A 123,278-nucleotide genomic window follows, 5' to 3' on the forward strand; every position below is an offset into this window, starting at 1 on the left:
CGAAGGAAACCAATGAAAAAAAAAATCAGCACATAGTGGCCAGTAATTGTCAGGTTAGATATAAGGTAAAACTAGAAGCAATGATACAACTTTTTGGAACAGGTACAGAAACTGAAATGCCGTTCGTTTTAGCTGCTGCATGGTTGCACATTTGTGGCACACTGTGGTCTTGCAGATTGCACACAGACCTAACAGCCCATATTTTTGGTACGTAACTGTAGGTGATACTCTTAATGCTCTGCCTTCCTCTCCAGAGCTGCTAAATGGACCCAACAGCATTCCTTTGCCACAGGCTGGATTCATTAGTAAATAGGCAAGATACACTTATGGCAAGGACTGGAATTCTTACTACAGTTTTTTGTGTCAGTCCCTCCAAGAGCATTGAATGCACAAACTTGCTTGCCTGGGAGTCTTGCTGATGAGCAGGTTTTCTGCTCTGGCTGTAGAGGCCACCTGACAGGTAGCACCTATACCCCTGCCGCTCCTGCGGGAGGCCAGAGGATGGCCCAATTGTCCTTATCTAGATTTATTTCAACAGATTGGTCAGCCATCCCTTTTTCTGAATTTGCCCCCACCTGCATCAGCTACACAGGACACTTAGCCCGTCGCCTGGGGGGTGCCACCAGCCACCGTGGCATGCCCGGCTCCTGCCACCCTAATGCACCACAAGGCACAGGACAACCTTTGGCTGTCTTTCACAAACATTACACACATTTGCAGGCAACGAATACCTGCTGGGACAAAAAATACAAAACGAGGGAAATAAAATTGCATAGGCTGTTGTTTCAGCTTGGGATAATGACTCCACCAGCATCTGCGAGCTGACACGCTGCTTAGATTAATGTTGCTTTCAAGAACGTGGCTTGATTTTTCCTTTAAACATTTGTCTTTACCAACAAGCTCCTCACCTTAGCACCGAATAATTGACTCTGCCTCGGAGATACTAGAGCTTGTCACAACGCTTTAAATATTGGACTGGCTGCAGCTTTCACGTAGCCAAGGGAAGCAGCTGAGGAGTCGGCAGCGCTTCACCTCCTGTGCTGTGGTGGGGCTGGGTGTGCTGAACCACCAGATGCCCCGCTGGCATGGCAAGCGGCGCCTCACCACTGCTGCCAGACCTGGTTGCGCAGGCTTCCCAAAACACGTCAAAGCTCAAGGGTTTCCCCTAGACCTGCCTGAAGAAAGCAGAGACGGGAAGCACTGCTTGCCGTCCACCCCTCCTGCAATGCCAAGGCAGACAGCTCTACATTGCTTTCTTCCTCTCTAAAACTTTTTAGTATTTTAATCAATAGTTTAAATACACTTTAAGTTCACTGGTACAAGTGGCCAAGTGCAATCACTGTGTAACAGAGCCATATAGTCACAGGTACAAGTGGCCAAGTGCAATCACTGTGTAACAGAGCCATATAGTCACTTTCAACCACACACCAACCATCTTCCCGCGCAGGAGAAAACCCACACCAACAAAATCAGGTTGGCTACAAACCACCTTATCACTTTCTCAAAAGATATATTTTCCAGCATTATTTAGAGCACAGAAAGGAAAACAAAGAGAGGAAACTGTTTAAAGTCAGCAACACAAAAGTAAGATCTGTTCAGATAAACATAAATGTGGCGGCACAATTTTCTTTGGTCTTCTTTCTATCAAATCTAAAAAATTATTTTTAATTGATTCTTGAAGCACTTTTTGAAGTTCAATAAATGCTTCAGAAATCAGTTGGGAGTCTGCAAATGTTAATAGTATTTAGCTCATTTCAATAAAAATGTCCTCATTAACATGCCAGCTGCTGAAATGTGTGATACCAACTGTGTCCTTCTGCCAGCCTGCAGGGAAGCATTCCTACTTACTACTCAGTTTTGCTTTAAAAGAGACATTTAGAAAACATACCCATTTTACTGTATGCTTGCATTCAGATAATAATTACTTTACTACTGCCCTACCCTCCAAAACAGCTTTAAAAGTCGCTGGCAGCCCCTCCGAGGTGAGCTCAGGCTGGCTTTCTTTGTGGATTCTTTTTCCACAGGCAAGTAAGACCTCATTTGCTTTCCTGTCCATCAGCACAGAAGGAGCCAGGTGAGGACTGTGCCTGTCTGAGGCAAGAAGTTTTTCATTATGGCTCTGCTACATGGAAATAAATAATCTTTGCTCAGCTCTGCCACTGTCAAGCCACAACTGGTGGCTGCATGTAAGTACCCAGCCTCCAGCTCCAAAATTTTAGAACTGTATGAGAATGAGTGCCTGCTGCCTTCATCCATCTACATAAACTAAGGATGCCCTACATTTTGGCTTTATAAACAGCTTTTTAACTCATGTTTGTGCATTGTGATTACCTTTCTGAGACCTATGAATGAAGGCCATTAGAAGTATTCAGGGCTGGGGTGATACCTGTCTTTGAATGGGTACAACATCCAACCCAGGGTCAGGGCAGGAATAATATTTGGAAGGTCATTTTGAAACTTAATTTGCTACTTTAAGCTCCTTAAGCTAGCTGCTGCTGCCACCCTCCTGGACAGCTCTTGCACAGGGAGGACTCCAGGCAATGCTGCAGTGCTTTAGAGGCACAGTAACAGTAGCAATAATAATGAAGTGCCAAATTAAACAATGTCATTAGGTCACATGTAGGTAGTGCTACATAAGTATTTCCAGAGAAAACATGTCTCTGGACATGTTCGATAAAGTACTGATCAAGTCAATGAGATTGGCAAGCTCCAACTCGTAAAGGGTACCGACAGGTGGTAACACCGAACATTTCCACGCCTAACACATATCTCCGGCATAAGGCTGTGATAATAATCCGAGAACCCAACGTATATCTCAGCTTAAGAAAAACAACTAACTGGCCTTTAAGAGTCACGTTTTGTTTCTCAGATTATGCGAATGCCTCTTCCTTGTGCTTACATTTGTAACCATGCGTCCAGCTGGCGCTGTACCTGCTGAGCAAGCTGTTCACACAGTTAAACGGAGCTGGATGTGCCAAGCAACAGTCATTTTACCCAAAGCAGCCTGTATAGCAATACACATGCCAGCCTGCCTGCAAAGCCTGGTCCCCTCTCCACCACAGGCTGAAGTAGCATGGGACTGGCTGTACCACAAGTGTCCCCCAGTACATGCAAGCCCAGAGGAGATGCCAGCAGCCACCCCAAGGAACCCATTTCCTCACTGGTTTAGAGCATCCCAATACCTATCCTGTAAGAGCCAGCATAGAGGTTGTGAAGCCCTCATTGTGTGCAGGCACGCTTTTGGTGGGGAATCACAGAGGGAACTCAGCCCCACGTGGCTGAAGAACAGCCATGCAGGATGCAACCCTAAAAAGCCGACCAGAACCTGTGAAAAGCAGAGCAACGATAAGCAAAATTAACCAACTATCAGCAGCCAGTGCAGCAGCAGGCCCTGCACAGGGGTGCCCAGAAGCCGGACCCACAACCCCATGTTGTCCTGCAGCTCCCCGCGGGATGCCAGCGCAGCAGGGTGCAGCTCCAGCACTTCAATGAAGGAGCCCGCCTTACTGATGAGGTGGATTTCAACTAAGCTGTGAGTCACCACATGGGCTGATTTGGCTCTACCGCTCACGCTGCAGTGGGAGAGAGGCAAAACGGAGATCAGGACTTCGTGAATGTTTGAACCAGTGCAGCCTGTTTGACTGTTTCCTGAGCTCCTTGTGCAAGTGGAAATGGTGTTTTATGCCTGCCTTCATCCCCTTTTCCACCTACTCCTTTCTAGGTCCCCGCTAGGACCATTAAGAGGGTGATAGTCTGGCATGGCTTTTCCACTGCTTGCATTAGCACCCTGCTGGGTTAGAGGTGCAAGAAGAACCTCCCACCCATGCACCCTCAGACCCACCACAGTTCAAGGTGCTGGCAAGCACCAGAGAGACATCATACCTCTTACCACAGATGTGCCCCAGCCTCTGTGAAACCTTGCCAGGGAACAGACAAAAGTCAGTGCTTTGGCTTGGTGCATTGCCAAAATTTCAGGCAAAGATACAGCACGGGGGGGGGCTGGAAAGGGTAACGTACGGGTCCTGCAACTGCAGTGAACACAAGGCCAGCAAATCCCATCTGCAGCTCCGTGATTTTGGCCAGAGGTCCCCAGCTGCTTTTTCCTCCCGTGCTGAAGCAAACCTCGCAGTCCTGTGGCAGGCAGGGACACACCAGGTGACTCGTGCCACCCTGCCGGCTGTCACCACCCTGGGCAGCCTGTGCAGGGAAGATGGAGGCATCAGCCCCTTCCACAGTGCTCAGTGCTTCCGAAATGACCCCACCGCCTTTTGGTAATCAGAAAGCCTCAGGGCACCTCACGTTCATATATAAAACATAATTAAATAAAAAGTGGCCCAGACCACAAGCGGAAAAGGCTACAGCATGGCTGAACAGGTTAGAAATAATCCGGTTGCTCTGAATTCACTGTGAGACACCGAGCCCAAAGCCTGGCCCAGGACCCTCCAATGCCACCCATGAAGTCACAGTAAAACTGTGGGGACTAATTGCACAGGGTTACTGCAAAGGTTAGAGTGAAAACAATGTCAGGGAGCACTCAGACAAGTTCTTGGAAGGCCATCCTGCCTGATACCACGAGGCATAATTACCTCTATGATGTCCTTGAAGACATCTTTGATGGCCAGACCGCAGCTACACATCCACGTGCTGGCTGGCAAAGACTGGCACCTCTACCGAAACTCTTGACAGCAGCTGTGCATCAGACCAGGGGAGGGGACACCAGAGAGGTCCCCCTGCCCCAGCTGCCCCGAGCAGAGGAGAGAGGTGCTGGCTGGGCGGCCGTGGCAGTGCGTGCAGTGCATTGGTGCTGGCTGCTATGCGGTTCAACCCAGGATTTTAGCCCCCAAGGACAACTTTGCAGAGCCACAAACATTTTGCTCAACAACTAAATACGTTTTTGTTAGGTCTTTGCTAACCAGGCTCTGGGCAAAGGCATCTCAGTAGCTGGAGTATTTTCAGATTTCTCCACTGAAGTTTTTTTTAAAGTGCAATTACGTTTCTTTGCCATTAAAGACTGGCCAGAAGGTGCACGCAGCAGGTTAGTGTTCTCCAGATCGACACATCGGCAGCCTTTGCCCCGTAAAGCATCGCTCCCACCTCTGCCCCTGGGGCTGCCCAGTCACCTCCGAGCTCCAGCGGGCCAAGGCACCCCAGCCCCCTCCTTCCCCCCTCTCCTCCCGGTTTTATTTCGGGTCACCCGTATTTCGCTGGAGAGGTCAGAGTGTGGCAGCACAGCCGCGGCTGAGGCCCTTCCCGCAGGGAGGAAGGCAGCACGCCGGGCTTTTGAAGCAACGAGAAGAGAGAACGCCGCAATTAGGGGTTTGCAGATTCTCTAGTGCATTTGCATTTTAAATTACTTTTTGGTATAATTGTGTTTCATCTTTCTTTTCACTCTGACTTTTGTAACTTTTGTTACTTCCTAAGGATGGTTTGAAATGCTGCGTAAGACTACAATTAAAAAAGAAAAAACCCTAGGTTTTGGTATCAATATGATTCTTCACTTGAAATATTCCTTTGAGATTAACCATTAGGGAAAACAAAAAGAAGTCATCTGAGATGAGGGGGAGCGAAAGAAGGTGATCCAAAAGGAATTTCATCCCAAAGAGGGAGATGCAGGCTCTGGCTGCTTACCCCAAGCTCTGTGGTAGCGAGGACCCCTCCCCAGCCACCTCCTGGCCAGGCAGACACCCCCACCCCTCCACGGAGGCAAATCCCAAGATCCAGCCCTTTCACCCCAGGAGTTCACAGCTTGGCCCCAGCCACTAAATCCAATTATCTCCAGGTTCCATTAAGCAAAGATACCTTGACAGCTCCACTGTCAGGATAGATTAACCCGTGGCCAAATCGACCCCTGGATCCTCTCCTCCCTCCCCTCCACACTGCTGCTGGCTGCATGAAATGTCAAATAGCACCGCCGTGGCGGATCTGTTGCACCTTCATTTCCCATCCCCTTTAAACAGCCTCTTGCCACTCACCAAGTGCTCAACGCTGCCCTCAAAACGGGAGCAGGGGTCTCGGCCCCTGATGGGGCTACAGAGACACAGAGCTCCCACAGCTGGCTGCAGGGCACAGCCTGCACCGTGGGAAAGTCAAAAGAGAGAAGAAAATACCCCTAGCTGTCTCGATACACCAAAAAAAGCATGTCTAGATCTCTCCAGTGTGCTCTGAAGGGAAAAGAAAAGCCAGTCAAAGGAAAAGGCACTTCAATCTATAATAAAACAACACTGCTGTTGTCAGGCACCTGTACAGAGACATGAAGGTTAGATGAGCCTATGTTATATTTAATGCTGTCAAACACTGTTTGAACACAAAGCGTGGCTTGCATTATTGCCATGCTCACTCCCTGCAAGGCTGCCCTGCAGTTTGAAAGGACCCCCAGCACATAATGGGCTTATTTTTTTGTAATTGCAGAGTTGGAGTCAGGGAAGTGATGGGTGCTTTGTATTTGAACATCACCTCTGATAAGTCATGCTAATTTTCCTCTTTCAATACCCTCATCTGGATGCTAATGCATGATTATGTTGGTATATGAAATGAATGCAAGCAGGTCTAAGTGAAAGGGCAGCAATTCAGACCCCATCAGGACAGTGGTCCATGAGTTTATTGACATACCGGTCCTGATTTTGATCAGTGAAGCCAATATAAATTAAAAGTAGCTCCCTAAAAATAAATAGATAAATACAAAAAATTGGTGGCTGGGGTTGGGGAAGGTTCATGGCTGGTATTAACCTGTAGATATCTTCCAAAAGCAGTGCTTCTGTAGGGACTGACCCTGATGGGACGTGTCCATCCCACCCAGGCCCACCCAGGTTCCATAGGACATCCGGGAGGCTGCTGTCGAGGTAGTGCTGCATGCTGCTTTCAGCCTAGTTTGCGGGCTTTTTTTGTAAACTAGCTTAGCTCTTTTATAGACATCTGCTCCTGGCAGAGGGGCAAGCAAGATGGGATTTTCCAGCACTCTTCCCCCACTGTCCAGCACATGCAGCAGTTTCACTATGCCTAGATTTTGCCACTACAACAAACCTTCTGGTATTTGTTGGTTTTTTCGTTGGTGGTTTTTTGTTTGGTTTTTTTTTGGAGTGGGTGGGTGTGAGGGTGGTGTGTTTTTTGGGTGGTTTGGTTGGGTTTTTGTGTATGGGGTTTTTTTTAGCACAAGTTTTTTTAAAGTCTTTTAAGGCAGGAAAAAGAAACTTGATAAATCAGTGCTTTGTTTCACTGCACTGGCTTAAGACAATATCCTTAGGATATTATTAATTAACAATCCACAGCTTCTCCACAGTAGGATAAAAGCTAGCAGAACAGAGAAGCTCCAGATGGATGGAGGAAATCTTCTGCAACAGATAAGGCTTTATGAGTGACAAGTCGCTGCCACTCACATTTAAGGCCATAGACATAAGCTGCTTGTTATGTTACAAATAAGCTAAAAATACCCTAAATGCAAACCTTTCTTCTTAAAACCACCTGTTGCATCAGAGGCACTTCGAGTCTAACACTCTGATTTGGGTGTAGAAAGCACTTTTTTTTTTTTTTTAATTGAAAGAAAACACAGTGGTGAAGAATAAGAGAGGAAAGGATGAACTGCAGCCACAGCCCAGCTTCAAACACATCTTGTTAAAAGTTCATGGAATAAAAAGTTACAGTGCTAGCTAGCAGAGCATCTCCAAGCTAGGACTAGGCAAAGTTTTAAACGGATTAACTTGTGCTTTTTTTCCCCTGCAAAAACTGTAATTTGTTCTCTATTCTAAGCCATTTTGAGAAAGCAGCTCATGCAGGTTTGATGCCAAGTGCACAGTAATAATACTAATCCAGAAGTTACAGGCAAAACTGCAGAGCTCTTTACAAGGGCCCCAGCTCAGGGACAGGAGACCTCTAACCCAGCACCTGAAAGGCCTCTTGATCCAGGAAAATTAGTTGCAAAACCTTTACAAAAAGAACTATTTTTTGCAAATTAAAATGAAGGTAATATGAGAGAAATGCAGAGGATGTGCGGCAGCCCGTCACCACGTGAGCCATAACTGGCCAAGCAGCCTCCTTGCACCGCTTTGGCATCACAGGGATGTGCGCAGTTTGTCCTGTTCTTTTCAGGTTATTGAAGCACTTTGGGCTGTCCCCATGTAAGAGGGCCCCATGTGGGCCAGGATCTCAACTTACATATTCAGGTCTAGATTTCACCTGCACTGACCCCCTAACATTAAGATAAACCCAAACCCTCTGCTCACATCTCCTGTTCCCATTGCCCACCATCCCAGTTTAGTCAGGTTGCAGTAACCACTTAAACCCTGTCCTCAAAGTTACATAATCTTCTGTGTTATTGGAATGGCCTTTTTTTAACTGATGAAGATTAAGTATTTCATTTTGCCTTTTAAAGCCTGTGCTCTGTGTCATCTCACAGTTTTAAAACGCCTGGTAGGATTAAACTTAAGACTTTTCTCCACTGGGTCCACTAAAGCTTCCGCAGTTTGAATATGGGTTTTTTTTTGATAAGACAAGAGGATACCACATAAATCACTGGAGTTTGTTATATTTAAACAGTTCCCCCCATCTTCACAAAGGAAAGGATAATTTGAATTTTAGATTTTAAACACTGATCTCACTTGAGTCTCCTTCTATTCTAGATAGTGATGTTACACTTGCTGTCTAATTAAGGAAGAGATGGATTAAGCGATAGATTTATCACCTACCTTGGAAATTACCATAACCATTATTATAATAGTAATGTCTATATCCTGCAGGATCCAAAAGTGCTCAACCAGATAAAGAAATCCTGTTTCCATTGCACACGTGTAACAGCAGTGGCATCTGGAACATCTCCAGGCTAAAAAAAAAATAAATATATCAAGGCAGGTTTCAACTTATCATGTATTTGTGCTAGACGTAAAGTACCTGAGAGGAGTCCTCACTGTTGCGAGCTTTTGCAATGTAATTCACAGGTTTAAAGATATATGTGTACAGAAGGAACACTAGCAGCCCACAACCCCAAGGAAGAAAAAGAAATAAAATAAAAAAAATAAAACATCACTTTGCTAGAGGGGAGTTTAGATAATTTAGGTGCCTAAATCCACAGCCAGATCCTGAAGTTCCTCCTTTAGATGTTGTGGAACCTCTGTGTGTATCTCTGAAAAAACCCACATAGCTGCCCAGGAGCCTTCATCTCTGCTTCCAGAAAGGCAGGAGCATTCCAGCTGTGGCGGAGAAGTCACATGTGCTACATGCACCAAAGCGCACATGAGGTAACAAAAGCAATAACAGATCAATGCTGACATGCTCTAAGGTGCTGTATGAGGATAGCCTGTGAGGCAAGGAGAAGCCAGTGGTGACACGTACTGTGCCAAGGAGGGGGGCTCAGGGAGGGTTTCCCACTAATCTCATTGTTCCTCATCCTTCAGGCCATGACACAACTGCAGAAACATGCCACGTCTGCCTGCTACTTCACAAACTCTGCATTTCCATCCCATTTCCAAAAATAATTTCAGAGACTCCTTCAAGACAGCAACTGGAAAACCCCACAGCACCAGGCAATGAGACAGTGCAAGGAGGGTGAGATGTCCAGGCTGCCTTCAGCAGGGCTGAGAGGGCTCTTCAGTAGAAGAGCAATGCCTAAAAACTTCTGGCTGCCACCTGGAAGGTGGGTGCTCAACAGGTGTCTATTATAAGGAAAAGGGAGAACCCAAATGTTCCGATTAATCCTCTTAACTCAGAGGAATGTGGCAAAGAAGGTTTTTACCAGAGCATGTCAATCACAGCAGTTTGCAATTGTAGCTAGCTTTATCGAATCGTGTGCTAAAATCAGTAATTCTTCCAGGCGAGGAGGAAGATTATAATCTGTTGTAAATTGTCATACTTCAAAATAGCACATTAATTGCTGTGATAATTTACACCAGCTGAGAATCTCCCCCGGGGACTGTGTTTATTACTCAGCTTTGTGTCTCAGACAATAGAGGTCTCTATCAGGGATGGGGTCCTGTGGTACTTTCATCATACCCATAATAATGGATAGCAATATAAGCCTTCTGTCTTTCCATTTTGGATAACCAATGTATCAACTGAATTGGACTTAATTGCACAACAGTGGAAGTAGAGCCTGGAAACACTGATGGAAATCACCTTTGGGGGTTTTCTTCCCCTCTCCCTCCCCCAGTTACCTTTTACCAAATGATCTTCTGTCTATTTAATAACTCTGTGGAAAGCATGGGGTTTTACTCACGTTTCAGTGCACAAATAGCCAGGCTACATTTTGTCCTTTACAAAACCAATTTTAAAAGGCACGCAGGGAGCACATGAGGATGGTGCTCTGGGGGTTAAACCGCTCAGTGCTTGAACTTACCCAACTAAATAGTGAAAACATTTTTGGCTCACTTCCTCGAAATATGACCTGTCAGTTGTGTTCAACTTGATAAGGTCTTTTAAAGCTAAAAGTAGTTTAGTGGGTAGGGCTGGCAACACCCTGTAAAGTTGCTTTTGTTTTCTCTTAAAAGCTGAACGCTGCAAAATGTTCTTTATTAATGCCGTAAACATTTAAAACAGAAATTGCAACCAAATAACCAACCAACAGTGATATCCCAAGAAAAATGTGTTGAGGGGGTAGTGCCTCCCCAATGCATCCTTTCTCCTGGGGTCACACGCTTGGGCTCGCTGCAGCCCACGGCAGGGTCAGTGCAAGGAGAGATGCTCACTGGGCTGGCAGCTCCCACCGGCCCCTTTCGTCTCCCAGGCACATGAGCAGGGGCCACCCCCTGCTTTTAGTCACCCATGGTCCAACACATGTGGCTGCGGTCAGTCCCTGTCCTGGCCCCATGAGCAAGGGAATAAGGTGTCATTTCTAGAGGCACGTGCCTGTTGCTGGTGAGCCGTGCTGTGTTTTGTCCCAGTTGGCTGGTATAGGCACACTGTACAGGAACAAGCCAAAGCAGCAAAATGCTAGAACAAATTGGTTAATGCTCACCCAAGCAACCCATTACCCTTCCCAAATGCACAACTACAGTCCCAGCAATTCAGCCTTCCCTCCCTCCAGCTGCCTTTGCCCCTAAGGAGCCTGGAGAGGGAGCAGGAACAGCGGCCACAGCATAGGGACCGGCCCCGGGAGCAGCATCCTCACAGCATCCAGCGGTGGGGTGGGACTGCACAACTGCAGGCAGGTGGAATGGGCATTTTGGCTTTCACTGGCACCGAGTGCGATGCAAGAGGGTGTGAAGGGCCTGTTCAGGGCAGGTCACCCCACTGCTCAGAGTTCCTACACATAACATATAGGAAGAGCGGGTGGGATAGCTGCTTTGCAGTAGAGCTAGCTGGGAGTGTGCTCGGGCCTCTCTGATGAGCTGCTCTTTGCTTCATGGGCTGCAAGAAGAAACAGCTCATCAGTTCTGACTCCTGAAGGCACCTGAGAAACGATGAGAGGCAATTTCTGTAACTGGCCCACCTGCAGCTGAGCTGGAGAGGACTGGAAGCTTTGCAGGAGCTCTTTTGTTCCCTGCATGGCCCCTTTCCCCCTGTCCTAATGCAAACAGGCTCTTAATGATCTAAACAGCGGCTTGGAAATGTTTTGACCCAGCGTATTCCCAGCAGCTGTCAGAGCTGTCACCGCCTGCCAGGCAGCTGCGGGGAGTGGGGAGGGAAGCCAGGTGGGGCCTCCGGAGGACGGTCAGCACCTCCAGCTTTTAAAGATCTCCAGCTTTTCAGAAGTGATGGAGATGCTTTTCCTATAATGTGTGCAGGCTGGACCTGGGCATCTGCGTGCTGGCAACCAGCCTTCTCCAGAGACAGCTGTTTCATCTGTGCTGTGTGTTTCTCATTTGTGCAATGCTCCTGGATATCAGGAGCAAAACTGCTGCCTAGCCACGGGTATTACTCAGCTTGAGCACAATATTTGGACAGAACCCTAATCCAGCACTGTCACTAATCTAAACTCTGATGTCTGTATTTGGAAAAAAAAAACTTTATTGCATGAAATTTGAGAAAAATCAGAGGCACGCTGTAAACCACCTGATACCAAGAGTATTTCCTTCCACATTCAGAAAGATAGTAGCAGCCATAATTTGGCTCACCCTCAGTTCCATTTGCTAACACAATAAAAAGCCTTTCCCTGCAGCTTTTGGGAGGTTCACTCTTGCGCTGTGCCAGGCTGAGGGAGGGGACCCCGTGGGGCAGTGTGGGGCACAAGGCATTTGGATACAGATGCACCAGTGCCACCAGGACATCGTCATCCCCTTCCCACTGGCCCCATCACAAGCTGTAGAGGTGCAGAGTCAACTAGGTTACCACGGAGGTGTCTTTTGGTTGAAGGTGGCCACAGTGGGTTGATATCTGGCAGTGAGATGCTTCTGGCAAAGCCATTTTTTGGTGGGCTTCATACACCTTGCTCACAGCCACTGGCCCCTTGGCCCTGTGTGAAAGTCCCCCCCCCCAGACCCAGTCAATGAAATGGTACCTCCAAACCTGCCTGCACTCTGCCAGAGCTTATGCTCCTATGTGGGGGGGGTGTGTAGGTACGTGGGCAGGGGGAGGCTGCAGGGGGAAGGTGTGTGATCACACCAGCAACCTCAGCGTTTACCCCAGCTGTGCTTCTGAGGACCACAGTCAGGACCAATGTTGCCAAAGTAGTCAAGGGCTATTGCATCCTATAGGATCCTGCCCTGGTTCTTACTCTGTGGACTGCCCAGGTGCTGCTCACTGTTCCTCTCTGTCAAAACCCCCAGCTTGCTTAGAAAACTCACTTCAAGGGAATTTTGCTTTTAGAAATTCCAGGCCAATGAATTAGCCAGGATCCATAAGTGGGTAACCTTCTGCAGAGACACCAGCTACCCCAGGATGGCTGATGTAAAGTCACTTTTAAAATAGGAATGAATATCCATGGGAAGCATCATGCCATACTCACCCGCTTGCTACAGAACAAGTCTTTGCATAAACCCTGATCTCATTCATCTGATGGCGATTTGTCACTTGCACTGCAGGTGACAAGGACTAAGCCACCCCACACTTTTATTTTCAGTGAATCACATAATTTTTAAGAGTTTCACTTATTGTTTCCAATGCAGCCCAGCCTGACAAGAAAACTGGAAATACTGGTGACATTTCAAAGTTTAAAACATTTAATATTCCACAGCATCTGCATGAGCCCTTATGATCAAGAAGCTGCTCAGCAGCTGACCCCCTCTGGTAAATGGGCTGAGTTATTTAGAAATAACTCTATGGAGCGTGGGAGCAGGGAAAATGGTAAGGCGTGAGATAGGCTCCCGGGAGCCACGCCGTGCGGTAATCACAGCACTTCATCAAGCCATGTGCCTGTTAGAGATCCCCTTCCTCCCACGCACCAGCACAGACACTCCTAGTTAATCCATGTGACAAGAACGTGTGGTTTCATCTCTGTTTTGTCCAGTGCACTGCCATCAGCCCCTGTGGCACTTGCTTTTAGAAATGGCAGATCCCGGATCCCACCAGAGCAGGTACCACCGGTTTGCACCACCGAAGCAGGGAGGGTTGAGGCTGATAAGTGATGCAAAGGGTAGCAAAATCCTTGTCACCTCCCCTGCCTGCTTCCAGCTGAGCATGAGGCTATGGGAGCAGCCATTTCCTCAGGTTTGTACATGCCTAATAACTAGTAAGCTGTTGTGCTCAGCAAATTGTTGGTCTCAAGCTTTTTTCTCCTGGTTGTTGAAGCGCAAACATAATTCCCCGTGAAAACATGTGATTTTGCTCTCACCCAGTTGGTTCAGGTTTATGCTTCCAGTACCGCCTTAGCAAAAAGCTAAGTGGGAAGTAGCTATTAAACCTCCGAGGTCTTTGATCTGGTCTATTATGTTTTACAAGGCTTTGGAGCCAGACAGAAAAGTTAGGTGCCTGTGCCTCTCATCCACCACTGCCTTGGGAGGGAGCAAAGCAGCAAACAGCTGGATGAGCCCCCCTGTTCATCCTAAGGGCATCCTTTGGCCTCCTTGGTTTTTTGGGATGCGTTGCATTCAGCTTGGGGACCTGTGGTGGGAATTAGCTCTGGGAGGGCAGGGCAGATGACAACCTTGCTCCCTCCTGGGCACACAGCATTGACAGCAGGACACCCTCACTCCCTCCGTAGAGAAGGTTTTTGGGGGCTGCAAGGGAAGGAAGAGTAGGGCCAGACAGCAAGCCTCCCTCTGGCTAGCATGTCTTTTCTTTTAAGGGTTTGCGTAGGTGGACTTTGCCTGTCCTGTCTTGGACATGGCTTGTCTTGAAGCTTGGTTAAAAGGCAGCATGTCTGACCTTGCCCAAATGCAGTCTTGGTATTGCTTTCATGGTATTGGTGACACACTGATGCAAACTGAAGTTGTTCGGTTGGATATTTTTAATGCCTGGCAAGGTTTCCCACTGCTCATATTCCTACAATACAGATCTCTTTAAGAAAATTTATTTTCTATCTAGCAAAACTTAAAATATTTTTATGACACTGCATGCCAGAAAGGCAAAAAAAAAAAAAAAAAAAGACAAGCGTCTTCAAAATAGCCTCAGCTACTGGGAGAGTTATTTGTGGGCTTTACAAAATGCAACCTCCTTTGGGCTGGGAGAAACAATATTGTGAGCACACTGCAGCAAAGAGGTCAGAGAATGTGGCTCTTCCCTTTTGTTTAAAACAGCTACAAAGCAGCTGCTATTTTTTTCATGCATCAGTTGTGGCGTGCTCAGCCCGCAGGCTTGTTTCAGAGCCGCCGAGGATCCCGCCAGGGCAGCCATAGCTCCGCACCTCTGCAAGCCAGCAGCAGAGCAACCGTCCCCGATGCACACAGCACCGTGTGTTAGAGGCTGCTCCTGAAAGCGTGGGGCTAAAGGGATGAGGTTCTCTGCCACAGAGAACCCTAAAGTCAGTTGCAATGAGCTTGGGATGTATTATAGTGGCCTCACCCTAAAAACCCTCTTGTACTCTTCTGTACATCAAAGACAAGACAAGCGCTCTCTGCTCCAGAGAAACATTTAGAAAGAGAAACATTTAGAAGAGAAAACTCAGTCTCTAGCATAACACATTTGCAAAGCTTCAGAGTTTCATAGCATGCATAAATACTGTGACTGTGGTTATGTTATAAACACCTGGAAAAGCAGATTAGATCAGTCTGATAACATGCTTAAACAATACCCCAGGTTAATTTTAGTGCAGTGAAAATTCCTGCAGCAGTCCATTAATGGAGATGCTGGTGACATTGTACTGTATAGCATGTTTTGCAGTAACTCCCAGTGACCCTTGCTGCCCCGTCTCATACCAGTTGTTGTATTGACAGCAGGTTTGCATCGAAGCATCCATTCCACTGCATCGAATCCCATAAAATAACAAGAAGAGTATCTGAAAAAGTCTGGAGCTCTTTTTTATTTGACAGTCTCACAGTAATGTTAATGAAGATGACTCTCCCTCAGACTGTAAAGCAAACCAATAAGCTGTGAAGTTTAGCTGTTGGCGGGGACAACACAGGCCCTACAAACAATAAAAATAATGGTTGGCTGTCAATTAAACTTAATAATAATAATAATAAAAAATAATGAAATGCCCTTTTGACCATTAAGGATATTAGTCGATATTAGTCCTTCCTGACCAGAAAGTCTTACTGACCTTTGCAAAGGGAAAAAATTCTGTGCTATACCTGCTCTGGCCAATTTCTCTGACGGGGAAGTCCTGGGCACACCCCTGAGCTGCCCATCCCCGAAAAGGCAGCATGGGCACCCGCCTGTGGTAAGCCACACTGCCTGTGCACCGCTGTGGCTTGATGAGAGCATCCCCACCCCATCTGCACCTGCAGCCTGAGGACACAGAAGGGATTTTTGGTGCCACCTGAAGACATAGGCAGAGGCAAGGAATAAAGCTGCAAAGCAAGAAATGCAGAAGACCAGGTTACATCCATCCCCTCAGAGTGACACATGGGAATATAGATGCAGGACAGAGGCAGGGAGGGTGCAGAATATGGCCACCCCTTTCTTTCCCATCCCAGATAAAAGCAGAGCAGTGCCCAGTTCCCATCGGCACTGGCTCGATGTCCCTTCCTATGCCCAGCCCCCAGCTCAACCCTCCCACTGGCCTGGTGGAAAACTCACTTCTACTCCAGTGTTGGCCCTGAGGTAGCCTATTTGTCTCCACCTTACTTAATAATATGGTGAAGGGCATATTCTCCGGTTGAAGGGTACCAATGTTGAAAGTCTTGCCATACATCCCAGGGGGGAAAGCTGAACTCTGCCCATTTTCCATCTGAATTGCGTTCATCAGAGTCAACTCTGCTGCACCAGAGGCGGGGATGAGAGTTACAGCTTCTTTGCTTCTGCTTGGTGTCAGTGAAAAGAAAAGTCTCATATAAAAAAAAAGAACATTTCCCCATGTACAAATAAGACTTGGCTGAAGTCTCTGGGTAAGATACATCTGTGGTAAGTCTCTCCAGTGGATACAGAAATTTGTTAAACATTTCCATCTGCTGAGGAGTCTGGCCATCAATTTGTCCTTGTAAATTCCTAAGTGGCATTGGATTTCCAACACTGAAAAAAGGGAAACTGTATTTGTGGGAATATCCAAGCCCATAAATATTGCACAGACATGCACACACGCACACAGAGTAAGTGTGGCATATAATGCAGAGGCTTGCTCTTGACAATTAGCACAAGGAGTTTAGGAGTGCTTGCAGACTCTTCTGTACAAATGGCCTTTTAGGCAGGCTGACATCACCCAGATGTTGTTAATTACAATGACTCTGGGACTAATTTCTCTGCTTATCTGTTACTGCCCTCCAGCACTGGTTCCTGTTGATTAAATCTGCCTCAGTAACAGAGTACAACTTTGCCTCTGGATACAAAATGTCTGGAGATCTTCAGTTTCCTGGTGATAGGGTGTTAAGTCTTCTTTGCATTTTCACATAAGCTAACACAAATAAGGGATATCAGCTCCACAGCATGCTACCTCCTTTGGTGGGTTCAGAGCACCTTCCTGCCCCTCTCCTCAAAAGCACCCCTGTGTAAGTGTCAGCATGTCCCTGCACACCAGAAGCCAGTGGCCATGGTTTCCAGAGGTGACCAGGACCAGCAGATTTACACTGAAGACTGAGAAGATCATCTTCTTTGAACACAAGATCATGTGTCCTTAGTGCTGGAACTAGTTCAGCCCACAAGTGCAAGCCCTTCTCCCTTCCACAGGTGGAAACCTCACAGGCATACATGAGATTTCATAATTTGAGACCAAGTGCGTTGTGCCACCCAAATCAAGGAAGGCTTCACCGTTGAACTTAGCAGGGGTCCTTCCCTTCTGTTTTAGGCTGTGGCAAGAAGGGCTGGGGAACATGCCCTGCTGTGTGTGACATGCAATGCACCAAGTAACTGTGACTGCACTTTCAAAAGGGAGTTTTGCAGGTACCAGCTTGCCAATGTACACACTCGTTTCGTGTGGGAAATGACGCAGCCTGCATGGAGAACCCTAGACACCAGCTGAGGCCACGTACCTCAGCTCCTGGGGTTTGTCTTCCAGCTGTAACCAAGAGCTTCGCACACATTGCAGCACTCTCCCACACCGTGCCTGCTAGGAGCGGCTCCGCTCGTGATGGGCAGCAAAACATTTCCACGATGCGGAAAATGATCGTTTCTCCAGGTAGAGTCGCTGTGCTCAGAGGGAGGGAGAGGTGAGGCTTATGGAGCGGGGCCCTGGATCCAGGCTGGAGCAAGGTGGCCATACCCATGCAGTCTGATAAGAAAGCAAAAGCGAAGTGAGTGACTAGCAGCCCAGGGTCCCAGCAGCAGCCCTCGAGTGGTAGTTTTTCTTCTAAACCATTAGTGATCCTCCAAGTTTCACAGCACTTTAAAAAAATCCTTGTAAGAGTAGAACAGGATTTGGGGTTATTAAATTAGGTGCCATTTATTTTTTTTAAATCTCTGGGAGGACATCACATCAAAGCCTGACCTTAAGAGGTATTTAGAGTCACTAATTTTCATTGACTTCAGTGGAGAGGTGCATACTGCATACAGCTTGGAAGCAGTTTCTCCGAGCCACCTTAAGAAAGTCACAGAGAAGAAATGTCTCTCCTATCCACAGGTGCACCCCCACTCGATGCCCCCATTCAATACCTAACATGGGGTCTGGGGTAGTCTGTATCTCTGATTCGTCCCAAGAAATCCTTTCCACAGTAACTTTACTAGTTTTTATGGACTTCTCTTTACATATTTAAAGTGACTGTAGTTCCACTAATGACTATAATTGTTCCAGACACCCATTAATTTTGATTTATTAACTTATTCAATTTTCCATATTGTAGTCTTGCCCACTCTATAAATAATTTACTGGTTTAATATTATAGGTCAATACTAATCATATAATCCGTAAGTTGTTTAATTAATAATAATTAGCACCTCCCATCAAGAGCTCATTTTCCTGCATGAACACTGTTAATCTGATTTTGTAGCATAAATCTACCTGTTCTCTCCCCCAACTGTCTAGTCAACTTGTTTCACTAGAGAAGATGGTTGAAGCAGACACAGTAACTTGTCATCTTCCATGATTTTATCAAGTTTCTTGTCATATTTACTTTTCTGAAAGCCTCAGCCCTTCAGCTGAGTAATATCATGGGAACCTAGTTTTCAATATAATAAAAAAGTGTTGATACAGCATATCAGTGTAGGAAAAGCCCTTGCAAGCATAAACCGCAGTCTCAAAAAACAGAAGATAAATAAGAACTGAAAAGATAGAGATATATATATTCCTTTCATTCTTATAATTTTAAGATGACTGCTGTTTTTTCAGGGCCTACCATTATTTTTTAATTTTGACCATTGGTGTTAGTGCAGTATTTAACAAGGAATGCACTTGTATAACAGCATTTAAGCCCCTTTCATAAAGACTTCTGCAACCCCTCTATGGTGTAGCCATTTAGCCTTCTAGGTCAACAGAGCAATAAAGAACAGAAATTAATATTCAAGTTAGTATACATTTGCAAACCAAATACTCGTCTTTTAGTGTTTTTTTCCCCAGAAATAACTTAAATCTAGCTTCTGAAGTTAAACTGAAATTAAACACCCAAAACTGCCTGCATTAATATGCAGTGACTTATCCAGTGACACAGCAAAGGCAACGAGCTGGTACACATCGACCGGTGAGGACTGTTCACGCTCATTGTAACATAGGAGCTAAGCAGGGATGGAAAGGAACTCCCTGGCACTGTGTTGAAAACAGGAAAGATACTCATCTGCACGGTGGCCTGGCAGCACATCTTGTGGGTGCTGAAAACTTACAGAGTTTGAAAAAGGATTGGATGAACTCCTGCAAGAGAAATTCCTCCAGCACCTTTACACAGCAGCTTTAGTTGGGGAAGCTCTTGCTGGGAAACCCCACTGCAGCTCTGCTTTCCCCGGGGTGCCCGCCAGTGCCTTGGCCAGAGCACGGCTGCTGCTACGCCCCCACCTACTGCTGGGTGTGATTTGCACCAGCAGGTCTTCTCCTGCATGGTTTTTAAACCCAGAAGTGAAGGCAAGGGACCAAAGGTCCTACTGGAGGGTGCATGCTGCCTGAGAGGCTCAAAAAAGCACTGCTAGCACAACCCCCCCAGCAACAATTAATTAAAGCAAATTAAAAAGACAAAATATACACATAGCAAATTTATGCCACATGATTGTAACCAAAACAATTGTTTTTCATCCCACTTCCTACTAGTATTTCACTATGAAGAAGGTATCTGCTAGATGTAACCAGCTCAAACCACTCACAAGCCACAGCTCGCTTTTGTTGCCACATTACCGTAAACCTGGACTTTCCATGTGGTCAACAGAAACGCATATGGGCAGCACACACAGCAGCTACTGCGCTCTCAGTACCTCCTGAATCAGCCCGGGAAATGTGGTTAACCCTACACGTAGTACGGCAGCACTAGCAGTGACATAGCGAGCAAAACGGCATGGAAAAAAAAGATCAATATTCCTATTTTTAGACAGACAAGAAAGTGATGCAGAGAGGTGAAGAGCTCGAGCATCACAGAGGAAGCCCGTGACAGACCTAAGCCAGCACCCCCACCTGCCCCTTCTCCTCGTGCTCCACTGTGAGGGACGGTCCCTGCTCTCCATGTTTTCACCACATCCTCCCTGAAACCGGCTCTGCTGCAGCAGGTGTCCATTCCCGGTTTGGTCTTTCCCAAACAAATGGGAAGCAAGGGAGCGATTAATACAAATACGTTGGAGAAGTTACTGGAGGACTGCTTGTCTGGAGGGACCCCACACTGGAGCAGGGGGAGAAGGTGAGGAACCCTCCCCTGAGGAGGAAGGAGCAGCAGAGAGAGTGGGTGATGACCTGACGGCACCTCCCCAGTGCCCCTGCGCTGCTGGAGGGAGCAGGTAGAGAAAGTCAGCAGTAAAGTTAAGCCCAGGAAAAAGGGAGGGGTGGGGGGAAGGTGTTTTTTTAGGATTTGGTTTTATTTCTCATTAACTTACTCTGATTTGACTGGTAAGAAATTAAAACTGATTTCCCTGAGATGAGTCTGTTTTGCCCTTGACAGCAATTGGTGAGTGATCTCTCCCTGTCCTTATCTCCACCCACGAGCCTCTTGTCATATTTTCTCTCCTGGGTCCAGCTGAGGCAGGGAGTGACATAGCGGCCTTGGGGGGCACCTGGCACCCAGCCAGGGCCAACCCACCACAGCTGTTTACCCCACCATAGCTGTGAAAGGTGTTACAATGCCATCCTTGGCAGTTGCTTTATCTTAATCTTCCATGTTAAAAATTAAAGACTGTATTAATACAATGTCAGACTTACTTAATAGTACTCTTTTATCAAGTTGATATGATGGTAGCTAATTATTAAATGAGTTAATGTATGTCTTGTTATTTAATCTACCATGACTGATAATGAACTGTGTCAAATACTCACTAGACACTTGTTCCCTCTACACCTAGCTGACACTAACGTGGCCCGCAATTAAACATCAGTGCTCCCTCTCTGCCAGGCACAACCACACTGTCAAACATCATCCCATGAGCTATTCCATGCTCCTAAGTGGGAGGCGTGTCATACTCCATTTGTTTGGTCACAGAAAATATCCAAGAAAGAAGAAAACCAGGGAAAATCTGATGGGAAGTGGTCAAACTCGTTTAGGTACAGCCAGAGGTAGCCAAAACCATCAGTGAAAGGTTGGTGGCACAAGTGGCAAAGAGTGACATTGGAATGGGGTGGAAAACTGAATGAGTGGGTCAGAGGTTTTGCTATACCCTATTCTCAAGGAGATGTTGAGGCCATGTCTGGGCAGTACAGGGAAGGGCTGATGGCAAAGGGCACAGGCTTGTGGGTACACCAGCTGAGCCCTTCTCCCCACCAGGCAGCATGGCTGCCTCCCCCCAGTGCCATCTTGGGGAGCATGGGTGGGCACAGACCAGGGTGGCACATGGGAAACCCACCACAGTTCGGTGCTGTCTGAGAGGGGTGCAGCTTGGCTGAATGGTGCACATATCCCTGCCACACTGCGGTGACGCCCCTTCACAGACCCCTGCTCTCAGCCAGCATGGGGTGCACCCAGGAGCGACTGTCTCTGCTCCTGTCCCCACGTCCCAGCAGCTGAGAAACCTCCCCTTGGCTAGTCCTTCACTGCCCGGCCAGGAGAACGGCAACAAATGTGGCAGTTGTGTCTCACACCAACCTTCCTTCATCCAGTTCAACATCGGCTTTTCCATTAAGGTGTAAGTAAGCATAAGCAGTAACCCAAGCACAGCCGAGGTACTTGGGAAACTCTAGGGCTTATAACAGGCCCTAGAAACCTCACTGGAACATCCCTGAAGCTTCACTGCAAGAAGCAGAGTTGCAACCAATTCAGGGCTGGCCTTTAGTCACAGCACTACTGAGACTGAGGCTTCCTTTGACCACAAGAGGTCTTGCATTGCCAAAGGGTGACCACCCCTCATCAAGGGGCAGCTACCACAAGGCCACCAAGGATTGTTCAGAACAAGCAAATTTCTTAGGGGACACTGTCACCGTCTCTCTGCACCACCATTCAGTCCACCCTTACCACCAGCACCAAAAAAAAAACAAGCTAAAGCACCCACCTACCCTCATCTTCACATCTTCAGCCGGACCGACTGGCCAACCCTTTTGGGGCTGCTGTCAGGGCCAGACTGAGCCTGGAGGTACCTGGCGGTAGGAGCGGTGAGTGCTGTTGCTCTGAAGCCAGGTTACTGCTCTCAGGACCAGAAAGAGTGGAGAAGTGGAGGAAGAGCAAGATGCAAAGCTCAACGTATCTGGTTTTGCTTTAGACCTTCGCAAATAGCTCTTCTCTCACCACTAAAAGAACAACTCCCAGCCAACCTGACATGCTGCCTACTACTGTGCTCACCTTGCACATCAAAAAATACATCCTTCCCTAGCAAAAACCTCTGAAATGTATCGCAATCACCCAGAAACACCGATACGGCAGGGAGGTTTCAGCCGGAGGAGCATTTTCTGAGCAACTGCGTGGGCCACACAGCCAGCTTACTGACCTGCCCATGATTTTGATTTTGTTTCAGGGAGCTGAAGCTGGGATATCAAACACTTCATTGCTTGGTTATGGGACTGGCTTCGGCTCGTGTCTGCTTTTGAACATCCTGGCCAGTGGAATGTTCCTGCGAGCAGCCTTAAAGTCCTGGTTGCATGTTAGCTTGTTAAGTGCGTGGGGTACGTGGGGTTTAGCAAGGCATCTGCGTCTCTGTTTATACCTCTGGAAAATGTCCCAGTGGGCTTTCATAGGAATCTGAAAACAAAGGGTTTGAGTTATTCGCACACTATTCTCACTTCTCCGGAGAAGTTTGTAGAGCATCTAGCAGAGTTAGAACAAATCTTGGCCAGGGCTTTTGGCCCCTAAGTTGTAATAAGGCTTGCAAAATGCTGGGGATTTTTGAAGTCCTTTTTACTGGGGAAAATCAAGAATGAAGCAATGGGGAGTTTTATTTTATTTGCTGACTTACTTGGGGGAAAGGGCAGAAGTCAGAAAGAATAATATTAAAACCCAATCATAACTTCATCTCATACAAACTCTCAGGAAAAGGTTTAGTCCTAAAAATGGAAGAAAGTTGTTTGTTTGCTTGTCAAGAAGTCAATTGAAAATAGATTAAAATACAACCTGTATAAGAACAGCTTCCCACCTGCTTGTGAACACCTAAGGGAAATTACCTGAAAATGCAAAAATTGTTATACGGATCAAACAAAAACACTTATCTATAATTACTGGGCTTATCTGTTTGTCTCGGGACTAGCAGCAACAGCTCCTGTTGTTAGAAATAAATTTGGTACTGTGATTTGTATTCTTTCTTCTCTCTCTTCCACTAAGATCACTCAGGAAGGACCGGATTTATAAAAGAAAATAATTTCCTTCACTTTACTAAATAAAGGCAGATTGGAGAGATTTGGCCAGGTAAATGAGAGAGGGAAAGAGAGCAAGAAAAATAGCCAAAAGCTATTTAGAGAAGATTTTCTTTCCTTTTAATAACTTTACAGCTGGACCTGCTAGTATCTCAAAGACTTTGGAAGTTCTCCTGGGAAACTCTTCATGTTTCTACTGTACCCTGGCTCTCATCCTACCCATTCAGTAAATAATTATTGAAGGCTTAAACATTCACAGAAGAAACTTCCTGTTGCTAAGAGTGGACGGGCTCCTGCCAGCTTGACCAGCCAACACTGCACTGATGATACCAGCATCAAAGCCAAAGGATAATTATCTGCTTTATACAAAGCTGAAGGAAGTGGGTGCCCCTGCTAGTTTGTAGTCATTTGCCATTGGCCATAAGGACTTGGTTCCATCGTACACCCTCGAGTTTACAGCTTTCTACTGGAAAAGCTGTGCCTCTGCAGCTCCCGCTCAAGGATGGAAGTGGTTAATCATGCTCTGCTAACTGTATTAGAGTTAAGGAGGCAATTTTAAAGTAAATAGAAGAAATCTGTTTGCTATATCCTAGGTATGCCCAAAACGCATCTTGAAACAGAGCAGGATGGGCAGTGTACATCACCAACATCCAGACAACCCATTTGTGTCACACCTGCCCTCCTCCCTCCCAGTTAGAGACCCTTCCTCCATGAGTTGTTGCACCTCCAACTGCAAATGTGCAGGACTCTCCAGGTGCTGAGAGAAACCAAATCGCTCCTGCCTGAGCTACTGCAGTGTTGCTGGATCCCCAGTGTCAGCAAACATCAAGGTCCCAGGTTAGAAATGAGATGCCCGCAGCCCAACTCCTGCACCCAGCAGCCACCCCTGCATCTGCCAGCACCTCCCTCCCTGCCCCGTGGGCTCAGCAGCCAGCAAGAGACCAAGCATGACCCTTGTGCCAGGCCAGGTGTGAGCCATTTGCCCTGTCTTTATGTCACAGTTACAGATGTTGCAACGAGGTTCTCACGTGCAAGCAGGCGGCTCAGGGGATAGAGCATGGGGCTCGAGCATGGGGGACAGCGAGGTCTGAGAGGGATGGAGATGTTGGAGGGACAGTGTGGAAATGGCCCGGGGGTAAAACTGCACGGGCGTAGGGATCAGAGCTACTCCCAGTAACTTCTAAGCCATGAAACTGTCATTTTGGGGAGGATGTAATTGCTAGAGGAATTACTTAGTTAATCACTGGGGGACAGATCCATTATTAAAAAAAAAAAAAAAAAAAAAAAGGAAAAGCTCTATCTGCAGGGCTCCCAAAAAATCAATTACTGGAAATGGTCTGCTGTGGTTCCCTGGAACTGCTGTTAGCTTAACTGATTATTTCTAACTTAGTACAAATCACACACTCCCCCTCACCCTTTCGTCTGCCTGCTTCCTGGAGGTTGACCTGATGCCTGTGCCTGGATAAAATGTTCAGTGAATCCCAAATCACTGTTGCTGCTGCTTTTCAGAAATGAGAATTTAGCTGTTACGTATCTCTGAGGACTTGATTATGCCTTTAGATGCAACACTGAGCTCATCCTCCAGCCCTCCGTGCACAAACAGATCCCAGGAAATGCTCAGACCATTATCCATTTCCAAGGATAGCTGCTCTGTCTTTCTTCTTTTTTCCCCAAAGGTGATAGAAAGTCTGTACTGAGGTGCATCAATAGAAAACAGTTGTGCTTTTCCTTGGAGAAAGGTCCACGCTCTGTTCATCTTCCTCCCACTTGCTCCTCAGAGGAAAGGTATAAGCAGATAAACACATGTGTCTTGGCACTGCAAGTCTTCAGACAAGAGTTAGGATGAATTTCTGAATCAAATAGAGTTTTAGGACAAAATTAGATTTTCCACTAAGCAATTTTTTTGCGAACATTTGGCAAGCTTGCTTTTTCATTAAAACATCTAAAATCAGAATCCTTGGATGAGGAGGAGGGGGAAAGTGAGAAATTTTGGCTATAAATTTCTATATTTTAAATCTCTCTCACAGGAGCTGAAATTTGTTTCTCCAGTGCCGCTGCCTCCCCCATCTCAGGCCTCCTGGACAGACATATTTCTGCATTTTCCATCATGGACTGTCCCACATATCCCACCGGTAACCCTGGAGGTGGTGCTTGATGGAGGTGGTGCACCTGCTTAGCAATGCAACACCATACGCCTGATGTGTGACAGCATGTGGAGAGCAGGGAGGTGAACCCCACAGGTCAGGGTGAGGAACCCCAGTTTCCCACGCTGCAGCCACCATCTCCCCCAGCCTCCACCAGCGCCAAGCCCTGCCTCGGCTGCTGAAGCATTTCATCACACACGACAGCTGGGAAGCTGACAAGGAAAAAGCCATATGGGAAGAAAACCTGGATCCTGATACCTCTGGAGACCTTCTAAGCAAGTATTTTTATATTTGTAAGGAAACCAGCTTCTGTCTGCGTGCAGCTGTAATGGTTATTTGGGCCATGTTGTGGCAGATGTGAAAACCATGTTTGCCTCTGCTCTCCTATCCCACAGGTTTCAGTCAGTCACCCACCAGCCTTCTCACCTTGCTTTCTCCAGTCTCACTGCAGTGGCTTGCAAAACAAAACAATGCACACCCTGAAGACAACTAGCAAAATTTAGCCCTTTCTGTTTGCTTTTTTTTTTTTTAACGACTAAATTCACACACCAGGTGTATTTGTATGGCGACAGTGCAGTAGGCTGTGCAATGTCAGTATTTTCCCCTTTGAAGACAAGTGATACTGAAACTAGCTTCTTTCTTAATTTCATCTATTTTTTGCTAGCTTTGGCTTTTTTAATATACAGTAAGGATTATTTTAGGAAATGTTTTGAGAGCTTTTTTTTCCCTATAGTAACCCTTTTTAAAATGCTGAGTATACACTTGCTCAGATAAATGTGTAAATGAACACACAAGCAATTACCCTATTTTCATATAATTAATTTTTTTCAAGTTTCCATGTGCATTTCCTGCTCATTTGACCATGTAATAATTAATTAGCATTAATTATCTTAGATTGCACCTTCTCTGTCTACACACACATTCAATTAGAAGGGCAGCCTTTTTATAGCCCTCTTTTTTTCAGAGGGGACATCTACAAGCAGTGAAAACGTATCCATGGCAAGGACACATTTCACACCTACTAGACTATTCTGAGAAACTATTACTATTTTTCAAGAAATGCTAAACTCAAAATCTAAGCCACAAATGCACATGGTCTCTGCTACATGCACAGTAGAGCTGGGGTTTCAACCCCCCCTCCATTCCTATTCCCTGCACATGCAGGGATATTTCCTGCCTGGAAGGAAGGACATTTCCTTCCTCTGGATATACCTCTGCCTTTAAAATCCTCTCACTCTCTGGACTGATCTCATGGCTCTTTGATCATCATCTCCCATCTCAGCTGGTGCTTACAAACACCCATTTTACAGCCCTCACACCTCCCACCCTCATTACCTCCAGCAGCTCTTTTCCACCACCTCATGGGCCAACAAGTACACCAGAGGAACAATATCTAACTAGCTTTGTTGCTGCCAGCTGGAAGGGTTTCACCTTGGCGCTCCTCACAGCTGAGTGTGTGTTTTATCACTCTGGGCAAGTTTTGGTTTCCTTCAGGGGAACATGCCCACTCACTCCAGGGAGAGGTGTTTGGGGAGACTCTTCTGGTAGTGTGAGACTTTCAGGCAAACTATCTCACCACCTTCAGCCACGTTCTGCAGGTGTGAGACTAGAAGATGCCACGGTAATCGCTGTATTCATAAAATATTAGGGATAACATGACAAGGAAAACTCACTCCCAGATAGCTAATGCTATCTGGATGCCACATAAAGCCAACTGTAAGTCAGTAGGAAAGTAAAGAGCAAAGAATGCAAAAAGCCCAGATGGTGCTGCTCAGCAGGGAGGGAGGGAAGTGGTGGCATGATTTTCCTAGAAGACCGACCACAGAAGACAGTGCCCCTGGGACTGAAGCTTTTGAAGCACCGGAGCAAGGAGATGAATCATCCGGGCATTGAAAAAAAAAAAAAAAAAAAGAAAAAAAACATCTAACCTGAGACTGTGCAGATGAGCATCTTACTGATGCCAGAGATGAATCATCTGCCACCTGTGCTGACTCAGAGAAGCAGCAGCCGCACACCACGGGGAGCAGCCAGTGCCCATGGCGGTGCTAAGGAGCCCTGCGCCCTGGAGACCACCCTAAACCTCCCAGGAGGGACGGAGGGAGCCAGGGATGGCGGGCGATGTGGCTCGCTTCCCCTCTGTGCCGCTGAGCCCGTCCCTGGTCACTGGTAAACATTTTGGGTGCATGTGCTGTATATATACGTATGTGTGTATATATATCTGACTGTAAATATGCATGTATGTATATATTTGTGACTGCCTATATAGTCATACCTACAGAAAGCATGCATAATTTGGCAGCTATTGGCATGGAGTGCTGTTTGTGACTTCTGAGGAACTGAGCTCCTTAAGCCACATGTCACCAGCCTGTCAGCTGGAGGAGGGAGAGGGGTCTCCCCTGGGGGCAGGTAAGCAGCTTCCCACCCAGCACCCTCCTGGGAGGGCTTGGCCAAGCTGCCCTCCCCTGCCCTGTCTCTGCACAAAGGATTAATTTCCCTGGCAGTGTTTTGTGGTGCTCCCAAGGCTCTTGCTTCCTCAGAAGGGAGCTGGCAGAGAGGTAAAGCCCCTCCCTCTGGGAGGCAGGCCCCTTGCTGTGGTGGGAGACATTTCCCACCCAACACCCAACACCCCCCCCCCCCCCCAAACAGATGCTGCAAGGAACAAACAGTTTCTAGGAACAGCTGCAGGTGTGAAGCCCCTGCACCTGCCTGCAGAGCCAGAGGCCCAGCTGTGTGGGGGGCACCCCAGCACCCCTCTCCCAGCCAAAGCGCGAGGTGATGGGAAGGGAGCAGGGAGAGAAGTGCAGGAGCTGCCAATTCAGTCCGGTCCCTCCCCGGGCAGGCGGTGGATGCCCGGAGCAGGGAACGGGAAATGCTGAGGGGGGCTCCAGGTGGCAACCCCCCAGATTCATTGTTCCAGCTAAAATCATGCACATACACACACACATAGTTTTGTATATATCTCATACACACACACGTAGTTTTATATATAACTATGTATACACTGTTTTTGCTTGAGCTACCTTCAGGTTCCCCATCACAAAGGCCCTGAGCATGCAACCCTTCCCTCCTGATGGCTCCATCACCAACTTCTCCTCCCAAAAGAGCTGCTGCAGGAAGGAGAAGCAGGTGCTGCTGTCACTGCTGGTGTCCTTGAGCAAGGGGATGCAAAACTGGGGAGGGGGAGCAAGGAAAGGGAGCCCCCTTGGGACCACAGCCCCGGGCCAACACCTCTCCAGCTGGCACTGGGATGCCACAGCCCTGACAGCAAAGGGAGGTTTGCTGCCATTTTCCCAGGTGGTGTTGTTTGCTGCTTTCCTGGCGGAAAGTCATCTAACTTCTGCAGCTTTTCCTTTTCCTTTCCAGTTTCCCCTCCCTACGCTGCAAATAACAGTCTTCCTAAAAATAGCAGGCGTTCCTTCCTCGATGTCACTGACAGCTCGGCATGCTGGTACGAGAGCACATGGGGCAGGGGGTGCCCGCATCTTGTGCCAGCTTCTGCTTTGGGCAAAAACAATGTAGTCCCTCCCGCATGAAGATGGGGTGTCTCCACTGTTTCCAGGGGGAACTGGCCTCCCTGTCCCCTGCTACCCCAACTGATTTTTCACAATCTGAAAGGTCAAAGCTACTTCTCATGTTTCCAGGTAGCAGAGGGATGAAGAAGCTTACCCTGCAGGAGATCTGTGGGCTGAAGATCATGTTGAGGCTGTATTTTGAAGTCATCAGCCTGGTGTTCAGCTGGTGGTCCTGACTTTGCTCCTGGAACATCTCAGAGGATCTATTGAAATGCCCTTCAGTTCTCCTAGGCTTCCTATATCTGCCTGAGGATTTTTGGAGGGTTGTCTGCCTGTGAGTACATTAGGCAAGCCTCATGTTCATTTATTCCCTCACTTTCCCTTGAGACCATTTTTGGCAGATGAGATTAAAGCAAACCACCCCCAAACCGCCCAGCACTTGTCCATCCCACCATGCATGTGGGGATCAGCCCCCAGGGCAGGTCTAGCCCCAGTGCACAGAGCTGAAGGATTGAGGGGGGATGGCTTTCATGCATTGGTGGGAAGCTGGCCAAAGGATGCGCCGCCACCCAGGGGTGTATCTGCTTCTTGTAGGTTCCCAGATTCTGCTAAAAAAGGTCTCCTCCATGGAGGAAATGTTCTCACCAAAGCACCCCTCAAGTCCTGGAGCAGCAGTTAGGCACATCCAATGGCTCTCCTTGTCTAGGAATGTGTGCAGCCCTCTCTCAGGAGGCAGTCAATAGGATTACTGTGGTTCATTACAGACAGAAGTGGGGTTGTCAGGTTTTATTTGCTTATATGGATTTTGTGTAAAGTAACGCCAAGGAGCTAAACTTTGCTGGGCAAATTATTTTCCTCACACTAGGTTAACAATTTGTATACACATAGTTATGCCAGGGTTTCCACACTGACAAGATAGTTTCAGAGGAGGTAGTTATAGTTCACCAAGTCATGGAGCCATGACCAAAAATCAGAAAATATTCCCTTAGAACAACATTTCCCAAAACCGGTACCCTGACAGATGCCATCTGGAAGAAGGTTGCCCACATCTGCAGATCCCTCCTGCAAGGCAGACCTAGGGATGCAAAAGCTGGCCTCAGGGCCAGCATCCCAGCCAAATCCTACAGGAAACCTCCTGACATCTTCATAGCTGTGCAAATGAGACAGACTTACACATAAGCATTGGGGCGGGGGTGGCAGGGGGGTGGGGATTTTATGTCCCTGGGCATATTAAAACTTTTTGAACTGCCTTGCCTGTAGTTAAATGGTGTAAATGAATTAATGCTTAATGCTTACCACAGACTGTGTCAGTAGCTGGCATCCCCAGCAGTATTTCACGCCTGTGGATGCCAAAATGGCAGGCACCAAGCAGCACCAGCGGCTTCACACCTTGGGCAGCTGGGGAGGTTTGCAAAGGGAAATCTTTCATACGGCTGAACGGTGGCCCCAGGGGCTGGCACTACGAGGCATCTCCAGCAAACAGCATCTCATCCAGGCTGCCCTTGCAAGCTGGAGGGGACAGGGAGCCGGGTGGGAGGCTCAGAAAAGATCCCCATGTGCTCAGCTAGCGACTCGCCGCAGCACTGGGTTGAGCCACCAAGGGCCAGGGTTGCATGAAGGGCTGCAGGAGGGGCTGCCGGGAAGAGGGGGCTCTCCCCACTCTCCCTTGTTTTGTGTTGAGAGGAGGAACGGAAGAGTTTGAGGAGGAACAACCTCCCTGTCCATGCTAGACCTTCACTTCACCTCTCTTTCCTCAGAAAGATTAAGTTTATCCCCATGTCTGACCCAAATCCTAGCTCCATGAAAGCAAACTCCCCCAGTGTCCCTCATACTGCCCCCTCGGGCCAGGAAACTCCAAAAAAGCTTGCACCTCCTCAAGCTGCAGGAATGCTGGTATCACCTCTTCCCATGTCTCCTTGGAAAACAAACTTCATAAGGGATAAGGAATGAGGATGAGGAGGGAGGCAGGAGCAGCAGGCTGATGTCCCACACACAGAGCAAAGCTCACCCTCCCTCCTGGCTTCCCTTGCTGTGGGCTACACCAGCCCAAAATTGTGCTGCCAGTGCTCAGCCCTGCGGGAGATAAACCCTTGCCCAAGCTGCCCTCTGGGAGCCGTGACATTTTTGTTGGAGCAAGAAAAAAAGCCAGGGGGAAAAAAAAACACCAACTCAAGCACTCTTAGATTTTTCTAAATGAGAATTTAAACGGCTGCCAGCCTATCTGCCGATAGCAGAAAGCAGATTGCAAGTGTAACAGGATGCAATTGAGTCAGACGATTCCAGGGAGTGCACCAGAAGGCTTAATATTAGGACTACTGGCATTTGCAGCCTTTGCTAATGACTTAACGATCATTTGCACTGATTTGTGTTGGCTTCGATATGCAGAGAGCAACACTTTCTGTTTAAAACTGGGAGAGACCATCAGGGATTTTACTGACTATCTGATGGCTGCTTTCTCATAAATATATATTTTCAGCACCTTAGTGTTAAATAAATATGTTGGGGAAATGAATACACACACCCCCACCCCCAAAAAAAGTCAAGTCCCCAGATTGTGCACTCAAAGGATGGGTGTTTTATAGGCAATTTCCTACCCAGCAGCATTAGCTCAGGGGACAAAACACACCTGCAGGACTCAGTAGGATTTAGTGCCGTTGAAATTCAGCAAAAAGCACCAAAAGGAGAGAAGAGGTTTCTGCTCTGCAGGGCTACCTCTCTCTGTGGGGAAATCCCTCTCCAAATTCCCTCTCTTGCAATGGTGAGCTGTGCTTCCCTCTTAAATTAGGTGGGTTAAAGTCCAGGTAGTCTGGGCCACACTGTCGTACTGTGAGATTTCTCTTCTGACTTTAAAGAGCCTGTATACTGACATTAAAAGCATTTCTCCATGCTTGGGATGTGAGTTTTGCTGCTTGCTGAGCTGCACCAGTTGGTGCCCATCCTTCCTCAGGACACGCACCCTGAAGGATGCTCTGTCCTTACAGCTCAACCTTTACCAGCACAAGGGCACCTTGGAAAGAGTTCCCAAACCCTCACCTCGGGAGAAACAGCACCAAACAGAACAGGCATGTGGGGATGGCCACCACATGTGTGTACACTCCCAGCCATACGTATGAGACTAATTAGCGTACGCGAGGTAAATCATGACAGCTCAGCGCCTATTGTTCGGCGCCTAACAGCAGGAAGAGTGTCAACAGGGTTTTTTCGGGGGCTTGGAAATAGATGTTAATTGTTAATTCCCATTTAGCGCTTCCCTTGGGATGAAGCCTGGCATACTGTGAGTATATTTTCAAAATCCACTGGCAGAAGGAAAGCTCAAAAGTTAAATGGGGAAAAGTTTTGGGAAAAAGTATTTTAAGAAACATGCCACAACCTAAAAAAACAACACAGCAAGCAATACATCTATTAGGAGGGACAGCTCTGCCCCCTTGGGAGCCTGCAGCATCCTGCCCAGGGCACCTGGTTTGCTTCTCCTGCCCTCACTGCAGTAGTGCTGATAGCATCCCACTAGCTGCACACTTGGGCCAGCCAAAATTTGGGAGCCCTTAAACCAGGGCTGGGATTAGAGCATGGAAAAAAGGAGACAGATGCAGCGCCCTGCCTCCCCGACTGTGCTGGGGGGCTGTGCTTAAAAAGAAGCTTTCCACAGCTGCAGCCTATGGATGCTGCTACAGCCATGGTGGTGGGGCTGCCAACCAGCTCCCCCTGGAAAGAAAAGGATGTTGCTTTCCTGTGAGACCAGAGGGCAGACTGGGAAGGTGACTGGGAGAGGGAGCAGGGGATGGGGAGGGAGGGAGGGAGGACTGGAGAAAGACAAGGCCAGGACAAGTCCTTCACCTGGCACGTTTCATTAAACCTCACCCTTTGTACCCACATCAGTGTGCCTGGACCAGGACCTGGGACCAACCCTGACCCACCTGTGACCCACACTCAGCCCAAGAGCCAAGGCTTTGGAGTTGCCTGGTTTCTTCCCAGCATCTTCTCCTTTGAAGGGAGACCCAGAAAGCTGCAGCTCAAGGTGCTGGTTTTGGAGAAACTTCAAGCAGTTGCTACCCACTCAAACCCCAGATGGTTCAACACAAAGAATGTAAAAGTTACCACAAAAGAAAAAAATAATATTTTTTAAACCGATCTCACAGGTCTTTGCTGATCAGATCATGGGGGTTTTGTGGTTTTTTAATACTCAGTGGTGCACTTGCACATTCGTCTGCTGCAACCCATCACGGCTGGGAGGAAAAAGCACTCTGTTCGACATGCCCATGCAAAACCCTCCCAGAGCAGATAAATCATGTCCCAGGCAGCCGCCAGGTTCTCTCCATGGTGCCCTCTGCCATGGGCCATCCCACCAGGAGCACACAGAAGACCAGCCTGCGGGGCACCAGACCATCCATGGAGAGGACAGGTAAACCCCCTGGAGCAGGAAAATGCTTCTGCCAGGCCCCCAGGGGTGAGGAGGCTGCTGGTGCTTCCCTTCAATTTGTCTGCAAATGCTAGCCAGAAGCAAGCTGTGCCTGTGCAGTTTCCTACGGTGGTATCCCCCCCACTCTGGCAGGCAAGTGTTTGCCATTTGACTTTCTGTCCAGCACCATCTTATACCTTGAACCAGTGCTGTCACCTGAAGGGTCCCAGCTGGGAGCTGGGGCTCCATCCCTGAGCATGGCATCGCTCTTGCTGCCCACCACTCCGTGCTCACTGCCTTCTCCACCACCATTCCTAAGAATTGAAAACAAGCCAGGAAAGCAAGATGGGAGGGAATCTTAAAAAATGCCAACTCCTTGTGGCTGTTGGATCAAAGGGATATGCACACCAGGTCTCTGCACTCCCGTGTTGCTCTTTTCCACTCCTCCCCACTCACAGATACCACCCCAAGATGTGCACGAGCCAAAAGGGGTTTGCTGTCCCCTCCAGACACCAGGCGATGCACAATCAGGTACAACGATGGAATGAGGGGGTTTCCGACAGGGATTTTTACCTCCCCATTGCTGCTGATTTGCATGTAGCAAAACCATGGACCTGGGAGGAAAAAAGCCAAGTTTAAATAAATTGAAATGCAAAAAACACCAGTTCTGGATGATGTTTAGCTCAAAGACCAGATCCTGCCCTCCTTACTTCGGCAAAGCTTGTCCTCAGTGAGATTCACAGACTCTGAGCTGTACTGAGGCCTCTACTGACAAGACCAAATTTGTTACTCAAGAACTTTGTCGGAGATGATCAGTATGAAAGAGCCAGCCCATTATGGGGGACGTGATGAATGTTATCTGCTGGGAAAACATTGCATTTGAAGTGCAGGAGGAGCAAAAGAGAAATTAAAAGCTTCTTTTTCAATATGGAAAGTGTGGGTCTCATCTAAGTTTGGAGTGAAGGGGTACTATGTTTTCATCAACTGCAAACTTTTAAGCTAAGATGTCTTTCCTGAGAGCATTTATGGATACATATGTATATGTACATATCCTGTCACTAATCTAATATAGACACATAAGTTTTGTGTGCTTACCTTCGCTTGAGAGAGGTGAAGGCATCTGCCTGCAGTGCAGCTGTCCCAGTGAAATCTCCCGGCAGATGCCCAGAGCTGCTCCAAGCACTGGCATCAGCAAACATCAGCTCTGTTGCCCTTTCATTCCCTCTAATGCAATTAGAACGGATTAACATGGGTGACTAGATGTGAAAGACAAATGCACCTCACCATCTCCATCCCACCTACATTTATTAATTTGAGTCCTGCTGTTTTCATAAACTTGTTGCTCTCTTGACCTCCCTCAGATGGAGCACCACTTTTTTTGTTGCTTGAAAATTAAGAGCTCTGGCAGGGAGGGACAGCCAGCTGAAACGCTCAAAACCACAGAGCCCGGTGGCAATAGCCCACAAAGTTTCTTTTACCAAGTAATTCATGAATGAGAGTTTCACAGGCTTGCTAGTGAGCTAACAGCCACTTCCCTTGAATCCTTTGGCAATCCTTGGCTTCAAAAGCCTGGGAAGCACTGTGCAGTAAATACCTTTTTTTTTGGGGGGGTGGGGGGGTGGACCTTGCACTTTAACTCTTCACTCTTGAACACCAGGCATCTGCTCACTGCACAGACCTCCAGCGACAGGGCAGGTATCTTCAGGTTAACCACACGCATTGCACTTTAATCATAGCAACAGAAAATCATGATCTGTGGACTAGATTGGACCACACAACTGTCTGGCCTGACTTCTCACACAGCACAGCCTCCAGGTGACTGGCTAAAGCACCACAGCGCATCTTCTAGACAAGCCATTGATGGAGAGGCTCTGCCACTTCCCCTGCTAAAGTGTTCCACAATTTAGGAAAATAATGCCACTTGCTTTTGAAAATGAGAACCTTTTGGACTGAATTTCTCCAGCTTTAGCCCCTGTCCATTGCATTTTGGTTTGCCTTTGTTTACCCGATTAAAGGACTTGCAGACTTGCAGCTACCAAGAATGTTTCCCTTTGTAGACATTTGAGAACTGTGATCTTAACCTTGCATCTCTTAAAATAAATAGGGTGAATTTCTTTACATCTCTCAGAGGGACACAAGTTTTTCTGACCTCAGAAAAAAGGTCAGGGACTGATGGCAAGGTGGCAGGTCCTCTCCAAACCTTTTCCAACATGTCAGCATCATTTTGATGTGTCCCCTGTCCCTAAACAGATATAGCCTTACAGTAATTACTTTGAATGTCTCTGCTCCCCATCATGTATTTCCCATCAGAATTCTATTTCCTTCAGTTGACTTAACATTTACATATTTTTATTGTACTTAAGTGATTTAAAATACTTCTGAAGCTTGGCTTTGTTAGACTGCCATCTTCATAAGTCAAAGAATATCTTCCATTCAAGTCACTCCTCAGTTTACAACTAGCCATATTTTTCCAATACATATTTCAATATTGCAAGTTTAGTCCCCCTCCCAGCATCCTGGAAAAAAAGTGATTACAGCTGAAATTGTGTAAATTGTGCCCCTCCTTCACCTGTGATGATGTGGCCTGTAACTCTATGAGTGCCCAGCAAATGGCACACCTCCACTATTTATCTTACTCTCAGCACTCAGATTTCATTTACTGTATGGTCTCCAACTGGGATGCTGTTGTTCTTCCCAACTCTTTAAAAAGTCCGTAATTTTCTGGACGTGATGGAAACGTGGGTCTGAGAAGGACTGCAGGTGGTTTCCTGGTCCACCCTTGTCCTGTGTGGGTGGATGTATCCTGACAGGCTCGGCTCTGCCCTGCTGAGCCTCTGGGGCAATATCTTCTCTAGGCAACTTGTTTCAGCACAGAACTATCTTTCCAGTCAGAAATTATTGTATTGACAATAGATGTGCCTTGCTGCCAATTACCCCAGGTTTTTCTTGCTTTATTTCCAGTGGATGTGAAGGGCAGTCAAGGCTCAGCATTTTAAAAGAATTTAACATGGAGCAGACAACTTCCCGCATCCTCACAGCTGCCAAAATCCCAATTCAGCAGCCCCAAACCCTTCTGCTTGGGGGAGAGCCTCACTGTATAAGCTGTCATTCCTGCAGACCATCTCTGAACTCCCTCACCTAACATACTGCTGAACAGCAGGGGATACCTCCCACGGCAAACACATGGCTGGGCGCCATCTGCCCTGGGAGAGCACTGGTGCCTTTGGAGCTTTTTCTGCCACATGTCCCTGGTGTCCCCGGGCATGCCAAGCCTGTGCCCCTCTCAGGGACTGTCCCACCGCGGGCAGGGGTAGCTGAAGTCTTGCATGGCCAGCGGGTCACTGCTTAGCAGCTGCTCATGCGGTACCTTCCCAAACATCTCCCTTCCGACCAAGTGGGCTGGAACAAGCCACCTCTTGACACTCTCCCTTTCTCCCTCTTTGTCTCCAAACTCATTCAGTAAATCTTCCTCTTGCTTCCTGGTGAACATCAGGTGAAGAACAGCCTTTCTTGGTATTTGCTGTAAAATTTAACCCCTGTTTTTTCTGCTTAGTTTTACTAAATCAGCTGTGCCCTTCCCTATCCATCTTTCCGGACTGTGATCTGTCCCCCAGAGTCTCTGCAGTCCTGGTTTGCTTCTGTGATGAGTGTCCAAACACTTCCTGTTTATTTTCTGTACTTCTGGCATGATTTCTGAAGGAATTAAAAGCAAATCTGTTTATCTTTGCTAAATCCCTCTGCTGATAAGGGTATTAGTGGTCTTATTTACCAACGGAAAAGCAAGGCAAAGTGGGACTGGAAGTAAAAATCTCAGAAAGCAGGTCCCTAATTTGAGATGCCCTAAAAGCATCCAGCAGCTGAATTTTCTGGAAATGTCAAGTAACTATCCCCTAAAACTCGTGCCTCTTAAGCTGCTTCAGTTTAGGGATCTCTGATCGGTGGCACTCCCACTTCCTTGGCACCGCAAAAAACTGACGATGCTGTCACCAGGCAGGAAGCTCATCCACAGCTTTTTCCTGGATGGAAATAAAACAAATACATTGCAGACTATGTGGCAATCAGAGTCCACAGCCACAGACAATCTCCTCTCACAGCAATCACTTTTTAATACAATTTCTGATTTTTCAGAGATGGAATTAGCAAGGCAGAGATCATCCCAACAACTACATTTTAAAATTTTTTTTTTACTTTCTACCAGCTTCATAAAATAATTTGTTCCATGTCTCTCAACACCCCATTAAGGGAAAGAAAAGCCAGGGCAGGTTGTCACTGCCGAGATGCGCCATGGCTATGTTTCATTCTGACAGCCAGCAGCATATTACATTGGAGACACCAGCTGTGCAGAAAGGTGCACGACACCAGTTTGAGGCTGACCCCTGGCCACACTTTGGCCACCAGCTCCCAGCTCCGCTCCAAGGCACCCACCAATCCCAGTAACCCAAAGCAAGTTCCGCCTGCTGCTGCACTGCCTGCCACCCACCAAAAAGGGGCACGGAATGGTACGTTTTGCCCACGGAGAAAGGCCGGCAAGAGTGAAAGTTGCACCAATGAGCCAGGAAAAGCAGCTGGATTTTCTCCACTGTCTGAACACCCCAAAAGAATAGAGAATTTTGGGGTTTCTTTAAGTTGCTCAGGGTGGCAAGGACTTCTGCTGGTGCCTCGTAGCTGCAGAGCCCTGCCAGCCTATTCCTCTTGTTCTTCAAATCCTCAGACAAAACTGTACCTTTTAATATATACAATGTGGTGACTGTGTGTCTGATGTATGTCTGCATCTTTCAGTGGAGCTTTTCTACAGCTTTTTGAAGAAGGGAGGAAGGGAGACTGCATATAACACCCCCACACTCACCCAAATAAAAAGGACCAAACACAGCTCCTTCCCCAAGTAGCAAAACCCCAGGCTATTGCCAGGTTGTGTCTGAACACATCTCCCCCTAGGAGCTACGGTGCTGACTCCCTGCCTAAACAGTAGCAGGCATGCAAGAAAAAATCAAAGCAAGCTGACAGCTCAGCTAGGACCACGGATGAACTGCTCTGCTGGAGAAGGAAATCAAAAGAGACAAAGACAGCTATAACATTTATCTTCTTTATATATTGCTTCTAGATTAGAAAATCTGTGCTAACAAGGTCATGGGTACGCATGCATTTACGTTGCTTTTGAACACCATTTAGCTGCTTAAATTCATGCTGCAAAGCGGTTAGCTTTGCATATAGCTTTTATTTATAGGGCAAATTTGATTTAAGAAGAATTTAACTCAATATAATTGTGCCTGCGCTAAGGGTATGAAGAAACATGACAGTCACTTCTGCTAAGAATTTCTGAATCACAGGGGCGATGGCAACCCCGTGATTAGGTTTGGCCTTCTCTTCTGGATGTGCTGGGAGAAGGGAAACAAACAAGCAGAGTCCCACCGAGCCCATTAAAAAGGCAAACAGTGATTAAAGATGAAAAGGTAACGCTTTTTATGAGTTGCATGACCATGCAACCACTGCCTTTCCCAGCTCCTGCCCAGGCACACAGCTAAGGCTCTTCCCAAAGGCCAGCATTCGCTGTATCGCAGCCCAGGTTTCTGTGTGTCACCTGGTTTAGCTGTTTCATCAGCTCCTGCTGGTTTTTCCTCTGTGCTTTTCCCTTCACAAGACTTTCTTAGGAGCCAGCTTTCATATCTGCCAGGAAATAACAGGCTGCACTGCAAAAAGTGGCACATCTCCTTGGCTTCTCCAAGTCAATGCAAGACCCTTTTCCTCCTGCTTGTGAGATGAACTGTAGAAAATCACTAAATTCCTGATTTCTAAAGTTGTATGTTTAATCTATATACAGGAAAATATCTACCTAAAACGAACGAGTACTGATTCCCTGAGACTGTTACTAGTGACACCAGCGGACATCAAGCTCCCCTGTAACAAAGCCACATTTCCTCAGTGCCTAACTACAGACACAGGGAGCCTGTCTTCGGACATCCAATTTAAAAATGCAGTTGCGGGAGGTAAGAGCTCAGCCATGCCTCCATCTCCTAGCCTGATTTTCCTAGGAAGCTGGAGTCAGGCTAAAATGAGAGAAGATGCCAAGCACCTCTCAGGGACCAGCACCCGTAGGAACTTAGCCCTCCGTCTGTCCCCTTCAATTCATAGTTGACCAAAAGTCATGTTCAGGGACAGAGACAGAGTGGCCTCTGAAAACGAACCACTGTTCAAATTGGGACACTTTTCAGTAAAGCTGAGGAGAAGGCAGGGCCCGGGAGCAACATTGTGTTGGCTGGAGCCAATGCTGCTGGTGTCGAGGAACAGAAGCACTGACACCTCCTGCACCAGTCCCCACTTCACACAGGCTCTGCTCACACAGCTACTGAGAGCTCATGTGCAAGGGATCCTTCTCCATCACGACCACCGGCAGAGACCAGAGAGAGAACATGGGAAACTCCACGGTCTTGTCCACCCGCCTGCTCCAGTAACGCTGCTGCAGAGCCGCAGGGCGAGGGCTGCCAGCCAGCAGTGATGCTGGGCAGTGCAGCAGACCCCATGGGCAGTACATGAGGATGCATGCCAGGATGCTGACCACGGCTGTGGAAGGATTTGAAGATGATGAGAAAACCAAACATCAGTAGAGAAGGCAGGGAAAAAAGTCAGTAAAGGGATTTGACAGCTGTAGGCTGCCTCTTCTGCTCAGTCCACCCGAGCCCTTAGCTATTCATGCAGCAGTAAAATGCTCACAGCTCAGGCTTATCAAAGGATTTTAATTCCTCCAACAATCAGAGAATCTATGGATACAGCTACCGAATGTTGCTCTAGCCTGGAAAGGCGGTGAGAGATGCATGCTGTTACATACAGAGCTTGACACTGGTGGGCTGGTGGCACCACGCAGGAGCACTCCCGGTCTCACGTCACTGCTGTAATGATACCGTAGAGGGCTAACAGCACAGCTCCACACCAGCTTTCCTCCCCACAGCTGGATTGACTGTGACGGTGCGGTTTCAAGACTCCTGACAGCTGTGTAATGCGCTTGACAGAAACACAGCACAGCTCACCGTGCTTTGCTCCTGCAGGCATTTGCCTGTGGGAGAGCATTCAGCCACAGCAAGTGAGACTGATGGAGCAAAACTGGTCATCCCCTCTGCTCCTGGAAGCAGGTATTCTGGGGAAGAGCTCCGACACATTCTGCTTTTGTCTCCCTGCACGTGGTGGTCTGTAGTACTGAATTGGTTCATTTGCTTTCTCAGCTTTTCTGCCCTCCCCACAGTCCTGTAGTCCAAGAGTAGAGACACTGAGGGATGCCAGCAAGCTGCAGAGTGGGATGAGCAGAGCGGGGAGAGAGTTGACTTTGGTCCCAGATGTCACCAATTTGATTGTGTCCAGGATCTATACACGCTGCTGAGAGCCCCTTCTTTGCAGGTCAGCTTTTGGCCTTTTTCTGGAAGGTTATTACTGAAAGTCAACAGAATGCCACTCCCCAGGGGAAACCACAGACCAGGTCTCCATCCCTCAGCCAGCACCTTACCCTACAGGCCTGTGAGGGGAGTCTCCACTTCCCTTGCATTCAAGGATTCAAGATTTTACTCCCACAGCTATAGAAAAGTAAGCCTGGGGCCCTGAAAGGACAAGCTGTACCTTCAGACCCATGGAAGGTCCTGCCGCTTCACCTCTCCTTATGCCTCCCTTACCCCCACGTGCACCCCAGCCACGGTCCTGGGGACAGGCAATGCCCAGAGGGCACCTGAGGTGCCCAGATTCAGGTTTTCCAGCCACAAATGCCTGAGCAATCACAAGGCTACAGTCACCTTCAGAGCCATAAACACTACGAGCAGCATAAAGACATCTGTAACCATGAGCAAAAAGCCAAGGGCTGAAAAGTTGAACCACCTGCAGCTCTCCTCCATCGCCAACAGGCACCTGCCACCAGCAGAATGGTGGCACTGGGTGGATAACGCATCGCAGCTTTGATGTTGCCCCAGCAGGCATCCCAGCCATCGGGCACCTTGCTCCCAAAACTCAGCAACTGAGCTACCATGAACAGGCTGGGCTTCCCCCGTGTTTCCTCTGCACCATCTCATCTGCACAGTCCTGGAAAAGCCCCCTCCTGCCCAGGCAAGCAATGCCAAGAAATGACAAATAGTGACTTTTGATGAATTCAGGGAAAAAATAAATTGTTGGAGTCTGGCAGAGCCACCCCCCTGCTGCCCATCAGTCCGATCCCTCAGCTTTGAGGCTGGGCTCTTGAGCACATGGACAAGCAGGTGTCTCAGGACCTGAAAAAGCCCTGCTGAAAGCATAGACCAAAGCAAAATGATGACTTGCTGAACCGGTCCCGTTGCCTTTCCCACACCTTGTCCCTGTAGGGCTTCTGGTGGATGCTGCTGTGATCCTGACAAGGCCCCTTGAGAAATCAGTGTCCCTCGGTGGAAGACAGAGACAAATGTCTATGTGGAGAATGGACATGAGAGATTTTCTGTAGACCTAGCTTGCTGCAACTGCATTCTGGACTCCTGGGGTTTGCTCAAGGAGGTGAAACAGGCTGTCTAGCAAATTTGTTTCCCCTCACCTCACGTAGCTGTTCACGCTCCATCATGGGGGGAAGAAAACATGAATAAAACAACATGAAGAATTGCAGGCTCAGTAGAAACAATTTAATTATGGCTCTGAACTGCTTTTTGCACAGAAATTTTAAGTCGGAGTCGAATTTGGCCCAGAAAGCTACGTGAAGCAGGTAGTCAATATATCCCCACTATTCTTCAATGCAGGGTAAGGGTGAAAAATTATTTGTACTGTACGTCTTTCTGAATGTTTCATGTGGGGGCTGAAGGGACGCAAGCACATTACATTCTGTCAGTAAGTCAGTCAGGTTTGCTCATTGTAGCTTTAGAGTTAGAAGAAAACTTTGGCTGCAGCTTGTGCCCTGGCTGCCCCGACATCCTTCGTGGGGAGTGAGCTTTCCTTCTAGCAGAGGGGTAAGGCCCATGGCCTTTTAAACCGTTGATCTGTGTGTAATTACGCATTATACACACAAATGCTGTAATTGCCAAGTGACAGGATGTTTTTTACCTGACATTTTGCCCATGAAACCTTTGCCTCGCTGCAGTGCCTGTTGGGGAAATGAGAAAAACTGCTCTGGCCACAACTGCAGCGACTCCCCAAGTACCTGTCCTGCAGCCGCACCGTGTGACAATCGGGTCTCTGGGCTGTATTGCTATTAACACTCTGCTCAAAGAGATCGAAGCAGATTATTCTGTTCCCAGCAGATCTCAAAAGGAGCAAAAGCTGTTCCTTACAAGAGCAGCAGTGGACACACGTAGTCTGGAGTGGGGTTTTTGGTAGGATTCACAACTGCATGCCTTTAATCAGTTGAGATGTCTTTTTTTTTTCTTTTTTTCTTTTTTTCTTTTCATTGCTTATAGATGAAAAGACTGACCGAGAAGAAAAATGGTGTGGCTGGGATAGCCCTAGAAACAGCTCCAGAATACTGCTTGAGCTAAGTGCATTTCAGCACATTTCCAAGGAAGCTTCATATCCATTCTTTACAGCAGATACTTGTTTTGAACAATGCATGCAACTCCAGGCTGGGAACAGCATGTTTGAAACGTAAAAGGCTTTTCCCCCCCAACTCTTTAAGGGTGAGAGCATGTGTGTGGGGGGGTTAAGTCGCTTCTCATCATGGTCAAGTTCAGGCATTTTTTCTCCCTGTTTGATAGCTAAAGATAAGGCAAAGCAAAATGAGTCCAATTTTCTTTAAACAGTAAATACATTGAAGCCAACAGAACTACTCCAAGGAGGAAATTAGATCCATGTCCCTCTCATTAGGCTGCTAACGAATACCAAGAAATGTGCCTTGTGGAGCAAGCTGCACTGATTTGGAAGCCACAAGATCCTGCGGTCTGTCAAAATGCAGCAAGGCTATGTGATGGCACCGGGTCAGTCAGGAGGTTTGTAGGTCAGGATAGCTGAGCACAACCCAGCTGAGCAGGGGAGGCTCCGGTAAATGTGCCTTGTGCTCCGGGAGGGAAGACAGAACCGCTGGTTCAGCAGGACTGCTCCTGAGTTTATTGAGCCTGGTGATTACAAGAGGCTGTCAGTAGGGCAGTAAAATTAAAAAAAAAAAAAAAAAAAAAGAGAGAGAAAGAAAATAATAGAGACACGAACCACACCTATGACAGGAAGCATTTAAAAAATGCACGTTTCTCTCCCATTCCTACATGCAAGTCAGATATGCATGAGCAGTCTCTTATCTTCAGCACAGAAGTACAGTCAGAAAAAAAAGAAAAGAATCCCAGCTCAGTGTAAAACTCCTGCTTTGTGGTTGGTGATTTTTTTTTCCTTTCTTTCCTTCATGCACTCAGCCAGGTTTGCAGCTGCTTGCTTGTGCAAAGGAAGGGCTGTGACCCTGCTGAAAGCAGGAGCCGGCGCGGCAAGGTCCTGCCAAAACCAGCCACCTGCTGCTTGTGACTGCGAAGGGCTCACGGCCACGGGAGGGACCCGGGCCATGCAAGGGAGGGTCACCTCACCCAGCGCAGAGAGGCCCGGGCGAACCTCGCCGGTGCCGTGCCCTGGTGAGGCAGGACAAGACGGTGCAGCGGCCGGAGGTGTTTCTGCAGGTGCTGTAAGAGCGGGCCGGGGAGGAGACAGCACTTTGCACCCGCTGAGAGGTCGGGCGTGCTCGTTCCTGGTCATGTCAGCTGGATGTGCCACACCAAGGGGGAAAAAGCAACACCAGGCTTTAATAAATCTGCAGACTTGAAAGAGTTTGGAACACTGATTAAAGCCTGCTGGAAGCGCTGTGAAAGCACAAACAAAACTGGCAAGATTGAGAGAGACTTTGGCCATTCTTGGCGTCGTTTGCTCTTCCAAGAAGAGGCAGAGCCAGAGCCTATTCGCACAGGTTTAGGCTGCACGGGACGGTGCTGAAAGTTCTACGGCAGCAAACATGAAGACCCTTTTTTTTTTTAATTAGAAACCCCACGTATCTTCCCAACGGGACAGGGCTAGCCAGGCCAGCTCCCTCCCGAGCTCTGGGGACAGCGAGCCGCCCGGCAGGGGCACAGAGGTGATGCTCCGCCGCCGGCGCAGTGCTATTTTAGCAAGCTGTAACGGCAACTCTCTGTGCGCAGCCTGCTTCTGCAATGAAATTTCACAGAAACCAAAGCAAAAGCAAAAGCCCGAGAACAACCTGTGATGTGAAAAACAAATTACTCAGCGATGACCTGAACTTCCTAGAAATCAGTCCGATCTGCATCGAGAGCACCGGATTTCGCATCTTGCTAGAACGCTGTCCCGCCAGCCGGCCTCCTGCGGGCAGGGAGCGCCGGGGGGTCGCCCTCCGTGCAGCACCTGCAGACCCGCCTGCCGAGCCCAGGGTCGGGGACACGTCCGCGGGCGGGAGAGGGTCCTGCCGGGAAGCTAATGCCCTCCTCAGATCGTCCCCTGCCCCGCAACACCTCCCCGGCAGGCCGGGACAGAGCGGGAGGCTGCTCTGCCTGGGCAGGGGGACAGCAGGGTGGAGGGGGGGGCACCGGGGCAGTGTGAGCCCCCAGAGCCGGTTCTCACGGAGGCAGCTGTTGCTTACTCTGGCTTCTGCTCCCCGCGGCTGCCCTGCTGGAAGGGCTCCAGCTCCTCCGGCGAAGGAGGGCGGCGAGCGGCGCGGGAGCAGGGCAGTGAACGGGGGCACGGCGGCGGCAGCCGGTCACCCGCTGGCGGGGGCTGGCCGGCCGGGGGTGAAGGCACCGAGCTCCCCTCTCGGGTCGGCGGGGCGAGGCCGGCAGCCAGACCCCCTCCCGGGGCTCCAGCTGTGGCGGGCACGGAGCCCTTTCCCCTGCGAAGATCCGGAGTGCGGGAGCGGCGCCATCGGCCCCGCTGGCGGAGCGTCCCGCACCGGGGCCGCGGGCTTTGCAGCCACGTGGGGCGGGTGCTCGCCCGGCCGGGGGCCCGGCTGGCCCCGCGCTGCGACATTCCCGCGGGCAGCCGCGGGACCCGGTGGCGAGGAAGCCCGGGGACACGTTGACAGCGGTTCTTCTTTGGTTTTGGCTTTCCTCTCACGCTGCCAGCCGGTTACCGAGCACCCGAGCGGCGGCCGGCGGAGAGCAGCCCGAGGGCGAAGTCGCGGCCCCCGCAGCCGCCCGCGTCTGCGGGGATGGCAGACGGGCTCCCGCGGCCGTGGGAAAGCGCCGCCGGCTCCGCGGAGGGAGGTGGAGCGTGTGGTGCGGGAGAACGGTGACCCGGGCGGCGGGGGCTGCCGCTGGCGGGCGGCACCGGCACCCCGCGCTGCCCCACGCACCCACCGGCTCCGGCGGGGCGCGAAGCGGGGAGCGAGGGCGGCAAAGGCGGGGAGGGGGCGGCGGGGCGGGCGGGGGGAGCACGCAAAAGGCCGAAAAGCGGCCGCAGCCCCGCGGTCGGGGCCGGGGCCGGTGGCGGGGGCGCCCCCACGCCCGTCCCCGCTGGCTGCACGGGGGCGCCCGGCGCCGCGCGGCGCGGACAGGGGGTGCCGAGGGGGGTGTGTTGCGCGCGCGGGGCGGCGCGGCGCGCGGGGCGGGCGCCGACGTCAGGGCGCCGCGTGCATATTGATGCGGGGGCCCGGCCGCTTTCGTCAAGGAGCAGAAGGAAGCAAGATGGCGGCCCTGTAGGAGCGGGGAGCGCGGCGCCCGGCTGTGCGTGCTGGATGTCGGCAAGGCTGAGGGACGCGGCAGAGGTCAGAGCGGGTCCCCCAGGCCGGCCGCCTTCCCCCCAGCCCTCCGGGGGTGTCGCGGGGCCGCGCCGCGCCGCTGGGTGTCGGCGGGGGGTGGGCGCCGCCGCGGCTCCCCCAACATGGCTGACTGACAGAGGCGGCGGGGGGCGCCGCGGGGCCCCCGCCGTCCCGTCCCCGCGGGGCCGGCCCCCAAGTTTGCCTGGCCGCCCCTCCCCGCGCCTTTGTCTGCGCGGCGGTGGCGGGGGGACGGGGGCGGCGGCGGGAGGAGCCCCGCGCCCCTCGGAGCCCCCCCGGCCGGCCGGCGGTTGCCCCGCCGCGGGGGGCTGCCCCGCTCCCCTCCGCCGCGCCCCGCGGGGACCGGCCCTCCCGCTCCCGGCTTCCCGCGCCGAGCCCCGCCGAGCGCGGCCGGGGTCCGGGGCGGCGGCGGGCCCCGGCTTTGTGCCGCTCCCCGGCCCCGGGCGGGCACAAAGGCGGGCGCAGCCCCGGGGAAGGGGGGGGGCGCGGGGCGGGGGGGCTGGCGGAGTTTGGGGGGCGGGGGGCAGCGGAGGGGGAAGCGAAACCCGGCGTTGGGGGGCGAGGGAGAAGTGCGGGCGGGCGGCGGGGGGGCTCGCTGCGAGGCCTTCCTTTTTCTGTGCAATCTACACGCGCGTTTTGTCCGCGTTGCCAAACGCTGCCGTCGGGGCCACTTGCACAATGTGGCTACGGGAAGGAAAGCAGAATTACTTTCCCGTGCGCGTTCCCCCGAAATAGCGCGTTCGGTGAGGCCGGGCTAGTTCCCCGCCAGATGACAGACACGAGCAGCCACCTTACCGCGTTCGTAAGTCGGGAGCGCGGCGCCGTCCGCTCGCATCGGGGCAGTTATTGGCGTTAAATCACCCCCTTCGACGCTTGCGCTCGCTGTCGTGTCCTTAGTTAAAGGGACGCTTTTCGGCTCGCGGTTTGAACCTTGGAAATTCAGCAGACACCCTTTTCTGCTAAGTAATTTTCCTTTTCAGAGGGCGAGGTGAGGGGAGAAGTGATGTGGTCTAGCCTGCTTTCATTGAAATGTTGCAACCAAAGATCTATCTCATCGTGAGATTTGTTTTCCATGATGAGCGGCATGCAAAGATGCAGGCTTTAAGCAGTGTTCGGCACCTCTGAATATCAGTCCGGCGTAATTTTTTTTTTTTTTTTCTTTTTGAATGTGAAGTTTAGGAGTTTCAGAGATGAGGAGATACTGTCCCTAGTGAAAGCAGGTTAGTGGGTGTTGTTTGTCGGCTAATGAGGCCATTTTATTTGCATGTTAATAGCAGGTTGACTTACTGCAGCAGGGGGTGAGTGTAGTAACGTGTATATTCACTTGTGTATTCCACCACAGCACTTTCTCTGGAGGCTGTAAAGTGCAAAACGGGACATGATTGCTGAAGATACTCAACAGGGAGTTGTTAATGGTCACGAGTCGTGTATAAACTCGAGTTAGAGGGGGATCTGACTGAATAAAAGGTGGCAAAACCAACACAACGGTGCATACAGCGTCCTTTTAAGAGATGCCCTTGGCGTGGCAGTCTGACCGTAGACTATAAATCATTCCTTCTGTTATCTTTTGGGAGTTAGACAAATTTCCTTAAGTGGTGTGTGATGAACTTACTGGTTTCTTTTACCAGTAGCCATGGAAAATAAGCAGGTTTCTTTGAGCACGTAGGGCTGCCTGCCCCTCAACTACTGTTACATTTCCCAAAACTTCTTTCCTTCTTAATGTTTTTTTTTCCTTTTCCTGGTCACCTCACAATTAATTTCTTGCAACCCTCCAAGTAAAGGTAAGCCTATGCAGTTTCTTTATAGATTATCATTTTTACCATTTACTATTGCTAAAGGTCTGTGACTGACAATGGTCAGGTAACAGCTTTTAGTAGACTATCATACAGAAACACTACTTCTTTCAGCTCTTTCTCTCTCAAAACACATGGCACATTGATTGCTGCTGTCTTCTGACACTTCACTTCTCAGTTGCTAAATAGCTGCTGTTTTTCAAAAGACTCAAATAAAACTGGATACAAACACTGATACTATTTTGCCACATCTGCATTAAGACAATTTTGTATGTATCTTTCCCTACTCCAAACGACATTCTTTCTACTATAGTCTATTGTGTCTCAAACATTGGTAAATCGAAGTCAAGAACTCCTAGTCTGTCAGATCTGCTGCTGTTAACACTTTGAAAGAATGTACGCATCTTTGATTTTATCCTGCAGAAAAACAACAATTTGGAACCAATGTAAATAAATTGCTGTCAGGCAATATTTTGTGTCTCTTCCTCAGTGTCATGGAAAGCGTAGTATGAACCCTGCCAATGAAGTAAAAAAACCATTTAAATCCAGCAACCAGGGTGCAGGGAGGAGGAAAAGGAGGGCAAAGATGTGAAAAATAACAGTGTTCAGGTGATGGGACTAAGCTGCTGTTTATATGAAATGAAGAATTCAAAAGTCATCTTTCATTGGAAATAACTTGTTTCATTTTGGGAAGCGACATCAAAAAAACTTTGTGAATGCATCCAGGGAGCACCAGAAAGTGGTTTTGTATTGTCCATTTTAGAACTAATCATTAGCAAATCATCAAAAGAAGAAAAGGTCGAACGGGAGACGCTGAGGCTCCCAGATTTGCCAAACTACCACTGTTCATAGTAAGGCTTTTAGGGAGGACTTTGGCGTTGTGCTGATATTTGGTGTTTAGCCAGGGAAACTGGTATTGTTTTGATACAGTGCGCATGGTCCTAGACTTCGGCGTGACAGCATTGTTTAAAGAACAAGAAATGTGTGCCCGCTCAGGAGTTACTATGACAGACTGATTTCCAAGGTCTCTTGATGGTACCAGTGCTGCATTGGGTAACAGAATTAGGAGCCTGTTAAATGTTTTGGTTTCTCTGCAGAATTGGGAGACCCTGTAGTTGCTGCTGGAATGGGGATTTCAGCTGCTGGAGTTGGAAGGGAGCATTCCTTCTTGCTCTGAGCACTTCAGATGCTTCTAGGACTCTGTCTCCCATAGTCTTCCTTTAATTACTAGTTGTAAAGAGGAAAAAACCAAAACCAAACACCTCACCATGTTTTGGAACAAATCTGCTGCTCAGGTGTTGAAAACCATGAAGTTTGGGTTGGACTAGTGTTACCAATCCTGTTAGGGATTACAGGGAGTGCTTCGCTTCTAAGTTACTTGCATGGGCAGTAAAGTGATTTTCTCAGGAGTGAGCCTAAGCAGGGACTTCAGATCCCTTGCTCTTTTTCCTTCTGAGTGGAAGATATGTCCTGTGTTTATATGGGAGCCAAATAAGGTCCTTTTTTAAAAAAAATGTCCATTTTTCAAGGTGGCATGTCAGATGAGCTGTCAAATTTGGCTTGTCACAGCGAGTGACCCTTCTACCTCTCACACTTGACTGCCACACAGTAGCTCTAAGCGTGGCAGCAGCATCTGTAAGCCAGCTCCACAATTGGAGCCTGAAAGTGGTAAAACAAAGTTGACAAGTTTCAAGTAGAGTTGGTGGTTATCTTGGAAACTGTGCTGGAGAACACAACCACAAATGATTTTGCCAAATAATATACAGTATTTATTTAGTCCAGCTCTCTGATTGCTGTTAAGGCAGTCAGCCAACAGCAGTAAGTGTTGTGACATCATTTTGAAAGGCAATGTGCTGGTTCTGAAATGGAGTGGGATGTACTATGATTCATTATTAAAAAAAAAAAACACAACTGTCGTCTGAACAGAGATAAAGCATATGACTGCACCATGGCTGAAAGCCAAAAAGGGAATTATATGAATCAATCACACTTGTAGCATTGTTCCGATCCCATACTCCATAAGACAGTGAATACCTTCTTACTCATTTAATGATATTCTGTAGGAAAATTATCCTTTTGAACACTGAACAAGTAACTAGTAACAAGTTTCCATAATTCCGGTTGTTACACTTTCAGATCATCACTGCTTGCATGTTCAGTTTGCATAGCTGGTCCCAATATCCTAGATAATAAAACGTTACAAATGGAAAGTACCATGAGTAATCATCTTCTCAGTCACCCATTGAAAAGAAATCACTTCTGCCTTCCCTTAGGGTAGGCAAGTCTCTTAAAAACCAACCAAACAAACAAAAAAAATCACCCATTTTTCCCAAGGAATTGCTGAGTGGGTGGAGATAGAGTTGGTGGGGTTAATGAATAAAATTCTGAACCTCCAGCATCAGCTGGACTAATCCCAAGGACAGATGATGACTGACCCAAAAAAGGTTGTTTGGATTAAAATTCTGGATATGAGCCCCACATTACGTAGCAGGGAGTAAAAGAAGGAAGGCAGAGAAAAACAAGGTTTGGGAAATAAGCTAACTAATTTCACCCATGTATCTTGCACTGTTCTTGAAATGAAAGGAAAAAAAAAAATCCCTGCCTTACGAGATTATCAGAAAGAGTGCTCTACTACTTTATAGTGAAGGATTTTAAACCTGGGGACAATTTAAAGAAAGTTGCTGTGCTTTGAAAAACACTTTAACAATTAAAAGCCATAAAAAAATTTAGATTCCTGTCTTTTCAAGCAGGCTTGTTTATCTCTGTCACACACCTTCCAGAAAGCTGAATCATCTTAGTAACCTGAACAAAATTCAGGCTGTCCTTCAAAAACAAGGTTGTTTGTGGAGGTGTGGATTCCTATTTGGAGTGTTGTTGCCTTGTAGCATTTATATGGCAAGAAACCCCAGTAGGATTATTCTTACAAATGAATAAAGGCTTGCAGTATTGACACTTTGGTTTGACCTAATTCTTGGTGTGTGTTTTTTTTCCCCTCTTATTAAAAATAAAATAAAAGCAGCATTTCTATTGTAGTGTGCAAAGGAATAAGCTTGTTCTAGGCTCGAGTTCAGCCAGAAAGGAAAATTTAGCATTTTAATCCTAACAAAGTACAGCATATCTTTTAAGACAGTTTCAAAGAATCGGCAAAGAAGTGAGCAGGTGAGTAGTTAAGGTAGCTAAGATAACCAGGAGTAGCTAAATAACCACATACCCCTTGAAAGTGTCTTCCACAGGTACAAGGCAGTAGCCTTGGCACTTTCTGATTAATTACTGTGATGCAATTTAGACAACGTGAAATATCTTCGTTTGTTCTACAGCATTACCTCTAACCTCAAATATATTCCTTGTGGGTTCCCAGCATATGAATATTGGTTTCACCAGGTATATGCATGGAGGAGGAGAAGTTTCCAGGTTTAAGTTCAATATTTTTGCAGATGTATAAAGAGGATAATGACTTATGCATTCTTTATATGAACTACCCTGTCCTTAAACTTGTATTTCAGTGACTAAAATTTAAACAGCATCCCTGCTTAATCTCCTTTCTAATAATGCATAAATAGTCTTAAGCTTTGTCTTCTAATGCCCTGGCGTGAGCTGCAAGTCATGTTGTGTTGGAAAAGGATTTGGCTCCATTGCAGTAATACCCTGGCTTACCAAGTGGGTAGATGTTCAGGTCAGGACAAAGACTCTCCATGTGGTTGCATGCACGTGGTTAGTGTGTTTACAAACAGTGTCCCAGCATCCTCAGCAGCTGCCTTGACGCAGCCAGCGAGGACAGAGTTCTAGGAATGTCCCTGGTCCTCACAGGCGGCAGAGGAGGGGGGAAGAAATAAAAATTGCAGAGTTTAAGAAAACATATCGTAGTTTTGGGGTTTGGCTGAGCTTTCTGCATCTGTGTTGCATTCTAGACTGTTGGTTCCTTTGTCAGACACTGCTGTTTTTTTCCCCCCACTTGAGCGTAATCTGGGCTGTGTCGACGCGTTTGCCTGCAACAGACTGACCCTAAGTACAAGATGGGGGTTAAGGGAATTGTTGCAAAGGTTTCAAATTATTTCTTTGCTCCCCCTCCCCTTTTAAAAATTTATAAGGAATTCAATCCCCAAAAGCCTTCATGACAAAACAGCTCTTTGCAATACAAGAATCCCACTGTAAATGGTTATGTATTTTTTTCCTTAATTAGGCATGACTCACTGCCTGTTAGAATAGTAGAACAATTCCCTTTTTGAAGAACAAAAAAGAAATCATGAATCCTACTAACTTTATAAGTAAAATCAGATAGTTGAAAGTCTTCATTACTTAATGAGACATGTTGACACAAAGAGGCGTTGCTGTTACGAAAGCTAATACCACTGCAAGGCAAGTTTCAGATCTCCATTAGACATAAGAAGGTTGGTGGAGATTTCTGCATTTACTCAACCAAATGAATAATGCCACCAATCTGGTTTTTTTTTTTTTAAATAAAAAAAGGAGGGGGGAGAAGTGGTGGTAATTATTGGGGTTGCCTTGCCAAGACAGTTTCAGGAAGCACATACGTCGTAGCTGGTCAAAAGCACCCAGCTGACAATTCCTTTCACGCCTGCCCTTGCAGACTTAAACCAAACCAAAGCTGTCAGACAGGTTCTGGTCTTTGGAGCCACTTGAAGCCTGTGCACTGTGGGACCTTATTAGCAGTTCTGCTCCTCATCCAGAAACACTATTTTCCAGTCTCATGCATGTTTTTTCAGACTTTCTCATGCAGTTTTGCAGCAAGCACTTGCGACAGCATGCCAAACACATCACTTACTTTACAAAATGAATCCTAAGAACGGGGTTTTCCTCATGGGGAGAAAGCAGTTGGTACAAGCGTCTCTTCCATATTCTGAATTTGTCTACATGAGTCATGGTATTCACTATCATACAACACAGTTCAAAGGCCCATCCACAGATCTTGTTATTCATGACTTCTGCTATTAGTTGTTCATATTGGTTGCTTTCGTTTTACGTTGATGTTGATTATAATCACTGTATTTTTGGTATTACATTCCAGTGGTTTCTTTCTCACCTGTCTTCTCATTTGCAAGGTACAATTATTCGGATCACATCCAGAACCTGCTTCTCTTTCACCAAACTCTTCACCTCCCTTTGTTTTCTTTTCTGACTTCTCTTTTACCCACAGTTCCCATTACTCTTGCAGCAGCTGGGTAGCAGAAGGTAGCAAGCAAGAACAAAGAATATATGAGAGAATATGTGACAAAGGCATTTCTGAGTTTGCACTGACTATTTGTTCCTTCCATTTTTAGTGCTGTTAGAGAGATCGAAGGGTAAATGTTAACCCTGAGCCTGATGCTGACAGGAGAGTTGTGCTCTCAGCGTCCTTTAATAACTTTCCATATTTTTCCCTTAGCAAGAGACACAACAACTGTTCGTGTACCACTCACCCCCATTTCATGCCCCGATACCTTCCCCCCCCCCCCCCATCTTTGTTTATTTGTTTGTTCTTTCAGTGCTATTTCACTTGTGTTTGAAGTCACATACTTTGAAGCTATACAATTTTTATACGTGCCAAAGGACACAAAACTCTTTCAGCTCTTATGTAAGCAAAAAGGAGAAAAGAATGATTGCCTATTTCCTCTTGTGTGCAAGTAGCATTACTGTCCTGCTCACGGTAAAATGAGGAAAATGAATGGTTGCAGTAAAGCAGGAGTTGCTTCCCTTCCCCCAAAGTTACTAAAGTTCACAGGAGTGAGATACTTCCTTGGAAGCTTAGACTGCATGTACAGCTTAATAAAAGGAATGCAATTTATCCCTGAAAGAGAACATACAAAAATTGGAAAATACATTGGTCTCACATCTTCCTGGGATTTGGAGAAGTGGGAGTGCGTCTGTGTGTATGTATTACAGACCTTAACATGCTTTCTTTTCAGATGACCAACTTGTTGTTCCTACTGCACTCCTTTGCTTACTTGTCTGTTTGATTTCAAGTTTATCTGCCCCCAAAAGTCTGAAGTATTACCAAAATGGCAACAGTAAAAATCAAAACCATGAAAGCTGAGCAACTGAAAAGGGTCAGATTTAACACTTACTTAACTCATATAACCAGTAGGTATTTTCTGGGAAAGAAAACCTATGCTAGTGAGTCTCCATTCCACATACAGTCAGTTTGTGACTGTACATACCACATACCCAGGAGCAAATGAAAATATTGACCAAATCATGAAAAGCACTGTTGGTATTTATAAACATGAAAAATGCAAAAAACCCCAGAAAAATACAGCCTTTCAGTTCTCTGTTGTTTTCATGGTGCCCTCCATACTTTCCTGGACCTGTACTTTTCTGCTTCCCTTTGATCCTTAATGCAGAGAAGAAGCTTTTGTAAGCATGAGAAGGTAGTAGGAAAAATACAAATTGTGCTGATCTATTTTCTGTCTCTCTATTACTGCATGTGGTGCCTGAGAAGTGAGAGACCAGGTAGGAAAATACAGATTTCTGTGTATTTTTCCACTGTGCCTATGTTGTGCACTTGACAATAGGTTAGGTATAGGTGGCTTTTTTTTTTCCCCAGTGCTGTCAGCTGACTTGTGATCCTGCAAACTGATGGCAGCCCTTGCCATTCTTACAAAGCCCTATTCATTTCCCTCGGGCTCCCAGAGCTGTAATAGTCTGCCTGTGTAGAGACACTTGCAGGAGTGAGGCACCTAGTCAGTCACATACTTTGTAGCAACTGAAAAAAAGAAAAGTCGTTTTGGGGGGTATTTTTTTCTTCTTTGAGGGGGAAGGGAGAGGAAATGGATGGAAAGACTTAAAGGCAGGTATAGAAGCTAAAAAATAATTTTTACTTTTCAAAAAAACCCCAACTTTTCAAAGCAGTTGCAAGTTAGCATGTTTTTTTCTATAAAATATAAACTAGCTGATGAATTAGAAGTTTTGCCTCTGGAAGAGTGAGTCTGTAACTACCTACTGAATAGCTACTTTTTCTTGAAACAACTGCTACTAGCTGGTTGGAGACATTTTTTTGGACAAGCTGGAGCATGAGCCTAATTCAGGATGGCAACTCTGATGCTTCTAAATATAAGGAGAGTGGATAGAGTGAAATTAATTATTGCACGTTAGGAGGCACCTCATATCCCAGCCACAAAACAGAATCCCACTGTGCTTGGGGCTGTACAAACATAAGCCATTTTTGTTCCATTTTGCTATTTAATTCAGTAAAGGAGACAGAGACAAGGGGTCTGGGAGCACACAAGGGGCCAGAGTGTTAGTAACTCTTGTTTATAGTGCAAAGCAGAAGCAGGGAGCTCCCTTCCAAAAACCTAAATATTTGCAGTAAGTAAAGCAAAAGTGCTATTGCTGCCTGCTCTGTGTGCATGTGTGTTAAGAGGAGTTCCTAACCAGTGTTGCTGCAGTCTTTTCCCTGGGGTGCTCACATTAATGAGCAGGTAAAACATGCGAAGAGTAAGAGAAAGGGTAAAAAATTAATAAGCAAGGACTGAAAGCCAAAGCACATGCAGATCACGCAATGTGGTACAAACCCTGCTGGAGCCATTCATTTCAGTGCCTTTTTTTTTTTAACCCTAAAAGACATACAGGAAAGCTGTGGTATAGCTGGGAACTGAACCCCTATCTCCTAAGCCCCAGTGCTTTACCCATGATACACTCCTTCCTGCTCATTCCGAGATTTACTGATAGTTTTCTCTGCTTACTAAGATAACAGAAGTATCAATTTTAAGAAACAGAAACTAGACTCAGAAACAAGTAGCTTTTCACTTTTTCAGAAGCCGGTTTTCAGTCACATTTTCTGTTGATTGACAACTGGTTCTTTGCTACACAAGCCTTTGAACCTTTAAACCAGCACTGCTCATCCAAACCCAGCAAATTAAAACCTGTTGTTTTTCTCTTCAGGGAAGAGGATGGCTTTCAGCACGCTGCTCTGACTGCAGCCCTGTTGAAACCCTCCACTCCAAGTGAGAAACCGTGCAGGAAAGGATGTTACTTCAGTTTTACTGGCACTGCAGATGTCTCCATCCATCCACCCATCCAAACAAATAAGTGAATCTCACAATGAGCTACTTATAATTAAAAATAGTATGTTGTGCCAATTAATTGCAGTGTGTGAAACAGAGTTGTGTAATGTCTTTTCAATAAGTAGGTACTCCAGTAACTCCCACTAACCTTTAATACCCTTGATCCTCCTATTCATTCAGGCAAGATTTCCCACAGTCTGCAAACTGTTCCTGTACATCAGCTCCAGCTTACCACAGGACTCCAGTTTTGATCTGTTTTATCAATTAAAAGTTTGTCAGGGTTCATGAACCCGACTCACACTGGTGTCATGCTTGGTAGCAGAGCTTGAAGAAGAAAAAGCAAAAAAGCAAACCCAACTTTAATTTGTTGTCAGAAATCTTCCCTCTGGAGATGGGATGCACAAGCCTGTGCAGGTGACACAACCTTGGCAGCATTCACAGCTTTCTGTGCAACAGCTGCCTGTTACCTCCTAGATCTGAATTGGAGGTGGTAAATTTTAGTGTCTCTCTCCAGTCTTTGGGAGTTCCTTTGCTGTGGGTAGTCATAGCTCAGCCTGCCTGGTTTGGTACATAGTGCATTTAACTGAGAGCCTACCCTAAGTAACTTCAGCACATTCATAGACTCGTGATACAATCCATGATGAAATGCATTGGGAAATAAAATCCAATGGGTAATTTAGCTCATGCAGTGTCTCTAGACACTGACAGCAGCAGTTGACCGTGAAGGACAGATGGATTTTTCCCTGCCATGTTTAGAGATCCCATAGTGCTGCAGAGTACTTTGAGAAAGGAGTGGGAGCATTTGGACTGGCTCCTCTCCCCACAGCAGTTCGGAGGTTCGGCTGGCCGAGACCCCACGTGGCTTGCGCGCACGTGGCCGCATTGTTTACAAACACCCTCCCAGGTGTCCCCAAGGCGCCACGTAACAGGCGAGAGGGTGCCAGGCTGCAGGGCTGAGCTTCCTTTGCAGGGCTGAGCTCCCTTCCTGCAGCTTGCAGGAGCCCCTGGTTTTGACCCATGGTTGCGGCTGCTCATTGCAGTCGTGGCCAAAGGCAGGGCTATGATGGGCTGGCAGAGTCTGCTAGCTCGTTTGGGTTTGCTCATTTTACATTTAAGAAATATTCAGGCCAGGGGTTTAGAGCAAGGTCGTCCATGGTGAGTCAGAAATAGAAACTATATTGCTCGATAGAGTAGTAGCACTGGAGAGCGCTAGCTAGACATACATGCAACAGCGAGGAAGGTACTTTTCTGCTTTCCAGAGATACTACTAGGGAATTGGGTAACATTTACAGTAGGGCAAGATTTCAGAAAGCCTGTGGAAATGAATGGGCACATTTTTTCTTTTATTTCCCACTAACAAACTGGGGACCACTTTTTGGCCAGGTTTAAGAGACTGGTCTCAACAAAACATGAGTAGCTCGGAGAAGCTAGTATTTGAAACTGCGGTTGCATTATCACTTGGAGAAGACTGCCTTGGTTTTGCTTTGTTTTAGCAGGCCATTGGCACACAGCAAGAAAGAGGTTTGAACAGCTGTGTATTGCTGCATTAAATGGCCTCCCATAGCTGAGGCAGAAAAAGACAAAGCACGCTTCTTTCCAGCTGCTCAGCTAAAATTGTATTGACTTACTTTTTGCTGCTCTCCTCACGAGTTCAGAGTTCAAGGACTCGTATGTCTACTGCACCTCGAGTTCAGATAACAAGATATAACTACATGGAGGGAAACAAACAGAGAAGTTCATGTTCTTCAAAGACGAGCATTTTTCTGTACTTGTTCTTCCCCTGTTTTGTTTCGGGGTGTGTGCTGTTTATTTTTCTCCTTTTGTTTTACTCTCCCTCCCGGCGCCCCCTCCCGCTAACCCTCTGCTGTGTGCACACCCTCTTCCAGCTGCCTCACTGGCTTGCCTGGCCCAGAAGTGCAGACTCAGCAGGGACTGGTAACACTTTAACTCTTTGTCCTATTCTCAGCTCTCCCAGCAAAGGTCAAAGCAAATGAGACTTACAGCTGCACTTGAAACAGAGCTGCTAGAGGAGGGGGGGACTGCAACCACAGGCTGTTCACCCCTGTGTTGCGGGTGTTTTTTTTTCTGAAGGATATAAAGTGCATGGCCAGGGTAAGATGAAACTTTCCATAGGCTTTGAGTGGCTGTATCTGTTAGTTTCTCGTTAAGAGGAAATGAAAGGCTTGTGACTTTTGTTTGTACTGGCCATATCTAGTTTTGTGCAACCTCTACTAATAAACAGAAATTATTTAGGAGTTACTTCCTCAAATGCCTTAAACGTGGTCTTAATTTCATCGGTGCAAAGCCAGCAAAAAGCTATTACAGACTCAAAGTCTCAGCTATCTGTCTTTGAAGTAATTTTGGAAACTTTGGCAACATGCCCTTATACAGTTCTTTTTCCTAATAGCCATAGTTTTGCATTGTGTTGTGGGACCATGCTGGCTCCCATTTCCGTGACTTAGGGCAGAAATGAATTTTGCTTTTCTTGAGAAAAATTCAGTGCTGCCATTTGCTTACAGCTGAGAGAAGGAACCTGCCTGGACACTATCAACATTAGCACATGTTCATGTGTACCATGTACAGGAAAAAAGTTCCCTTTTGCCCTTCAAATAACCCACCGTGGCGTTTCACGGGGCTGCGAGGGGTATACGCGCCAGCAAGAGTTGGCGCTAGTTGGCTTAGCGACACCAGCGCCAAGGTTTACCTCTCCACTTGGCACTCCAGGTCATGCTGGTGTCTCGCCACGTGCTTACGTGCACATGGCAGCAGTGTTTACAAACATGACCCCAGAACTCTTACGGACAGTTGCGAAAGAGCCAGCGAATGCCGCATCCCACGCATGAGGGTGACCTAGATCGTCAGTGCTGGGAGTGAATGGTGAGGTGCTCGTACCAAATGCAGGCTGTGAGAACACATCAGGTGTTCAAGGCAGATGATTTTGCTCCCAAAACTGTTTTGAAGTATCGTTGCCATCATGACAGAGTTTTCCACCGTAAACTAAAAATAGCTACTATTAACTAGCAGGAGCGGCGGGTAAGTGATTCAGCAACTCAGGGATAGAAGCGACTGTGTTCTTTGACACCGTAAGTCTGTTTCTGCGTTGAACTGACTCAGAAAGTACATAAAATTTTCAAAGCAGGAAGGAACTCCAAAGCTGGCTTGCTTTGGCTAAAAGAAAAGGACACTGCATGATCATGTGGTTCCTGAGCGACAGTACATTTTTATTCCTTTATTAATACTTGCACTCAGGCACTAATGAATGCTTTGTAGTCAAGTTGTGACCATACATTTAGGAAAAAGATGCCTTAGTAGTTTCAAATGACACGCCTCCATCCACAAAGTACGAATACCACTGTACAGCTGATTTGTGGTTTTTAATAGGGGCCTTAAGAAAAAAATGCATAGCTGAAATGCCCCTTTAGCAAACCAGGCATTGTATGCTTAACTGTCAAATGTCCACATTCTATCTTCATATATATTTTTTAAAAAACACTTTTGGATGCAGCAGATGTCTACTTAAAAAAAAAAAAGCGTCCCTTCCTTACCCTTGAAGTTCTTCAAAGAAGTCTGTGTTGTACACCAAAGTACTCTAAAGCAGTTTCCTTCCTAGAAGTTAGCAGTTTATTGTAAAATGGAAGTATGTGGTCAGATGATTAGTTTTTGACAGATTCTAGTGTTATTGAATTTTTCTCAGAAATACACGTATGTGGAGGAAGACAAGCTATGTAACTGTGAGTAGCTGCCAAAGATAAACAGAGCTTTCTTGAAAAAACTGCTAAACTAGCAAAAATAACCCATGCTTGTTAATAAATCACCTCCAGTTTTTACTTTTGGAAGCAAAGAATTTAATTCCAGCTTTGTAAAAGCCTGTTAAATGGTGAAGGATTTTTTTTTTTCCCTCCCAGATAGAAAGATTGACCTTTCAGAAGCAGACGAGATGGTGGAAAGATGGTAGTTCTATTTTGTATTAGTTACTATGATACATCTCTGTGTTTGTAAATACCGTAATGACAAAGCCCTTAGGAAAGGTACACTATGAGCTTCTCCATGCCTCTTCTCCAATGTGATTCAATCCCATTACTGAATAAAACTTTTTTAAGTATAAAGCTAGTCTGTAGTCTTCACTTTTTCCATCCATACCCATGGCAGCTCTGCACTAGAGTTGTCAAAGCTCCTGCAGAATGCTTTCACCATGTAAACAAAGTAAAATGAGAGGCTGACACATGTCCATGCTGGCTGGTCACTAACTTATTTCATGTGATCACATAGTTCTAACCTGAGCAGGTGAAGTGCTCTGCAGGTCAGCCCCTGACCCTTCTCTGGTTTTGTCCAGTCTCTTGGCTGATTTTTTGATACTGCATTCAGAATGTGAGCAGATGTCTTTGCTTTGGTTATTGATGTCTTTTCACTGCTGAATGTTCATTACAATGTTCATTACACTGTATATAACAGACCTAGAAACAAGAATGGAAGTACTAAAAAGAGGTCACTGCTGTGTTCCTAGTTTGAGTTTTGTGGCGTTTCTCCTGCCTGAGGAAAGCAAGTCCACCTTACTGTGAAACTGTACAACTATGCGCAGACTCAGAGATTGGAGAACTAGAGCCTTACTATAAAATCTTCTTTAAATATATATAGCTTTTTTCCTGGGTTCATCTTGTGGAGCCTTTCTCCAGAAGCCCTGAAGTGCTTTTAAAGTGTTCTGAATAAGAAAGTACTGAGGTTTACAAGGACTGGTTTATTTGTATTTATCATGTCTGTGGGCTTTACCAATACATTTAATGTAACCAGTATAAGATTACAGAGATTCACAAATTCTGTGTCTGGTGCATCTTTGACTCGGATAATCTTCTTATTGTTACCATTTGTGATACTTTCTTAATAAGAAGAGCTTCTTTTAGTCATACAATGAAGAGAATGTAAGGGAAGAAATTCTGTTTCTGATGAAGATTATTTCACTCAATACTTTTAGTTGGGGGCAGGATGGAAGAGAATAGTGTAAGATTACCATTGTATGCTACAGGGTGAATACCGCCATTGTGTCAGTTTAGATGAGTATCTCAAAATAAATACAGACTCTGTCATGGGTTTGTCCTCTAGGTAAAAAAGTAATGGAAATCTTGTTTAACAAGTTCAGCGAAAGGCACACCTAAAGTTTAATTATGTCTTCAGATGCATGGGTGCAATTCTTACTAAAGAGTTTTACTCAACCGTCAGAGAACAGAGTTGGGACTTTTGGTTTTTCTTATACTTGGAATGTATGCCAATCAATAATAATCTCAGTGCATAGCTGGGGAAAAGAATTCCTTGGCATAATAAACAACTATCCCCAGCCATAGTTTTCTCTGCCATATGCGTGTGTGAGAGAAAGCAAGAGATTATTCACCAATTCATAATCTTCTGCCAATCCCCTTCTCCTCACACCCCCTTCAAAAGCCAATCTACCAAAAAAGCAGGGGGAAATAGAGAAGAGATGAAATGACGTCTGTGGTATTTACCTGAGCGATTTTTCATTGATGTCTCTCGGAGCTGGGAATCTTGGATGGAATTTGAATTGCGCTACCAAAATTTGCAGCACTGAATGAGGCAGCGGCAGGACTCCCTGAGCTGGGAGGTAGACAGATAGAGACCACGTTGTACCTCTGTCTCTCTTACTCATTGCTTTCTCAGCAGAACATGGTTCCTAAATGGACCAACTACTAACTCATTTTGTGCACAGTGAAGAAAACATACAGAACAACTACTGGACAGTACATTAAGTTACATTAACAACTGCCTACAGCACTCAAAGGCAAGGTAGAAACATGCAACAGGCCTGCAGAATATTTGCTCAGCACAAACCACAGGCAGAAACTGCTTCCCATCACCTTACTTAAAACAAAACAAGCCCTGTTAATTCAAGAGTCACAAGAACTACAATGTGTGTGAAGGAAAACAAAAACAATGAAAGGTACAAGGAGTATTTTAGATTTTTACAGTATTGGGGAATGTATGGGCAAAAATGCTCAAACATGTTCTTGGGAAAAGAAGGAAACCCCACATTATAGAGTGAGTTTAAAAAAATAAAAGTTGGCTGAGCCATGCCAGCAATGGCTGCTCTTCATGTTTGCAGGATTAAACCAGTGAGGTGCTGATGTTTCTTCTCACATCTTTCATTACTACAAGAAACACTGCTATGCTTTGCCCACCAGTCTGCCTTTAGCCATGGTCAACTTCCAAAGCTTCAAAATATGATGAACCCCCCATTTCTTGAAGCCAAATTATACATCAGTGAAAGAAAACAGCCTTTATTATGTAACAGGCAAACAGCAAACCCCCTGATTTATGAATTTGATAGAGATATACCAGAAGCAGCAAAATCAGGCTTTCGCTTCTACTCATGTTCCACTATCCTGGCAGCTTTTTTCTTTTCCTAATTATTTTTCCTTGCTGTAGGTCCACGAATGTGGAGAGAATGGGTGTCTCAAGCACAGCAAATATCTTGAAACTCCATGTAAAAGAATGTTGTGCGCCAGTGTAAAGTTTTGATGTGGAAAATAGGGGGTCGTTTAATTTTGGGCGGAAGAGTGGTCAGTGTCTTCCCTTTGTGAGCTCCTTATGGCCTGTGCAAATTTGCTTCCACCCTTGTCCAGGAAAATTCTTACCAGGACGTACTAAATGGAGTTTCTCTGTACCAGTGCACAGCAGTGAGAAAGACAAGTTGTTCCTAAAAGTTTTATGAAATAGCCATGGAAGAGACCATTTAATCAATCTTCTCCCAAGCCAGATAAATCATAACTGACACTTTTGATGAATACTTGGATACTGTGCTGTAGAAGACCTCTGCTAGTGGTGATTCTGTATCCTTCCAAGTCTTCTCGTTTTGATCAACTTTTTTATTTTTGGACAGATACAGCACTTTAGCCGAGGGCTTGCAAAGGCTAAGAAGAAAGGTAACTTAATGCCTGATAAAGCCACACAAACAAGACTGTAGCTTTTGCAAAAATTGCCTCTTTTCTCAAAAGGATTGACATAACTATTCAGCTTGATATTCATATTCACTGTAACGCCAGGAATTGCTGTTCCTCATTCAGTGTGTGTGCTCACGGTTGTTCCTGCCTTTTGAGACATTGCCCTTGGGTTACCAATATGAGAAACCCTAGAAGAACTTGAGGAAAAAAGCTAGTGTGTGAATATAGAGAAGTTGGTGTCCTCAAGGAGAAAGAAATGCATACTGGGGGAATCTTAAAATAAGTAATTACGTATTTTTGTGAGGGTCTGGTGATCCACTGGACTATGAATTTTTTGAGTAAGGACTGTGTCTGTGTTACCTGGGCACACTGCTGCTATTCTATGCATAATGCAAAGAGTTCCCTCCTGCAGAAGAAGACCTGGAAAACATCATGAACAGCTTTGTGTAGGCACTTGCTCAATGTGGCAGTAAAGAGAGCTGGGTAAACCAGATGCAGGAAAGTACTTGGTAGTATGTATGGTTTTGTTAAGCTGTAGTGAATGGAATAGAATTGTGTGTCAGAGAATGCAAAACACTAGAAAAGATTTTTCTTGAGCCACAGTGCCAAAGGTGTGTGGCTTTGCCATGGAAAGATCTGAATTCTCCTCCTTTTGTTCCAGTGAAATTTTCAGATGAAATTTACAAATTATGGGTGTTTCCATGTATTCTGACTCCAAATACAATAGCTTGTGCTGGGTCAGGGCCTCAAAACAGCCAGCACGGAATGAGGGAGCAGGAGTAGAGCACACTGAAAATAACATTAGAGGGTGAGCTAAATACTATACGTTAAAGGCAGAGAAGGGCTCTGAGGAGCTTACCATTGGCTCTCTAGCACAGTTTGAAGAAGGAGAGTATTTAAAGAAGTAACAGCCCACATATTTCAAATAGCTGAAAGGAAACCTACAATTGGGTGTGCTTAATTCAAGGACCTTGCTGTCACAACCTGCCGCTGATGGTGCAGGTTCTTTCATAAGTAGCAGGCATTCTGTGAATTAGGACAATGTCTAGGCTCCTGCTTCTTAGGATAGAATCTATAGGGGGTTTTCTCATGGGTTTGGCTGTAAGCTAGAGGTTGGCTGCATGTATTACTGAGTGTTTATACCTTTCTCTGAGGCATCTGCCCTTTAGTAGACTGATAAAAAGAGACCATGGTTTGCTCCAGTGTGGCACTTCTTGGCTGCTGCGGGCTGTCTCTCTGTGCTCCCCCCTTTAAAGACTTTGCCACGTTACATCTGAGAGTACTGCTACAAAAATATGGTCAAGAAAATCTGTTATCAGGAGGAACATATACAAAGTGACTACCTACCCCAAGAAGCTATTTTCTTCATTTGTTTGGTTTTGTGACGCCCAGAAATGTGTAGTTTATGCCACCAGCAGCTAGTGTGGTCACTTAAACAGTTCTTTCTAAAGCAGTAACATGAGCTGTTAAATTATCTTAAAAGACCAAACCAGTGTTGGTTTTTTTTTTAAAGATTAGATTGAAGGAACAGGAAAAAGCTCTGTCCTGTAGTGTTCTCCTTTTGTTTCTAGTTTTAATATTTAATGAACATATGATATTGTTTTAAGCTAGTCCTGATGGTCTTGTGAAGTTAGTATTTAAAGCAGATGGCTGCAGTGCTTTAATAAGATGGTTACTATAGAAACACAGTACTGTGAAAGCAATAGTTTCTGTAATGCATAGTCTCCTCACTGAACATTTTAAAGACTCCTGATCTACATCTAGCAGGCCTGAAGAAGACTAACCAAGAAATGGAAAAGAGAGAAAGCATGCCTGCGTAGAGTATTTACTTCAGCTGGGGTCAACTTAAACCTAGCTGGATAGCTAACATTTTTGTGGCTCGCTAAAGAGGTGCTTGAAACAACATGAAACATGAGAAGAGAGATAAGCAACAATATTGATGGAGGACACAACTGTGGGCAGGAGACAGATCCTTTTGCTTACCCTTTTTTGGAAGGTGAGGTGGACTCAAATGTTCATACAAACAAATTTAAAAGCCCCAAACACCCACAAACAGTTAGCTAATACACCCAAATATTTACTTTTCAATCCTCAGGCTTTTTGTTTACTTCATCCTTGTATATCTAATGTTGCCTATCAACACACTTGTTGCAACCTAATGCATGGGGAAGGGCACATCCTGTACTTTCAGGGGGTTGGGCTTTTTAGTACTATTTCTATTTTTCTTTATTCTGCCAAAACTGTTTTAATCTGAAAGTTCCTAAATTCCTCTGCATGTGCCAAAGAATTGTATAGGTTGTGACACAGAGTTTAGAAATCCTTTTAAAATTTTAATTGTGTATATGAATATGAATTTGCACTAAATCATGATATTCAGGGGGGTAAATGCCGGTCTTTTTGGAAGGGTTACTGGTTCTTCTGTGCAGAACTGGGCAGGAACGTGCTGCCTCATCTGCTTGTGTCTCTCCCCCCAGGGAATTAAGAAGTCATTTTCAGCAGTTACAGAGGACAAGTACACGGGGATGTTGGCTGTAGAACTGCAGAAACTATGAAGCAAAGAAGGCTTCAAAGCAGGAGTAACCTGATATAAAGATAGCACTTGTGAGAAATATCCATCCTTTCATAAAATCTGGGCATCTTGCTGGAACTTACATGTTGTGGTATAGCTAGCAACAGTGCTGACCTGGACTAGGTTCAGAGGGAACTGGAGACAACCTGGCCATTTTCTTTGCTTTATCCTTTCTCCTGTTTCCTTCTGTTCTCCTAAACTCAGCAGGTGTTTGTGCTTGCATGTTTTTGCTTCTCTGTACACTTTAAAAGACCCGAGCTGGGCAGGCCCAGTTGCAGGGTTTGCCTCTTACATGAAGCTGAACACATAATCATTTAAATAAAAAGGAAGAAGGGAAAAAAGCTGTGGTAAACACTCAACTAATAGGGTTTTCCTCTACCCCGAGACTTAATTTGTTTCATTGGTTCTTGTTTCTGTATGGTTGTATCTGATTCCTCTGTGGGCTTTTTCTGTGACTTAAAACTTTCAGAGGAGGAAAACCACCTATGATCTAAAATGCCTTCCCACTTTTCTGCTTTGTCAGTATGTTCCTCCCCACTATCATTCTTTACACACCAGTCAAAGAACATTGTGCCTACTTTGCACTTTAGTTCTTTTCCTCGGAAACATTCAAATATTATACCTCATCTCATTCATGAGGCTTAGCCTGCCTTATTCCTGGTTGAATTTTTCTCTCTCTCACCCCTGTGAAGCATTATTGTGAGCAGCCCTGCCCACAGCTTTGCAAGTTTAGCAAGTCTAGAAGTCAGAAGTATTCCCTGCCCTGCTTTACGTACTGTGGGCTTTAGTTTAGATGTATTTATAGTACAGAAGTAGAGTTATAGACAGATATTCTGAAACAAATACCAAGCCCTTATTCATGATGCTCACTGTTTTACATAATTCTTCAGTACAGCATTCACGCTCGGTGGCTGAGGAAGCTCACCCTCAGAGTTGCTCCACACACACTTACACGTACACTAAACACACAGGCACAGCACACAAAACCAGACATAGTATCTCTGTCTCTATTTTCATTGCAGGAGTATTTTTAGGCATGACAGATATTATGAAGGAACTCTGTCCAGCTGCACTCAGGATGGATGGGGCAAGCTATTTTAAGTTATTACATAGCAGTTCTCAAAAAAGAAAGTTTTGTAGCATGCAGGCGAAAGCTTAGCAGGGAATTGTGTCCCTGGGACACCAGCAAAAGGAGCCCTAGGGGAACAGGTACTTGGTCCTGGACCCACTCAGTGGTCTCAGGAGGGCTTGGTTGATTGGTTGATGCAGAAGTACCTGTTTCCAGTCTTAGCCTTTGACTGCTGCTCCGTGTAGGATTGCAGTCCCTGCACTGAAAAGATTTTTTTTTTTTCCCCTTTTCCCTTCATTAACCGTAGATCTGAACATGAGCGCTTTTCCACAGTGATGATTGCTTAATCTCACAAATAATGTCATTGACTACAGTGAGATCACATGTGGTTTTAACTGCATCCATGTAAGAAACTCACAAGTATAGCCCTTTGGGAAGAAACAGGTAACAGTAAGGGGAATCAAAAGCACATTATATATCCTTACAGTGTCTAACAGAAGGAGACCCTTAGCTCAGCTGAGGCCTGAAGACATTGCTGTGGTACATAAATAGCACAGAAATATTTTTTTCTGTATAATCTGTTTATTATTTCTAAGCGCGATGCTGGGTAGAGGTGCAAAACTCAGGACCCCGCCAAGTAAGACAGTATAAAGTTGAGAAAATCCTTGCACCCTAGAGCTTAAAATACTGCTTTTATGGTAGAATAAATCAGTCAGAAGAGGCAGAGCGTTCTTTGTAGGAAGGTAACAATGGAAAAAAAACAAACCCAGGCTTAGCATGGCTTGCAATAGTAACGTTTTGCCACTTGTCTGTGATGCAGTGGCTCACTGTTCACATGAGCAGAAGCAGCAAAAAAGTCTGGTGATCACAACCTCTGGGAGTACTGCTGTTGAGATTACCTCCTAGCGCTATCTGCGTTAGTCCTAAAAGGCTGGAGATCTTTTATGTTGATGTAGTCATAATTAAATGTGATCCTGTTGCAGTCAGTGGAGCTATTTGTGGAATTAACTAATCACTGGTATGAGTAAGGGGCTCATAAGTCAGCCATTAGTTACTGTGGGAAACCTCTGTGGGTTAAACTGAAAGCTGTTGAGAAATGTTGATATTTAAATGGCAGACACAGTAGCTCGAGAACATGGGGAATAAGAAGCTCTGCTTCTAACATTTCCTGGCATATGACAGTTTTGATAAGGGGATTACTGTAAACAAAATTCTCAGTCTCAAGTATGTTCATAGCTTTAATTAGACCAAGTGTAGATGGAAATTTACAGTCTGCTTAACCTTCTATTTAAATCTCTCTGATATGTTCCCTTTGCACACCTGTTTGAAATAAAGTGTGAGTGGAAAGAATAACCTCGTGGTGCCCTTTCAGGCTTTCATTGAACAAAATAAGTGGCTGTGTCTGGGTAAGTTGTCTTGGTTACTTAGCATTTAGAGTAATTTTTTTACTAGGCAGCTGGGATCTGTGTGTAGAGAACACTTGTTGGTGGGTGCAGTGGGCAACTGTAAGGGGCTACGAGAGGGTACTGTCACCTAAGTAGTGTGAAGACTGTCCATTAGCTGTCTTGTAAGTTGCCATGATAATGTGCAACTAATATATAATCCTGCCCCAGTTATGCCTGTAAATTATATTTTTTTGAGTATGAATCCACTGCTTGCTCTTCTGAAACCACAGAGTTGAATGTTACAAGCTAAGGGGGTTGGTTACTTCTGATAGGCAGGACCTACCCTCAGAGCTGAAAGTGTGGATATCAAGTCTTTAAATGCAATTTCACATTAATTTTGCAACACATTCTGAGTTTTCTAAAGGAGGTCTTAAGTTCCTTTAATTTTGAAAAAACTGTATGCAAGGGGGTTGAAGATCCTTGCTACAAAATAACAATTCACCATTGTGTGGTAAAATTAAAGGCCTGAAGTGGCATCTGACAGATTACAGCATCTCAAGGATTATGCAGCTGTACCCACCACACCTACCAGTCTGACCAAGGAGACCACAACCCATGAGCTATGTTCTAAATTACAGGTGTTGCATATGTGCTGACAGTCTTTTTATACATAAATTCTGAAAAGACCTTCTCACAAGAAGAGGTAACCACATGAGAAGGCTCTTCACTTTTATATATATATATAAAAAAGTACATTAAACGTTCCCCCTACACCCCCATAAAAATGGTGCTTTTTCAAACTTAATCCTAAACCCACTAAAGTGGCTGAAACAAATCTGATTTCAGTAGTCTTCGGATCAAATCATTAAGTTTGATTAAGCAAATGCCCCCCAACCATAAGAATATGAAGAAGTGCGTTGACTGTTCATTAGAAAGCTCCCGTTAAAATCCCACCTGAATTGTGTTTCTAATGAGCCCACCGACCTTTGGGTTCAAAATTTCTGATGATATATATTTTAGCAGCCAGCTTGTCTAGACACTGAGTATTCTCTTTTCTCTGCGTGCTGACTTCCCTTCTCCCCCTTCTCCCGCCCCCTTATTTACTCTGTTCTTTTCCTATCAGTACGTGCCACTGTACTGTACATTGTGCAGTTACATTACCATTTATCTGATGGAGCTGAAAGCCTAGATGTTTCTCTGTAACTTTTGTGAGCCAAACTTTAAAAGCTTCTCCTTCTCCTCCCCCTCCCAGATCCCTTCAGGGAAGAAGCAATATGAACAAGAATACGCACAGATCTTTCAAGGATACAAATTATGTTCTGAACAGAAAGTTGGCTCCTGCATGTCAATTACTTGTTATAAAGAATAAAACATTCACCTATAGTTAACCTTTAGAGGGTATGGAAAAAATAAAGTTATTGCTTGCTATATGCTATTTACTAAAGTGGCAACTGGCAGGATGAACTGTAGAGGGGGAAAAAAAGTTGCTATAGAGGATTCTGGGAGAGTAATTTTGATCCAGCAGAGAGAGAGAGAAAGTCTCACAGCAAAAGACAAAATTGATTTGTTGCCAGGGTGTGCAACATGGGAAGAAGAGACATGCTCAGCAGTGGTGCTTAACTGTCCTTTTTATACTTGCTGCACTGTCTGTACTCGGGGTGGGGGTGGGGGGAAAGCCCAGTCCTGAGTCAACTAATACAAACACAGAGGAGTTTTGGCCTGTCTAATCCAACGGCCCTGCTAATCCAACGGCCCTGCTTCAGCTCATTGCTTATGTGTGTTAATAAAAAAACTGTGGTTTTGGTCACTTGGAGATGTGCCATGGATTATTTAGTTCAGAGAAAGCTTGGTTTTGGTGTATCTCTTAGTACGTGCCTTTTCAAAATGCTTTTGGTTTTTCGTTGAAGAGGATCCCTCCCCTTGTATTAATGCAAGTAGCGTTAGAGGCTTGCTTTATTTATTTATTTATTTATGTATTGTGGATTTTTGCCTTCTATTGTGGGTTCTTAAAGCAGTAATATCTTCAGGAGAAGATTGCCTTGGCCTGTAGTGGCACAATTGTAAACCTGCCACTCTCATTAGATGGGATTAGCATAGCTCATGACTTACTAATGTAAACATCTGGAAAACTAATAATTAGGAGGGCAAGGGGAGTATAAATTGCCTGGCCAGCAGTAAAAGCATCAGAGCTGCTGGACAAGATAGTGAAACATGCTGCCAACAGAAATCAGATAAACATTTTTTGTGAAGATGCATAAATACAGTTAGAGTACCTAAGTTTGAAACTTTTCGCCCAGTGTTCATGAAAAACTGGACCTGACTCAGTTCTCCACTTGACTTGAACCCATGCTGCTCCACAGTGCCAGGGAGAACAGACTCACACCCTTTGCACTGAAGTGTGCTGGAGACCTCTTCATACAGGGCAAAGCCCAAAGCATCCACTATGGTTTAGCTGACAAAATAAACCTCTTAAGGCACACTGTAAGCTACAAATGAATAGTGATTTTTAATTTTTATATACTTTTTCAAGAACAGAAATATTATTTGCTTGGGATCTCTCTGGTGTCTGTTTGCAGGTATAAAGTCTGGCTTAACAACAGATGCCAAAGGCTTCTCGGTTCACAGTCCTGAACCAAGTGGAAAGTTGACATGTGAGGTTGTTTAGTAGTCTCGATCCTGATCTGATGACGTGTGCTTCAAAAGGCACGAGGAGTAGTTCAGTCCCACACTTGCTCCAGACACTCGCATTCCTGGAGAGAGGCTGGTGCGTAACTGTAATATTACCCATGGTGATGGTCAGGTGATGGGGATGTGGCTGGGATTGCTCAGGTCTTTATATTACTCTTGACTTCTGGTCACCTTCTGGAGGTGAAAGCAGAGCACTTGAGCCTGTCATCCAGCTAGACCACTAGGATATCAAGGGATGCAGAAACTGTGATAAGTCATTCCTGGTTTGTTTGGGGTGGAAGGTGTTAAATAAGGGCATTTCCTTCTTCGGGAAATGGGTACTTGCACTAGGAAGTTATTTTCAGTCACTCTGTGCTTCAGGAGTTGATACGTAGAGCTCTGACCTGTGTGCTGGTAACACATTACCTCATTTGCAGCTCGACTGTTGACGTGTGCTCCACTATGTCCTTGCTTGAACCTGGCAGGCACTGTGTGGCACAGTTGTCATGGCAGTGTTTGAAGGATTAAACTGCAGCAGCGAGGTTGCTACCTGTTCAAACCAATGCAGAAACCCCAAACAAACTCTCAGCAGTGATGTATCTTAGCAGTAATGCACAAAGGGACAGGCTTACATCAGTGTTATACCAGAAATATCTGGAACGGTACCATTTTACAGCAGCATAGCTAACACAGTCCCATTGTGCTAATGCCATTGCTCAGACCTTGAGCCAAAACTCAACCAGTATGGCTCTGCTGAAATCAGTGGAGCTACTCCGATCTACAGCAGTGTGACATCTGCCCTTGTCTCCTCCACTTCTTTCAAAATCACCAGATTATTATTTTTTTTTGCCAATGTGAACAGGGCATCTTCAGCCAGTGTTCAGTCTCGTTAGGAAGCTGGTCATGAACTGCCAACAGCTACCCAACAGACTCCCTTCATCCTCTCTGCCAGGTTTTCACTGCTGCCAGCATAGTGCCACATCCATCTGGACAGCCAGACGAGTTGCTCCCTTCGGAGGCAGCCCAGTTGCCTTTCCATGAATTGGCGCGGGGAAGGCGTGGCGGCGTGCCGATCGGCTGGAAGCCTTCCGCCGGGTGTATGCGCGTCACCTCTGTGGCACGCTTGACATCCCTTGGCCCAAGGCCCATGGCCTGCAATCCCGAGTCAATGCTCAAACTAGGTTTGTCACCCAGCTGACAGTGTGGTGACCTTACTCCATGACACAGATTCAGTTCCACGGGTCACAGGAAAGATATCGTATAAGCCATTTGATCATTTTGAATGGGATGTTCATAGCAGCTATTACGAACTATCTAGACGGGTAAATTCATCCTCGTGTGTACTTTTGCCTATGTAGTCACTAGAGAGACCTTTCTCTCATCATGTCCATCACTATTACCATTTGGTCACGTCATGCTAGCTTTAGAAGTAGGTAAGAGCAACAATCATAATTCACAGAAAGCCGACCCTCACGATTTTGTTAGTGGTGTGGCTTTAAAAGAAAGAAAACAGAGTCTTATTTCTTTATCATCTCCTTTCTTGGCTATATAAACTTTGTTTCATTTCTCGCTTGCTCTGTTCAGTTTCTACAAGCTGAAAAGCATCACTGCTTTATTTCAAAACTTGCTTTTGTAAGCTTTTTTCCCCCACTGTATCCAGAATCTCTTTTTTCATATCTAGCCTTCTACATTTCATATTCTCACTCATCTATTCTTGCCCTTCTTTAAGATCCTTCTTTTTATCTCACTGCACTTTTTTTTTTCCAAAGAAGGCCAGACATCTGATTTCTCTAATCTAACCAAGGTCTGCATCTGTATCTGGATACATAGAGCATTCTCCTTAATTCTTTGCAGCCTGCTTGCTCCCAAAGCACCTACACGTTTTCTGCTTGTATGACTGCCCTGCTTCCCTTCACATCCTTCAAACTTCCCTCTTCAGTTCTCACCACCAAACTTTGCAACTACCTTCAACTGTTTCCAAAACAGTTCCCTTCCTAAGTTAAAAATCAGGGAGGGACTTCTTCTAACATGCTCTCAGCTTCTTGTCCCTTTTGCTTGAGTCTCTCCGACCTTTCACGTGGGTGTCACTTTGATTTGTGTGAAGTTGTTCTCTGGGAAAACCTGTTGACTGGGACAGAATTCCTACACTGCAGTTGCATGACTTAACATGCATTAAAAAATAGTACTACCTCTCTGCCCTTCCCCTTTCTGAAACACTGCTCTGGGTGCGCTGTCAAACACTTCTGATACGCTTTCCCCAAAACATCAGTTACTAAGTTTCTCTCCATAGAAGACAAGAAAGCTATCAATCCAAAGTACTGTCCTCTAGCCAGTCCCAAGTTACAGTAGATCTGTTGCTTGGAAAAGGTTTGCTTGGTTTACTTCTTACTTCTCACCTCTCTCTGTGAACCCAAACATTTGAGTGTTTTCTGTGAACCTGTTCCAGTTGCCTCAGAGGAGCTCCTCATGTAATCCTCACTGACCTTGCAGGGTCCAGGAGTCAACTGCTGTCCAGGCTTGTTTAAACATTACCCTTCTCTGTTTTCTCCTTTCTACTTCACGCTCTTACAGAAAGTGGTGCTGTGTCTGACAGTTTTCTGCTCTTTCATTTAAACGTATTTCCCTTACCCATTAATGCCATCACGTGACCATTCTGCTCACTACCACAAGCTACTGCTGTCATACAACCCTCTTGTGACTAGAAAAATAAGTTTCCCTGCTAAATGAATAATACAGCATTATATCGTGCATTTGCGCCTGTCCATCCCCCACAAAGAGAGTCTGAGTCAACTGGCTGGTCTCAGCCATGTGTGATAGATTTAGTGCTCCAACTGTTGCAAAGATCAGATGCTGGGTAAAGGAGAAAAACCTGTAAACATCCCAAGTGAAGGAACAACAAATGCGTAACTTCACAAGTTATTAAACACCCAAGAACCCTCATGGGAGAGAGCCTTTATACACGTCCCAGTCATGGGAAAAGCTTCTGCTGAAACTCAGAGTCACCCACGATAAAGCAAACCCACGGGATTCAGGCTTCCTGAGGCTTGCTGCTCCCAGTACTACCTGCTTGGAAAGCACAACATGGGTCCCAAATCAGGAGTAGTTCCCACTCCATTCAGAATCATTTAGCATTTGAATTTCAGCTCAGGAGTAACAAATACTAGTTCACAGCATTGTGTTCTTAAACCTCCAAATACAAGTAACAGTACTGAAACCCCTTGTGTGATTGCATGGCCTGTAAAGACATTATTTCTTAGGTTAGCGTTCGGGTCTAAAAAGTTCTGTATGTAATTCAGGATAACAATAAGTATGTACCAATTCTGAAGGAATCATCAACCTGTTGGGGTTATTGAGCTACTGACTCTCATGCCACAGCACTTCTACTTCTCCAGCCATGAGTTTTTTTAATAACCTGCTCGCTGCAGAATAACCTGCTCCACTGGGATAGAGGCAGAGCTTTACAAGATCCTAATAAAGGTATTTATTCAGTAGAAACTGCAAGACAAAATGGGAGGTTTTAAGGAAAGCTCAGACTACATAGTATTAATACAGAAATAACTACTGTAAAAGGCAAGAAAAAATATTTTAGATAATGCTAATGTGATTTAGAATAACCTATGCAAGGCTAGACCAGGGAAGGAAAGCACATGGCTGAAAACACTTGAGAATATTCTGGCTTGCACACAGTGTCACACTCACTAATACAGTTACTCATATTTCTATATATAGCTCTGTATATCTCAAAGATTGTCAAGGTGTTCTGTATAGTTTATATAAATAAAAACTCAACATGTAAAGATCACTTCTTTCATTCCCTGCCCTCTCCTTACTCTGAACAAAAATGTTTTTAACTATTTCAGAGGGAGACAGATTTTTACACCTGTAAATCAAGCTACTTTGTCTTTCTGTGTTGAGGGTTTGGTGCTAACAGAAGGGGTAGGTGGTTTTACATATGGAAATGAGCCCTATTTCCTGCAGCATGTGGCTTTTCCTTGTAACTGAGTTAATTAACCTGCTTAGCGAGGGAGGTCCAGTATCGCGGCTCAAGGTGGAACTGCTACTGCACTTTTTTTGTCTAACACTTCGACCTCAGCTTCATAAGGCTCTGGTGACTGTCCACATATTGACAGGATCTGGCAGAGGTCAGCAGAGTACCACGAGCAACATACGGGGCTGCTGATGAAATGCCAGAGGCAGGTGTTTGGAGAGCTGGTACCAAAACACCAGCAGTACACGGCAAAGCTCAGGTACCCTGCAGGAAAGTTGTGTTTGCAAGCATCTGATCCGTGCGTACTGTTTTCACCCAACCTTCATACCTGTCCTCTGGTAAAACAGGCCCTAAGGACTGTCTCTCCAGAGGCATTTAGATGTTTAGAGAGTCAGATAGGTACTTCTGTAATTCCCATGAAGTTTCTAATTATGTTAACTGCCAAATTTATTCTGTAAATCCCTGCGAGGTGCCCATCTGTGTGTCTATGTACTTAAATACAACTGCACATTTTGGCCCATCTTTTACTTATTTCTTCAGGCTCATAGTCAAGTTTTGTTAAGGTTTCCTGAGCAGTTGCTGGGCAGAGCAACACCCACCAGCCACCTGTGCCCTGTGCCACCCTTGTTGTCCCTTCCTGGCCTCAGCAGGAATAAACACGGCTTCCCCTCGTGCCCCTGTGCATTGCGGGAGCTCAACCAGCAGCCCAGCCGCGCGGGGAGCAGAGCTGCTTCCTCAGCATGTTGCTATTGGGCAGCTGGCTCAGACCCAGCGAGGAGGCTGCCTCCAAAGCACGTGGATGCACATGCAGCTTTTTCCAGCACAGCAAAGCTGTTCCTTTCCAAGTCTAGAGATAAAGGTCCTCACAAGGAGCCAACTCCTTTCTCCACTGGGGATTTGTCCCCTCTGCCTACAGGAAAACTCTTACGCGCTTGAAAGTTTCGCAGCAGTTATTCCCAGGTTTAGACAACAATGAATACACATGCAGTGGAGTAACAGCGAAAGCAGTTCCTCAGTGTTTCATGTACGCACAGACCTTGTGTTAGTCACGTACAACAGCTAGATAAAAATCCAGCCTGTTGCTTCATGATCTCTGGTCAATGTGTAAATTGTTCTGTTGTGCGCTTTGCAGCAGTCACCTCACCATTGCGTTCTTCTCCTGCGTTTGCTGGTTTTCCCCGTTACACAGCCCAGTTAGCTATTTTTCCTGAGTTAAAGCTACTCCCATTCCTTGCACGTTTCTGTGATTACACCATGACTCTCTATGATGTAATTAAGAGCTCTGCCCATTTGGCATCATGTGTGCTTTCTGGAGTAGCGCAGCACTCTTGGTCCTACTTGCTGCCTTCTGGTTTCCAAGCAAGGCTGTGGGAGGACAGATGCTCAGCTGAGCAGCAGAACCGGAAGGGTTTCCTCACCGAGACCTAACCTCCCTGACTTCACAGAAAATCTGTTTGTTCTCATATCCAGTACCCAAAGTACTTTTGGGACAACAGAAACCAAACTCTTACGCTTAAGCATATTCCCTCCCTTTTCACTGTAATTAAAAGTTGCCTGGAATGACCCACCTTTCCCCATACAACCCCTCTTGCACGACTTCATCCTGGTTTGTACCTTCCCAGCAACACAGGCAGCCATCAGGGCGTGTGGGAAGAAAGGGACAACCACCCTTGTTATTTTCTTCAGACAAAACTGTTCCTGAAGTGCTCTTTCCTTAGTGTGTTCATTATTGTTGTCCATGGAATAATGAAAGGAAAAACGTGCCTATGTTAACTTGTTGAGGGAAGGAAGCAGGGCAAGAGGCTTGTTTTTAATTAGTCATTTTGTGAACATTTGTGCAAGGACAGAGTCTGCTGCCAAACAGCATCTCAATTAGCATGTCCCTGTGGGCAGACCTTGGGCTGATCTGTGGCTTACAAAGGTGGCAGAGGGAGAAGACGCTGAAAGAATCTATTTGCTTTTCTTATCCCACCCCCCACTTTTTTGTGTTGCTAGGAGAGGAGACTGGTACAGTGGGTGTTGTCTAACTGGGAGCAGTGACCCAGTTCAGTAAACCTGGCTTGGCTTCTGTGGGATTGGAGTGGGGTGGTGCAGAAGAGCCCGCTGGGACCCCACCAGGCGCAGGAAGCTGTTTCGAGTGCTTTGTTAGGGAAGAGAGGTGAAACATGAAGCAGTAAGACAAGGACAAGGAAGGATCTGAGAAAGTATAAGGATGCTGAGCAAAGACATACAAACACAGCCAGCAGTTTTTGTCACTGATCAGTACTTCTTTGCAAAGACCACTGTATTTGTCAACTTTTCCAAAGTTAGAGGGGATATGGGGCGGGAGGGGGAGAACCAAAGGAAAGGAATATTTTTTTCTTCACAAAAAGTTAATGAAGAATATTTTTTCCTGGTGAAAACAGAGTGTGCATCCAGACTCCAGAAAACACGGAGTATTTTACAACACAGGATAATTTAAAGGTTTTGGCATTTTTATCACACAGCAAAACGGTGTTTCGCGGTTCTGAAACTCCCTGAGGAGTGCAGTAGCATTTCTTAGCATGTTAATTGTCATATAATGCAGCCAGTAGCTTCTGCTCAGGAGAGAGGGGTGGCAGTGAAGAGATTAAAATGATGATTCAATCAGGAGACACAGAAATCTGCCTAGTGACAACTTTTTTTCTTTTTTTTTTAAGACTCAGGCACTGTGGCATAGTTACAAAGGAGGAGCCTTAATTAAAATTAGCAGGCAGATGAAGCATTTGAATGGGCATCTTTCAATTCTTTTCCCTTTCAGCTCAGAGTAAACCCTCTTCTCCTTTTCTATTTTTTTCTCACAACAGTTTCAACAGTTTTTCTTGTCCATTTTCTTTCCATCATGAAAATAATTCCTTTAAATTATACTCTCTTCAGAATGTGATGCAAATAACTTGCATTTCTATGATCCCTTTCACCCAGGAACAATTTAAAAGGCAGTTCTGCTTTTTATCAGCCTGTGTGTGTATCACTCACTATCCCCTGTTACAGCTTGTGAAACAGGCACAGAAATTAACTTAGGGTCTGCATCACAATTAGCTTTTGCTGGGTATCCATAACAGAAGTTACATGTGGTTTATTTGCAAGTTTATCAGATCAGAACAGAAATGTTCAGCTCTGGCTCCAGCTGCTTCTGTTTCTGACACCTGTTGACAGTTAGGGATAAAATTTCCTGCACTAGGAAAGGCAAGCAAAAATTCAAACTGTGCAGATCATAAAGCTAAGTCCTTGCGCATTCACATATAAATATATATACATATATGTAAAATAGGCAAGATTTTACTGTTAGTGGCAAAATGTCATGTCATACTACATGAATTCAGATATAGGTGCTATAAACAACGGTGATCAACAAATTAATTTGCACCCTCTGTTTCACTACCCATTAACATGCAGAACAGCAGGCAAAGCTCCATTGCCTGCTTGCACAGAGAAATGAAATGGGTTTGGGTTTTCTTATTTAGTGTCACTTCCTTAAACCACATTGCCCTGACAGAGCAGATGGCAAAGAAAGCACGTACTTTTGAGTAAGTGACAACATTTAAAGGACAGACTGATGAAATTAATTTTCTGATTATCATCATCATATGGTTAAACAGAGTACAAAGCCAGGTAACTTGGCTTTTAAGTTTGTTACATTCCTGGATTTTGGAACAGCTTTCAGCCTGGTGACTTGCTATGTGTGTACTTTGCCAGGCAGAGCAAGCCAGCTTGCTTCATTTCTTGCTAGGGTTTGGAATTAAAATGTAGATTCAAAGCAGATGGGGATGTTTCTGCAGCAGCTGAATAGAAATACACAGAAATTGAGAAAACTCCCTCCCTTCCCCCTCCCAAACAAAGTCAGCTATCATCTCATTCTGACAAAGGCCTATTCTTCTGCAGACCACATAAAATTATGTATCTGGTGAAGATCTGAATTTATGTACTATCAGGGCTTTTTGTGAAGTGCTGGTGAGCCCTTCGGCCAGCAGCAGCCACATTACTTGCAGTGGCACTATCAGAGAGGAGCAGGGCAACCTCTGTTCAGGAACTCCTTGAATGCTTGTTTTACATACAGAGAGGGGAGAAAAAAAGCAACAAGAACCAAAATCGGTGAAACAGAAAATGACTTCCTAGATGGCTGGTACCTCATCGGCATTCAGTCTAACCTGTTCTGTATTGGAGCAGCACAACAAAGCTGTCCTCCTGGATTAGAGGTTGGTAAATACAGACAGCTGGTCTCCCCCTGGATCTCTCCCCCACACTGACCTTGCACAGGGAATCCCTTCCTCCTTTATCCTTAGATAAACTCCCATCATCCCTGAAACTGGAATAACTGTGCCATCTCACAGTTACATTGCTTCTGCATCTGTCATGCATCATTGTGAACCACCTTTGTTTTCAGCAGGGAGTTTCAAGTCATTACCTACCTAAAACGGGATTTATTCAATGTGTTAGTGATTCTGAGGGTTTTCTTAACCCAGGCACAGGAAGATTTCCTATATTTGCATTTTCCTTTTCTTCTCTATTAAATAAACATTTCATCAGATGATGATAAAAAACCCTAAACTCATCCCATCCTGTTTTTCTGTAAAAAACCCAGGAGTTTGAAATCTGAATGCTGATCTCTGCCATTTCACCCTTGGAGGGTGCATTTTCCTTCTACAAACTTTGAATTCCAGCTGCCACCCACCTCCCTTGCCCATCTCTTTTCCATACAGTCTTTTCAGTGTAATTGATCTCAACTCTCCTTCCCCTCGGCAAAACACCCTTCCCCCACAAGCAGTTTCTGTCTCTTCTTTCCCTCCCTCCTTGACTAGTAACTTTCATGACTGCCTCCCTCTCTGATACTGTCCTTATCTCCTCCATGCACAGCAAGAACAAGAATTTCTACTTCTTGAGAAAACACCCATAAACTCAAGGAGAGAAAAGGTTAACTGTGACAGGGATTATGCATCTCTGTAACTCCTTTTTCTCCTAATCTAGAAAGATGCCTGTTTTATGTCTGAACTACAGAACTAGTTTACCCTTGCAAGAACAATAATCTTGCTATACCATTTGTATCACCTGCCATAAGGTGAAGATACAGCTCTTCATTATGAGAGAGGTTTGTTTTTCTGGGTGGCTAAAATGGCATTTAAAGCTAAGAAATAATCCTTTTCCCTACCCCTAAAGATAGCCAAGAAAAATTTTAGCTCTGTTTTAAAATTGGGAAGAATAAAAGAAAAAGGAATATAGAACTTTTTGTGTAGGACAAAAGGTATAAGCATGAGATTTGCCTAGATATTCTTCCTTCCTCAGCAGCTCTGAAATACAACTAATGTTGAAATGAAAACAATAAAAACAACCAACTGTGAAGACTGTGGAACTGAGGAAAGAAAGAGATTTCTGACTGTCCATTACTGCTTCAGTTTCCTGCTGTAAAGCATTTTGCAATTATGCTTGTAAGATAGACACCAAAGTCATAGGGGTTGTGAAAATACATACCTTTCTGAGTATGGAGTGTCTTTTTAGGAATATCCCTCTTATCCAAGACCTTGTGGTGTCATTTTGCCTTCCCTGGGCTTTGTCTCAAATGCTTAGATGCTAAATTGTCACCAGCAGAAATGCAGCAACACAGATAAGTGGGATTTTGGAATACACATTTAGGAGCAACACCATATGGGGCCAGCAACTACTTTGTGCCTTTTAAAATCACCAAAGATTTTAAGTGAAGAAACACAGTTCCTCGTTTGTCATCTGTGGTGACTTGACTTTTAACTAAGCTTTGTGTCATGACCAAAAGGTAACAAGTGAGAACTGTGTAAATCTTCCCAGAAGATCATCTATTTGACAGCGTAGCTTTGTCAAATGCACTTTCTAGCTGTAACACTGAAAGAGAAAGCTGATGATCTTTGCTCTTTGGAGATGTCAGGTACATAATATTATCTGTCCTCTTCATTCAGATATCATAAATTTATTTTTTTCCCTTTGAGAAGATGAGAAATAGAGAAACTAGACTTCAAAAATGAAGTTTTTTGTTGTTTTTCTTTTTTTTTAAAAAGGGCTCACAGAAGAGTTTGCCTTCAAGCAAAAAATACAGAGAATGCAAATAAACATTGTCAAGCAATGAAAGACTTGGTATTACAAAAGAAGAGCACTGTGGGAGTTACTGGGGCATGACCAACATAAAAAATACCACTACTGACTACTTTTCCTGTTACTGAAAGTAGCACCTAATGCCTCTGTAAAATATGGTCTCTGCTCTAGTCAATGCCAGTTTTCCTGTCCATTGCAATAGATGCAAAAGTTTATGGCCCTCTTTTCCATGTATAGTACATGTAACTGAAAGTGTAAATAAAATAACAGATCACTTTGCACTTCTTTAAATAGTTGTACCTCAAGCTAAATCTACATGATGGTAAGGCTGCAAATGAGTACTAAAGTTAACAACAGATGTTACAAAGTTAATTTAAAACTTACAAGTATAGCTATTTCTTTTACAGTGTTTGTGAGTTGTTCATCCCTGAACTTCTGGTCAGAACCCCCACACACTCCTATATCCTGTATTACGTGCTCTGCTTTGTCACCCCAAGCTGCACGTGGTGTGTGGCCACTGTTTTGCAGGCACACAAGCTGTGATTTGAATAGGCAGATGCACAGCCTGTCACTTCTCATGTTAGGTCCTAAGTTTTCTAAGTATTCCAACAAAGAACTGTGCATAGATACAGACATAGTGCCTGCCAGGTGCCCAAAGGGGAGCCAAAGGTGGGAATAACATTTTGCAAGCTGCATTCCCCAGGGATGGAAAAGGTACTGGGGTTTCCCAGCTATGTCAGTCTGGGATGTGGTGGCAATTTGGCCACCCTAAATCCTTCAGGGAGAGTTACTGCTCACTCTAACACGTGCACTAGTTACTGTCTTCATGTCTTCATGTCTTCATGTCTTCATGTGTGAAATGCAAATCTCTTAAAAGATAATATTGGCAGCACTTGCCTTAATTAATCTGGTTCTGTATATTATAAATATGTACCTTTAACAGAAAGAGGTAACTGAGTACTTAAAGTGCTTACAAAATGCGTTTCCTAAACTTTGTACATTGTTTCATATTGGTTACTGTAATTCCCCGTGAATCTGTATCTGTGGTTGTGACCTGTATGAGCAAAATAACCGGGGAAGGCTGATGCCCAGTTTTAGCTGGAATGTAAAATGAAGGCTAAGTGGTGTCACATGTAAGCCCCGGTATCATTCAGTAACCCACTGCTTGCTGCAGGGAGCAGGAGGGCTCTTCAGGGACAGCCTCAAAGACGTGGCTTCATAAATCCCGCAGTCAGTATCTCAGGTCAGATGAGCATTCTCCTGGTACCAGAGTGGGGGAGAGGATTTCAGTGCAAGTTGGCAGGGTCAGGGTTGTTCTGCACTGGGAGATACAGAGGGTGGTATCTGTATCTCAGAGAGGTATCTACAGAGAGAGGTTCCTGTAAAGATTGATTGGAATCGAAGTTACTTGGGTTACTTTGAAACGAGTGCCATAGTTGCAAAGCATGAGCTTAAACTTTCAATTAAGAAGGCAGGCTTTTCTCATCAGCCATATCTGGAGGAATTAGCTTGATTCTCCTGCCTTTTTGGTCCCTTGAATCACTATTATAATTCTAAGCAACAGACAGAAAGCACAGAAGCTAAAATGCTGCAGTCATTTCAGCCAGAATTTCATGACAGTCCTCCTCTAACTCCTTTGCACACACAGGTATTCTGTATGTATCCTTTCGCTTTTTTTTTAACAAAAGCTTTTATAACCGGTAAAAATAGTGATAACTTTTAGTTCCACAGTCAATGCAAACTATGCAGTAAGTTCCTAGCTGACCTGAGCAAGAGGGAAGCCTTCTGTAATAAACACCCAACCAAGGTCACTGCCTGCCAGTCCCTGGGGAGACAGGTTAACCCCAGCGGGTGCCTCAGGAGCGTCCCAATGAAGGGAGACTTGAGGACCAGGTCAGTTGGCAATCCTTGGTAATTTCATATCCAAACCCAGTGTTTGTACTCATCAAAGTCTTTAGCTCTAGTCTCTAGCTGCTGTGCTGCCTTCCTCCAGCTTCAATTTCCTGCAGCTCTGTGGAGCACATTCCCCCATCCCCATCCACTTCCTCTTGCTAACCTTGTCATGGAAAATCTCTCTCGAAACCTCTCTCTCTCTTCCTTGCTGCTATCTGAAGTACACCAATCTTTCCTCCAACACAAACACAACCTGAGACAGCAAACAGAGGGAGAGTTATTACTGCTGACTACATATTTTAATCTTTTATAGCAATTTCCTTTGTAATCCTGATCGAGCTTTTCAGTATTCGGTAGATGCAGGCTCTCACCAATGGGTCTCTTGTAAAAGGGACTGCAGATCCTTGAGCTTTGCATTTCCCTTCTCACAATCTAAAGCAATAGCAATGCTTACTAGCATCTAGTTATTTGCATGATAGCCTGTTTGATTGAATCAGGATTTAGAACCTAACATGAAAGAAGCGTCTCTCATATCATGGAGGTTTTATTTATTTGCAAGGATGTGTATGTTGTTAGAAAGCAGTTCCTCAGCCGTCAGCCCACAATACCAGACTGGTTTTAGCATAATCTCAGGATCTTTTCTCAAACTCATTGGCAGCAGCACCACTAGAGTTAAAGTGTTTTGGTTTTCTGTTTTAGCTTTAACATCTTTTTGCTGATTTCTGAGTATCTTGTTTTACAATAGCCTCCTTCAGGCAATGGAGTCCAGAGCAAAATTTAATCTTCAGAGAGCATAACAAAAGAAATCAGCCTTAGTTACCAAAAGATCATTAAGTAGTACCAGCTGTTTTTAAGACATTGAATTTTTTCAATGAAGCCAGAAAAACTGAAGCATAGACTAAGACTTTGTGCTGCCTGGTTATATTGCAGTGTATGAGGAAGTGGGACAGGAGGAAAAAGGGCAAACAAATATTTAACATCAGAGTAGCCAGCATCCTGATCATACAAATCATCTGTCATAAGCTCCTGACAGTTTGGAAGATATCCCTCCACGCCTCTGGGAACAAGGGCTGGGGCAGGGAGCTCAGGCAGGGGGAATCTGGGAGCTGCTGGGACCCCACTGGTTTCCAGGATTGGACTGGGACCCTGTGGGGCTGTGCTGACACATGCCCTGTATCACTCGTGTGCCCGGGCCCGTGTGCTAGTCTGGCCCCTCCGCTTGAAGAAAGGAGCACAGTTTTGTTGGGACCATCCACTGAAAGGACCTGAACAGTGCCAAAGGGAGAAGGTAGGAAAGGCTGGGAGGCATCAGCACCCTGAACATAGTTTCTAAACAACTTCATGGCATAATTTCCCTGAAGGACATGGCACATTGCAGAGTTGATGCACAGCAGTATGGGAACACATACCCAGTCTCTAGTGCTCACCTGATTTGCTTTAGTCCTCCGCATGCAATTTTAGAGGTTAACTGCAGGTACTCCAAAATACTTTTTCTGCCCTTCTCATTTTTAGGTCTAATTTTAGGTGCAACTAGCTTCTCAGAACATTTGCTTAATCATCAATACCTATCATAAATTTTTAAGATCATTTTGGTTCAGGGAGCTGAGGCATGCTTCTGATTTATTACACATCAATTGCAGGCAAGCTTTTGTGAGGTAGATGAGGCTGTTAGGAAGGGTTGTTTGCTGGGGAGTGTAACGAGTAGATAAACTTTGCCATTCATCATTGTCCCCCACTCTTCCCACACTAAAATTATTAGCTCATTTTCTCATAATCAACCTGGCTGACCTTCCAATTGTTAACAAACCAAAAATAAAGTGTCCTTACTTGCATTTGACAGTGGCATGCATGTTAGCTTAAACGACTGCATTAGACATTTATCCAGATAGCTGTTTCCTCTTTTCTCCCAAACACGCCCACCCACCCGCCTTTTCTGTTTTGGAAAAGGAAAAGCAGCTGTTCATTGCCCCCTAAGGCTGTATAGAAGTAATACTACCAAGTGCAGACTGCATTGCATTTTCTTCTGAGCAAAACCGGTTGCATATGTCAGAGCTTAATGCCTGTCATCATTGCTTTGCCCCCAACCCTGTTTTCTCCCTGATGTGTTTTGGGAGAGGCGGGGTGGAAGAAGGAGCAAAAATTTGTGTTGGCAAGAAAAGCAGCGACTGTGCTGCACAATCACACTTCACGTACAAGGGCGCCCATAAGCTTATGGGAACTCAACCAGCACAATGCAAGGCGTTCATCCCTCCACCTGCATTCCTGAGCTCCAGACCACCACAGCTATTAGACTTCTGGCTGACGACTAGCCTGGCAAACACTTCGCATAATCTTGCCAGCCAGGAGCAGTTCTGCAGGACTTGTGGGATCAGGTCCTTGTTGCTGAAGGTGTGCATTTAAATAACGAAAAGTCACCTGACCCTTTTGAGGAGGGCTCACCTGCCACACTTCCAAGGAAAAGTGAAGAGAGGCAATTAAAATGCTTCCAATCAATTTTCACCATCTGTAGTAAAGATGTTTACTTAAGGTGGAAAAATTGTCAGCTATGATTTATGAGTTCCATGCGAAGTAGTCCTGTATCTTAGATTTGTCTATAGTTCCCAGCTTTCTAAATCCAGTTGAGTGTGTACTTTTACAGTGGTGAGCTTTTCATCCACACTGCTTCTTTGTGCACTAGGCATGACTGTGTTACGGACAGACAATTATCAATTAGTGAAATGGTATCTTGTGACTGAGAATATGAAGTGGGCTTTGCGGGAACTGACAACAGCTCCTTTAACTCACCCATTTCTGTATGTCTCTGAAATACCCCAAAATATCAAAGGTCTTTCATTAGAGCTTCAAACTCTCTCAAATCCACACAGGCCACTGGATACCTCGGAAGACTATGAACTGATGTGAGCCGGCAGCAAATGGCGAGTTGCCAGAACGAAGAACAACCAACTGTTTTCAAAGCTTTGAAAATATTTGAAAAGGAAGGACAGAGAGAGGAGTGTTGCAGTTCCCTTCAGGACTGCTCAAATACCACTCTTCCAAGCGTCAGCTGCAGGAGTCTGAAAGTCTTAACAAGAGTTAAAACACAATCTGCCAGTTTCCACACCCCCCCCTCCCTTTTAGCTTGGCGGCAGTGAATTTTCTGTCTCTTCATGTTGCATCTCGCCATGAAGAGGAAAATTTAAACAGGAGAAAGAATGTGCTTTGAATTATTGGAAATTAAAGGAAAGCAGGAATGCCAGCTCATTCTGGGATCCCAACCCTTTCTCAGCACAGCGATCCCAAGTTTTTATCCAGTCTTGTAATTTGGTTAAAGGGAGAAACCTTCATGTTAGAGCTGTGTTTTTAAACAAACATCCTGTTCACAAAATCTATAGACTTTTTACTGATTTCTAGTTTCCCTGAAACACCAAAGGGAGATTACACAGAAAGGCAAATGCCTGTCTCCCTGTAATAAACTTTTTTTCTCTAGTAGCTCTCTAACTAAATGTTTCTTGCCACAAAATACATAAAATTCCCCAATACTACCCATTTATGCTTAAACATTAAGAAGTCTTAAATGGCTATAAATAAAAACCGCTTTCAATATAAGCGAGGATGTAATGAGATAAGAAGGAACTTAGAAATGGCCTCAGTTGTGTGGAAGCATGAACTGGAGCCCATCGCTTGATCCTCAGAACAGGGTTAATAGTGGTCTTGTAAAGAAAAAAACTAAAAACTCTCTTGCCGACTAACAAAAAGCTAAAATTAGAAAGGGGGGGAAATGACCGTAGCCAAGATGGTAACTACAGAAAATCTGTTTTTTCAAGCAAACCTTAAGAAGCTAGGCTGTAACTCCTTGATAAATGTTGGCATGATGTGAAGTGGGTATCTCTTGACTTACAATTTGTGTGGGCCCTGGGCCATTTTATCTAAGATTAGTCAATGTCCAAGTTCTTTCCTAGCTTGTATGTTGAGTATTCAAAATGAAAATGTAGTCCCACATCTTCATCTCCAACCTAAAACTGCAGGGGATGGCAACAGTACCCGTGCCAAGCTCTCTTGTGTGCTCAGAACCATGGCAAGGCAGTGCCAGCTCCCACGTTTTATTTCTCTCCCAGAGCTGTGCTTTTATCAAGGTTAGATCTCAATTGCTTTTAGGTTGTCAGCTGGCTCTGGTCATCAAAAACACCTTGTCTTTCATCTCTTTTACATCTGGAGAGGCAATTGTAACTATTTTCTCAGATGTAGATTTCAGCAGGATAATCCATGCCATTGTTGCATGTAGATTGCAGTAACCCACATGAAAACTGCTCCTGAAGACCACACACAAATGCAGAAAGAAGCTGAATGGCAACCATAGCTCCAGGGAGCATCTTCTAATAGACCTCTAAAAATGCATTAGATTCTTATCTTCTGTGGTGCCTCAGCAACAGTGGAAGTCAGAAGAGGTGTTTGTGCCAGTAGCTCACAGACTTAAACATACTAAATTCAGGTTTTAAGGAAACAGCCTCCTTTATAAAGCTCTGCTAGAAGTAACAAGCTTGTTCTGTTGTTTTCAGTGTGATTTATACAGTCCCTCTCACACTGAGGGAATAAAACTGATTTTAGATACTAAGGGGAAAGCCAAGTTAATTCACACAGGTATTTCAAATACATAGGCACATATTATAGCTGCTTGTATATCAACCGTCTGAACTCAGGGAAAATCCAGGAGAATATGGCATGTGCATAAGGCCTCCAAAGAACAGGCTGTTGCATTTGCTTTGTGACCTCCGTGCATCTGGTCAGGGAACAAATGTTATGGATATAGATCCACCCAGGGAGGAGATCAGATGTCATGATCCAGGTCGTTTATTCTGTCTAAGAGGAGAGCATTAATAACAGTCTTCAGTTACATGGGGAGAAAGAAGCTACAGCACAGAAGAAAAAACTGTTCCATGAGTCTGTGGTCAATGGGAAGAGACGGTGTAGGTTTATGTTTTAAGTGGTAGAAGCTTTCTAATAAGTAAGATTAATGAAGCACTGCAGGTGACTGTGGGTTATTATGCAAACTTGATCATCAGAAACCTTTGAAAACAGGTTGGAGCAGACTGGTACAGGTCTGGCTGGTGCTGCCCTGGAGCCGAGGAACAGGGCACTCATCTCCCCAGGCCCCTGGTGAACCTATTTTCCCATGTGTTTATGAGCGATTGGTCTGGTTTGTAAGTCGTGCAAGGCACAAATTGGAAGGAAGAAAAAAAAATCACAAGTGGGCACAAAACCACATTTTTAAATCAAATCATGCCACAATTAAAACAGCTCGAGATCTTTCCAAAGCAAGTACCCTTGTTTTGGCTCAGGAAGCAAATCCCCAGAAGGACTTAGGAAATCATACAGGAACTGCAGTGGCACGCAGCATCTCACTTAGGGACACAGGGGTATCTTGTGGCTCACCACCTCCAGCAGGGATCTCCAGCACCTGCCCCTTGGGCGTGCTGGTGCACACAGTACATGCTGCATTGCAAGGGAGCTGTCTCTGTGCTGCCTCTCATTTCTCAATGGCCAAGTATAGTAACCGACTATTGAGTTCACTACAGCATCCCAGCCTAGGTGTGGCAGAGGCACGAATAAAACTGAGGAGGGATGTGTAGAGGGGTGTAAAGGCTACCACAGTGAGACCAGTGAAGGGGCTGACACTTCAGGCCATGCTTTATCATCTGGACATGTGGGAACAACAGTTGATTAGAGTCATCAGCCCTGGTCTCTGCATTCTCCCCACTCTCCTCTTGGTATGACCTTCACCTTCAACTTTTGGAGAAGAAATTCAACAAAACTGCATTTCATTGAAAATTCTGTTTTCATCAGAACTGGGAGACCAACAGGATTTCCTATTTGAAGTTCAAAGGATAATGGAAAACAGAGCTGTGTGAATAGGCTTTCTGAGGATGCTGCAGCCCACAATGTTTTACTCTCTTCTATCAGTTCTTCCACCCACATGCTAAACAGGACCATTTCTATTCCTGTTTTCTAATGTTACTGCCCCAGCATGATGAAACCCTGAAATCTTTAGCTTGCCAGTAGTTTTTCCTTTGGGTCCTCCCTTTCTTCTTTATAGTAGGAGTGAAGAGAGCCAAGAGAATCTCTTCCACTGCTTCTAGTTCTCAGGGAGGATATACTACTTAATAGCAAATTACTTAACTCTGCTGGCAGCTGTGATGAAATCATCATGGATAACCAACCTTTGACTAGTGTCAGGAAGTCATCAATCCAAGAAATCCATGCTATATCCAGGTCTGAAGCCAGATGGACAAAGATCACAGAAACTGGAAGATAATGATGACACTGACATCTTGGTAACCTTCCCTAAATGGCGGGTTGATAACATCAAGTGTGTCTTGAAGAACGGTTCAGCCACCAACACTTGCTTATTCTGGCGTGCTCACACACAGGCACGCTGCACTACAGAACAGCACGAGCAGTTAGCTATTGCTCTCGGATAGCTGATTTTAATCAGAGGCCAGTAGCATCATTACTGTTTGACATGTGGGGTAACTGAAGTACCAAGAAGAAAATTATCCCTCGTGTTTCTTCAGAAATGAAAACCAGGTCTGAGCACCAGCTGTGCACCTGATAACACTGGCCACCCTACCTTGCCAGCCTTTGCTCAACACACCTAACCTAGCATGATAATTGGCTAGGATGAAGAAAAAAAGAGACTTGGTTCTATTTTCCTACCTCAACATGTTTCCCTGTGTTGAATCCACAGGCGCGAACAAAAAACTGGTGAATTACCCAAATGACGTCTGGTGTGGGTCACAATTTGAAACAATTTTGCTGGTCAGACTTCACAGGCACACAACAGAAATTTCTCATTATATCCAAGCATAGGAGCATCTCGCTCCCAAAACCAGCAAAGGTGAAAGGGTGTTGTAGTTCAGCTTCCCTGTATTTGTGAAAGATGTGTAATAATCAAGGTGGTGCTCAATAAATTGAGCAATACTGGTCTTATATGTCAGCATACCAACACCCTAGATAATGTCAAACAGGCTAACTTGGGAAATAATACGTCTCTGTGCGATGGCACCTGGATCCACCATGCCCTACATCCAAACCACAGAAATGAGCTTACAACTGGCAAGGACAAGCATAGGTGCCAACCTCCTCTTGAATGTTCTGGTTATCACATTAGGAAGGTCCTTTTGCCTCTTAAATCCAACCTGATTCTGAATTTTGAGGTTTTGGGAAACATCTCTAACCTAGTCATACTACAGTGGCTTTACAAGTGACTAGAAGAGGTGTGTTGTTCTGTTAGAAGTGCTACATGGTACGATTAGGTGCAAAGTTTGTATAGGGCATAAATAACAAAAAAACAGGAACTGGAGAGCTGTGTGATGCAACATTATAATTCCTATTTACTCACATTTTATATTCCTGAATTCATTTCCCTCAAGTAATTTTTTTTTCCATATTGTAGAGGCATTTAATTTTTGCTCCCCTTGATGTTATGCAATTGTTAAAATAGTGCAATTTTTTAATGTCTGGGTAAATACTATGCAGTATCCAGTCTTGTTGATAGTTATATAATATAGCAATGGGAAATCACTGTGCAGGCCAGTGTAGCTTTACTCTCTTGTCCTCTGCATTAAGGTAAAAAATTACTCTGATTCAAGTGTTTTTTGCAATCAGGTTACTGCATCACTGAAATGCAAGAAAATAAATTGAGGGGGGTTTAGCACTAGTTGATTTAAAAATGCATGAATTATGAGGCTTCTGGCTGGGATAAGATTTAATGAATTATTAATCGTCGTATTTCACAAATCCCATGCTCTTCATTCCCTTATGTCAGCTTATATCTATATTTGCTAGTCACCATTTTCCCTGTAAATTAAGGATAGAATAGCTATAAATTAGGTAACAAATTTTAGCCATCCCACATTTTCTTTTCTATTTGACCCAGATTATTCGTAGATCTAAATGCCAGAAAAGACAATTATATTCATGTAATATGACCTCCTGTAGAACACAGTCACAAAATCTTATCCAGTAGTTTCTAGATTAACCCCTTAACTGCTATTTATAGCCACAATCAGAAAGCAAAATGTGTATTTTAGAAAGAAATACAGCCCTAACTTAAAAACTTCAAGGGACATAGAAGGCACAGCATCCTTACGTGAGTTCTTTCCAAAGCATTGCTAATGCACTGAGTAAGTATACTATCCAAACAAAGAGACAGCTGAATGCAGTGCAAAAGGACCCCATTGTAAGCCACAGAGCCCAGCTAACAACAGAGTGTCCTTGTCCTTCTGGGGCCTCCTTTACATCTGCCTTGAAGTTTTGCTCTTTTCCTCAGCCACCACGCTTGCAGCGAGGCAGCAGTGATGCTGGTAGGGAGCAGAGCAAATCCTTAGGGCGTGCTGTGGGATTCAGAGCCTCAATCCATCTTGGATGTTAATGCAATCTCTCTTTCAAATCTGCTTTGGACAAAAGGGTTAAAATTCTCTCCCGTGGGTGCCTTGGCTTCAAGAAAAGCATGTTAAACCTGTATTTAAACAACAGGCCCACGTGGGGTTTGGTTTCTGATGGTATTGTATTTATTACAAACTACCGGCAACCCTGGCTTGGGAAGAAGCTGTTCTGTGAATGGCAAACCACCCAGAGTCTGGGCAGGCATACTCAGGGTCTTGCCTCTCCCATTAGTTTCCACATGGAAGTTTGCTTTGTTTCTCAGCGTATAAACACAGTGCACCTTAAGTGCAAACATACAGGAAATCCTTAAACTATGCCACAGTTTTCATATGTGCAACATTTTATACCAGCAATAATGGAAATGTCTCACTAATAAGGGGCTTTGATGTGTTACATTGCCCACTAGCTATCTGAGTTGACTGCACATCTTTTCTCCTCTAGTGACATTTGCAGCTTGCTTACATGTGTTGACCTAAGGTACAGCTGAAGCAACTGCTACTTACTTAGGCCAGAGAAAAATTACATCCCATGATAACTACATGGCTATAAATCATGGTGTTGAGCATCATTTTAACTGCTTACACATCTTGTTCAAAAGTTTAAAAAGAGAAAACTTTGACACAGAGTTAATCAGAAACAATTTTGCATGTATGCAAGTACAGAAGATTTAAGGTTTTAGTACAGAAATTGAGCTTTCTGATAATGCCATGCAGGAGCGTCCTTACTTCAGAATAATGCTACTCATGCTTTTTCATTCATTCTTGAAATAGGGAAAAGAAAACCCTTCGCTTAGGACCTTTTTCACTTTTTGGAAGTTCAGGATTTAGACCTCTTTGCCAGCAGCATGAACTTCAGAGGAGAGAAGCAATGCACAGCAGCATGTAATAACACATAGCAAGTGAAGCCAGAAGTGAAGCCAGCTACTGTACCCAAGTGATAGGAGCAGGGGAATGTAAGCAGAAATACAACTTAGAAACTGGAGTTTGGCAGATCAGATTCACCTCCTCCCTAGAAACTGATACAGGGGTTTCTTGTCTGGGAGCAATTTAGACCTGTGTCATCTGGTGGTGGCAGAAGGGTGCCAGGAGGATGGAGGCTGTGGCACTGCTCCAAGAACAACCCAGCAAGCCATCAACAAGCTCACGGGTGTCCGACTTCGGCTTTCTTGAGTCTCCTCCTAATAATCATTGAAGCACAAGTCAGCTGAGGTCATGATCTGAGAAGGTATATTTCTGCTGGGGAGAAAAACCTCTGAGGAGATATATTTCTATCCCAGCTAACCCCAGAAGGGGAAACAACCCACCTGACATCCCACCTTTTGGTCCTTCAGGGCCATGAGCCACAGCATCCCCCCTGCCCTACTTTTTCTACTGGGAATCTTGCCCAGCTTTGCAGAAGATTGTACTACCTTGCAGTAGGTGTATTTGTCACTTTGCAATCACAAACTCCCCAGATATGGGTGCTATCTAAAATAAGGGATGAACCTCTAGAACTGTAAAAAAGTAAAGATTTTCCGTGGAAGAAAATGACATAACTAAGAGTACTTTTGTTGCCACAGAAATCTTTGTTGTGCCCTTAACAGCGCCTTCCACAGTCTTTTGGTATTCCTGTATTGATAGAGGTGCCAGGACTACACCAAATTTGCCCATAAAAAAACCCCCCAAACATCTGATACTCTCCTTCAGTACCTAGTTTCCAGTTTGTGCCCCGTAGGTGGTAAGAAATAAATGTACATACATTGATTGCATCTGAAAAAGTCAGATGGTGGTGGACTGAATTCTGACTTGAATGCATACTGGTGGGATGAGATGGTGATCCATTTGCACAGTAATGTGCTATATTTAAGTCATGCATCGTGGCATCTTCAAAGAGGCCAGTCATAATTATGATGGATTAGACTGCAGAGTCAATCCTAGATGCAGTAATTGTTTCACAGATGCTGCTGATGTGACTTGAATTTCTAATGAATTATAGCTGAAGAAAAATATGTGGAGCTTCTAAATGGTCTGGATAAAATACAGTTATAGGAAAGAGGAAAAAGGCTAACTGCTATGCTTAGGGAAAAGCAGATTTACTTTGAGAGGCAGACAGTTCATCCCACAACAATTACAAAGAGCACAGAGACCTTGTAAGGCACAACCAGGTCTACTTACTAGTAGCATCAAGAATATCTTTATGGTGTCTCAGTTAAAGCCAGTAATAAAGGTATTGCTGCCATTTGTCTTTTGCCAGTTTTAAATTACAAATAATTGCTGTGAATTGTAGCTCCTTGAGCAAGATTTGACTCAGGTGTGACTTGAGGATTGTGAATAATTGAGTGTAGACAGAGAGAGTAAGAAGTATAACACAGTCGTACAATCCTAGATGGATTTCAAAGAATGCAAATCTGGCACTTTTAATCGATGAATTAACTTTGTATTTCAAAGAACCAAATGATTCCCGTGTCCTTTACAATGTCTAAACCAGTGTCTTTTACACTGAGGGTGATCAGGATTTGGGGGAACTGATTGACTCATACCATGAAGTCTTTGAGAATACTGTGAATAATAGTCCATGCCACACAGTGAACGTAACCTCATGTTTTTTGAGATCAACGTGCACCTAAGGCTCTGTTTTGAAGCACAGATGTGCTCCTTTGAGAGATTTACAAGCTAAGTTTAAAGAAGTCAGGCAGCCCCCACTTCTAAATAAAAAGATATTTTTACCTATCAGTAAGGAGTTGAGAAGAAAGATTGTCTGGGAACTCTAAGAAGGAATTTAGTTGCAACCCACAGGGTACACCAGAACACAAGCAGCGAGGCAGACTTTCAGGCCCAGAGGAAGTTTCTCACAGCTCAGTCACACAGACTAAAACTTTTTAAAAAGAAATAAATATTTTAGAAACAGCTTGACAGCACAGTGTTAATTATTATGGTGCCTTTTATTTCATTTCATACTTGTGAAATACAGCAGCCCACACAATCATGTCTGAGGTGAGGTTCAGCGGCAATTTCCAGGTATGAAAGGTGTGAAGGAAAAGAATGGCTTACAAATTAGGCTGACATTTTATTTTTGAGATGCTCTGGGAGCATCATTCTGTTGCCTGGCCTAGAATGACACATCGGAGGAATACTTTTCATGGTGCTTTCTGTTAAGCATGGAATATCGTCTCCCTTAGAAAGCTGCAAAGTCTCGTGTCTTGTGGTACTTTAAAGCTAGCTTGGGAAATATACTGAAATAGATCTAGAATGGAAGAAGCATACCTTACCTTGTCAAGAAAGTAAGTGAGAGGGGGCAAACATTCTTTTCCATCTCCCTATTCTTAGCTTTCCCTTCAAAAACACTTTTTTAAAGTACTGTTACTCACAGAGAGAACTTGCTTACTTCTGTCATACAAAAGTAGATTGAGTACAGAAAGAAGAAAAAAACTTCAGGAGGTCAGAAGTAAATGTAAAACCAAGTTTGGTATAAGGAGGAAGTGCACAGAAGTCATCATATAGGTGCTTGCCAGTCAAAAAGTATGTTTGAATTGTCCTGATACTGAAATCAGAGCTGCAGGCAGAGGGGATTCTGCTGGATGTGCTGAATCTCATGAATTAATATTACTTAAAAAAAAATTTTAGAATCATATTACTCAACTAAGTAAGGCAATACTGAACTGAAAACTATAAATTAGATGTTGCTTAGCATTAAAAAAAATAAAAAAAAATAGTGTAGGATAAATACATAAGCAGAGCAATATGATAGGAGGAACTTTTCAGTATAGTTTTTCTTCCGATGTAGCGGCAATACCAGACACATGTAGTGCTTCTTCTGACTTTGCAGTCAAACCAGGGATGACCTGGTAATGGAGAGCCCTTCAGGTTCCCCTTTATGCAAACTAAAAATAAAAGCTTTAGGACAAAGACATGCATGAGTCCAAATTTTCTCTATGCAATCTCACATCTGTAAGACTCTGTCAGCCCGTCTTCTGTCATTTGTGACTGGTTGAGAACCATATAGCCAACAACAAATAAATTACAAGCAGTCAAACAAGGGCTTTATCAAAGTTCACTGGGATTGTGAAACCTGGGAAGATCCATGTGAACAGGATTAGCTTGTCATGATATGGAATTTGTTCACTGCACATTGTCAGTACTGTTATCCAGTGAAAAACTTTATTTTATAAATAAAATATAAAAACTGTGTGAGAAAATGGGTTTTCCATCCAAACAAAGAAGGAAGGAGTCCTAGCTCCACAGCTGTGGGGCTCAGTTCAAAACCTAACTGCATAGTTTAAGCCATGCTTGATGTCTATATGTAAATTTGAAAGGAAGTTAATACCTGAAAAAATACCACTTTCATCAAACCTTTCAGGAATCTCTCGATTTGTTTCTGTCAACACTACCAAGATGTTGATGAACTGTAAGAGTTCCTATGGACAGCAGTCAAGCGTGGCAGTCTCACACGTGTTGTGCCACTTGCGTGGTCTTTAGGAATGCCCATTTTAAAAGGCCTTGTCAGACAGCTGAAGACAGAAGAAAGGAGGTTTTCCTCTCTAACTGGCAAGCTTGGTGGCAATAATCCTTCAAGTCACACGAAAGAGGTTTGGCACACTTAATCAAATAATGGGATTAGCACCAAGTCTGGGAACTATGGTTTTGGCATGACTTTTGCCTTACCAAGGACAAAATGTGATGACAGAGGAGTCTTAAGCAAATAATTCAAAAGCAGAGAATACTTTTTGCACCATTAGGAGAGATTTTTTGGTGAAATATCTGCTTGTGCGTAAATAGGAGTAAGGAGCCACTCTGTATTTTCATTCTCCTTTGATCTTGAAGAACAAACTTTTCAAGAAAAAGGGAGACAGTGAAACACCCCTCAGGTGTGCCTCTGAGCTCATGTTGTGTGTGGAAGCTGGTCAAAGTAACGGGGTGTTTGAATGCTGCAGGAATTGTTGATAATTAGCTGTTCATCAGTGGAAACTAAAATTGACTTACATTCTCTCCTGTTCCTTTTCTCTTTCAGATACGTTCAGAGGGTAGCCTTGTGGATGGCCCCGGAGCAGGCCAGATGGAACAGGACAGAACCAACCATGTTGACGGCAATAGATTGAGTCCATTCCTAATATCGCAATCTTCTCATGGGTGCCAGGCAGAGCCTTCTGTGGTGAAGCTACAGAATGGAAGTCCAGCAACAGAGAGGCCTGAAGTTGAAGTAAATGGAGACCACAAGCGGCTATTCGTTAAAAGCAACTATGGAGTGCCCCACCTGAAGGGAAGTCCAAACAACCGCGTTAGCCCTGACCTTTTACAAGAAAAGAAAGTATATTCCAAATATATGCAAAATGGTGGGATAAAACGCACTTTTAGTGAACCCTCTCTGTATGGACTTCATGAGAACAAGAAAGTGAAACAAGACAAAGAAGTAAATGGAGAAAAAGCTGAGCCAGAGGATAATAATGAAAAACCAAGTGTTTCCAATTGTTACAGTGAGAAGAAACCGAAAAGTTTTACAGGACAAGAAAATGAAGCTTCAGATTTCATACAGTCTACAAGACACAACAGTGGTGGTTCAGAAAACCCTCATGACCTCCTGATTCAGGATGAGCAGGAGCGGGAAAACGTTCATTGCCACAACAGGGACATTGTCTTACTACTTAAGAACAAGGCAGTGCCAATGCCTAATGGTGCTACAGTTTCTGCCTCTTCCATGGAAAGCATGCATGGTGAACTCCTGGAGAAAACACTGTCTCAGTATTATCCAGAACATGTTTCCATAGCAATGCAGAAGAACACATCTCATATCAATGCCATTACCAGTCAGGCTACTAATGAGTTGTCCTGTGAGACAACACATTCATCCCATACCTCAGGGCAGATCACTTCCCCACAGACCTCAAACTCTGAGCTGCCTCAAGTGCCAGCTGTAGTGGTTACTGAGGTCTACAACACAGAAGACTCCAGTAAACCACCTGTATTGCCAGGTAGCTGTTCACTTCAGAAACCAGAACTACAGCTACAACAACAGATTCCAGGCTATGATCCACACCAGTTACCCATAGGAAACAGTACTGTTCGTGGAAGCGTAGGGCAGGTTCCCAACCAAGACCTCTCTCTAAGTTCCAGCAGTAACCTGCAGGCTCAGAGTGCCTCTCTGGAAAGGTTTTCTGAGCAAGCAGAAAAAAATGGTGCTTTCTTTAAACAGAACTCAATGTTTCACAAAGATTCCTCCGCTCCTCCTGCTCCGGAAATGAACAGTGCACAGTCTGTCATGGTGCGAGAAGGACACCATTCCTATGACAACAGATGTGATGAAACTCTTCCTGGGGAGATAAAGGATGAAGGGCAACAGCAGGGACCAATGTCAGAAAGTCCCAGCCTCAGCCAAAAGCAACTGCACCCTCATCAGAGACTTCCACAGCAGGCACAAACCTCACAAGATGTCAGTGAAAGCAACCTGCAAGCTGCTGTGGCCGCCTCAATTCAGCAGCACCCAGAAATGACGCCGGCGTCAGAGCCTCCCCTCCAAAACCTGCAAGCGCGTGGAAGTGAGGATGAGTTGCAGCAACACTACCAGCATTTCCCAGGACAGGGAGAACCTGAGATTCCTCTCAACAAAGCAAAGGACCAAGTGAAAGAGCCTGTGCAACAGGCTCAACATTACTCAAAACCAGCCTGGATAGAACTGGTTTCTACCCAGTTCCGCCAGGGAGAGCCTCCCCAAAAGCCCAGCGAGGCATTATTGCGGTCAGTTCTTCAATTCCAGGCAAACACAACAAAAGCAACCTATACAAAACAGTATGCTGGAAGTCCTGATGCATTAAAGGGGCCCTCAGGACAGCCCCAGAGCCAGAATATAATGCAACAGGAACAAACTCCTCTGCTGTACAAAAGTGAGACCTCCCAGCTGCAGCCGCATCCCAAAGCTGACCAGCAGCTGCCGTTCCAGAAACACTCACCGCAGCCACAGCTCACCAAGATGGATTCCCTACTCAAGTCCCAAGTGCAGCAACACCCTCCGCAGCAGCTCCGTTTCCAGCAAAGTCCAGAACAACAAGCTGAACAGCCTTTAGGGGCCCTGTTGAAACAGCAGCACTTGAATCCCCAACCGGGAGAAAATGAGCAATTCTTGCATTCACACATATTGCAGCAGATGCTTCAAAAACAGGCCCAGCAGGTGCAACTGCCATGCAGTCCGCAGCTAACCCCAAACCAGCAACAGGCTCTGCAAATGAAAAATAAAGGCCTGCCCCAAACTGTTTCCCACTCCCGAAGTAATGCTGAGCAGCCACTAGACAGGGCATCCTTCAATCAGCTTAAAGCAGATGAATGCTTTCAAACTGGGAATAAGTACATGAAATCAGCTGCATTCCCGCTGCACAGCCCTCAGCTAGGCCTAGAGCAGGTACAGAGCATGAACAACAAAGCTCCCCTTTATGCTCAGAAAGCAAATGCTAGTCTTCAGCATCCCTGCCCAAACAACATGCACTTGATTTCTGAGAAGAAAGAAAACGCCACAAATATCAAACACTTTGGAGCCAACAAAATGCAGGACTTGCAACATGTGCAGTATTTTTCAAATAACTTGACCGCAAAGCAAGATGTGAATCACTGTTTTCAAGAACAAGAGCAACAGACACAACAAGCTTCAGTTATACAGCTACCACCACTCCAGCAAACACAATGCTACAGTGGTGGTCTCAACCAAGATGTCCCGAGCCAACAAGTCACGCAGATTCCTCAGCGGTACTTACCACTCAGCCAGCAAACTGCCCCACACTCCCAAGACCAGAGAGGCTGTCATGTGCAGTCCCAAACCCCTAAGGATTTTCAAAAGCACGCTGCTCTAAGGTGGCATCTCTTGCAAAAACAGGAGCAACAAGCATACCAGCAACCCAAAACCGAGATTGGTCCCAGTGCAGCGCGCAAGCCTATAAAAACTGAGGCTGGCACAAAGTCTAATGTCTGCATGCGTCCATTAGCTGGACAGCTGGAAAACAAAATGTGGAAAAAACCAATTAAACAAGAGAATCAGCACTTTGGCTGCGAGAGCATGCAACAAAAGAGCATCATTGAGACAATGGAACAGCAGCTGAAACAGATACAGGTCAAATCACTGTTTGATCACAAGACTTTTACTATCAAATCACCTAAACATGTGAAGGTTGAAACAGCAGGCCCTATTACCATCCTGTCAAGAAATACCAGTGCTGCAGATTTTGACACTCAGACCCCAATCTTAGATCAACAAGCAAACTTGTCTGCTGAGAAAACCCCGACCAAAAGAACAGCTGGAACTGTTCTCAATAATTTTTTAGACTCACCTTCCAAGTTATTGGATACTCCTGTAAAAAATTTATTGGACACACCTGCCAAAACCCAGTATGATTTCCCATCTTGCAGCTGTGTTGGTAAGTGCTGAGATGTACTAAAAATATACTAGTTCACAGGAAGGAAATGAGCCTTCGAGCTGGGATCATGGGGTTAGTTGGATGTTTTTGTTGGAAGATTTTTTGGGTTGTTTTTTTTAGAACATTAATTAGCAAAGACTTAAAAAATTGCAGTTTTATGTAGTTATGCCTACTCCCCTTATCCAACCCTACACACAGGCCCTTTCTCAATATTTCATAAAGCAATTACCTATTTGATTTTTCAGTCAGAATGCTTATGGCCAGTAATGTATCCCCTCACATCCATTCTCCTTGAGCAGCAGACATGTAATGACAACATGCTGATAAAAAGTAGGTCATAACTTTATAATCTAATCTATTTGTCAAGGTTAGATATAGCATTTATAAAATATGTCTTGGGTCCAAAACTTGAGATCCTTACACCATTTTTTGCTCTTAACAGTGAAATTGCTGAAGTTTCCCTGAGTAAAGCCTAAGCAAAGAAGGGATGACAGATTATGCCTCACTTATTGCAAGAGTTTATCCTCCCTTTCACACACTTGTCTCCTGCAAGGCTAAAGAGATCAGCATTTTCTTAGAGGAGTTACACAAGCAGCATCAAAAAAGCAGTGAGGGGGACCCTCAGTGTTTCTTCATGGTGTACCCGATCTCCAAAAGCCAGAAGAATAGAGCAGAGGGAAGCAAAGCAGAGTGACCAGCATGGCCCCATAGCCAGAGCTTCCATCCAGCACTAACTCTGCACACAGCCAGGTCTAACAGGCACTTTCAGACTAATGGATTAATTGTTCAGGCTGCGACAAAATGGGCTGGGCCGCGGGGAATCTTGTTATAGTTTCACTTACAGGGATTTTGTACCAGCTACTTAAGAGGAAAGTTGAACCAATAATCCTCCAAAACTGCAAAATGGACCTTTTTTGCCTTTTCAAATGCTTGGGCTGTGTCTCAGAGGTGATCCATGGGAACAAAAAGAGGAGGTAGTGGATTTCCAAAGCTCCAAGGAGGAAAACTGGAAGCCAGTTCCTTGCTGTTCTTTGTTGGTTTGTAAGAAACCTATAAAATGTAGCTACAAAATTTTTTGAAAACACTGAAGTTGTTTGAGGTTTTTTTCTTGAGACAGTTTCTCCGATGTAGTTGGCACAAGTTTGTCTAGCAATCATTTCATTATCCTCACTACTTTTTTAGCCAGTACTGCAACTACTAAGTGCAAGAGCTTATTCTCCACTTGCATTGTAATTCTTCAGTCTTAGCAGATTCTCTAGGAAATCAAGGAGCATGAAACTTAGTTCCTGTCCTCTTTGAAGAATCCAGTGCTACAGCGTGATTGAAAGGGTTTATTGCTTTTTCCTACTAATACTTGTCCTTAGGAAGATTAAATTACGCCATTCCCCCATTGACACATTCAGGTTTATAGCATGCTTTCATCATGCTTCTGGAGGCTGTATGTCAAGAGCAGCAGCACCTCATCCAGCCTTTGGAGTTAGCATGGCAGAAAGCATAAAAGTCAGCCCTCGGACAAGTCAGCACAGCTCCACCACCTCCTTCTGAACCCAAGCAGAGCCTGGCCATTTCTTTCTCACTGCTGGAGCCTGCCTCCTGGTATCAAACTAAACATATAGCATATGTTCTGATCTTACCTACACACAGAAAACTGAGGCCACATTCTTAGCATACAACCATTTTGACTAACTCTTGTGCAGGATTTCTTTCAGCAAACTTGCTTTTTTTCATTTCATGAAGTCTTCTTGTGGGTGGCAGAAATTCTTTAGGTAACCTTACTGGCAACTTTCTCAAGCTGTAGGTTCCTACACTGTAACATGTCTGCTGAAAAACAAGTACTGTGAACCTCCCTAATGTCAGTATTGCCATTGTTATCCCATTTATCCTCCTTTCCAGATACCGGGAGAGAAGGAAGTGGGAGAAGGAGAAACAATTGTTTGGTGATAACAGGAAAATGCCTTTTGAATTTCAATGTAGAGCCTGAGATATGAAACAACTGTTTGTGCTAGCAAAAGGCACACAGTCCATATCACAGCTATTTGCAGGATTAGCCATGTGCTTTGCATGTTTTGTACAAATTGCGTGGGCATACTTTAGACATAAGTGTTTGAAAACTCTGACCCCAGACCCATACAGCAGTATTCTAATAAGCTAGATGTAAGCTTTGCAATGTGACTTTTTACATTAAGGAATTAAGCCTTGAAGTAATAACCTTTATTTTGTTTTAAACAGAGCAAATTATTGAAAAAGATGAAGGTCCTTTCTATACCCATCTAGGAGCCGGTCCTAATGTGGCAGCTATTAGAGAAATCATGGAAGAAAGGTAATTAGTGCAAAGGCACAGGGCAGATTAAAGTTTATCCTTTTGTGGATGTCAGAATTTTTCCAGCTTTTGCACATAAAGAAATAAACAATTGCAAATCAAGTAATTACTTGTAGGCTTAGCTCCTCCAGTGTTGCCAACATTACGCACTGTGCTATTCACCAGAGAGTCACAATATTTGACAGGGCTAATAGTCTGCTGGCTGGCACAGGCTGCACACTTTGAGACAGATGCCAGCAAACCCAAGCAGGAACAAGTATTCACCAGCCTGCCAAGCAAGACGGTTGGCAATGGTTGTAAGAGCAGGCATGGACCTGGTGTTCCCTCTGGGTAGGAGGACGCCGAGGTAGAAGAAAGATGAAGAACAGAATTATCAAACTCCAAAATGAGCACACACCCCCAAATTACTAAGTATATAGTACAGGCCTAAAGGGCTAAATCTAAATCAGTCACGTCCAGAGGAGTGCCACAAAATTGTTGGGTAGGATTTCAGCCCAAGAATCTATAAGTAGTTTTGTGAAAAAACAGCCCCTTCCTCGGAGTATTGCACAAAACCAGCCTTATCTTGATTGTGGACAGTCCTGTATCATCTTGCATCCCATGATATATGTATTCATCCAAGCCAACCAAACCAGGAATTTTGAACAGCACAGAATGGTTACATGATCTGTGCTGTTTGAAAATATGTGTAAGTGCAAAACCCATTAGCTTTTTTAAGGTATTTAAATTAAAAACTGTCACAAAAGTGACTTCTGCACTGTGAATTCTGCATTTCTTGTAGCTTTTGGCATGCATAGACATTAATTGTCAGATTTTTAGAGGTATCTGGGAATTCAGTCCCCCTTTGAACAAACAAGCAAACAAAAAGCTTCCCAGTAAGTCAAAGACAGATGGGAATTTGATTGATAATACCTTTAAAATCTGGACTCCAGAACTGCAAAGAAGCTGGAGCTAGTTGCAGAACCAAAAGCAAATGAGCATTATTGCAGGGCTGTGTCTGAGCTAAGGAGCAGCATTTCTTAGCAAGGTCTGTCAGCTTGTGCTCATCACTGCACAACCATGGGCCACTTAGGATTTGCCCTAATAATCCAAAACCCTTTGGATTACCTCTAAATCCTAAGGTCCTTTCTCTTTCTTTGAATCTCCTTCCCTGTGACTCCTGTGCGGGGCTTGCCCCAATACTTGTTTTCAGCTTTGTGAGCACCTTGAATGCATGTAAGCTACATAAATTAGCTTCTTCCTGTGAAGAGGGAGTGAACACTGACTCTCCTGAGAAGCTTCTTACAATTTGTTATCTCCATAGCTCTCATTGACTGGTTAATTCTTTAGTATTTACAAATAAATAAATAAAAGGAAAGTCATTCATGTCATGATGTCAATTATTAGAGATGAAACTTTTTTCATTTCTTTACTTTGGAATGTAGTTTTTCATCCTTAATATTGACCTCACCTTTTTTCTTTTTTTTTTCTTTTTTTTCTTTTTTTTTTTTTTGCATTTAATTTCATTTCATGTTGGCAGAAGGAAATCCTGAGAGATTATAGATAACATGCATCTACTCAGCCAGGTTCAGCAGAGTATAGCAGCAGCCACTTGAACAATGGCTAGTTTTCAACTGTTCATATGGTATGAACTGTGTGATTCTCTGACTGAAGAACTTCAGAACTCTTCCTCGTTAGTTAATTTTGTATCCCCAAGTTAAAAAAGCACTGAACTATAAAAATACTCTCAAGCACATGTGTGCAGTTGGTGACACTAATAACATTTGAAGCACTTTTAAACAGGCTTCCATGAATTGACTTTTAAGGTATCAGCACTGCCAAACACACCAGGATTGGGGTTTAGACTTGCAGTTAATATTTTAGCTGTACCAGAACAAATTTCTTGCAGGATCCATGATGGATACATACATTTTACCTCTTTCTTCTCCCAATCCTACTTCACACTCAGTGAGTTTTGCTCTGGTTTTAAAGCCAATCAGCACTGGCCTAAAAGCAAGCATGACAAACATCAGGCACAAATTCTTTTGTGACAGTGGAAAAGATTTGAGACAAAGTCCATTTCATTTGCAGTGTGTAACATACAATGTATTTTTATAGCGGCATCTGCACAGTTGTCCTGCGGTCCAGATTAGCAAAATAATAGAAAATGTTAAGTTTTTTAATTTATTTTTTTAAAAATGTGGTTAATTAAAGAAAGAAATGTATACTAACATCCAAGCCTAAGTAGGAAAAAGTGACCTAACAGTTGCCTGCAGAACATGTGTAGTACAAGTTGATTTTATTTGTATAATTTCCTGTGACACTGAAATTTCACAATGAGATCACATCTAAAAATAAGCATTCTTCATTTCCTTTACAGGACAGAAGTTTAAATACAAATATTTGCTCTTAAATATATCACCAAGATTTTAGTGCAAAAACAAGAGGGACGAAAGGTCAAAAGTTCTCAAGGCATCGTTAAATGTGTGCGCAACAGGAAGGAACTATCTTGATTGCTCTATAGGTAACAGGCAAAGAACAAGGAGATTGTGATTTAGTCCCCACACTTGGTTATTTAAAAAAAAAAAAAAAAAAGTTATGCCAATGAAAGCATCAGAATTCAAGAAATAGTGATGGAAATGCAATTTCTCTGGTCCCCAAAATGCAGCCAAGTCAACACGGTAGCTGGATCTGTAATGTTGCAGACCCTGCAGTTTCTAATGCACGACCTCACCTGAGACCTGGTGCGCTCTAGGGCTCAGCAGTGGGCACCCCCCACCTGCAGCAGCCCAAGGAGAGGCCTGGCCAGAGAACATGCCTGGAAATGGCTTAACAGGTCTGATGCTTTTTATTGATTCAAGATTTGCTTCACTTAGCACTTGCTGCATATTTCTACCTGGTCCATCAAAGGACATGGAAAGTGAATCCCATTTGCTCTGGGCAAGAGCACTACTTGCATGTGGGGCTAGATTCTGCCTTGATGGCATAATCTCCTTGATTAAATGCTTCAGCAAGAGCTGAGCTTACCCGCTTCAGTCTCAGAAAGTCACAAACGGCATCATTTGAGGGCACCTGGTGTTCCCAATGCCATATAGAAGTCAGGCAGAAGTAAATAAGTAATGTTTTATGAGCAGATGATAAAGGAAATTAATCACAACTTAACTGATTCACACTGTATCCAAACCAGAAACAAGCACAGAAAATTAATAATGAATACTGCATGCCAGCTGTTCCGTGACAACATAATTATATACATTTCAGAGTAACAACTTTAACCCAGAAATTAAAGAAAAATGTGAAATTCATGCCCAAAATAGACAGACTTAAAGTCCACTTTTCAAAATTTCATCTATAAATTCTCTACAGCAACAGTTAAAAGATTTGGGAATATTAATGTGATATGGATCATTTTTACTCATGCATGATGAGTTAAAGACATTTGCCCCTTTCAACATATCAATCCACCACTATAATAAAATCAGCAAGATAAACCGCATTGCACATCCCTCCCCCTGTAATACTCAGTGTTTAAGACTAGCAAATGTGCTCCATTCTTTTCAGTGTTCATGCAGAACCAAATGAATCTCCTTACTGTACATATTTTTGTTTGTTTAAGATTTGGACAGAAGGGTAAAGCTATAAGGATTGAGAGGGTTGTCTACACTGGGAAAGAAGGCAAAAGTTCTCAAGGATGTCCAATTGCTAAATGGGTAAGTGATGTACACAAATGTTAAGACTAATCTAGTTCAGTATGATGGTTCATGTAAGCAGACAGCAGTGACATGTCCTGTTAGCTGACACTGTGAAATTTAATATAACCCAACAGCAGCAGTACCACAGGGTGCCTGTAGCCTGCTCCCACCCCTGTCTCTCACACTCCGTTTACTTGTTGCACAGAAAATGGCAAGAATAAAATTTGGCTTAAAGATATGAAAACCTGAGAAGGAAGGCAGCTTCACTTAGATTTAAGATTGACACCACCATACGTTCTTATTGCTGTTTAATTGTAGCTTACAAGTAAGTCCAATAAGTGCACTCCCAGTTCAAGAGGGTCCTTAGGACACCCTCGTAGCAAACACTGTCATACTTTGGCAGAAATTACCAAGTAGTTTGGGTAGGCTCATGAAATATACAGGATGAGGAAAAACTGATACATGATTATAGTCTTTATGCATGCCAGACTGCACCTTTTTTTTCAGCAATACCCACAGTAGCACAAGCACTGAGAAGGACAGTCTTATTTGAACAACATCTGCTGCTTTCCTCTCATCGCTGTAATCGTTGTATGTAGCAAGGGCAGGTCACAAAACTGAGTGGCTCGCTGATCGTGGGTTTAACTGCTTAGGTTTGTGAGGGAAGGGGAGAGATCTCCCATGTCCAGTTATTTAGTCCCCGCCTTTCCCTGCACAGCTCCTGCCCCTAAGCACAGGTGTCCACCATCCAGCTCTGCGCAGGGAGGGATCTCGCTGCTCACTTCCTTTTGCCTACTAATTGAACCGGGCCGCTTGTACCGTAGTGCAGGTTCAGTAGAGGATTCCTGCTGAAGCAGAGCACGTGGCGTACCTTTACAAAGCTGGTTTCCACCACCATGGCTTTCCATGCCAGCAGTCAAGTTTAGCCACTTAAGAGTCAGCTTCATTAAACAGAAAGGGTAGCCCTGGCCCAGATCATTAAATGAGAAAAATGGAACAAGTTGCCAGAAACAAAGAGGAAGACAGCAGCAGAAGTAACCTCCCCACACATGCACTAATGCTGAGGTTTCCTACTCTCTTGTTCTTCACATTAAGAAACGCATTGTTTGTGTTGGGGCTCCGGGGTGTGTGTGTTGCTGTGCATGCAGGTAGTCCGCAGAAGCAGTCAGGAGGAAAAGCTACTCTGCTTGGTGCGTGAGCGAGCGGGCCACACGTGTGAGACGGCTGTGATCGTGATTCTTATCCTGGTCTGGGAGGGAATCCCCACAAGCCTAGCCGACAAGCTCTACTCTGAACTCACGGACACCCTGAGGAAGTATGGCACACTCACGAACCGGCGGTGTGCCCTGAATGAAGAGTAAGTGGAACAAAGTGTATGCTCGTCCATCTTGCAACCCCACCTTCTGCCTCAGACCTGGCACCCCCCATGATGCTATTACCCTGAAATACGCGTAACCTTTCCAACTGTCTCGGGCAGTTTGAAAATCCACAAACCTTGTGAGAAAAGCAAAGTAAATGTTCTTATAAATCAGGGAAAAACATGTTCCCGGAGTTGTGAAGCATCTCAGTATATTTAAAGGAAGAGATCTCAGCAGGGCCCAGGACAGCAGATACCTCAATCTTGAAATAAAAGCTAGATGCACTAAATCATATTGTAAGCCTACAGAAGCTAGCCTGAATCTAAATAAATTGCACTATATTGTTTTCCCATATCTTTCTGATAGCAAAGAACATTCAAACCAAAATTAACATGGGTATCACTGTAGGTTACTTTGGCTTCATGGCTAGAGTCATATTTCAGGAGTAACTGCTTAGCTGCTGTCAGAAGGCTCCCACATTCTTGCAAAGCCATCAGCGTGTGCCCCTTTCAGATACCATGACAATCACTACCTACCACGCAAACATTCCCTCTTTCGAGCAAAGCCAGGTTCCTCACAGAAGTGTAGAAACCCCATAGTCCTTGCTTTGCAACCATGAAATTATTAACTCCGATAAATTATTCACTCCGATAAATTCTTCTGTTATAATGCATATCCCTTCCTCTTTCATGTCTTCATTATTTACCAATGGAAGACAATCCAAGACGAATGATTCCCCAGAGCGCTGGCAGAATACTGATGCCCGCTGCAGGAGTGCCCCTTGCTGCTAACAGCCATATTCTCTTATTTTTCAGACGGACTTGTGCATGTCAAGGGCTGGACCCTGAAACTTGTGGTGCTTCATTTTCCTTTGGTTGCTCCTGGAGCATGTACTACAATGGTTGTAAGTTTGCCAGAAGCAAGATTCCAAGAAAGTTTAAGCTGATGGGGGATGACCCAAAAGAGGTTGGTGTCCATTTCTAAAATGAGCCTCATTTGCAAGGAAATGTTTTCTGTCACTCTGCAAACAGAGATACAGTACAAGAGACCAGGGGCCAGAGCCCTGCCTGAATGGCGTACATGTAGGGTAATTAAATAACTGCCAGACAAAACTGATTGATTCCAGTTGCTGAGCCAGCTGAATTGACTGTCCAAATTCTGACAGCTGGTAAAAGCCCTGAGACTTGAAACCATGTTTGCAGGCTTTCACAATTAGAGGAGAGGGCATGGCCTGAATAATTGTGGCTGCATTAGGTTTGCAATCGGGCATTCCCCGGTGGCGGAGCAGGAGGTTTACCAACTGAAGGCACATAACATTGCAACTGGGGACCAGAGCAGACTGCATGGAGACAAACATGATGAAACGCTGAGGTGACAATAGGAAGAAGAGGATGGGAAGTCTACATACAGTCCTTCCCCACTGAATAGTTTCCAGGCTGGGCTCTGTGCTACAGCAAACTGGCAACTGTTTAAAATGAGTCAGAGTAATTAAAAAAAACATTGACCTTAGCCCGGGCGCAAGATACCTGTGACATTACAACTGCAGCGACTCCTGGACACCTCTAGCTAGTCATGTGTCTGGGAGGCTCCAATGGCCCAGCCTGTTTTTTGGCAAGCACGTGCGGATTTAGTCCCTTGCTTGTGTACTGACACATCGGTCCACAACTTTCACTGTATCCTGGTGTCTTTCTTACACAAATCCAAGCATTTCTTTCATGTGATCAGACAGCCAGGTGCTTCTGCGTCCTATGGCCTGGGCTGACAATAGCACACTATTTAGAATATCATCATAATTAACACACAGTTTTCCCACATTCCCCACTGCTCTTCTCTGACCCTAAAAATTACAGAATAGCTCTCCTTAAATCATGCTGTGACACAAAGCCTTCTTTATCATAGCCTGCAGTCCTAAACCCCCTAAATTTTCTAAGCTGGGTACCTGGCCAGAGTCTACCATGCCACGCTTCCAGCTTACGTTCTTGGACTTACTTCCCGTGGCAGCCAGATCTGGGCAGGGAAGATGCTTTTACACTCCAGTCTTATTCCCACACAAAGCCGGGGGCAGCCAAAGCATGCATCGAGACCAGCGGCTGGGTCCCATAGCGCTGACACAGTTATAGACAAAGCAAATAGGATCCTCTCCAATGAAAACCAGAAGTAGCATTTACAAATGGTAACCTACAGGCCATACAAAAGGTCCAAGTTCTAGCAGCAGCCACAAGGTCACAGCAAGTTATTTTTGACAAATTCATAACGTCATTTTGGAATCCCAATCTCGGATATAGTCCCATAGTAGGAAATACAAACTTTTAACGCATGAAACACATCTCTCAAACCCATAGGTTTTTCACAGCCATTCACATGCTCCTATAATAGAAAAACTCCTAAAACCAAGTATACCACTCCAGTATGCCACTGTTCTTTATGCACTTGAAATTAAAAATAAGGGCCTCGTCTAAGCAAGTTTTTGAATTTGGGATTCTCGTCCTAAGAGGATGGGAACAACTTTGGGGAATGTTATTGGAGTACTTAATTTTTAAAGAACCCTTCATATTCAGAGCTCCTTCAAGAAGAGATGTGGTCATTCTTATGTCCGTATCACTAGACACATCCACAGTTCTTCAGTGCTTAAGAACTGGGAACTTTCTGAAGTATTTACATAATTTTAAATTGCTGCATGAAAAGGTATTTCACTGCATTGAAGCGCTGTCGTTGCAATGTGCAAAACCCTTAAATTAAATGGACGGACCATTCTGATATTTTTTCTCTCAAACCTTCTGAAGAGTACTACTTTTCCCAAAACTCCAATAGGGAAAATAATGAGGATCATCATACTTGGATCTAAAAAATCTCCATGTTACAGCATGTGATTCTTCTTCACATAAACCAGATTTATAGTATGTGATGTCCTCTTGCAAGGATCACACCATACTGCTTTACTGCATCACTTTTTAAAGGGTGTGAAACAGTAAAATTAAAAGAAGATTCACAACAGTTACTGTCTAAACAAGAATGATAATGATCTAGGCCTTTACACAAGTAGCAGTGTGAACATAATTGTGTAAAGACCTTCACTTCTTAGATCCCCTACATACAGCATGGAAATGTCATTGAACTCTATTTCATCTCCTAACAGGAAGAAAAACTAGAATCCAATTTGCAGAATCTGTCAACCCTTATGGCACCTACCTACAAGAAGCTTGCACCTGATGCATATAACAACCAGGTATGCTGGGGAAAAAAGGAACTGGAGCAGTCATGCAAATAATCTGATTTTTACCATGCTTCTCAATGCTTCAGTCTTGCACCAAACCATTATGTACTTTTTGTGCCAGCATTTCTTTGACATCAGAGTAAAGATGAATGGAAATCAGCAATTCCACTTAAAATGCTTTCAAAAGTAAAACTAGCAGAATTTGGTCCACTAAATAGAACTAATCGTTTCACCTATATCAACACAATAAAATTGCTTCACACTTGAGCAGAACTCTTTAGCTCTACAACACAAATTTCTGAATTTAATGAGTCACCAGCCTATCTAGCAAAACAGCCATGACGATGGTGTGAGATTGGCAACAGTGCCAGAAGGCAGAGTCCTGAAGCCACAGTTTCAGTTCTGCTCTCTCAAGTGGCAGATTAATTTTCTTTTCTCCAAAACAGCCATTACAAGCATACTTTTAAAGCAAAGTTTCATACTTGAACACACTCAGCCCTGCATATGCACACAAGTGCTTGCACCAGCCTCCCTGCATGAGGGGATCATGCGCGCATATTTTTTGTGAAGCAGTGTTCACAGATAGTAGCACATTCAAAGCTTTTATGAGGTTCCCAGTGTGGCTGTCTCTCAGCTGCACTCCTTTACCAAATGTCTTTCAGACATTTGCATCAAAATTTGATAGCATAGCCCTTGCAGACATGTAACTATTGGCCTTCGTTTTCATTGCTCTGGTTCACTTTTAGAAAGTCAAAGAACTGACAGTCTCCAAACTACTGCAAACTATGACATCTTCTTTTTTGCCTGTTGACAGCATTATGCTGTAGCAACCAGCACAAGACATTTTCAACTGTAATGGAAACAATAAACTAACCAAACCTGTCCATTTTTATTTGCATAAAACTCACTCTTTACTGCATATTTAGTAGCAACTAGATAGGGTAAGCAAATTCAGTACGGACTTACCCAATTTCACTTACCTGATCAGATAATGTTTGGAGGCTTATTGTGGAGGAAGCTGTGGCCATGTGCCCACTAGCTCTGGTTATCTGTCCAAATATCTGAGAGACATTCTGCAAGAGAGGAAAGAAAGAGGAAGAAAAAAAAAATGAGGGGGTGGTGAACAGTAAAATGGTTCTTGGCTTGGGCAACTTTTCTTTTCCCACAAAAATTCACAAAAGAACTTTTATCCATGTAAGCCATGGTCCTGTCTGACACTTGTTGAAAATAAATGCTTTTACAAGTTTCAATTTTTACCTTGTGCAATAAGCCATGTGTATAGTTTGGCCTGTTTCACGAGTTTCGTGCAGACCTTGTATTTGTGTGGAAACCCTGGGCAAGCTACTGCCAGTGGTTTTAAAGAGGCCTGGTTTGTATGGTATTGTAAAAGGTTCTAAAACCAAAAAGCCCTAAAATCAATCCCCCTTTGAATCCTGAAAAGAAATTCCAGATTCCCAGATTTATTCTAACCCAAGTCTGGATTGCTACTGGGTTAAAATCTAGCATTGGGAAGGGTCTGGTTTTCCAACTGGATCCAACAGAAGGTCTCGGAGAACAGTTGCACAAGAATACTTCAAGCAGACACTTACAGTATGGCTAACATTTCAGACCACTCTAGTTTAATTCCAAAGAAGTTTTCATGCTTCAAGTTTTGTTCTGCTTTTATTTTCAGATTCCAGGGAAGTAAATATCCCAGATCTTAAAAATATGTGAGCAAACTAGTCATCTTTTTAGTGATCTTGGATCAAGACTTGGCAAAACCTCTAATTTCACCCTAACTTAAAATGGGATCCATTAAGTTCCATTCAGAATTGCATTCACTTGAAAGGTTCAGGAATTTTGGCAAAGCATTTTACAAATGTGGTTTTATTTTTCATTTTCTAAATAAAATCTGAAACTGTCATTTGTCTCAGGCTTGATCTTCCATTACAGAATTCTTTCTTTTTGTGTAAGGTTTATTGTTGTATTATGAACTCTTGTAAAGCTGCTTAGTAGTGAGCGCATGGGTAGAAGGCACTGTCTTGACTGAATTCTATCTCTTTTTCATCTTTTTCATGTACTTAAGTCCTCGTGAAATATATGTTTAGCATGCCAAAATATCACAAATCAAAAAGCAAATTATTATTTTTCATGAAGTCATTCTGAAGTCAGTTTTCTAAAGCCATTTTCCCTTAATAGCTTGGTATATTTCCAGTCTACACAAACACATCACTCTTACCGTGCCAGATGCTGAAACCATGCACTGCATTTGTCATGTAAAAACACCAACCACTGGCAGAGAATCAAAAGTAACACGCAAGGAAAAGTATTGTTGGCTAATTTCACCATCACGCCAGAGACAGAAGGTAACAGAGAACAAAGCAGCAAGGAATGAAGTATCGATATGGAATTGCCATCAAATTGCTTGATTTTATTTGCCTTCAAGATCCGTATGTTGCCACCTCCAAGATGTTAGGAGGCTTGCATGTTGTCACAGTGGAGCGTTCAGTGCTAATTCCATGTGCTGAAACATCCAGTTGAGTTGAAGTGGTACCTGTCATCTCTTTCCAGATAGAGTATGAACACAGAGCACCTGAGTGTCGCTTGGGTTTAAAAGAAGGTCGCCCATTCTCAGGGGTTACTGCCTGCCTGGATTTTTGCGCTCATGCTCACAGAGACTTGCACAATATGCAGAACGGGAGTACATTGGTAAGTCCATGATGCATATAACCTCGTTACTCCAGCACCAATTTCATACATTTAATTCATTATCCCCCGTCTGTTTAAATTTATACTTGCATAACACAGATTGCTAAAAAAGGAATATTAAGCAGTAATTCAGCTAACTTATTACCCCCTACACAATTTTTCATTCAAATGAATGCAACTTTTGGTCTATTAAAGAAACGTTTAATATAAAACTGGTAAAAGCAAAACCATGGTGACAATGGTCTCAACAGGGCTGAAATGCCTGTTTCAGTGTTCCTGGCACAGTAGTTTATATTTATCCTCTCGAAAGACTCTTTTTCTAACAACTTTGGATTATATCTTCTAATAAAATAAAAACGGAAACAAATAACTTCTTTCCAGGAGAGTTTTGGAAGTTGTGAATTTCATTCCTGCTTGGGATGACCAGAAAGCCTGCAAGCCTTGGCATCCTTTGTATTGTACATGCACCCTTTACTCTCTTCAGTTCTGGTCTCTAGCATGTACAGCAAACGTTCTGCAGAAGATACCAGAAAAATGCGCTGGTTTTCATTGAGTATTGGATTATTTCTGTTCCCTGCCTACTCTCTCTGTGACAATACATTTGGGGTAAACATGAGAAAGAATAATCGTAATTACGACCAAAGAGACTACCTACATTTTACTTCTAACTGAATTTTTCCAGTTTCCAGGGTCTGACTTAATTGTCAAGTCCACCACCACCAATACAATATGTATTTCTAGCTGAGCTTTCTTCCTAAAAACTGGCTGATGCAATGGTTTTGCTACAGAATATGTCTGTATCAGCATCTTTTTCCACTGAGATCCTCCCAATACCTGTTTTAGCTGGAGCTAATACAATTAGTATGCTGCATGACACAACAGTAACTTCCTTAAATCTTATTAAATTACAGTGACTTGCTCCTTTGCAAAGTTCTGGAAGCTGCCATTGTAAGGGGGTGTGAGACACAATGGCAGTTATGTTACATTGCACAGTATTTGTAATAGGTAGCTAGCTAACATATTATAGTGAAAAAATCTTCAGCAAGTGCAAAGTCCCAGGTTCCACTGTTTTAGCTCTCTAGCCATGGTACGATGCATCACGGTTTATTTTACATTAGGGTAGTCCCTAACTATACTGTCCAGTTCACCACAAGTACAAGAAATAGCTACGTATACCTTCTGTTTCTATTAACGTTGTCCAACAGAGCAATGGAAGAAATGAAATTGCAGGCTTGTTGTGACATGCATAAATTGCACAGAAACTTACAAATGGCTTGCCAGATGCTGACGCTGACAGTGGCAGGGCAGGGTCAAATGCACAGGCTAGTATTTCAGATCTCCTCTTCTCAGACTGGTTTGAGAAAGTTACTCTAACACAACTTTCCAACAGGTTTGCACACTAACTAGAGAAGACAATCGTGAAATTGGCCAAACACCAGAAGACGAGCAGCTCCACGTGCTCCCGTTATACAAAGTCTCTGATGTGGATGAGTTCGGAAGCACTGAAGGCCAGGAGGAGAAGAAGAGGAATGGCAGCATCCAGGTCCTTACCTCCTTTCGCCGAAAAGTAAGGATGTTAGCAGAGCCCGTTAAGACGTGTCGGCAAAGGAAGCTAGAAGCAAAGAAAGCAGCTGCAGAAAAGCTTTCCTCTTTGGAGAATGGGTCTAGCAAAGCTGAAAGAGATAAGACTGCTGCAGCACGCAACAAGCAAGGCAACTCTGAGGCGGCAGGTCATGCAAAGCAGCTAGCAGGTAAACACGTGAATCTGATGGGGATCTTTATCAACAGTGGTAAGCTTCCTAGAAATCAGGGACATTTATAATGAGTCTCAAGAAAACCATTATTCTCAGCCCAAGAACATTTTAAAGTAAAAAGGAAAGAGAATTCTTGAAAGTAAATATCAATATTGTATATTTCTGATAGAAATCTGGTGCTTTTGCAAACTCTGCTTGCCATCCAGTGTAATGTAAAGTACCTTTAAAAGACTAGTAGTGCTAGAAACCATGAAGACAAGTGTGGGATGCTGCTGCCAAAGAAAGAATGACCTACACATCACTCACTGTTTGCCACTGTTACAGAGAACCTCCTAATTTGAGGGGGATTCAAGCCTAACCTTGTTACCACCATTCGCGCTCTGCTTCAAGACCAAAAGTAGAACAGGTTTTTCCATAGCAGAGTAAGAGTTTAAAAATCCACTTAACAAGCCCTGGCAGCTTTCATCAGTAGATTTGAGAGTCCTGAGTAAAGCAGTTCATCGTGACTGTTTTATTGTTACAGCAAGTTTCTTAGAGAGGAAAAGAGCCATATACCCAAGGGCACCCAGAAGGTCACTGAAATGCCTATGAATAGAAGTCAGCTGTCCCATGACCCAGGCTAGGGTTGTAACCATTAAACAATGCCATTTCACTTTAGTGAATGATGGTTTTGCTCATACGTCTTCAGTTAATCTCACTTGTTACTGAACTGTTCTATCAGTGAATGTCACTGTTGGTTTTCTGCATAAAGCTAGGGAAACTTTTTTGAGAGAATTCTATTAATATAGATGAGAAGAATTATTTATTCTTGGGGAAAAGAAGGTCACCTTGTGCATGGCTGTTTGGGAGCGCTTTGATGCTGCGTTTTATGGGCTACTTAAATGATGATTCAACTCTTTGGATTTTGTTCATGTGACTCTGAACAGATTGCACTGTCTTCTTTTTCCCCATTGCCACTAGCATCTGATCTCACTGGATATGTGCCAAAATGGATGAGTAGCCCTAGTATTTATTCAGCATCTTCAAGGATGGTATTTGAGATATGAGAAAGGGAACCTCTGTTAATGTATCATGTGATACACTTTCCTTAGAAATTTTAACGATATGTATCATGAAAAGTCTATAAAGTATGCAGTTTGTTGGTTTGGTGTGGTTTTTTTTTTAGAAAAAGCTTGTTTGTTGTGTGTTTTTTTTCTTTTCACATCTACAGATCTTTTACGTCTTTCAGGACCAGCCACACAACAACAGCAGCAGCAGCATCCACAGCGCACTCTCCCTAACCCTCAGTCAAATCCCGTTAACTCTTACTCGGGTTCAGGTTCTGCAAATCTCTATGTAAGGTTGCCTAATCCAGCCAGTGCTTATCCAAGCTCTTCATACACTTCAGATCCCTATGGAGGGTCCAGTCCCATGAACCTCTACACAACCTCATCACAGCCTGTGGGGTCATATTTGAATTCTTCCAGTCCCATGAACCCTTATTCAGGATCGTTAAGTCAAAATAACCAATATCCACCCTACCAATGCAATGGAAACATACCTATGGACAACTGCCCCTCTTACTTGGGCTCCTACCCTTCCCAGCATCAGCACGTGGACCTGTATAGTTGCCAGAGTCAAGAGCATATGTCTAAACTAAGCCTACCACCCATTCAAACATTATACCAGCACAGGTTTGGGAATAACCAGAATTTTGGTCCCAAGTACTTGAATTATGGAAACCAAAATATGCAGGTAGACTCCTTCAGTAATTGCACCATTAGACCAAATGTACACCACGTAGGGTCTTTTTCCTCTTACTCCACCCATGAGGCTGACGGCCATTTTATGGAGGTTGCTTCAAGGTTAAAATCCAATCTGAGTAATCCAAGCATGGATTATGCCTCCACGAGTAAAACCAGTGAACATCATCAAGTGCAACCCCCTCCACACTTAGCACATGATTACCATTCTGCTCCAAGTATGTTTAGTGGTCCTCCTAATTCACTGCACCTCCAAAATAAGGAGAGTGAAATGATTTCACATGCAGTTAACGGTTTGTCTAACATGCTTCCAGGTCAAAATCATGATAGGACTACTCCCCAGGGTGGTTTAGATAAAACTGAAGTGCTAAATCCAGAAAAAGCAGAGGATCCTGATGATGTCTGGTCAGATAGTGAACAGAGCTTTCTGGATCCAGAAATTGGAGGAGTAGCAGTTGCTCCATCTCATGGGTCAATTCTCATAGAGTGCGCAAAACGTGAGCTCCATGCAACGACTCCCTTAAAAAACCCCAACAGGAACCACCCCACCAGAATATCCCTTGTCTTTTACCAGCACAAGAGTATGAACGAGCCAAAACATGGTCTGGCTCTGTGGGAGGCAAAGATGGCTGAGAAGGCAAGAGAGAAGGAAGAGGAATGTGAAAAGTATGGTCCAGACTACGTGCCTCAGAAATCTTACGGCAAGAAAGCAAAGCGGGAGCCTGCTGAGCCACACGAACCCTCTGAGCCAACGTATGTGCGCTTCATCAAGTCTCTTGCACAAAGGACACTGTCGGTCACCACGGACTCCACAGTAACTACATCTCCATATGCCTTTACACGGGTTACAGGGCCTTACAACCGATATATCTAACTTCACACCTTTGTTGGTTACCTCATTTGAAAAAAACACCTTGTCAGTAGGATAGTTCTTTAGTTTTTGGGGAAGGCAAGGGTGGAGAAGAAAACAGTGTTTTTACGAAACTCATCAGTGGAAAAAGCCTCAGCACACCAGCAGAAAGAGGTAATCTCACTAGCGCACTTACTTTCCACTGATTTTTAAGTGGTCACAGATGGCATGTAGGAAACAAGACCAAAGCATCCTATGCAAAAACAAAAACAAAACAAAAAAAGTGTTTCACAATTTACATTTGAAAACACTGGCTCCATTACTGAAAGAGGTAATCTGCAAATGGATTATTTTTTTTTCTTACAGTTTTGCACATCTGTGGCCACTTTTAATGTCATCAAGTTTGCATAGTCATGGAACAGGAGCAAAAAAAACCCTAAAAAAATAATACTGTAGTATTACAACTGCAGGAATCTTAAAATAACATCTGGTGCTGAATCTATGATGTACTGAAATACTGGAAATATGGCTTTTTAACATGCAGTTTTTACTGTAATCTTATTAGTCTCTTGATTTTATTTAACAAAGTAGATAAGTATAATACATAATGAATAGACAGCAAAACACTGAATTTGTTTGGATATTCTAAAACCATGGTGCTATCTAAGAGAATGGTGTCTTTATTTTAACAGTCCAACAGTTAATGCCTTTATAACAAAATGTCAATGATGTAGTCAAATGTTCTTCAACAACAGGAGGACCTTTTCATTCATGTATGTATTGAATTTACCTGGTGTTAAAATAAGCTTACTTTTTAACATATGGGAATTACAAAGACCTCTGGATTTTGCTCATCCAGTCAAGTCCTAGAAAAGGACAATAAAATATATAGAGAGATATTTTTTTTTAAATAGTGTTTCAAAAGCACTTTGTCTACCTAAGCTTGGCAACTTGAACAATGCTAAGGTACTAAGACATTAAAAAAAAAAAAGTTTACTTTGATTTTAAAATGCAAAGATAATTTTTTTAAACTAAAAAAAGCTTTTAAATACTTTTGTTTTAGCCATGCATCTGCTAGTGGGCTACATATCCATTTTTAATACAGTCAGTTATGGTAAAAATGGGGCTTACTGGATATAAGGGAATACTTTAGTACACAAAACACATGTTTTTCTGGTGCTCATCTCACACAGCTATACTGTAAACTGTTTTCTACAATTATTATGACAAGTTCATTGCTCAAATATGTACAGTTTTAAGGAAAGAATTTTATATTAACCACAGGTAATAATTAGCAGCATGTAACAGACTTCAACTAATTAGCTTGAGCTTCTGCTGTTTTTAAAGACCTGTATGCTCTTCAAATATTGAATGGCAGACTGCTTTTGTGTTGATAATTATGTACATTGTGGTGTAAGTCATTTCTCGGTGCAAGTGTCCTCTTTTCCAGGAAGATTGAGCAGACTGATGCCTACACAAGATGAATGAAACAGGGTTAGTTCTGTGTGATTCCGTTGATTAAATAGAAAAAAAAAAAATAGGCAGCTGGCTTGCTGTGGTGGTTTTAAATCATTAATTTCTATTAAAAAAAAAAGCAGGAGAGTTGTATAGTAAATTAAATTGTAAACAAAACTTTTTTTAACGCAATGCTTTAGTATTTTAGTACTGTAAAAATATTAAATCTATATATATTTGGGTTTTGAGCTGAATTCACATCATGGTGCTACTCAGCCTGCTACAAATATATCATAATGTGAGCTAAAAAATACATTAAAAGGTTTGAGTGATGTTCCTAATTGTCATATACCTCAACACTAGTTTGGCAATAGGATATTGAACTGAGTATGAAAGTTTATATATTGTATACCATCTTTTTCCCCCAATAGCCTTTGAAAAAAAAAAACAAACAAAAAAATATAAAAAAAAATCTCTCAATACTTGACATTTTAGCAAGTATAACTTGAACTTCAACTTTTTTTTTTTTTTTTCCTAAAAATTCAGGGATATTTCAGCTCATGTTCTCCTATGCCAACGTGTCACCTGTGTGTATGTAAAGCTGATGTAGGTTAAATATATTATTCTTGGTTTTTTTGTTTTGTTTTGGGTTTTTTTCAGGGATTTAATGCTTTTCTTTTGAATCCCTTCTCTGATTTTTCTGTACATGTATTGGTGTAACTAAAACTAATTTTGTAAATTCATTAGCTTTTTATTGTCATGAAAGTGTTTAAGAGATTTAGAATGTTTTGCCTGTTTCAAATAAACAAAAACAAAGTAGAATGCACTGAGCTGATTAAAGGGAAAAACGTAAGGCAGGGGTTTGGCAAGTGACTGTTTGCTAGAGTTGTTCAAGTCACTCTCTAAACAAGGCTTCTTGGATACTGTAATGAATAAAATAAAATATAAAAAAGGTACAGTCTGTACAAGGGCTTCCCTAAACATACAAACCTCCATGTCCCAGATGTATCTTGTGCAATATACTGTAAGATTAAGTTTGGTCAAAAGAAATTTTGTCTAACAGAATCACAACCTAACTCGAGTAAATCAAAGGAGGCCTTTGGGTTTAATGGTCAAATATTTATTATGGCAATTTGGGGTTTTAATTTTCAGTCTGTGACTTTACCCACTGCATTGAAACAAAAGTTTCGCCTTTAAAAAAAAAAAAAGATGGTTATATGTCAGATTAATTAAATCATTATAAATCTTCATTTTTTCGGTGATTTTTTTTTTTAATTCCTATATTATTCATGTAATCCATAGTAGATGTTTGGTTAATATGCCATGCACCGTCATTTGCCAAACTGCTGGCAGCAGGAGCAGGAAGCTTAGCTGGTGAATCAGTTTTGTATTGTAAATACCCGAACTGTAATTTTTGGTGTACAGAACCCTGCCTCCGTTGGAACGAATGACAAAGCAGACATAAAATTGCTTGTATAGGATTATCAGGTTGACTATAGCCATACTTGAAGATGCTTCTGAGTGGTGTCAACTTTACTTGAATGAATTTTTCATCTTGATTGACGCACAGTGGTATAAAGTTCACTTCTAAAGCTGGTGGTTAACTTGTGTAGGAAACTTTAGCAGTTTGACACTAAGGTAATGAACTTCTGTGTGCATTTTCTATGCTTATGTTCTTTTTTTTTTTTTTTTACTTCAGTTTCATTCATTTTCATGAAATGTTTGGTATGTCTATAAAAAGAATCTGAGGATGGTTATAAATACTGTAAGTATTGTAATGTAATGCAGGTTATTTGAAAGCTGTTTATTATTATATCATTCCTGATAACGCTGAGATGTGGGTGTTTTTAATAAAATTTATATTTATTTAATGCACTCTAAGTCTGTCTTGCAGAACCTTGTCTTTCCTTGCCATTTTTATCAGCTGACAGAAAAGCCAGCACAGTGAAACATGGCCCCTAGTACCAGCCGCGGGTCAAGAGCCCCAGGAGAACTGGGCGATGGTTAGGGGGCCAGGAAAACTGCTAGCTTGGGGAACTTAGAGTTAAAACTGTTGAGAAACAGAGGAAGTTGCATACTTCAGCAGCTTAGAAATCAGTTGGATCGACTGACATACAAGCACAACCCAAACTTTTCAACGAAGCAGGCCCACACACCCACACGGGTTTAGCCCACCTCCATCTTCCCCGACTTCATCACACTCAAATGAAATGCATCGCTAGGAACTTCAAAACAGGAGATCTAGACATCATATTTATTCCTAATTCTGCTTTGACTCCTTTGACTCTTGCTTCTAACGGGCTGGGACACCAGCTACAAAGCCCAGGCTACTGCTCAATAAAACCTGTGTTTAAAGTGAAGGCGGGTGGCATTTTTATGGGCAGGAGAAGGGTGCAGAGCATCACTGCTGTTTTCCTGCTAGTGTTTGTGGACACAGATGAATATGGCATATTCACTGTTGGAATTTCCTCACTGCTTGAGTAACAGCCAGAAATGCACACCTGGCAGAGGCCGGACAAGAGGGACGCTCTAGGGGTTCATTGTTTTTTTGGGGGGTATTTATCTGTTTATGTATTTTTCAGTTGATTTCAAATTACTCCCAAACAGTGGGATACTCCAACAGATAGTAGTATTGCACCAGGAGAAGGTTTAGATTGGACATTAGGAAAAATTTCTTCACCAGAAGGGTTGTCTAGCATTGGAACAGGCTGCCCAGGGAAGTGGTTGAGTCACCATCCCTGGTGGTATTTAAAAGACATGTAGACGTGGCACTTAGGGACATAGTTTAGCGGTGGACCTGGCAACGTTAGGTTTGTGGTTGGACTCAATGATCTTAAAGGTCTTTTCCAACCTAAATGATTCTATGATTAAAAAAAATAAAAGCCCAAAACCTCATGTATAATCGAAATCACACATAATCTAGAGAAAAGCAGAAGCAACAAGAAAGCCTCTCTGATTTGCTACCAGGACATACGTTCTTGCAGACAAAAGCTTGTTTTCATGGTCCCTTCTTTTAACTTCAAGGGGTATCAGGACAGAACCCTGAAATCATCTTTTCTGTGTTAACAGACAGAAACTGCTCTCTCCACAGCTGCAAAATGTTTCTGTAACGATTGGTACTTGAAAGCTTTTCAAGCTTTCTTTTTGAAGACCCTAAGTTTGTCGTCAGCCCTGCTTACCCCATCCCTCAGTGTCATACACCTCAGGGGAGCCTCCCTACACACCCTACATTCATACAGCTATGCATCTCGGGGAACAGTGATTTAAAACTCAAAAAATCTGTAACGTTCACCCCTGGCTCTCAGCGTATTCCCAGCTGGGAATGCCTCGAGGCAGGCTAGCATGCTGCAGCAGCCAAGTGTTGCTCTTTTCTGTGCGCAGGTGCACTTTAATATGTCAGACAGCTGGAACCGACAGATGCACGGCTTTAACAAAGGTCTGTCACCCCTTTAGCCTTCCCCGCATAAACCCCTGCCGCTAACGAACATCCCCACTGGCTGCCTTTCAACGTAAGCAGCTCCCTCCCCAGCGCACTTTGACAGACCTTGCTTCAGAGGTGCCACTAGCATTGGCACAACCGCTCCCAGCCAAGGCCGAGGCCAAACCTACCTGCTGGGCTGTCCCCGAGGCAAGGGCGGTTTGCTCGTGTGCCTCAGGTGGCTGTGACCAAGGCACCGCGCGCCCTCGGTGCCCCAACCACAGGCTGCTTGCCCTGATAAATCAGTCGCCACTGCGGGTGCCCAGCAGAGCATCCGGCCCCCAGGGGTAGCTTCTGCCTTGCCCTGCCTCTCCTCTTACCCACCTGTCCCGTTGTTTTCTGCCTTTCGACATCTCACAGAGAGGGCAATGCCACTTTTTTATGGGAACGACTGAAAAGCCTGTGATGACCAACCAAACCAGGGCAAAAAAACCAAAAAAAAAACCAACACAGGCAAACTTTAAGAGCGACAGGTGATTGTGCTCAAAGATACAGAAAAGTATCAGCACGGAAGGGTGGGGAAAAGGAAAAAAAAACACACTTAAACGTAAGAATGTATTTTTGGAAAGGTGCCTTACAGAAGGCACAGCAGGCATTAAGAAGTGGTGGGTAATGGTGGTTTCTCCGTATACACATTTTCACCGCTACTTTCAAATACGAATTTGGAAATTAAAAAAAAAAAAAACAAACAAAAAAAACAACTCAAATCCTTTCACTCAAGTAAGACTCAAAGCAGGGGAACAAGACCTTTGATTTAAATGTCAACCTGTGGTTTACACCTAGCTGCAAAACAGAGCTTATAGAAACACACCTTCTCTTGCCTGTAGCCTGTTCGGAACAGCAGGGCACCGTGCCTGCCAGCAGAGCTGCAAGGCAGGGCTCCCCGTTACTTCTGCACTTGCATGACAAGCCTCATGCCTAACTCAGTGAATCTTGCTGATAGTCCAGCAGCACAAAGATTAGAATTGGTAGATATCATCATCTCAGCAGTAAATTAATACTCTGCTATTTAACTGACATAGTAACCTTTTTTTTTCCCTGAAAAACATGCATCTGTCAAGTTTCTGTTACACTCAGCTATGTTTACCTAATGCAGACACAACTAGTAATTTTGAGGCACTCAGTGAAGGAACATTTTGTCTCAGAGGACTGACAGTTTTACCCCCACCACCCTATAGAGCCACAGTGACAGCTCTTCCTCCATCACTCTGTGTGAGCCATTTCATTTTTCAGCTAAGTTTATGTATTAAGTGGGTTCCTTTACCTTGACCTGTAAATGATTCCCTAAGTTCATTTAGTTAATGCAAATACTGTACCATGAGGGATTCTTGCAGAACTTACAAATAAGTCAGTCAGCTCCATGTTTTAGTTGCCCCACCTCTAACCAGCAAAGGGAATCACTGATGGGCATGAGGTTAGCACAGGAAGTGTTGCTGATTTAAAGAAAAACAAAAATACTTGTGTTTAGAGGGAAGAAAAACCTTATACTGGGGTAAGAAAGTGAGAAGAAGGAGGAAAAGGTCTATTAAAGGTCTCCCTCCCTCCAGATTTGGAG

General features: G+C 44.4%; 1 protein-coding gene across 1 annotated transcript; it reads left to right on the forward strand.

Annotated features, from left to right (window-relative positions):
* The first annotated feature begins 45,883 nt into the window (after nt 1–45,883).
* Nucleotides 45,884–120,126, forward strand: TET2 (tet methylcytosine dioxygenase 2). Its single transcript, XM_037380487.1, has 10 exons — nt 45,884–46,003; nt 95,809–99,193; nt 101,423–101,513; nt 105,109–105,202; nt 106,333–106,541; nt 107,358–107,508; nt 109,679–109,768; nt 112,307–112,444; nt 113,835–114,195; nt 115,409–120,126. Exons 1-10 carry the CDS (start codon nt 45,974–45,976, stop codon nt 116,812–116,814), a joined length of 5,955 nt encoding a protein of 1,984 aa, XP_037236384.1. The 5' UTR covers nt 45,884–45,973; the 3' UTR covers nt 116,815–120,126.
* Nucleotides 120,127–123,278: the final 3,152 nt, after the last annotated feature.

This window comes from Falco rusticolus, chromosome 1 (genome assembly GCF_015220075.1).
Source record: "Falco rusticolus isolate bFalRus1 chromosome 1, bFalRus1.pri, whole genome shotgun sequence".
Taxonomy (NCBI): Eukaryota; Metazoa; Chordata; class Aves; order Falconiformes; family Falconidae; genus Falco; species Falco rusticolus.

Bases quoted from the DNA above. Each gene is read 5' to 3' on its own strand.
- TET2 (XM_037380487.1), top strand. From the start codon at position 45,974: ATGTCGGCAAGGCTGAGGGACGCGGCAGAG. The intron at 46,004-95,808 runs GTCAGAGCGGGT...TTTCTCTTTCAG, and splicing joins GGCTGAGGGACGCGGCAGAG to ATACGTTCAGAGGGTAGCCT. The intron at 99,194-101,422 runs GTAAGTGCTGAG...TGTTTTAAACAG, and splicing joins CCCATCTTGCAGCTGTGTTG to AGCAAATTATTGAAAAAGAT.